The sequence below is a fragment of the Myotis nattereri genome, assembly GCF_964212035.1.
Source record: "Myotis nattereri genome assembly, chromosome: 4".
NCBI classification, from domain to species: domain Eukaryota; kingdom Metazoa; phylum Chordata; class Mammalia; order Chiroptera; family Vespertilionidae; genus Myotis; species Myotis nattereri.
The window spans coordinates 23,843,119-23,987,297 of record NC_138079.1 but is presented as its reverse complement, the minus strand read 5'-3'; the positions used below and the strand labels follow the sequence as shown (position 1 = coordinate 23,987,297).

Sequence of the window (144,179 nt, the reverse complement as noted above, 5' to 3'; positions counted from 1 at the left end):
GATACTTGTAACAATAAATAAGAGGTTCTTCATTCTTTGGGTTGAGAACCAGAACCTGTGGAGTTGGGTTGGTATTCGTGTCTTCCCTTTCACCAAGATAAGTGTAGACATATAATTCAGTCTAGCAAGAATGAAAGTTTTCTCATCCCATGAGCACAAAGATTGGTTCTGGAATGTGGACCAGGTAGAGCTTTTCTTGGGATTTGTGCTGGAGCTGTCAGGGTAGGCATGACAATAAAGTATGTAGGACTGGACTCTCAGCAGTTATCTTGCTGCTCCCCCAAGAGTGTCTGAGAGCAAAGTTAAACAGAGGCAGGTGGAGTTGGATGAGAGCAAGAAAAGAGACTGACAGAGCGGATGCCCAATGGCATCCGGAGGTTTGCAGATAGAAGGTCTTTTTCAGAGATATAGAAAATATGTGGTGGAGAGGATAACTTTACAGGAAACAGAGAAAAAAATTGGGGAGAACAACTGGGGCATGGCACATCTGGGACTTCAAGGAGTTTGTAATGACTGGGGATTCAGCTGTTTAGTGGCAAGGATGAGTTGAGAGGGAGATCAGGGACTAATCACCAGAAGAGCCTTGATTACCAAGTTAAGAAGTTTAAATTCAGTCTTGAAAACCATGGGTAGCCACTGAAAGCATGAGAGCAGGTGCCTGACCTGGTCAGATTTGCCTAAGGCTGACCAGTGTTGAGGAAGCGTGCAATGCTGGAATGATTTTTAAACATCGTCCTTGCTGTTTCCATTCAGAAGCATCTAACCAATAATAGGAAAATCTGAAGGTCTAAATCAAACTCTTAAAAAGCAATTTTTGTAAATCTGTAAGTTTGTCTTGTCATTTATGATATTATAAAACAGCATGGAGACATTGTTATGAATATATTGATTTGATCTTACACATTCCAGTTATATTAAAAAAGCTAAGTTAGCAAATAAAAAACACTACAACTGCCAAAAACCGAATCAGGAGAAATAAGTAAAGTCAGAAAATAGAAGAAGAGTTGACTTTACAGTGAAGAACTATAATCGGAACTGGATTGGTTCTGTTGGTTCAGAATAGAAGTCCATATTCAGAAATCAAGGAAACCATAAATGTTATTTAAACATTCTGTACATCGATAGTCAATTTTTTCTGACTCAAAATTCTCAAAATAGCTATTTTATAGACATAGTGTTTTTCTTATTTAAGAGAAAGCAATCTGTAATATCTTCATATCAGGGTGCTTGAATTTAAATACTTTTTTCATATTAATATGTAATGCTTTTCAGTTTGCAATGTTCTTTTCTCTCTGTGTGCTACTCCCAACATCCCTGTGATACAGACTTCACAGCTTATTTTACAGGTGATAAAACTGAAATTTAAAGACAGTAAAAAATAATTTGCTTCAGGACACACAGAGAAGCTGGCCAAAGTGCTTGAGATTTGCATATGAATCTGAAATTAAAGTCCAGGACTTTTAGTTTTTTTTTTGTTTTGTTTTGTTTTTTTTTTGTTTTTTTTTCTTTGAATACTCTATCACCTGCTTTTCAAGGCAACAGAACAGCTGACCCAGGGCAGCCTACAAGCTGAGTCAGGAATTTGGCATCTGGCCTGTACCATTGGTTCCTGGGGTGAATCTGGCACAGACAGTCCAGTGGAACCATTGCCTTGTGATAACCTTTTGTAGGTGAGCCTTGCCATTAGGCTTTCTTCCCCCTCCCCCACCCCGCCCCCCCTGCCCATAGCTTCCCTCCATCCAGTTCCCAGCCCACCCTAGGCCCTCGCCACCCTATTGTCTGTGTCCATAGGTAATGCATACATGCATATAAGAGCAAGAGCGTTATCTTTTGATATCATTCCTTCTGGTATTTCAGTTCCCCAAGGAGAATAATTTTGTCCTTGACCCTTTGCCCTTTTGCTCTTGCCTCTTTTATCTCTTTTACCGCTCCTTACCAGCCAAGGTAAAAGTTGACTCTCTCCCAGGATTAATGAGACTAAACACCCAGTTCAGAGGAGCCACTACACTCAGCAACATCTTGCATGCAGAACCTGTATTTTCATCTTTCTGCTCTAATGTCACCCCAGAGGGTATAGAGCCAATGCAAGCATGTCCAACTATGGATTGTCTGACTGAAAATAATGAACCCTTGAAAAAATGGAAATACAAATCCTAAAATGTATGTGTACATGCATAAGCCTTTTCTATGTATGACTTACATTTTTGGTCTGACTGTAAAGTTATTGAAAAGCTTTTCAGTCTAAGTATACTAGAAAACACTACCTATTCAGTAAAAGAAGGTAAAAAACACACTAATATTTATTAAGGATCATGGTCTAGAATTAATTAAAATTGGCTTATGTTTATATTATTCCATTTAATTTATTTACAGAAATTCCATATATGAATGTATTTGTGGATGAACAAGTAGTTGTCAAAGAAGTTGTGATACTTTCAGAAAACCTAACATTTGTAAGTAGCAAAAATAGAACAGAAACCCAGGAGAAAAAGGGCTCAAAAGTCCAATAGATTTCAATCTCAACATTCACTCCACCATTAATATGTCTAAAACACTAGGCAAGTGTTTACTCTCCCCAAGACTTTTCTTTGTGTTATGAAATCTCTGTGTAAGGACATACCTGTGTGTGTGAACCCTGGAGCTGTGAATGCCTGATCCCAGATTTGTTGGGAGGATAAATGAACTAATACACATAAAGTGTATTGTGTGGACGAAAGGGACCACATGCTGACCTGACAAGCTCAGGGGAGGCCTGCATGGCAGTCTTGCAAACTCAGAGACCTAAAGTAACCACAAAGGATGGTCTGAAATTAAACTTTAACTAAAAGCAGTTGTGGTGGGCAGTTACGTCCTAGGCCAGTATCTTCACTGACAAGGCCAACCTTTACCTTCACTGAGCCTATCTGTCTTTTGCATCTAAGATAGCATACCCTTGAAATGTCTGGGTGACTTTAACTTCCCTTTTTCTGGAGCCCTTGGGGCACAACCTAATGTGCTGGGCACAGATACCACAAATTCTTTCATTATCATGTTAATTGATCCTGCACCCACCTAAGTATGTGTCCATCATTTTACTTTTTATCCAATCCCAGGGGTTTCCCTGTTTTGCTTTATCTCTCCTCCTTAATCTATCACCAATGAATTTCATGTAACCCACCTAGGCCCCTCCTTTGATTGCAAATGTATAAGTAGAAATGTAACCCCGCCATTCTCGGGAGCATTATCTCAATTCCTTGAGGTTCTGCTTCCTGGCATATGTCGACGGTTTGGCTCAAATAAACTCACAAAAATTCTTTACAGGTTTCAATGATTTTTTATGTTAACAATATCAAGATTCCAGGTAGCCATAGCCTGGATGAGGGATAGTCTTGCTTTCATAACCCAATAATTACTGAGTCTAAAGTCTTTTCTTTTTTCACTCAACTATGCTTCCATTAGAATGAGCAAACCACGGCTATATTTTGAATATCAGTGAACAGTTTCATTCTTAGCTAGCTGCAAAGTCAGCAGAAGAGCATCCTCAAATCATTCTTGAGGTATTTACTGCTAAGATGGTCCTTGAGGAGTGACAGCAGTCCAAGGCAGATTGAGAAACAGGGTCCTGTCTGTAGTGTCCCAGAGTAGATTCTCATCCACTGTGGCATGACATGTGGGCTCTGACTGCACAGGGATCATGCGAGAATTGTTTTCATTGTGGTCCCTGCATGTTGGGAATCATATTAGGTACCTGGAGTTCTCTGAGCCATTCCATGCTCCAGTAGGTGGTCTCGCATCCTGTTTGTTTGGAGCAGACTTTGAAGGAGGTCTTGGGGACAGTGCCTTTATTTTTGGACGTTAAGGGCCAAGCCCTGAGCTTGGGTTTTTCTCTTCTATTTCTTTAGCTCCTCTCACCCACAAAGCATCAGCTGAGTAACTCAGTGAGGTATTCCACAAAAGAGAAAAGGGGAAAAGATGCCTACTTAATAAATATGACATGGAAATACTGCCTACATGTGGATAAAGTTAAAATATGTGACAAAGTAATCTTGTCTTTTTTGTGTAAATTGGAGAAGGTTCATTAGACAGAGTTAAGGGAGATGAAACTATTTCTCTGTCTATAGTGTCTGTCAGGGCACTGTGCTGTGAATGCTACGGTGACTGCCTAAAGCGCGCTCCTGTGCTTCTCCAGGCAGCAGACGCTTCCAGGGCCAAGGGGAGCTGCACTCCACAGCTCCTAGTAATGAAGCCAGTGTGAGCCCTCTGAATAAAAAAGCCTCAAAGGATGCGGAATGGGATGAGAATCAGACTCGCCCAAAATGATAAAAACCATACAGATTAAGTAAAAGGAATTCTACCTCAGAGCGTTGACAAGGATTGTCTCAGCTCCTTGGGGAGCTCAGCCCTGTGTCGGCAGCATTCATGGTAGAATTTCCTTTCTGAAACTTGGCTCTTTAAAAGCTACCATAACTTGAATCGCAGGGTCTTGTGAAAAGGAAAGTTGGTATTTAAAAAAAAATATCCCCAAACTTTCAGAGTTACTTGGGAAGCCCCTCAAATGAAATGATCTTTGGATCATGGAAAACAATGTTTTGCTTATGAAATAAAATTCATGCATTTCAGATGAGCCTAAAATATAATATTTTATTCATTGACTAGCGAGGTATGGTTTAGAAATTAGTTAGAAAGCACTAACACAATTCAAAGCTATTTCTTAAGTAACTTAATATCTTACTTCATTGTAGAACAATCTCTCACTGCTCTTATTGAAGATTTGGCTCTGTTAGGAGTGATCCCTTACCCTTACCTACAGATTCTATGATTCATTTCTATTATAACATTCTCTGTTTTATGAAAAGATTTTTTTTCTCTTTTAAATCCAATCTTACCTGTGATTAGTCCTGCCCTACTTTCCTATGTCACCTTCAAAAAATGATAAAGCCTGAGTTTTTTCCAAAAATAGACATTATTTGAGTCTCCTTATTCTGTAGCTGTGGTGTCATTAGGGACTTCTGTGGCAGTGCAAATACCAAGAAGAAATATGTCATTCAGTGCTGAGGTCAGCCTGGTCTAGGGAGGAGAGAGCAATGTGGTGGTGAAACACTCTACAAAATAATATCTCTGATTCAACTCACAGAAAGCTCACTGGAATTAAAAGACACCACTAACATTTTTCCCCCCTACTGACCAAAGCTGTATCTATCTGACCTAGATTATCAGACCATAAAAAGTGGACACGTGTGGGAAACTGTTTATTGCCATCACTATCTGATAAGCTTGGACAGAGAACCACCCCCCCCCCATCCCCCCGCCCAAGGCTGGGTGCCTTTGAAGCCCTAGCAAAGGCTGGAGCTAGGCGCCACCTCTGTTTGTCCAGACAGTGGTAGCTGAAACTACTTCCCCATTTATTATTATGTAAATCCTTGCTGATGGGCTAGTCTGCTTGTTACTAGGGGGTCACCTGCCTAAGGGCTATGCTATGGGTGCATCCCAGATCAATAAAAGCTTTGTGAGGCCTGAGCACTGGGGAAGTCCTTTGGGACTTGCCGCCTGGTCCCCCAATATTGCAAAATTATCTCGTGTCTTTTTCTCTCATTTGTTGTGCGGCTCCTCTTTCAGATACCGAACCCTACTCCACGCAGAACGTGGAGGGAGTCTTACTCGACAGACACGAGTCCTCTACAAAGTAAAATCATCAAGTCTTGGGACTAACGTGAAGCATAACAACTTTCTGTTGCAACTCTTCTGATTCTCCAATCTGTCTTCAGTAGCTTCTCTAGGTGGTTCTCTGGTGTGAGGTACATTCCCTAACACAAAGTCAGCACTCATGAGAATGTGAACTTTTTTAAAAATATATTTTATTGATTTTTTACAGAGAGGAAGGAAGAGGGATAGAGAGTCAGAAACATGGATGAGAGAGAAACATCAATCAGCTGCCTCCTGCACACTCCCCACTGGGGACGTGCCCGCAACTAAGGTACATGCCCTTGACCGGAATTGAACCTGGGACCCTTTAGTCCACAGGCAGAGGCTCTATCCACTGAGCCAAACCGGTTAGGTGAGAATGTGAACTTATTAAAACCTCACTAAACATTTGTTGAACAAATTAAAGAACCACTCTGAACTGCTTTTAACACAACTGCATAGTAATTGTGGCATAAAAAAACATGACTTACTTTTTTTCCCCCTTCTCTCTGCATCCCTCTCCTTCTTTCTCCTCCTTTCATACTGTGGCAAGAATAGAAATCACACTGGAAATGAGAATCTAACACTTAGCTCTTTCTACAAAAAAAGGAACTCCTTACCTGTCTTCATTAATGTGTTTAAAGGATGCCAAATTTAATATAATTAAAAGTTTAGTAGGTGACCATTTTGCTTAAATTTTATGTGCCTCAATTTTTTCATCTGTATAATGGAGATAATAATTACACCTACCTGAGATAATTATGTGACAACCCAATGCCACATTGTGTATAAAGTCCTTTACAACAGTATCTGGCACAAAATAGGCACTCAATTAACATTAAAAAAAAGATGCCCTATGAAACATCATTTTCTAGATGTATTCATCTTTGACTATCTGGTTTCTATTGCTGCAGAACATATCACCACATCATTGTCTTTCACTTTTCTGTCCCTTGACTAAGCTCAGATATGTAGCTCTCAGTAGGGTTCCTCAGGTGTCTCATTAGGGGACCCAGAGACATCTGAATACTTGCCTTAGTTGGATGTCTAGGAAGACACACACCGTGGCTGGCAGTTGAAGACACACACCGTGGCTAGCTGTTGAATGGGTTCTCAGCTGAGACTTGCAGCTAGAGTGTCTAATCTACATTTAGCTTCTCCATGTGTTTTGAGTTCCTCATACACAGTAGCTGGGTTACAAGAGGGAATATCGCAACAGTGAGCATTACAGAAGACACAGCTAGAAGCGGCAACTCTTATTATGTCCTTGCTTCAGAAGTTATTTGGCACCACTTCTGCCATATCCTATTGATCCAAGCGGTCACTGGGCTTGCCTCCATTCAGTGGGGGTGGATAAATAGATTCCATCCCTGGAGTGCAGAGTGGCAAGGTTACATTGCCCAAGAGCATGTGGGAGAGGAGAGATTGTTGGCTCCATCTTTGGATAGTTTCATCAGCCACATTGACTATCACATTTTTTCTTTATATTTGAGATTAAATTAATTTCTTTATTATTTTTCTTTTGAAATACTTAAGGTCATGTAGAAAGGTTTAAACCTTAAACGCTTGTTTCCTATGGTAGGCTTTCAAAACTATAAAGATTAGTAATCTTCCTTCCTTCCTCCCTCCCTCCCTCCCTCCCTCCCTCCCTCCCTTCCTTCCTTCCTTCCTTCCTTCCTTCCTTCCTTCCTTCTTCTTTTGTTCTTCCACCCGTCTTGAGCACTGAAAGGTATAAATGATGCTAAGGGAGAGATAGGCTGTTTGAGAGGAGTTTGCTGGGTATTGTTAAGATTTTATTGGTAGCATTTCATTTTCAGAAAAGGAAACCTATGAAAACAAAGTAATACAAAGTGATAAAGCACTGAACCTAGAAATACTCGAATTGATTAACAAGTTATAGAAATACTATTTACATGTTTCCCTCTTTTTTAAAGCAATATCAATACATTATTTGCTTAATTAATTAATTACTAAACAGGAATCAAAACTGTCCATATATTTGCTATACAATTGAGAAAGATATTTGGAAGTATTTTGTTGTTCTGAGAAAACACACTATGAACCACTGATTCATTATAATGTATTAGACAAACCATGCTATTTTACCAAAAGTATTAACAACCAAGTATGTATATGTATTCTGATAAAGATGGATAATGACTAATCAATCCATCTTGGTTAGTCATATCTCTTTTTATTACCATTTTCCTTTTCTACACTTTAGCTTGAGACATGTAGCATTTCTTGTTTGATAATTGCATGTGCTGTTTCTGATGCCTGGAATGTATTTCCTCTTTTTATTAGCTTCTATTCATCCTGCAAATATCATTTAAGGCTTTATTTCTTCTAGAAAGATTTTTCTGATTCAAAAGGTCAGCTGCGTTTTGCCATGTGCTTCCATAGGTCATGTCTTTCTTCTATCATAACTTTCAGTTGCTTGTTTACTTGTCAATCCCATGCTAAATTCCATGGGAATAAAGACAACATATTTCATCTTTGTATCCTCAGAGCCTTGCTTGGTACAAATTGGGCACTTAAAACTTATTGAATAATTGAAAGAAACAACTTAATTATCCTTTTATAATTCTACATTTATTTTAAACATAGTATTTAATTAATTGAAAGAAGCAAAGCTGCATCATTAAGTTCAGTTGTATGATTTTATTTTTGTCACCACGATGGAGGAAATAATCCTTTCTGTTGTAGTTTTCCTCTTTTTTTTATATACAATACAGACTTGTCTAATTCTCCAATTTCTTCCTTGACATTTTTATATGCCAGAGAGCTATCAGTCTTCTCCTTTGCAATCTTTGTTTGCCAAGTGTGAATGTTCAAAGCCAGGCTAATTTCCACATAAAATATACTACATTTTCCAAGTAAAAGATAAAAGAAAAACACTATGTTTGACATGATTTATTTTTGACATATATGCTTTAATATGTGAAAACATTTTTCATTAGGTTCCTGAGGGGGAAATTATGTCTTACTGAGTATGTATCTCCATTTTTATAAAACATTACTCTTTCCATTTTTTTTTTGTTTTTGTTTTGTCACCTACTATCTTAAAAGAATATATATCCTTAAGTATAAGTGTTCCAGAAATCAATTTCATAGTATATAATATTAGTTATTTTTAAAACCTCTAATATGTTGAAGCTGTTAACCTAATTTTAAGTTCATTTTTAGGTATTCTTTTGCAAGATTTTTGTAAGATTTGCATAACATTAACTCATAGTCAAATAGATATTCGAAAATTCAATTATCCTTTATTCAGTCTTCCATTATATGATTGATCTGTATTTTCCTGTGTTAACCTCATATTTTCCAATTTATTTATACAACTTTTTTTTTTTTTACTTTTGTGTTTTATTTTGTTATGGCACCTCTGACATTATTCTTTTATTTATGTATTTTTTTTACATCTTGAATACTTGTAATTCCTTTCAATTATTCAGTTCTTAGAAGAATTTGAAATTGGAACTCATTAGCCTGCTTGCTTTTGCTTCCTCTTCATACTTTTAGAGAACAATAATGAAATACAGCTTCTGCTCCTCTAGCACTCCTTTTCCGACAAAGAGCACCACACACCACTGGGTTGTTTAAGGAGTGATTGCACATCGATTTTTAACTCTTCCCTTTCATTCACTCTCCATATGAAATAAACCTCAAAATACTCTCCATTTTATTGCCTGGATATCTCTTATACTTAGTTCATCTCTCCTCCCCGCTGCTATTGTTGCAATGAGCTTTCATCAGTTCTCCTTTACCTTAGTGAGAAAACATCCTAACCATTCCTTCCTATCCATCCCACCTCGGTTCTCTGCATATTAGTTCTCTGCATGAAATCACACAATTATTTCCATCTCTCGTGAGAAGAGTTAAAGTTCATTAATGTGGTCAGGCTCCAGCCCTAGTGAAATTTTTCAAGTCTTCAAACAAATCTATTCTCTTGCCTTCTTGATCTCCTGACCTTTTGCATATAATGGTTCCTTTGGCTGGAATACCCTTTTTCCTAACCCCATTGCCCTACTCACTTCCTTTTTCTTCCCCTAATTCATGCTTAAGGTCTCAACTTCAGGAAGCCATTGAAGCGCAGCCTCCACCCTCTTCCCAAGTAAAAGACTTAATTCATAGCCCACGTGTTTCTATGAAATCCTCTACTTTCCTTCTCCTAATTCTTAGCCCACTGCACTCTAGTGGCCACTTGGCTTGCCTTCCACCTTATAAAAACTGTGAGTTTAGACTGTCTTTTTTCTATCCTGTTCCTGAATCAGAGGACATAATGATAAATTAATTCATAAAAGCTACTTCATGTATAGTTTTGATAGTTTTCTAGTTTCTACCTGAGATCATTTTTCAAAGAGAAATAATTCATGTAGGATGGTAAAAATGATTTTTTTTCTATCAATGTTGTGAGCTTTCAAAAATTATTAATTTGAAGTCTATTTTTTTCTATTTCTCACACTTCTTTTAGTATTTCAAACTCCACAATCTAATGATCATCATCTTTCAAATTGTCTTTCTTGAGAAAAATGAGTCAATACTTGATTTTTATGTGTGCTGACAGTGACCTCAAATTGTTACTTTATTATGCACAACTCACAGTACCTTAGATTTATTTAATTGGAAAAGTCTGATTCTGTGATTTCTAATTCTGTTAATGTAATGCTGTTGGGCCAAAGGGAGGTATACACAAGTTTCAAAATTCCTTGCCATTTCTATATAATTGGTTTAATTCTTCTAAAGATGCAATACTCCTTTAATTATACGAAAATCTATCAATTATGGACTGAAAATAAGCTGTGTGGCATTTTATTTTACAGATAAAACCTTGTACAAAAAGATTTAGAAAAATAGTGATTGGTGCTTCATCAGTACATAAAATGATTACTAAATCTCTAATCTAATAGAGGAGGTTGAGATTAAATAATTGTCACCTCGAGTTGAAGTTTTTCTTGACTTGAAGCTACCTATTTGAGAAAGCAGAGAAATAAGCTTAAATTACATAGGATTAAATAGAATTTATGGTAGCATTTTTTCCAGAGTTTCATTTTATTAGTGAATTTTCACAATCTACATGAATGTGAAATAAGGTATTTCCCTTTTGCAAACTCAGCATCCCAGTCTAAAGATGGAAATTCTCTTTAAAAAGCATCTTTCTAAATGCCTAAATCCTTTAGGAAGATGAAATTGAATTCATTGACCCCCAAATTCACTTAACAATGCAACTAATAAGAGAAACAAAAAAATTAAGATATTAGGTTTAAATATCTAGCCATCAGGTGTCTTCTAAGGAGAGTTTGGCAGAGAACTTCTTATCTAATCATCTTCTCAAATTACTTCCTTTGTCCAACTAATTCAACAGACACTAACTGCCCGCTCTAATCTTTTAGGAATTACCATTTACCAGCCTCTGCTTACCTCACTGATCATATGCACGTGGTGGACACCTATCTGAATATTAGGAGATCCTCCTTCTTCTGTTCCCCAAGAATAGACAGCCATATTTCTGCTGTCCATCTTTGCTCACCCATTATCATGATCATTACATGCCTGCTTTCTTGAACCTCTGTCTACTCAATACATAGTACTATCGTTGAACATAGTAGATGCTTAATTACTTTTGAATGAGGATATAAATGAATGATGGAGTGCCTGACTCAAGCTGTAACTTGAAAATTACAATTGAAAAACATTGTACTGGGACTGATGACTAAATCACATTAATCATAGAGGTCAAGAGGTAAAAACTGACAAGATGTTGATGCTCAGTTACCCACATCTGATCAGGTTCCTATTCCACTGAAGTGTGGTTGCATAGCTCTAGTTTAGCTTTGAGAGGTACTCCAGTATATTTCTGGTAATCTCTTGTACAAGTACTTTGCTTGCAATTGCTAACTCATGCTTCTCAGCCATCACTTTGATCTTCTGAATGTGTTTGTGTGAGTCTGCATGGGTAGGAATAGACTACATGGGTAGGAATGAAGTGCATCCACTGCAACATGTATTTTTTTGTATGCATTTCTTGGCATTGGATATATGTATGTCTGTATATGTAGATTTGGGAGGGCTTATGTGTAAAATTACTGTGGGTTGTTAATGTGCATATAGTTATATTTAGAACAAAATGTGATTTTTGTGTAATTTACTGCTTATTTTACGCTCTCATTATGAGTCACAGGCCATTGTGTTCATTTTTATTTATCTTTTTCTTATTATGGAGATATTTTACTTATTTCATATTTGTGTATTATTTCCATTAATTTAAAGATCAAGCTATTTTTAAAAGGTGGTTTGACTAAACAACAACAGAAAAGTAAGGAAAAAAAAGGTATATCTTAGCTACCTATTCAGTGCTTCTTCCTCTTTTTCCTCCTCCATTAACCACATTTGTTCTGGTTCATCGGTAAAACTAGATATGGAATGTGCAAAATCTTTCTACTTAGAAATTCTCCCACTTGGGAGGCGAAAGTATTAATCTCTGAGTTTGAGGTTCCCATTTCCTTTCTATTATATTCCTTCATATTAAAACAGTGTTGTCACTTTGACTAATGCCATTCTGATTAATCTTTCTTTATTATTATAGACCTTTTTAAAATAGAATGTTCCCAGTTTGCTGATTATCAGATGGTATTTGGATCTCTAATTTCTGTTTATTTTTCATAAACTTGAAATAATAGAGATAAAAAGATTACTCTAAATTTGCACTTCCTTCTAAAACAAACATGTCTAGTTATGAATATGTAATTGTGAATAAGGATGGAAACATGTTCCTGATATGAAGGGATGATTTTATATGTAAAAATGAGAAAATCAGGATTTGCTCTAGGTTTCTCTTTCACAAGATGAGTCACCTTCCAGGCCTGGTAATTATCTTTGCATGGAGAGAAACTCCAAGGGTCTGGATCCCACATGGCCTGAAATTGTAATCCCAATGTTGCATTTTGCATTTAACTTCATATGAGGAATGGAATGACTACCTGAGAATAGTTTGAAATTTGGTGCTAGAATTTTTCCATTTTTAGTTTCAGGAATAGTGCAAGATATTTGTTTTTCTGAAAACCTCACAATATTCTGTAGATGATTTTCAATAGGGCAGGAAGGAGTCATTCAAAGGGAACTGCCTATGATTTATTGTTGTACTGGGGAGTAGGGTGTTGAAGTTAGGTGGTAGGCAGTTTTAATATTGTCAGCTTCTTTATTTGAGCCTTTCTAATATTCCCATCTTTAATTGGGTTTATTAATTAATAAAGGGACTTTTAAGTATGATGAGATAATACAGAGTCAAATAGTTAAATTAAGCCCAGGGGCAATCATAAGACACAGGCAAATGCTCCTGAGTTCAGAAAAGTCTCCTTTCTCTAACAGCACCCAAAATATCATTTCCAACATTGTCAAAGCCATTCATTCCCCCCTAAATCCATAAATTCCAGATTTTCTTTAATAACTAACCTAGAAAAAACAATTGTATCCTGTTTCAATTACTTAATAAATGAGTACTTGCCATCCATTAGATTTCTGCTAGTATGTGTACCAAGAGGCTTAGTTAAGAGCTACGTTTACACTGGCATTTGACTGAAGTCATTTCTTGTTGTTGAATCATTTCAGGAAATTTTATGTTTCTTGATTTCAATTGGTTTATCATAGTTGTCTATCTTGTTTTCTTTTCTTTTAGGGAATTCCGAGATGGGCCAGGAATTCAGTGTCTTCAAAGTTAACCTGCCAATCTGCAAGGGGTGAGGAAATGTTTCAAATAAGTTAGGGATGACTTAGGTGCTAAATCGTGGTAGCCTGTGATGTAGTTATGATCTGTCATCCTGTATGATTTCCTGTGCCATCATAAAGCAAAGGCAAAGTTTGCTATATATTAAAAATGGCTGCACTTGGAATATGTAAAAAAATTACACTTTATACTAAAAATATCCTGCTTGAAGTTTATAAAAGTACTTCCAAGGAAATGATTTCCTTAAAGAAATGGACTTTCGCTGAGACACCAGAGAATAAAGGAAATAAATTGAGAAAAATGCCGCAAGCTTATTTTTATGGAACTTATTCCAAGAGGTTTAAATGTGATATTTAATTACAACAAATTACCAAAAATACACTTCTGTTTATTTAAAAATATTATGTAATATTTTGACTCTTTTAACTTATAGCTAGAGTAATACATTCTGTGAAGAGTTCAGAAACATTTAATCTATGACCTGATCTTGACATACTTAATCAGTTATTTCTTGAATAAGTAAAGTAATAATAAAAACTTAAAAGGCAGATTAATAGAACCAATACTCTCAAATCAAGTATATTAATATTAATTTACAAAATTGGCATATTGTACAAAATACATTTGAAAAATCCACTACCCCGTTGCTGTATTTAATGATGTTGATTTTAGTAAAAGACAACCACATAAATGTTAAGGTACATTGATTAGTATATTTAAAGTATATAATTGCTATATTTGTCCAAATAATTTAGTGATGCTATTATCCTTGCTTGATAAACTACAAAAAAAAAACATCGACTTCTACGTTAACATTTACTGAGTGGTGTCTAAAATTTTCTGAGGTGCAAATAGTTTTTCTTTAACCTCAACATTCTTTAGTTTCTACTTTTTATAATTTGATAATGAAGTTCTATATAAATCTGGGATTTCAAGATAATCTATTACATTTTAAATAGTTGAAGTTTGACAAGTTACATAAAAGCCATGTGTATTTGTATCTGTTCTGGTCCTGGCAGCATTTCCCATCAGTTCAGTTCCTCCTTTTTACCCCTAAATGAAGATCACCTGGGGATTGCCCAACAGGAGGTGTGGACCATGTCTGCTGCCTGCTGGCCAGCTTTAGCAGAGGAAAGGTACCAGCTGCCAATGGGAGAGCCATGGATGGGAGAAGCTAGATTTTATTTTTCCCCTTTGCTTTCTGCTTCAGGCAGCTTCTCCAGCTATTGCTCTATCTCCTCCATGGATCCAACTCCTGCTAGAAAAGTTCGCTTTGGCCCCAGTCTCCTGGGAATCCAGGGCCGGTCCTGGGCCCAAATAATATCACCCATTGTCGCTCTGGTCTATAGGTAGAAGTGGGTTCGTACCTTTGCGAAACTCAATGTTGCTTCCTCTCCCCTGTTTGGTCATCCAGCTCTTCCTTCACATGTCTAACCAATGTCTTGCATTACATTTTATTAGTTTCACATACTAGTGGTTTCAGTTTACTGGTTGAACCTTGGCCAATATGTTACTTACAGTACATTTTAAAGAATGGTAATGATTAATCCCAAATCATGATTATAAATTAGAAGGTTCTTCTTGGATCAGAACTTGGGAAGTCTGCATAAATTTAGTTTAGATTAGAAAACAATTAGGTAATTCATCAAGATTCTTTTCTTTTAAAAAAGATCATTAATTTCTCTGTTACTGTCAGCATTGAAACTATTTCTATCCTGAGAATGAGTGTGGGTGCTGGTGGTATGAGAGTTTGTGTGTTTATGTGTGTATGTGAAGGTCTGTGCCTCTTGTGTGTATAATCACGTTCAGGAAGCATTTGTTTAGTCGCCTTCAAGGCTATCCCAACTAGCATTTGTGAATGTTTGTTTTCTTTATCTCTGCTCTGGTAAATCCATGGAAAACAGATGAAAGGCAAATTTTTCATTATTCCTAAATCCCTGATTATGACACGTTTCTCCTACAATGTGTCTCAACAGAGTGAGAGAAGCATCTGTAACTGCGCACAGGTTATGCGATAGTCCCCTCAGTAGCATTTGGTCCATATGGAGCTTAATTCTCTAATCTACCTATAACTAGATGTAAAATTCAGACAGAAAATAGCAATTTATCACAAGCGTCCAGCTGGTTTCTTCCTCTAAGTGGTTATTTCCTAATCTGAAATCCAGCCCATTCACTGCCCACTTACATATTTGAGCTATATAATCAATAATAAATAACAAGAACATTCCCTTGAGAGATTAGCCAAGCATTCCAACTGGGAAGAACAAATGAAGGGCAATGCCACAGAAGTATGTGCTTGGATTTTAATGTACGGAACAAAATATGAAAAAATGGGAGAGCTCCTTGCATCCAGCTTATCAATAATGCTATGTAAGATCGAATTAACCCCCCCGCCCCCCCCGCACCATTACATCCAGAAACACGGGAGAAATATGTTTTTAATGAGTATAATCTTAGAAATGATTTTTGTATATTTTAACGACTTGTTGATCTTTAATATAATTGTAACCCATCAGTTCAAAATACACATTTTGAGCCTTCTTCAAACTGAAGTCTTGAAATCTGCCTTATAATTTGAAATTTTTACTTCTGAGAAAGTGTGCTATTATTTCCAAATGCATATCCAACAGTACTGTGCTCTCTAGAATATATGAACCCAAGATAATCAGTTTCTTATCTGGCTTAATTATGTGTGTGTGTGTAGATATATACACATTCAAGTTTGAGAATGTTTATTTGTGCGTACATCTCCCTCCCTATCTATATCTGCCGGGAGCTGGTCCATGCTTGCTGTTTCAAGGGACCTGGCATATATGGCATACTGTTCTTAATATGTTTGCTCACCTTCTAGGCACCATGTGTTTCAACCGAGGTCTCTGAGAAAGGTTGTTTCCCCAGGTAGGGATTTTCCCCTGAAGTTAGGGAGGGAATAAAACCTCTTAACTAAGTGCCAGGTGGGTAATTAATCACTTTAACTACGAACAATCATGCTTAAGCTACATAATCTTTACTCCCTGGAATGGAGATAAGAAACGCCCTAACCTTTGTAATAGAAATTGACAGGATTAAAATCAACTGGTATAAATACGGATGTAACAAGACAATAAACAGCAGAACTTCGCTGGAGATCCAGACCAGAACTTGGCTGGAGATCCTGGCTAGAGATCCTGGCTAGGCTGCTGATCAACTGAACGCTGTCTCTGTGTCATTCCTTCTTCGCCTACTCCATCCACACCTTTGGGGACCCCTGGACCTACTGGGGTTGGACCCCGGCATATATCTATATCTATATCTATATCTATCTATATCTATATCTATCTATATCTATCTATTCCTATAACATCTATCATCTATATCTATACAAGTATATATTTATATATGTGTTTTATTTAGGATGAGGCAAAATAGGTTTATAGTTGTTCATATGGAAAATACAATAATTAATAAATAATAGTATTCATGTTTTGCATACTCACAACTGTAAACCTACTTTTTCTAGACCCTATATATTATGTATAAAAACTCAAAACATATACAAAAATATACACATACATACATACATACATATGTACACACATATATAAAATTTAGCATAAATTATTTAATGATTGGGTATTATCTTTCTGTAATGTTCTTATATCCATAATTTATTTTTCTCAATAAATGTTTTACTAGGAAAATTAAATAAGCAACTTATTATTACATATATGTTTTCTATGATTTTAGTCCTTATAAGAACATATATAATTAAATATAGTAAAGCCCTTTAGCTCTCAAGAGCTTGCAAACTACGTAGTGACCATAAATATATCAAAAAGCAAGACTGTGACAAAATCATGGTAAGTACAAATGCTATTTCACTAAATTCTTGTGAATTAGTTATTACCAATTTCACTTTTGTTAAAGCAAACCCATGGCTAGTATCTATCTTATCAGAAATTTGAACTCAATATGACAAATTCTGTGTACTGTATAATGCTGGCTTCCATAATAAAAATTGATACAATAAAATTAAATACATTGGAAAGCAGCCTGCAATTAAAAGACAATTAAATACAATAGAAAATAAATGCATCATACCTGGATTGGTTTATTAAATTTTCATAAATGAGGAGAAATTTGATTATGTCTTAAAAATTAAGTTAGGCTATGAAGAAAAGTCTTAATGTGTGAAATTTGGAAGTGGGAAGGAACAAGATATACAAGAAGTGAAGATATATTTAACTAGAGTTTATGATCCAGGAGGGTCAGAGTTTGAAGATATTATTGAAATTGTTTATTATAACAAAATTTGGAGGTACTTGAATCCCAGACATGAGGTTTGAATGACACTTTGGTATATAGAATATACTCAAAATAGTATTGGTTGGATTAATTAATTTATCTTGTAGGCAATAGAGAGTGTTGATGGTTTTATTGCAGAAGCAAGGCATATGACAATACTGTTTCATAATGATTATATTGATGGCAATTTTTAGCATGGGCAAGACTGTAGGTTGAGGGATTTCTATGTATGAAATAGTAGAAGAAGTTAAATAACAGCTGGATAATGGGCACATTTAGGAGTCCTATCAGGCAGTCAAATGCTCTAAGTCTATAGAAATGGAATAATTTGTTAAATACAATTAAAAAGACATGTATTGGACATCTACTATGTGCCATGTAAAGAAAAAGGGACAGAGTTATAGAGCAATGTGAAATAGGTGCAGAGGCATAAGAGAGGGCATGATTAACTATGAGATTAAGAGTTAGGTAACTCATGAAGGACAACTGGATTTAAGAGACTTCACCTAGCATAAGTATTGAACTTGTTCAAAGGATGCAATTTGCCTTGTAGAAAACATCTACTTTCTAAAGAATACACACTTTTCTAGTAGTAAAATCATTACAATAGATGAAAATACTGTAAAGCAATGCTAATTGTATATTTAGATATATTATTTCCAGATACTGCAAAAAAGCATTTTGTTAGCCACTTCTAAATTTTATGAGGATAACTTGTTTTATTTTCAATTTCTGTAACAAAATCTTTAAAAACTATAAAATTCTAATCTGTTTAGGGATATATAGACATATTTGTATAATTAATATTTATACATTTTACCTAAACATATAATTTTGTAAAAATTATATTAGTTTTATTTTAATATTCATATAATATACCTTAAAATTATATGAATTAATGATTTTGAGCTGTGACACTTTGGAATGTGTACTTTATTTAAACACTCTATTTAAGCATAAAAATGTAAATGTATTATAGGGTATATAGTATATACAATAACATAACATATATCGCATATCATGTCTGTTAATATGTGGTAAAAAGAGATGTGTCATTGTAAGAGTACATATGTGAGCTTATTCTGGATTTAACTCAGTTGAGAATTTAACTTAATGAACATTTAATGAATTCAAGTGGCAAGTTAAACAAAATATGGCTTTCATCCTTTGAATTCATTTTTAATGTCTCTTTGGTTCGGAAGTCCATGACCCTTTATACTATTTGTTTCTAGATTGCTAACTTTCTAGAAAAATAAACTCCAATACAAAAAATGTCATCATAATAATAACACTGTAAAAAAACATAATTCAAATGTAGCAGCATGGCATATTTCAGTCAAACATAGTTGCTAAATGATTGAGAACATTTATCCTTTCAGGGAATGGAAGTAGCAAAACTTTTCCTGTTTTGTTCTTGAATACAAATAGAGTGCTTTGTGTGTATGCTCAAGTGACAATGTCCCTTATTTCTCACTCTCAATTTCTAGATGTAACTCTTTATGAATGTGGTATGGTGATTTTCAGATGCTTCTGGTTGGTTATAAAAATTTTTACTTATAAACTTTTCAGCTTGCTGTTGAGAACTTAAAATTCCCATTAAGGTTCTCCATTCTCACTCCATAATCAAGAGCTTTTAACCAAGTCAATGGAAATGTGTGGAAACAATAAAATGTGACCTGGGAATTTTATTATGCTTTTTGTTTAGAAGTGAAGTGTTCTCACTATTTCATTGTTTAAATTAATAATTAAATAAAACAAAGGTGCTGAAATATTTGAAGGGTTGACAAGGGAGCTACCACAGTGTGAATATGACAATGGCAATCCTGCTCTCTTAGATGCTGAACCATACTTGATCTTTTAGGGGTCTGGTATATTCCTTTAAATGGTTTTCAGTGAGAGTGCTTGAAGATTGGTCATTTTGACCTTATACAATCTGAAAAAAGCAATTTGCTATCAATGAATATAACATGAAGATATATATAAGGTGCACATGATTGTTCAATAAATAAATTAAGGCCATTAAAGTAATTCCTTTATTTTTACTTATCAGGATATTTCTGAAAATATAATATAAAGCTATTACAGGAAGTGTTCATATAAAAAAATAAGCCGCTTTACTTCAAATTTTAGAAAAATCTATTTTTTTAATAAGGAGTTCCATCAGAGATTGCATGGGCAGAATAAGGAGTAACACATAAAGAATAAAATTTGAGTAGAAATCAGTAAGGCCAACTGGAGCAAAATAATCTCCCTTCAAAGATGTAATTTCTCCTCTAGGAAAGCTTTTTATTTTTGCATCTTTTAAAAAATATATATTTTTATTGATTTCAGAGGAGAGAGAGAGAGAGAGAGAGAGAGAGAGAGAGAGAGAGAGAGAGAAACATTAATAAGGAGAGAGAATAATTTCTTGGCTGCATCCTGCATGCCCCGCACTGGCGGTTTAGCCCCAACCAGGACATGTGCCCTAACAGGGAATGGAACTCTGACCTCCTGGTTCATAGGTCCATGCTGGGTGGGGTATTTTTGCATCTTAATGATTGAGAACATTCATCCTTTCAGAAAATGGAAGTAGCAAAAACATTTCCTGTTTTGTTCTTGAATACAAATAGAGTGCTTTGTGTGTATGCTCAAGTGACAATGCCTCCTACTTCTCACTCTCAATTTCTGGATGTAACAATTTATGAATTAAACAATTAAAAAACTTCACTTCCTTATGATGAGAGTATCTAAGAAAGTTTAATTTCAATTGCTAAAATAGCATAATGCTAGTTTTGAGCTCCAAGATTGACTAAAACAAACGAGAAGTATGAGTAAGAACAGTAACTTTATTTTTTTCATGTATGCTAATGAATTTGATTCAGGGACTAGTTCATCATCAAAATTTTAAAAGATAAAATTTGAAAGTTGAATTGTTTTATTCTTCAAACATTTATTACATATAAGGTTTTCCTATTTATTAAATACTAGAGTCCCAGGGCACAGAATTCGTGCACAGCTAGGGCCCCTAGGCCTGGCTGGCGATCAGGGCCAATCTAGGCCTTCCTTCCCTGCAGCTGCTTACTGCTGGCTGGGGTCCTCCTTCATTCCGTGCTGCCCCCTGATAGTCAGCACACATCATAGTGAGTGGTCGAACTCCCGGTCAGTCGAACTCCTGAGGGGACAATTTGCATATTAGCCTTTTATTATATACTAGAGTCCCAGTGCACAAAATTCATACACTCGAGGGTCCCTCAGCCTGGCCTACACCCTCTTGCATCTGGGAGCCCTTGGGGGACATCCTTATTGCTGCAGTGGAGAGGGGAGAATCTCCCGCTACCGCTCCTGCACTCGTCAGCTGTGAGCCCGGCTTCTAGCTGAGTGGCGCTCCCCCTGTGGGAGCGCACTGACCACCAGGGGGCAGCTCCTGAATTGAGCATCTGCCCCCTGGTTGTTAGTGCGCATCATAGCGACAGGTCATTCTGCCATTTGGTTGATTTGCATATTAGCCTTTTATTATATAGGAGGATATGGAGTACTTAGTAAATGGCAGGCACTATGCTACTTGCCAGGAAATAAAAATGTTAGGAGATAATTCCAAAACATTGTTTTGAAGGATATAATAAAAGTTCAAAATCCTACTTGATTTATCCTTCTCTTTAATTAGATAAGATAGACTTTCAATCCTAGTTGGCTTTAAAGAATGAAGACAAAGAAAAACACTTATATTTTAGTACAAAGGGCTAAAAAATATTGTTGAGCTAAGCCATATGAACTTAGTACCTATCACAAATATGATGTTCCAAGCTCTGACCATTTGTTTTTTCTAAAATTTATTGTGTTATGCTAAATTTGGTATCCTGGTGACAGCATTAAAGGAATGTTCCTGTGCTTCTAAAGTAGGGTGCAGATGCTTCTCAAACTAACACGCTGACTTAGGTTCCACATTTTTCTATTTGAACTTGAGACATTATTGGAGTCCCAAATACTGGCTATTAATACCCTCCCCTAAAATATGTGGCAATTCCAAATTTCTGGATGGCTTGCTTATAAATTTTTCCACTCCATTTGATTAGTAAACGCTCCTTGTATGTAATTTAATTTTTCCCAATACTTCCATATTCTAGCACTACAGCTTCCCCATTTAGAAATGCTGGAGATTTAGTAGAAGGAAGAACCGTATTTTTAAAGTGATTGAGCCTATAAAGAATAAGACAGGTTGGAAGAGGATGCTGGGAAGTAGATTATTACTCTGAGATCTGAGGGAGCTCAGACATATTTTGTTGATAATTTGCTAAAAGCCTTCATCAATATTTTAAAGGGACACTGGAATTGATTATTGAAAATGTCATTTATATAATTGAAAGCCAGTTATGATATCAATTTAAAAAATCTTTGGTTTTGGAATAAACATTTTGCTACTATAAAATAAATATAAAATATTTCATGTATAAAAGAAAATGTGAATTTTCCAGGCAATTACAAAAGCCATTCCTCAGGGTAAATGAAAACAAGTGAAATTATCTCTGGAATGTAACTTTGTATGCCTTATTAGGTGGTGTCCAAAATTGTTGAAAATAGATTTTTTAAAGTCCTATTTATTCTATAATTAAACATTTCTCTCATATTTGAAAATCTTGTCAAAAATGCAAAGAAAATTACTTGTGATATTTATTCTGGTAATTCAACATGCAATATCATTTAAAAACCATTATAATTTACCAAGTCAAGAGAAATAAGGAGGAAAATATAATATGATTATTATAATAGATGCGGGAAAGGTATTTGATAAAATTCAACACTTTTTCATAAAAAATTCCTTTAGCAAGCTTGGTATAGAAGGATGCTTCCTCAATTTGATAAAGGGGAGCAGTAAAAACCAGTAGCATTGATCATATTTAATGGTTAAATATTGAAGGCTGCTCCTTGGGACAAATGAGATAAGAATGCCACTATTACTGCCTCTATTCATCATTTTTCTTGAGATCTTGGCCAGTCCAATGGAGCTGCATAAATACAGGGTGTCCTCAAAAATGTGTACACACTTAACAGCTGATAGCTCAATTGATGTTCCTTTCTTTTTAGATTTAACCCATTGGAATAAATAATTATTCAAAGTGGGTATACATTTTTTTTTAAATGTAATTTTCTTTTTTTTTTTAAATATATTTTATTGATTTTTCACAGAGAGGAAGGGAGAGAGATAGAAAGTTAGAAACATCGATGAGAGAGAAACATCGATCAGCTGCCTCCTGCACATCTCCCACTGGGGATATGCCTGCAACCCAGGTACATGCCCTTGACCGGAATCGAACCTGGGACCTTTCAGTCCACAGGCCGACGCTCTATCCACTGAGCCAAACCGGTTTTGGCATGGGTATACATTTTTTGAGACACCTTGTATATAGGAAAAGTATTAGAAGATAAGAAAAAAATTTGCCATCATTTTAGAAAAGCTAGTAAAATTTACTGGTAAATTCAGCAATATTTCAGTATATAACTAGCATAAACAGCAAATTTATGTACAATTACAAGCAAAATTTAGAAAATAAAAATTGTGTAATGATAAATTTTAGGATAGATTTAAAATATATCAAATATCCAGGGATAAATCTAACACAAGATATGCAAACTCTTTACAAACAAAACTATTAGCCATAAAATAAGTTAAAGAAGACTGAACAAATGGAGAGAAGTTTCATATCCATGGACTGGATGATCAAATAGTGTAATGATATCAAATATACCCTCACCAATCTATACATTTAATGACATTCCAATGAAAATTTCATCTTTTTTTGGTGGAAATTGACAAGCTAAATCTAAATTATACATGGAAATACTAAAGCTTAAGAATAGAAATTACAATCGTGGGAATAAAGTTGGGAATTAACATTGCCAATATCTAGACCTATATGGCTCCAATAATTCAGAAATTACTCAGCACATAATAGAGTAAGAGTAGATCAATAAAGCATCATACAGTGCCCAGTAATAGTCACTTGAATTATGATAAAGTTCCCCTTCAGTTCACAGGGAAAATATGTTATTTTCAATAAATGCTTCCAATTGGATATTTGTATTGAGAAAAGAAAAGTTATTCTTGATCCCTGCTCGAATTATTAAGAAAAGAACAAAACATGTCTCATTAGAGAGTAGACATAAATGTAAACATAAAACTATACATTTTCTAAAGTTAATAAAAGCTAATGTCTTCAGTATTTTGGAGTTGAAAGTATTTCTTAGGTTAGCTACCAAACCCACTTTTTATAAAAGTAAAAGACTTCTAAAGTGGACTTTGGTAAAATTGATTACATTCATTAAAAGTCACAGTAAATCTTTCTTTTGTTAGGTTGTATGAGTTCCCTGTAAATGTTGGAGATTAAACGCTGATTGGTGATAATATTGGCAAATATGTTCTCCCATGCAGTGGGCTTTCTTGTTGTTTTGTTGATGGTTTCTTTTGCTGTACAGAGCTTTTTATTTTTGATGTAGTCCCATTTGTTTATTTTCTCTTTAGTTTCCATTGCCTGTACCAGTATCAGTAAAGATATTGCTTTGGCATATGTCTGAGATTTAGCTGCCTGTGGATTCCTCTAATATTTTTATGGTTTCCCATCTTACGTTTAAGTCTTTTATCAATTTTGAGTTTATTTTTGTGTATGGTGTAAGTAGGTGGTCTAGTTTCATTTTTCTGCATGTATCTATCCCATTTCCCCAACACCATTTATAGAAGAGGCTGTCTTGACTCCATTGTATGTTCTTGCCTCCTTTGTTAAATATTAATTGAGCATATTGGTTGGAGTCGATTTCTGGGTTCTCTGTTCTATTCCATTGGTTTATGTGCCTGTTCTTGTGCCAATTCAAGGCAGTTTTGAGAATAGTGGCTTTGTAATACAGCTTGGTATCTGGTATTGATATCCCACCTACTTTGTTCTTTCTCAGGATTGCTGCAGCTATTCAGGGTCTTTTCTTTCTTTTTTTTTTTTTTATTCCAGATGAAAATTTGGAGAGTTCATTTTAGGACTGCAAAATATGCCATTGGTATTTTAATGGGGATTGCATTGAATCTATAGATTGCTTTGGGTAGTATGGACATTTTAATTATGTTGATTCCTCCAATCCATGAACACGGTATGTTCTTCCATCTGTTTATGTCTTCCTCAATCTCTTTTTTCAGTGTCCTATAGTTCTGAGTAGAGGTCTTTTACCTCTTTAGTTAAGTATATTCCTAGGTATCTTAATTTTTTTGGTGTGAAGGTAAATGGGATTGTTTTTTTTTTTTTTTTAAATCTCTCTTTCTGTAAATTCACTATTGGTGTATAGAAATGCCATAGATTTCTTGATGTTAATTTTGTATCCTGCTACATTGCCGAATTCATTTATTAAGTCTAATAACTTCTTTTTGGAGCAATCAAAAAATGGGCAGCGGACCTAAATAGATACTTTTTGAAAGAGGACATAAGGAAGGCCAAGAGGCATATGAAAACATGCTCAAAGTCACTAATCATCCGTGAGATGCAAATCAAACTGACAATGCGGTACTACCTCACACCTGTCAGAATGGCTATCATCAACAAATGAACAAATGACAACTACTGGTTGATGCGGAGAAAAAGGAACCATCATGCACTGCGGGTGGGAATTCAGACTGGTGCAGTGGAGAACAGTATAGAGTTTCCTCAAAAAACTAAAAATGGGACTCCCATTTGATCCAGTGATCCTACTTCTAGGAACATATCCCAAGAAACCAGAAACACCAATCAGAAAGGATATATGCATCCCTATGTTCATAGCAGTACAATTTATAATAGCTATGATTTGGAAACAGCCTAAGTGCCCATCAGCAGATAAGTGGATTAATAAAACTGTGGTACATCTGCACAATGGAATACTGCACTGCAGTAAAAAAAAGGAATCCTTACCATTTGCAACAACATGTATGAACTGGAGAGCATTATGCTAAGCTAAATCAGTCAGAGAAAGATAAATATCACATGATGTTACTCATTTATGGAATATAATGAGCAACATAAACTGATGAACAAAAACAGAGACAGAGAATCATTGATCAGACTGTGAAACCTCAGAGGGAAGTAGGGGAGGGTGGGGGTATGGGGGAGAGATCAACCAAAGTACTTGTATGCATGCATATAAGCCTAACCAATGGACACAGACAATAGGGGGGTGAGGGCATGAGTGGGGGTAGGGTATGGGGAGGCAATGGAGGGATAAGGACACATATGTAATACCTTAATGAATAAAGGAAAAAAAGCCCTAACCGGTTTGGCTCAGTGGATAGAGTGTTGGCCTGCAGACTGAAGGGTCCCAGGTTCGATTCCGGTCAAGGCATGTACCTTGGTTGTGGGCACATCCCCAGTAGGGGGCATGCAGGAGGCAGCTGATAGATGTTTCTCTCTCAGCAATGCTTCTAACTCTCTATCCCTCTCCCTCTCTGTAAAAAATCAATAAAATATATTTTAAAAAAATAAAGGGAAAAAAAGTCACAGTAAAGTAAGAAAAGAACAAGCTACAGAGTGGAAGATGTTGCAATATATATATCTGAAAAAGAACTCACATCGGGGCTATGAAAGGATCTTCCTTAAGTTATTAAGAAAATTACCGACATCTCAATTTAAAATAATGAGCAAAAGTATTGAAGAGGCACTTCACAAATTTTAAGTTTTTCAGATGTCCAATATGCATATACAAAGTTGCTCAGCATCATTAGTCATCAGAGAAATTCAAATTGAAATCCAAATGAGGTAATATTAAAAATGAAACAGAACGAATTAACTTAAAAATGAAAGTTAATAGTTAAAAGGGTGAGAATGAAAAAATTCTTGGTGAGGATATTGAGCCACTGGAAATCTTACATTCAGAGTGTGGTTAGGTAAAATGAGCCAACCACTTGGGAAGACTGTATGGAAATACCTACTAAAGCTGAACATGCACAAACTCTATGACCCGGCAATTCAGTCCCTCACAGGAATGAAAACTTGTGCGCACCAAATGATATGCTCAGGAACAGGCATAAAAGCAGCCTAAATCTGGGATGACCAAATAAATGGTGCATATTCCCATCCAGCAATGCCATCCAGCAATGTCCATGGAGGCGCTACTGCTACATAGAGCATCATGGACGAATTTTACACAAACACAATGTAGATCAAAAGTAGAGTCATAAATGACTAGGTGCATAATATATCTATTTCCATACAAATCAAAACCAGGGAGTGCACAGGCATGGCCTCAGAAGGCAGCCTGCTCGTTACCTTTTTGGTAGTAATGTAATAAGCAGGCAGGGAGCAGGTTTCTGTGATGCTGGAACTGTTCAATGTATTCATCCGAATGATGATTGCATGGGTGTGCTCACTTTCTGATAATTCATCTAGCTATATGTATACTATGCTTACCTATAATGTATACAGAAGACTACAATACAAAGTTTATTTTCCTAAACAAGAAACAATATATATGACATTTCTATGAAGAAGATGTCACTGAATGTTTTTATCTAAAATATATGAAAGAAAATATGGAATAAAATACGTATTTCAAATCAGAAAATTGGTATCCCTTGCTACACACTGGCTTTGTGGGGAGTGCTCTGTGAATTACTTGGTAGATAAATAGAATATGCGTAGCTTGTACAACTAAAAGTAATTTTTAGAAAAGAATTTTGCAGGAACTGGAGAAATTCACAGATGCTGAAATAAAACTATAAATGGGTTAAGCAACCTGCTAATCATCACAGTCAGAAGAATATGAAAAAGGAGACAGAATTATTAAAATCCTACAAGCCTTTTCTCCGCAGTCGGAAACTAAGTTGGCAGGTTCTTTTCTCATTTTAATTGGCATTGTGCTATTATTTTTAAGTTCTGATTTTAAAGAAGACAATAGCTTCTAGTAACTAGGTAATTCTCCCAAATATGAGAGCAATGTTCCATAGATCAACCTGTGGCATTTTGTAGTTAATAAGTGGATGATGTTTTTTGAACTGCTTCTGGTTTTAAACTTCAGAAAAATAGCTCTGTGATCTCACATTGCAGGGAGCACCGCGGAAAGGGTCCTCTCCTGAACACGCCATTGTGTTCTGTGTTCAGCCGCTGTTTTGTGCTGGGCACTTTATGTGGTTTTAATTATTATAGTTTACGATGATGATGTTTTAATTGTTGATGTAGCACCCTAAGCATTTCGGTGGAAGCTTCATAATAATTAAAAATATTATTATAGCAGTCCCTGGAAAATAAAGAAATAAGGCTTCTTGTGGGAACTAATTGTACCAAGAATCAACATATTTCTCGTGGGGCAGTAGGAGGTAAGATTAAAAGGCACCCTGCCCCCAAACCCAATCCCTGCTGCTCTCACTGCCTTTGAAAGCAACTAGGTTTACTTCTTTGTTTTTTGTTTTGTTTCTTTGTGTTTTAATTTGATCACTCACAGAGTCAGCCCTGTTCTCCCTGGTCTCAATGGCATCTCCTCACCCTCAGAAAAATACAGCACATACACAATGCATGCACATTGTCAGTGGTAACATTTATTTTTTGATGGGCATTTTAATTTTATGCAATGTCTGTTACTATTTGTTACTATGAAAAAATTAAATTTATTTTTTAACTTAGTAGAGGAAAGGTTTGCAAAAATTTTAGCATTTCTGTACATTGTGGTTTGTTTATTATCTTTTATGATTATGACATACTAGTTCTCATTGCTATAAAAGTTAACTTAATTAAAATTTTTTTCTTTTTTTAAAAATATACTTTATTGACTTCTTACAGAGAGGAAGGAAGAGAGATAGAGAGCTAGAAACATTGATCAGCTGCCTCCTGCACATCTCCTACTGGGGATGTGCCCACAACCCAGGTACATGCCCTTAACCGGAATCGAACCTGGGACCTTTCAGTCCACAGACCGACGCTCTATCCACTGAGCCAAACCGGTTTCGGTAAAATTTTCTTTTCTTGAAAGGTAACAGTTCATTTGTGCTTTTGTTCATCCTTTTTTCTTTTTTTCTTACAAGAAAAGAGTGGCTATCTTGGGGGAGAGCATATTAAGTGATTATATTCTTTTAAATGCCTGTCTGTATTTTCTACTAACAGGTAGGCATTATTTAATGATTTCAAAAACATGTAACCATAGAGGTCAAGTAATCCTTCTGTTCCTTCTGTTGTTAAATTAATAACCAAGTATTGAGTATCATCACTTGTAGATAAAAACTCTCATTAAGATTGGATTTTATAATGTCTGCAATAAAGACAAGCCTATCTAGTATTTATTTATTGACTTTCTTAAAAGAAGTAGAATATGAACTATTTCAACTGATCAATTTTCATAGAATTCTTTAAGATGCGAGTATGAAAGAGAATTTAATTCTCTTTAGAGATTATTTACGATGAATAATAACATCAATCTCAACTCAAGAATCCTGTGAATTAGCAAACAAATGTCCTGTTACTAGTCTTTTCACATCTGACAACTAAGAATGGCTTAATTTTATCGATGTTTACTCTGAAAACTAAAAAGGTACCACAAAATGAAATTTGCATCTGAGAACATAAAAATCATCAAAAACTTTATAGAAATCACTAGCAATTAATACTTGGCTGTAATTTTATCCCAACTTTGTTGAAGGATTAAAGGCGAGGGACTGTAGCACCAAGATGTGTTTCACAGAGAATATTTAATGTATGATATTAAAAATTTTCTAGTGATGGAATCATTTGGAAATGTGCTTTTAAAAAAAGAATCACTTGCAAGAAAATACAAAAATTAATCTCCTAAATATCATTCTAGCAGGTAAAAATCTACAAAATAGATACATTTCATTGATTTCCTTTTGAAATGAATATAGCCGTTAACTATTCACTGGAATGACTGACTAACCTTTATTCTGATAGGGAGGAAAAAACATAATGGTGAGAGGACTGTGGGAGTTTCTAGAAGAAATATTAGAAAACTAATATTTTTCTTTAGCTTCTCATTTGAGATAAAAGTTTTCCAAACTATGAATCCACTTTTCAGTTGTGGATATGGAGAAGGGAACATCCTGGAGAGCTCCCTGAATATCCTACCTTGCCCATTGCTCTATACATTCATGGTTTTAGTTTAATGACACACATTTTAGCTGCATCTGATATTCTTTTAATGTTACTCCAGGAATTCTTGAGCTGTAGAAATGACCATTCCCTCTCCCCAAGTAGAGCATGTCACTCCCTTTTGTTCTGCTGTGTCCCTTTTAGAGTATCACCTATCACATTGTGTACAGGTTGGTTTATGTTTTTATCTCTCCACCAGATTGTAATGTAAATAAGCCAGGTCTTCCTAGCTGCAGGTCTCTGACAGTGCCTTTCCACAAGTGTGATCAATAAGTGACTTGTACATGATTATGTGGGTGAATAAATGCTTTAGTAAACCATACCTCATTGACTTAGAGATGTGTGCAAAACACCTTAATGGTAATTTGGGAAGCTATATTAGAGGACTACCAAAGAACTAAGTATAATCAATAACTTCTGGGTATTTGGAATGCAACTCAGAAAGCAAGCCTGTAAAAGCAATAAGAAGTTACTGAGAGCATTTGCACAACACTAATCACAAATTAATGAACCATCATACATTTGGCTTTGAGAGCATAAAATTAGGAGTAACCAAGCCAAAAGAGGTTTATAATAAATACAGATTCTACAGGGGGTCTGCAAAACTGAACAATGGCTTTCAGATATAGTAAGACTTCTATATAATATTTAGCATCATAAATATAAGGGAGTTCCCAGCATGTGATGGATTGGTGTTGGCCACACATAATGACTATATAGTGGTGCAGAGGAACGAGGAACCTTAAGTGAGAAGAGCATCTTGGTAGAAGCAAGATAACGGCACCTCCTACATCTGAGAGTTTTAATAATTCTGAAGGACTACAACATAGTCTTAATGTAAGAACTTTATTATACACACGTTTTCTACTAGAACTCCAACTAATCATACTTTTGTTCTGGAACTTTGATATGTGACATGGGGAGGTTTTTTTTTCCCTCTCTATGATATTGAAGTTACAACTTTAATATTTCTCTTTTCTATACTAAGCCAAGTATTTCTTTAAAAATCTCACAGGACAGTTATAGGAGGAACTCATTAGCATAGTCATTAGTTAGAGAGGAGTCAGAAATAATCCAAGCGCTCTTTGGGAATAGAGTTGGAGCATCTCACAGTGGGCCCAGGATCAAGGCTGCTGTGCACCAACCCTTAATGGGTGTTTTGGGTACATGGTGGTAACATTGGCCCTGACTGTTTGGGCCATTTGGACATCTGCCTCTGCCTTACAGTATTGCTCTTTTGGCACAAGCTGCCAGAGCTGCCAAATATTTTCCAAGTTTGTATCTGTTCATGGACAGGACCTATCTCCTGCTCCTTTATGTTTTGTCTCTCCACACCCTAATCTCCTGCTCTGGATACCACTCTCTCTAGTTTCTGCAACTTCAACCCTTTACGGTCTAGTCCTGCAAATGAATGTCAGAATTGAATCTAGCCTCTAAATCTCTACTGCATCCTTTAAATTCTCTCACAGTTTTCTTATAGCAAATTATGCAGCGTACATATACAGAAGATGAAAGCTGTGGTAAAGGGGAGAAATTATACAGATCAGGCAGATGAAACCCAGAGCACTTACAATTCTTTGCACTCATGTATTTCTTTTCATTCCCATTTTGGATACCTTCCCTACATTTCATTTCACTTTTGTACTTTGGCAAGCGAACAAATTCAGCTGCAGACACTTTTCTCTTTGACCTTAACAAGAACGAATCCCAAATTCCTGTACAAATGAAAGCAGAATTTCCAAATATAGAGGTTGTAGTCAGTGTTGTACACACAAAGGTATAATGAAATGAGTACAGTGAGAATAAAAAAGTAGAGAAACAGGAAAGAAGGGTGGGAGAAAAGCTTACAGAATTCATGAAACAAAATTTGAACGCATATGATAAAGTCATAACTAAGTGATGTGAGCATGCTCTTGATAAGTTAGGTGTCATTTCTCCTGATCTCTGTTATGGCTGCAGAGGTCCGGCTTACTCTAGTCATCGTGGCAAGAAACCCCATCCATCATTAAACCGTCTCACTCTATTATTAAAGCCGCATAACGACTTCTCCTCTAGGCAAACAGACTAAAACAAACTGTAACAACTTCGTGCTGTGTCTATACAACACAGAATGAGATGGAGATTTCGCACTCTCCACTTACTTTGATCAATGTGCATAACTGAACGAGGGAGCTGGAACCACATTTTTACTGTGTGGCCTGCAGGAGGCTGCGTGGTTGTCATCTTGATCAAATCAGGACTCGAAATGTCAAAGTGTTTTGGTTGTTTTTATTTGGCCCAGTTATATATTTCAGAAAGATTTCAGCCTTTCTTCAGTTTTTTTTTTTTTTAATTTAAATCACTTTGCCACACAAAATAATATGACACAGGAAAACTGGGTATGTTTGGATGGAAGGAATATAAAGAAATTAACATGATTAAGATGGAGAAGAATTAGAATATTTTGGGAACCTATTTTCTACACATGCAGTGTTTGTTCATTCAGGAAAAAAATGAATGGTATTAGGTAACTTCTAGGCACTTTTGCAGATACATATAGGAACTATAGGTGTTTTTTTTTCTTTCAAGAAGCTTAAAATATAGAGAGAGGGGGGAAGAAGGAGATGGAATACGTGACTGCTTACAATCTAATGGGAAGAAAAAACATAGAAGTAATAAGGCCCTATCAGATGAAATGAGAATAGAGTTGGGATTCAGAATGTTTCCCATTGCAGTTAACAATGATAATGATCATGAATACTCACTATGTTCTAGGCCAGTGATGGCGAACCTATGACACGCGTGTCAGAGGTGACACGCGAACTCATTTTTTTGGTTGATTTTTCTTTGTTAAATGGCATTTAAATATATAAAATAAATATCAAAAATATAAGTCTTTGTTTTACTATGGTTGCAAATATCAAAAAATTTCTATTTGTGACACGGCACCAGAGTTAAGTTAGGGTTTTTCAAAATGCTGACACGCCGAACTCAAAAGGTTCGCCATCACTGTTCTAGGCCCTGGATAAAGCTCTTTGTAAGCATTAACTTATTTATTCTCTAACAGAATTTTGAGAGAGGAACTTTCAATATTCTGATTTCACATATGGGTAAACAGCTTTAGAGAGACCTTTTCCCTGAAATCCCTAAGAAAATAAATTTGAATCCAGGTCTGTCTCATGCTACAGTGAGAAGTCTGAACGTCTAGGCTCTAGTTTATGCTGAGTACAGAAAGTGACCTTTGATTAATCTTCCACTAGGAACTGCAATTCTATGTGCACACTCTGGGGGCTGCTCATTCATGTACATAAAGAGTTTGAGGCAAAGGAAGATTGTTGCAGCAATGTTTACTAAAAAATAAAAAAATAAAGCTTCTAATAAGATAATTATCCACTAATGAGGGAATACTTTTTAAAAATCATAGGCATTTTTAAAGGATGTTGAGAAATATTGTAGAGAAGAATCAGGCAATCTGGATTCAAAACCCAACTCGGCTGTTTCCTTACAGTGCAACCTTGGGGTAGTGGCTAAACTTTCCTGTGACTTGATTTTCACATCTGTAAAATGGAGATGATAATAAGTGTCTAATTTACTTTTGCAAATTAATGGTGACAATGCAAAGAAAATATCAAAAGCGCCTTGTAAGTGCTCAATAAATATCAGCTACCGTTATGTCACGGACGTAGTTAAGAGTTACATGTACTTGAAATGGAACAAGTTCCCAAAGACATATTTCTGAGTATAAGCAAGCAAGTTGCTGGCAGTTGACACAACATGATAATATTTGTAAACTGTACATTTTCATGGTTCAATATCATATATAAGCATATTTGTAGAAGGACATGTTGTAAAGGCTTTTCCCTCTGTCTCTCAAAAAAGTACTTCAAAGCATCAATACGGCTATCATAGCCATCTAGGTCTTTCCTAAGTGTGTTTATACCTATCTGTCAGGGGGGAAATGATGAGTTAGAAAAGAGGAAGGAATATATGTAAAAGTTACACTTTACGTTTTGCTTTGACACAAACACGTACATATATGAATATGGATACGCCTTTCTAAAATTGGAGAAAGGCCAAGTTCTGTTGTTCCATTGAGAACAAAAATACATTCTGGATAGAATTCAAATGTGCTTCTGCCAAATATGGGTTTTTCCTATTTCCACACAAATATTGATGTCTTTTGCTAACAGGATTTTTTTTTAAGTAATAAAAAAAAAAATCGTAAATGTATTCCTATTGCTAAAGTTACGTGCCTCTTTGGGAGATAGATTTTCTTCATTCCTTTAGGATTTCTTAGCATTAGTGACTATGATGGACATTTTTGAGGAATGATGCTGCTTCTTTCAATCCCTTCATCTCTGAGGGTATAATTGCTACCATCATTTGTGCTTTACCCCAGTGCTCATTCTGTACCTCTCTTCTCTGGCATTTGAGTCAGGTCATGTTCTGATTGCTCCTGCAGAGGGGCATGGCCAACCTAGCGTCAGTGAACCTCAAGCCATGCCAATCAGTTTGCTCATACCACCAGTGGCTTCTCAGCAGGTTTGTGAAAAGTTCAGAGTCTCAGTAAGTGTGAGAAATGAACAACTTCTGGGGATGTCATGAGAAGGTCAGAACACAGGGCTCTGGTATCACCTAAACTTTTGGGGTTTCAAGGGAACGGACACCCATATCTTTTGGTTGTCCCCATCACTTTTTTGGTAAGCAATAAAATATTCTCTTTCCAATTACCTTCAACCTATTTTCCAAACTCTTAAAAGTATTTATGTTGACAGAGAATGTGCACAAGCATGTATATATCTATAAGTATAAATGAATCTGTGTCATATCCACATATTATCTATCTATCTATCTATCTATCTATCTATCTATCTATCATCATCATCTATCTATCATCTATCTATCTATCTATCTATCTATCTATCTATCTATCTATCATCATCATCTATCTATCTATCATCTATCTATCTGGTCTATCAAGAATGCCAAGCATAGAATTTTTTTTAAGACTGGAAATACATTCATTTTAATTTTAAAAGTGGAAAATTTATTTTTAAAGGAGTGTCACTCACTCATTTTTCAAAGGGTACCTTCCATCCAGAAAGTATACAGCATGTCTGCAAAGTTTAGGACATTGCATTAATTGACAGTTATTAACTATTTGAGGTCCTAGGTAACAAAAGGAGAAAATATTATACCTAAATATTTTAATATTTATAATAACGTAAGTGTGCACCAATTTTTCAGTTTACAAAGCTCCTTCACATTTATTTCGTATTTTTATCTTTATACAGAAATTTACAAAATTGGTCAATTGCTTTTTATTTTATTAGAGAAAACTGATTATCTTTTTCAAAGATAATCAAATGTTTAAAATTATATGTTTTTTCCCAATGACTGTACTATTTCTGATAAATGAAGAACATTTTGAAATTAAATCACTGCTTATAGGGATAAGCTACTTTGAGCAGAAGCCTTTTAGGTTCACATAAATCTGTAAAGAGCACTGCCTTTAGAACAAGAAGGTTTACCTTAATATTTTTTTTTTTAACACTAGCTATGTAATTTGGGAGTTAGTATAACAACATTATCTTTTATTTAAATGTAACTTTTTAAATCATAGATGTTCTAACCACCTTGGACTATATTTCAAATAACACTTATTTTTTTTCTGTTTTTTTTTTTCTGATTTTTCTTAGAAAATTCAGAAGTTATAGAATAATATAATGTAAGAGCAAATTAGTCAGAATTCTAGAATACAGAATTTAAAAAATGGTATATTTGGCTTACATATTTCCAGGTTAATATTTTGCTACATTTTTAAAACACAGGTGCTATGCAGTACTCTTTTTATAAGCCTTTCCCCCCCAAAAAATTAAACTGTAAGTATTTTTTAGTTCTTTGGATGCATATTAAAGTATTACTTTAAAATTGCATGATGTTTTCTGGTATGCCTGTGTCAGAGTTATTTTATTAACTCCCTATTCTTTTTCATTTAAGTTACTACTAATTTTGCATATAAAGTAGGCTTTTAAACTATTTTTGTTCAATGTAAAAAAATGTACTTTATATGTGAATTAACTGCTCATGTTTTCTATGAACTGTCTTTTGGGATAGTTCATAGAAATATATTCATGAAATATTGATTTATAAGAACTAATTTTATATTGAGGTTATTAGCACTAGATCTGCACTGTATGTTACCAATATTTTTCTTGGTTTGTATTTTATCATTAAATGTAATTTTTCTCTTTTAAATTTATAAGTTTCAAAAAGTATTAAAATACAGTTTTATTTTTCTGATATTTTCTTTTTTTAGCGCTTAGAAATACCTTTCACATAATAATATGAGGTTTTTGATATCCTGAGAAAGAAAAAAGTTCTCCAGTTTTAGCCCATTTTCCACTCCTCCCATAAGTGTACTTCACATTGGAGGTTAAAGGAAGTTCATTACAGCGAATTTCTGTTAAGTATGGAAATAAAGAATGAGAGGGAAATGATGGCATATGCTAAAATAAGGGGATGAGAGTCCTTTCACAAGTGTGTTCTGAAGAATCCAGTTTTGTGACGTTTTAGATGAAGAAGTCATTTTTATGCCAAAGTAATGTAGGGTTGTGCAAACCTTCATATCAGCTGATAAAGAAAAATATTACTTTCATAGGTTCACACAAGAAGTTCAAGTATTTCATCTCGGCTTGATGTTTAAGCCATTTTCCTGCAAACCGGCAAATTTCTGCCTACAGCAAACTGATGAAAATTCATGGATGTTTTTTCATTCCTCCGGTTAAGGGAGGAATAGTAAAACTTTTGCCTTAGATCAAACTTTTGAATATTTGAGGGGAGGAAAAAGAACACACACATCGCTTCTCAAATGTGAATACCCAAAGTGAAATGTGGTCGTTTCTTACATTTTTAGATGCCTGGAAGTTTTCCACCAACTTCTATAACAGTCACTCTGCAGGCTTCTGCTATAAATGTTTCAAGAACTATCTAGGGAAATATTCTATTGAGAGGGAACGCAGGGTTATCTAGCAGATAGAGCATGGAATTTAGACTTAGACAACCATCTGAGACCTGCACCTGCCTCTTTCATTGCCTTATGGTGCAGCCCTGTATAAATGATTCAGAGTCTCCTTGCTTATATTTTTCCCTGTGGCAATAAAGGGAAATGGCTAAGCATTAGCCCCTTCTCAACAATCAGAGGATACTATAAAGGTAAATATGTCATTGTCTGTAAAGTGCTATGACCTATGATCCTCCAAAATAGCGCAGAGATGTCAGGCCACAGAGTATAAACATTATATAATCCAGGTGCGGAGATCTGTATCACCTGCCCCCTCACTTCTGTATTTGGTCAAGGCTCCCTGTAACACATGGTTAACAATAAGTATTGCCAGTTGCTAATACCTTCAACACTCATCTTTCCTTCAACATCTGGAACATATTAATCTCCCTCTCAAAAACTCAGTGAAGGGAGACAAATCATAACAGCCAATCAATTTGCATCTATTGATTGTCTTAATATGTAGAATGCATTCCACTGAGTATTAGACCTCTGATGAGAATCTGTTGGAACATAACGATTTATAAAGCATAATCACTGTTCTCAAAACACTCATCATCATGATCTAGTTAAAGGTGAATGTCTGAATTACTAAAAATCATATAAAATAGCCATGTAGCATACAATTGATAGACATAATGATTATAAGGCATTTAGAAGATGAAAGTATAAAGATTTGGGATGAATCCTTTTCACAGGATTTTAGTTTTTACAAATTCAGAAGGAATAATGCAAACACAGAAATATAAAAAAAAAATACAATGTTATCCTCGGCAGTTGTCATGATAAAGTGATTTGTTAATATCTCTAGCTGTGGTAATTTATTTTACTGTTCTCATTGAATGTAAGCAATTTTGCTCTGTCCTACTGATTATTTCTCTTATATGCCAAGTTTAAGCAATTCTGGTGAATGGATAAAATCCAGTTCAGTCAGTCAATATGGGTGTGTCTTACGAAATTAATTCAGACTGAAGGAAGGACCCTGTGCCATAAACGGAAAGAGAATTCGATGAGGATCACAGTGATCTCATTCTGAATGATAAACAGTAACTTCACATCTCACAGCATCTGTTGGTTCTTTGGTAAAAGAAGCGGTCTGGCTGATTTCATAGGCCAGTTCTAAAATTTTCTGAAAGAAAAAACATGCTGCTGAAAAGATCTGTATTTCCTTGTGCTGTTGAAAAGCTCATCTTGCTTTTGTATTCTGTCAGGATTCATGATCATTTTTTGTCATTAAAATTAATATCTCAATTTTATTGACCACAGATGCTGCAGGTATAGGAGAAGCAGATGGTAATATGGTGCTCTAAAAAAACATGCTCAATTGTAATTCTTAATTTAATTGTCTTTCAACTGGACATTCTAAAACTTTATTAAATTTTTATAGTTAACTCAAGAGAGCTTTGGCCTTGCCTATAAGTACTAACTTACATGCATAGTTAGGTTCTTGGTTCTAGAACTTGTGTGTCACTGAGCAAGACATCTGCGAAACAGAGTGGAGGCAGGGCAGCCTTGCTGGGGGTATATTGTCATATAATTTTATTTCAGAGCATATTGGTAAAAGAGTTTCTGTAATTATGATAGTAGATATCATAAAAAAGATTAACAATGTCAAAACAGTCATTTAAAAGGAAAGAGTAATATAGCATTAAATAAAATATGAAATATGTAATTCAGTTTATGAGAAAAATTGGAAATTTTAAAAGGTGTGTTTTCATGAGTCATATAGACAGCCCATGAAAAAACGGAAGTTTATTTGTGCTGCATTGTATAAATAATGTGAATTATAGTAAGATATTGGGGAGAGGGACATTAGCTTTGTTGAGTATAGAGGAGAAAATGACTTCCCTAAAAATTATCTGGAATTTTAAAAAATATGGTTTTAAAAGCTAATATTATAAACTGACAATAAGTAATTGTGTGAAACCCAGCTATTTTAACATATTTTGAACTATGTTCACTTACTTACATGAGGGAGCTTATTGAAATAAAGTACTAACCGTGATCTAGATCAGCATCTACACTAATAAAAGAGAAAAATGGTAATTGGCGTACGGCGATACCCTTTTCATTGGCTAATCAGGGCTATATGCAAATTAACTGCCAACTAAGGTTGGCAGTTAACTGCCAACAAGATGGCGGCTAATTTGCATATGTAGGCACAATGCAGGGAGGCAAAAGGGAAAGCAGGAAGAAGCCCCCTGCCACTGACAGTGATCAGAAACCCAGGGGGGAGCTAAGAGCTGGGGGGCAGGGCAAAGGCGGCCCTGGGGCCCCCCAGCCATGATCGGAGAATCAGGCGCCTTTGCCGCCCTGGCCAGTGATAGCAGGAAGTAGGGGTGGAGCCAGCGATGGGAGCTGGGCAAGGTCAAAGCTGGCAGTCCCAGGAGCTAGGGGTCCCTTGCCTGGGCCTAAAGCAGAGCCCACGATCGCGGCGCCCCCTGCTGCCACTGCAGGTCCCCGCTGCCTGGGCCGGACGCCTAGGCCAGAGGCGTTAGGCCTGGGCAGGGGCGGAGCCTGCAAACGCGGGGAGCTGGGGGTCCCCTGCCCAGGCCTGACACCTCTGCTGGAGGCCTCAGGCCTGGTCAAGGGGCCGATCCGGTGATTGGTGATCGGAGGGTGATGAGGGTCAACTCCTCTGGCTGAGGCATCAAGCCTGGGTGGGGGGCGGAGCCGGGGATTGGGGGGATATGATGGTCCCCTTGCCCAGGCCTAAAGCCTGGGTCAGAGGCGTCAGGCTTGGGCGGGGGGTGGAGCAAGCGATCAGAGGGAGATGGGGGTCCCCTGCCCAGGCATGATTCCTAGGCCAGAGGCCTCAGGCCTGGGCGGGGGCCAGAGCCAGTGATCGGGGGGAGATGGGGGTCCCCTGTCCAAGCCTGACACCTCTGGCGGAGGCGTCAGGCCTGGGCAAGGGGCCGATCAGGCGATCGGAGGGTGATGGGAGTCAACGCCTGAGGGCTCCCAGTATGTGAGAGGGGGCAGGCTGGGCTGAGGGACACTCTCCCCCCCACCCCCACACACACACCCAGTGCACGAATTTCATGCACCGGGCCCCTAGTTGTTCAATAAAAATACAATGCAAGTCACACGCACATTTTTATTCTATATTAGCTTTTATCACCACGATGAATTTTTTAATTTCTCTAATGTACAAATCGAATAAAACAATCCACTTTCTATGGTTTCTAAACACTTAACCACTGATGATTTCTGGGAGATCCTGTTGTCTTTCAAAGTTCATCACCTTCCTTCTGCCACAGAATTAATTCATCTTTTCAGAAGTCTTCTCTGATGTTTTCTTGGCCTCTCCATGTTGCTGCTTCATTTGAAAGACTTCATCTTCTAATTGCACAATAGTCCTTCCAAGCTCATGATTCTTACTGACCAAGGATAACCAATTTGACTCCATTTCTCTTCATTTCCATCCAACTGTGAATTGTATGTTATTTCACTGCCAGTTTAAATCTTGAATACATCTCCTTAACTTCTGGAGCTCTTTCTGTGCGTGTCCTATCATATGAATACGATTTTCATTACACACTTTGCAGGCATTGCATCCACGCTGTGACATTAGTTCCAGTTTCCCAATCCGAGCCGGTTGATGCTCTAACTGGGCCATAGAATTGTTCACACATTCTTGCCATGCACCAATGTCAATTTTGTGACTCGAGGAAGGGTCTGAAATTCGTATCATTTCATACTGAGCAATTCACTAGGATGTCAAGCAGCCAGTCTTTTAAATTCAATTCTAATATGTTGTTTTTCAAAGCAGAATAATCCTGGGCTCTTCGGTTGCTCAAGAAATTTTTAGTAGGTCGGTATCTGTGCATTTCCTCCTCTGCCTGCACAGCAGCTGCACACCAGGCACTTTATAACCTTAGTCAAAATAGGCAGCACACCCACATCCGCTGCAGTTACCAACCATGGCTCCATTCTGAAGTTCACCTGACTTTTCTGAATCTGCACTGGCTCATGCCCTGTCATTTATACCTGCCTGTGCAATTTAAATTTTATAGTTTTCACACTAACGTAGAAAAGACACAGGTAAATTTTACTTTTGTAATTTTATTTAACACAATATAGGTATGGTATTATTATTGCAACATGAAATTTGAGACTGTAATTTCTTTTTCATGAATCCTTCAAAATATAGTGTGTAGTTTACTTGCAATACCATTCAGTTTGGACAAGCTACGTTTCAAGTGTATGAGAGCCACCTGTGGCTAGTGACTATAGTATGGCAGCCTGGGTGTGGATGGTAGGATACAATAGTAAATAATACAGGCATGGCCACTAACTTCAGACACTTTATAGTCTATTATGGAAGACAGACTTGGACAGTAGATCAAATTGTAAAATTTTACACTTCTTGCACTTGTGACAAAGCATGTCATAAAATTAATATTGTTGAAGACATGTCTCCATTTAATGTATTTCCATTTTACTTATGTTCTCGCTATGGGTGAGATTGTTCTTGGCATTTTTTTTTTTAGAAAATGAATTATAAATTAGCATTATTTTGTAGTCTATTAATATTCTTTTATATTCATGCTTCCAATTTTTTTTCCTATATCAATATTACACTGTAAATTTGAAGATAAAGACTCATGAGGCAGAAGCATGATAATCCCTCACTGTCATTATATATTGTTAAAAAAAATAAAGTAGCTAGGTACAACAATTTTAAAAAGTCAGAGAAAACTTTATCTAAGATGAGAGAAAATTCAATATTTTTCCATGAACTTTCTATAGCTTTACAATTTCTTTAATTTCTGCTGACATGTGTTTTCAAAGGCTTTCTGCTAAGGGTTATAGACTTCTGGGTTTATTATAAAAGTAGTATATTTCTTATGAAATCTTGCATTTATACCTTAATTTAAACATAAAAGCTAGTGTGAAGAGAGTACTTAGTCATTCAAATGGTAAGAGTATAGAACAATTAAAAATGCAAAGAGGCCTGATCGATTTGGCTCAGTGAATAGAGCATAGGCCTGAGGACTGAAGGATCCCGGGTTTGATTACAGTCAAGGGCATGTACCTTGGTTACTGGCACATGCCCAGTAGGGGGTGTGCAGGAGGCAGCTAATCGACGTTTCTCTCTCATTGATGTTTCTGACTCTCTATCCCTCTCCCTTCCTCTCTATAAAAAATCAATAAAATATATTTAAAAAAATGCAAAGAGAATAGTTTATACATGACATGAACTCAGTGTTGTTTAAAGATTTACCTTAACTGATTCCATGTAGTCCAGGCTGAATTGTGAATGGAGCTGAAGATAGTTATCTATTTTCTGAGTTTTAAAGAATGCCAAAAAGCACAGATGAACCAGAAGTTTAATTTTCACCCATCTAGCTGAAAATATATATTTTCTTATGTTGCTTCCTAACTAGAATTGCTATGGACATTTAGACAGAGAAGATTATAGGGACTAGAAGAGCCAGCTCCATGAGAACTCCCCTTAGCTGCAATTTAATGACCGGATTTTTTCAGGAAGAAGTAGGCAGGTCTTTCTCACTTGGAAAGGGAACATAAATAAAGTAAGAGAGTTGAAATTGACAAGAGTTGTTGGGAGAATAAAGCAGATGGCTTCAGTTTGAGAAATCACAGTGGAAGTTAGGAAAAAAAAAAAAAAAAGGATGAGCAATCTAAGGCTAATTAATGGAGACTTAGAATCTTAAACTTGATCCAGTGAGTGATATGGCACCAATGTAGTTTTAAATCAGGAATGTGGAATAATGAAAATGGCATTTTGGAAGATTCATCTCTCAGAAGTGACAGGAATGATGTAAAGCGGCTGAAGGGAAATATCAGGGAGGTTGGGTTGAGTGACCAGATCCAATAATAGATTTTAAGCTTTAAAATAAGCCTTTTTAAAAACGGGAGACGCATGCTTTTTTGACCGCATAGGAGATGAACTGGTAAAAAGGGCAAGTAAGAGAAGACTGAGGAAAAAATAGAATAAATGTAGGATTAAATTTATTCAGAAAGTAGGCTCTAACAGGATTCAGGGCACTGGTTGTGGAGTGGGATGGACATAAAAAGAAGGAAAGACAATTCTTCCGCTGATAGTACAGTATAAGGCAGTCATATTTTAAATGATAGAGGGGAGTACTTTCAAGTTTCTCTGTCCAGCATAAAACATCGTAGGGTTATATCTTATATTATTCTTAGACCTCATTCTTCAGAGCTAAAGTAAATTGAAAGTTGGTTGAAAAATTACTAACTGAACTATGGTGATTCTTCCATCTCCTTTCTAAAAGCATACATATTTTAGTTTGAATTATTTAGGAAGTTATATAACAAAACTGGGTTTACTTTTGACTTATTTTGACATATGGCTTACATTTTGAAAACTCTGCCTTAGGATGGTATTAGATAAAATTATAATGATAAAATTGGGCATAGTAAAAGCAAACTCACAAAATTCAAAGCAATAATAGACTTTATAAATAATGTGATTCCTTGTATAGGGAGACAATAAATATTTATTGACTATCTCTCAGGTACTAAGCCTATCGAGGGTGTTGGGTATAAATATGTGAACCAAAAAAAGAAAGAAAGAAAGAAAAACTGTCCACTCTAGAGTCATTAAACAAATAAAAATATGTATATATTTATACATTTTGAAAAGTACTTGTTATGAATTGAATTGTATCTTCCCAAAATTCATATGTTCCAATCCTAACCCCAGTACCTCATAATGTGATCTTATTTGGAAATAGGTTTGTTGAAGATGCAATTAGCTAATTTAAGATGAGGGTAAAATGGAGTACGGGGAAGCCCTGAATATAACTGCTATCCTTATAAAAGGGGAAATTTGGATATATAAACATGAACACAGGGAGAACACCATGTGAAGATGAAGGCAGACATCAATGCGATGTTTCAATAAGTCAGAAATACCAACAATTGCTAGCAAACCACCAGAAGTTAGAAGAAAGGCATGGAACAGATTCTTCCTCTCGGATCTCAGATCTCCAAAGAATCCACCTCAGCTGACACCTTGATCTCAGACGTCTAGCCTTCAGTACTGTGGAACAATACATTTCTATTGTGTAAGTCACCCAGTTTGTGGTATTTTGTTATGGCTGCCGTAGCAAAATAATAGAGTTCTGTACAGGAGGCTCACTGGTGACACTGAGAGCACATAAGGGGATGGAGTGTAGTTTAGATTGGATGGGGTATGGAGACCTCTTTGAGGAATTTACATCTAGTCTGATACCTGAAGAATGAGAATGAGCCAGCCATGTGAAGTGTTGGAGGAAGAGTGATGTGGGGAGAAGAAAGAGTATGTGCAAAGGCCCTGAAGTGGGAAAGAACTTGGCAAAAGTGAGGAACTGAAAAAAGTCCTGTGTGTCAAGGGCACAGCCAATGATGGCCTAAGATGGAACTAGATAGATCTTGTCCAGGAATTTAAATTTTATTCTAAGAGCAATGAGGAGACATTAATGGGCTTAAATCAAGTAGTGATATGCTCCAATTTGCATTTTAAAATAAATTTCTAACTACTATGCAGAGAATAGTATAGAGAGGAAAGTGGAAAACATAGTTAGAAAATAACAGTATCAGTTCAGGTATTGAGGCTTGAAATAAACAAGCTTATGGTAGCAGAATATATATCACTAGAGGCCCGGTACATGAAAATTCATGTACTCGAGGGGAGGATCCCTCAGCCAGGCCTGCACACTCTCACAGACCTGGAGCCCTCGGGGGATGTCTGACTGACAGCTTAGGTCTGATCCCCACCCCACAGAGAGCGGGCCTAAGCTGCAGTCTGGCCTCCCTCTGTGGGAGGTGACCAGCAGGCAGATCCAAGGATGGCACAGGCTGGCAAGTGGCATGCCTCACCCCCCGAATGCCCCTCCCCCACAGTCGGTCATCGCCACTCCCCCCTCGGTCATTGTCCACTCTCTCTGCCCACTGGCACCCACCTTGGCTGGCCTGGTGCTGCCTGCATGCTGGCCCCGCCCTGCCAACTGGTTGTTCCACCATTTGGTCAATTTGCATAGTAGGCTTTTATTATATAGGATTTAAGAAAATGTTTCATATTGGGAGTTAGAGAAAATGCATCATTAAGAATTACTATCAGGTTTTTGTCTTGAGCTATTGGGTGTTTCTTATTGAGATACTAAAGGCCCGGTGCATGAAATTTGTGCATGGGGTGGGGGGATCCCTCAGCCCTGCCTGCACCCTCTCCAATCCGGGCCCCCTTGGGGGATGTCTGACCACAGGAATTGGGCCTAAAGCAGCAGTTGGACATCCCTCTCGCAATCCAGGACCTCTGGCTCCTAACCACTCTGCCCGCCTGACTGATCACCCCTAACTGCCTTTGCCTGCCTGCCTGATCACCCCTAACTGCTCTCCTCCCAGCCTGATAACCCCTAACTGTGCCTCCACTGGCCTGATCACCCCTAACCACCTCTGCCTGCTGGCCTGATCTCGCCCCTAACTACTTGCTCCCCTGGCGAGCCTGATTGCCCCTCACCACTTCTGCCTTGGCTCCCACCACTGTGGCTTTGTCCAGAAGGAAGTTGGACGTCTGGAAGATGTCCGGTCGATCTGGTCTAATTAGCATATTACCCTTTTATTAGTATAGATTATTTTTTGATGTGGAAAAGGATGGGGGAGGACAGATGGGGTAGAATAGAACAAGAGTTCAATTCTGGATTTGCTAAACCTGATATGCCTGTGAGATAGCAAACTAGAGATGTTGAATGGGAAGTTTTTTGGGCCAAAGAAAGTCTGAGGAGGTTGCAGAGAAATGAAAGTCGAGTAAGTTGTGCTGTGCCATATTGAGCACTAATAGCACAGCTGAAGTCTCCTGGTTCCCAGGCCTATGCCCTCGCAACCTCATGCGTCATTCAATTAGATATGAGGAGGGTACTTTAATGGGTCATATTGAGAATAAATGTATGAGCACCACTGTAGCAAAAAAAGACATAGATGGCTGATCATTAGTGACACAGTATCAAGAGCACAGAAATAAGATACATGAGGCTGGAAATTCACTTTTAGCCTTCCCACTTATTATTTTAATTGTACCTAAGAAAAATGAATTCATAGTGTCAGAAGACCTCTAAGATACCTATTAGTTTAAAAATTTGACAACTTCCCAGAAATTGCACTTCTGGGTACATAGCTTGATAATATCTTATACAGGTGTACAAGGAGATATGTACAAGGATCCTCACTAAAAACATTGTTTGAAACAGCAAATTTAAAGGAACTTAAGCATACAACAAAAATAAAGAAGTAAAATATACTATATTTATATGACAAGATGCTATTTAGCTTTTTTTTAAAAATGAACTAGATCTATTTACATATACAAAGATCACAAACATAGGATGCTGAAAGCCAAAAAAAGTAGGTCTTAACACTGGAAATAGTTTTGTGGAAGCACATGTATGTAAAGATACTAAAAGTAGGTAGGAAGGCTACAGTTCTGGTTAATTATTGGAATGGGGAAGGAACAAGGCTAGTGATGAGCTATATAGAAAGCTTCAAGCTGATGTTCTCTATTAAGTTATATTCAAACTATGTATAACAGGGTTAAAAGGAGTTTATTATTTTAATATTTTTATTAAATTAACTGTATGACTCCATAAGCAGGTTAAAATCAATTATTTTCATTTTTAACATAGAGAATAAAGTTTCGTTTCAATAAATTGTATATTTTAATATCACATTATTTTTTAATCTTAAAGAAATAATTGTACACCTTATACAATATTCTTTTCCTTTATCCTTTTTAAATTTACACTTAAATTTACTTAAACTATGAAGTGAGTGCCTTGGTTGTGTTAGGCACTTTCCCATCCATAGCTACTTCAGGCAAATAATTTCCTAAGGAAGGCACTCTAAGTCCTATTTTAAAAACAACTAGTTTGATATTCCCAGAAGTTAAAACACCCAAAGTAACATAGCTGGTAAATAGAAGAGATAAAGGTTGAAACCCCATTGTTTTATTCTGTCCTGTTCTTTCTATTACACAGTGACTGTATACTTTCAGGCTGGAAATACTCCGTATTTTACTGTCGTGATTCCTTACAGTTGGCGTTCCATTGAGTTCACATATAGTTTAAATATACTGAACAAAGCAGTCACATATTTTGCATTTAAATTATGTAAAAACTCTGGAAATACCCATCAGTAAATGAAGGAAAATAAGTAACATTAGGAATTCCATCTTGTTAATGGAATTATTCTTGTTAATCAGAGAAAAGCTATTTTCCATGTTATGCTCTGGTTCTTTTTTTTCCTGGGTATCTTTATAGCTATTACAATCCTGTTTGTCTTTTTGTAGACTTAATAGTATGTTGTTATTTTTTATGTTAAAATGGACAAAGATTTTGCTGTATTTAGAACAGCAACAGAAGTGTTTCACTATTATGGAGGGTGCCACTTCACGGGTTCAATTTCTAAAAGAGAAAAAAGTATATAAGATAACTTCAAGAAAAAAACCTACAACGGATATATTTGACAGGAGGTTCACACATGTGTCTTTACAGGCATCTAAGTGTTTGTTTCTTTCTTGTCTCCTCAGCCAATTGTCTCTGTTCCTCTTCTTACAGTTTTTGTTATACTTGAGTGATGAGCTCAAAGCATGAAAAGCTGTTGTTTTCTATCTTTATTAATGTTTTCCAACTCATTTCCCTGTTTGCCTGCTGACAACCTGCCAAAATCACCCTCTGGTGAATTGTAGAAAGATTGGGGTGGCAGTCAGGGGACCCACAATGTGTTGCAGATAATTAGTAGATCAGATCTTTGTCACAGCAGATATTTGGCTACCCACACATCTCTATTTTTAAGCCTCTTGTGTCACACAATGTGTATTCACTGTCTGTTTTAGTGTGAAGAGCACATCTCTGAGTTGTATATAATAGAGCTGAGTTGAATGAGAAATTCCATTACCCTTTTGTTGTTTTGTACTGTAACTGGTTAACACATGAGATATACATATTTGGAGAATAATTGAAGCCACCATGGGCTTTTCAGCAGCTTTAGAAAGGGGAGTTACCTATGTTGCTACTTACTGAAGTAATCCAACCACCAGAGTCTTTGTTTTCCAGTAAAGGCAGAAAACAAACATCTTCTTAGATGACCACATTTGTTGTCATGCTATTTAGTTCAGATAAATTTGATTGGCAAGAATACGGGATCAGCAGATTAGTTCTTGAATTGCACAAATAGAAAAGCTTTTCCAATGTAAGATAAGAAATGATAAATTGAGGTAAAAAGAACTGATGATGAAGATGCCACGGTTATCAGTGGACTTTCACTAGAATTGATCACATAATTATTATCTGGTAATGAATTATTATCTGGTGACATGTTCCCTTTAAAGTACTGATGATGCAGCCTCTATGTGTACATGTAGGGTGTGTGTGTGTGTTATATTCAACAGACACACTCAAAACTTGCCCCCTTTCATTCTTCCTTTACTTCATGTGCCAACCTGTGTTTCAGTATCAAAGCAAATTCATCAGTTTATATTGTCAATGATCCCAAGGTATGACAATTACATAATCTATCTCTATATATAAAAGGCTAATATACAAAGTGTCCCCTTAGGAGTTCAGCCAGGAGACCAGGAGTTTGATCACTTGCTATGATTGTGCTGGCTACCAGGACGAGGCACAGAACGAAGGAAGGCCCTGGCTGGCAGCCGGCAGCCTGGGTGGAAGGCCCCGTCTGGCAGCCAGCAGCCAGGGAAGGAAGGTCTCAGCTGGCAGCCAGAAGGCCCCAACTGGCCCTGATTGCCAGCCAGGCCTAGGGACCCTACCCATGCATGAATTTTGTGCACTGGGCCTCTAGTATCATAACAATAAAAGCCAAAAAGTGTCACAGCCAAAACTACCAAATGATTGGTCACCATGAGGTGGCATTCACCACCTCAACCTGGGTCTGGTGGGTGGCAGCAATGGCCAGAGCAAAGCAGCCCAGGTCCTGGGTGCCTGTCAGCAGTGGCTGGAGTGAAGCAGCCTGGGTCCCAGGTGCCTGATGGCGGCCAGAGCAAAGCAGCCTGGGTCATGGGTGCCTTGCAGCAACCGGAGTGAAGTAGCCCAGGTCCTGGGTGCCAGAGGGAAGCCAGTGCTGGCAGCTGGGGAAAGGAAGGCCTATTCTTGCATGAATCTTTGTGCATTAGGCATCTAATATATTTATGAAAGGCTAATATGTTAAGTATACCTCTGACCTTCTGACTGGTCACTATGACACACACTGACTACCAGGGGGCAGATGCTCAATGCAGGAGCTGCTGTGACCCACACTGGCCATTTATAAAGAAATGGCACTGCAGACCTGGTGTCAACAGAGCAACACTCAGCTTCCCCCAAGTGGAAAACAGGCCCCACCACCACCCCAGAGCGACATCCCACGAAATCGCAGCCAATGCTGCTGAGACCCCCATTGCACAAAATGCAGCCTACAGCTCAGCCCAGCCTGGAAACGGGTCTCTGTGGGCGCTGGGTAATGACGTCGTGTAGCAATCCCCGGCTTTCTCTCCCTAGCGATGAGACTCCTTGCAGTTTCTTCAGCTCAAGATCAGGACTTGCTTTATAGCCAGGTGCAAACATTTTACACTTTAACCAGATGTTTGTGAAGTGTTTTCACATGCCTCATCTCATTTGATCCTCACAGAAGTCCTGGAGTAGGTAGATAGGAGACTTGGTAAAATCCTATTTTCTTCTCATTAGCCAGAAAATGGAGGTTTAGAAAGTTTAGAAACTTGATCTGACTGTAAAGAAGTAAGAAATGGTGGACCTTGAAAATGACTTCAGGTTTTCTCACTGCACAGAATATAGTCAAACATTGCTGTAGTTAAATATTTCACCCTTTGTTCTCCCTGCATGATCTACAATAATAACCTATCTATATATATATATAAAAGGCTAATATACAAAGTGTCCCCTTGGGAGTTACTGCTGTGTTGCTGACAATTACCTGAAAGAGAAGTTGGGTTGCTTCACTGGAGTGGAAAAAGTTTAGCTAAATCAGAAAGCAGGTCTAATTAAGCAAGTTTATATATATATATATATATATATATATATATATATATATATATATATTTATATATTTATTTCTCGCTGGTACCAATTGCACACATGTGTTTTCAGCTGTGAATTTGGTTGACACTTCTATTATAGAGAAAGGATGAGTAGTGATATTAAAATATTTCTTCTAATTAATTTCCTTTCAATGTGCATGAATTCCTGCACTGGGCCTCTAGTCTGGTTACCATCCTATATATTAAAAGCATAATATGCAAATTGACCAAATGGTGGAACTACCAGTGGGTGGGAGTGAGCAGGCAGCACCAGGCTGACCAATTTGCATGCCAGTGGGCATAGGGAGGGGATGGTGATGGGGGGGAGGCAGCAATGACCAGCAGTGGCAGAGGGACAGTGGGGGAGAAGGCAGGGCTATGCCGACCACCTGGTTGCCTCGCGCAGAGGGAGGCCAGACTGGCGTAAGCCATCAGTAGGACATTCCCTGGGGGCTCCCAGACTGTGAGAGTGTGCAGGCCAGGCTAAGAGATTCCCCCCAAGTGCATGAATTTTCATGCACCGGGCCTCTAGTAGCATTATAACCAGAAATGACTTATTCTTAAATGAGTAATAATACCAAAGCCAGTCTTAAAGTCTGAATAATAGGAAAGATCATGGTTCCTCCTCTAATTAAAATGGTTAACTTGGAGAAGTTATAAAAACTCTAAAAGTTGTGGATTCTTTATAAGTTAAACAATGTACACAAAAATCTTGTTTTCTTGGTAAGATTCTTATCATGAGTAATTCAATTGATACAAGTAAAGCTCTTTTGAAATTCTTAGATGTTCTACAGGTATAAGGCATTATTGGTAATAATCTAACTAGTAATCCTGGCTTCTTTCCTGAGTGAGCATTCATTCATTTTTCAAAAGTCAATAGATGCCCACTCTATGTCAAGTATGTAGTCTTCTAAGTACAGTCAAACCTCATTTCTTGAATGTCTTCCATCTCTAACAATTCAGTTCTGGACCAAGTTGTTCACAGAAAAATTGTCTTGGTTGTTGACCAAAATTTCAGTTTCCAACCTCACAACCTTTCATGCTGATACCTCAGCATGACGAAAAGCATCTCTCAGGGAATAAAGGAGAGAATGCTTTTGTTGCTGATGAAATCCAAGATTAGCACATTTTAAAACATAAAGAGTGCTAATGTTGCTAAGGGTGTGAAAGTGCTCAAAACATAAGAATCACAGGTAATTAAATAGGTAGAAAAACTGTTGTTGATTGGATAAATGAAAAACACTTAGCTGGTGACAGCATTTTGGAGGCAGTGATATATGAAAAATTCATTTAAGGTTAGGAGGGGGTGATTTGATAAATTTAAGTAACTAAGTGTTCATTTATAGATTAAATGGTACATTAGACATGTACTGCATATAAGAAAGGTTAAAACAGGGAATCATTTGAGGGTCTGGAACGGATTAATTCAGTTTACATTATTTCTAATGGGAAAAATGATTTGGAAATAAAATCATATGTGTCCACCTTCATGGAATAACATTCAATTTTAAACTGTATCTATTTTTTTACATATACATAAGTAAACAGAAAGTGAGTATATCCACCCTAATGATAAGAGAAGTAATCTTAGGTGGTGAGCTGATAGATGACTCTTATTTCTTTCTTTAATTTTTACATATTCTCTAAAAATTCTCAAGTGAACATGCATCAGCTTTGCAATGAAAAGGAAGTTTTGTTTTAGAACAGATGCATTTATGCTTTCACCATTCTGTGCTGGCTGAAGCTAGTTAATCTGAAAACTATTCCACCTTGAAGTGTTAATGAGCTAATAAGTCATTTCAGGGTGAGTTACTTTTCAAAATTGCTGAAACCGTGCATCTACCTACACTTGCACTCTCTCTATGGATAGGGAAGACTTCAACATATTAGGTTACAGTGACTGTGACCTAATGTAAGGAAACTTACTCAAATATGCTTGCTGTCTACACAAATTCCTATAAACATCTAATTAATAGAAATAGTGTCTATTTAAGTAGTTGGTGGGGGAACCATACCAGAGTCGCCAGACAGCCAGGGCCACCCAGAGTGTGAAAGGCCTTCTTGTTAGTATGCCGGAATGTCCAAGGCCACTCTGCACCTAGACCAAGATACCATAAGCAGGTGCAAGGATATAAACACAGCAACCCCACGGTATACTGTGCATGTGTGCCCTTCTGTAGCCAGAATATGATTGATGTTACTGTTGGTACGAAGCCTTCTTTGTCTCTGGAATAATATACAAGTTACTGACCAGCCAGTGGGCTAGAAGAGAAAAAGAGAAGAGAGTTCAGACTGAGCTGAGAGCTGGTACTGCTACGACGTAAGGCTAAGAGCTCATAGAGAGCTCAGATATAGCTACTATGTTAACCAGCCAGTGTGCTGGGCAGGGGAGAGAGGAGATGCTGCTAAGCCAGAGAGCTCAGGTGCTACTACTATGGGAGGTAGTAAGTCTAGCGGTCAGGGTGCGGCTGCTCAGATCATAACTGGATACAGAGACTGCTACTACCATGTGGGAAAGATATGTATTTACCAGCTGGTGTACAGCTGCCTGATTGGGACACTGTTATGAAGAACTGTTTTTTTTTTCTAATGGTTATATGGCCACTGTCATATTCAATAAAGTCTAATTCTTATAAACCCACAACCACTCATGGCTTCTCCATCTAAGACCTGGCGACCAAGAAGTTCCAGTCTCTAGGCAGAGAGGCTTGGACCGAACAGTTAGTGTAGCAAGAAGGAACCTACTCTGGCATAGTCGGGGAGAATTTAGCAGAATATATGGACTCAGAGCAACTCAGAGCTGCAGTCCTGAGCAGAGCTCTTGCTGTCTCTGACAGTTGGTAACTACCCTTTGAGTCTACTTGTTTCTCTATATGAGGCCTCAATAGAACATGGCTTAGTCTTTCATAAGGTAGCAATAGAAATCAAATTTACTTTTATTTATTCTCAGAAACTTTGCCAGATATTAATGTAAATTTTTAAAATTTATTCAAATAATTGCAATTTTAAAAAGTGAAATATAAGATAGTCTGGAAGAACAATTGATGATAAGCTTGCAATTATCTGTGATTGCAACATCATATTAATGTTTCCAAGTTCTGAGTGTAAAGATTATACCTAACCATCATGTTAGAAAATCCATACAGAATACTGGCTGTGTAAAACACAAATTGATGTAAATTGTAGCAAAGATTGAATTAGGATTTTGGAATGATTGACTTACACAGAGGTGTCTGTAGGTGGGTGCACATGAGCACACAGAGACTCACACACACACACATATATACACATGCCCCACTAGTGACACCACCACCACCACCACCATCTCTATACACAGAGGAATGGAAAAAGGGAGCAGTAACTTGATCTTGAGTTTTCCCATTGTACCAACATTACATATTTTCCAAGTTTAATCAGAAAAATTTGGTTCGCTCTTCTTTCTGTTTCTCAACTATTTTTATAGAAAAAATTTAACTCTTATTAAGCTTCTCTAGTAATTAGTGAATGTTAAAGGAAGCAATTTTATGATTATCACATAAAAGTTGCAATAGGTTAGGTAAGATACAGTAAAAGATAGCTAATTAAAACCACTAAAGTTTAGCACATGTGGACCTTTTTAACATGTGCTACTTGAAATGGTTACATACATTTTAATTTTAAAAATCCAAAATGGACATATTTGGGCATAACAAAGCAGTGAATGATATGTGAAGAAACAAGTAAATTTATAATTGAGGTTAAGTGATGTTTTATGATAATATAAAAATTGACTGAGATATTATTTGTTCCACAGAGCTATGTAGTTTCTGATATATTTGAGATATTTAATTATGTGTATTAAATATTAAGCTTTAACAGTATCAGAAAAGAAAAAGGACATGTAACTTCCAAATAATAGGAACATATAAAAAAACAATGGGAAATAACTAGATCAATAAAATAAAGAGTGAAATAGAAAAGAAATATTTTCTTTTTTTAAGCAAAAAAGAATACATAAAGTAAAAATGACAGAAATACTTATAAGCTTTCATTAATTATACAAATATTAATGAGTTTAATTTTACTATTATTACATAGATCTTCTTAGAATGTGTTAATAATTCCCACACAAAATTCACTTGCTATACAAAAGCCATACTTGAAATTAAAGTACATAAAATAAGATTGAATGCAAAAGGGTAGAATAATGTATGACCAATAAATATTAATCAAAAGAAAGGAATTGAAGAAATTTTATTATTAGACAAAATAGAATTCAAAGTGAATGAATTATATGGGGCAAAGGAAAATATTTCATATAAGCAAAAATAACAGTACACCAAGGTGATATGACAGTCATAAACTTTTATATCTAAATAGTTACAAAATACATAAAACAAAAGTGCATAGAAAGCAAGGAGAACTGGGAAAAATCTATTAAATGATTTTAAATCTGTTAGAAACTAGAAAAACTAAACATAAAATACAAGCTTTTGTGTGTTTGTATTGTATGTGCATGTTAAATATACATATATATATATATGTATATATATATATATATATATATATGTATTTTCAAAAAGGATAAGAAACATTCCTTTCAAATATACATGGAATATTCAGGAACATTTATTATGTATTAGAGCACATGGAAGACAATTTTGGTTGATCATCAAACAAGTCTAAACTCTTCCCAACCCCTTTCTCTTCTTGGCTACATAAAACAATAAAAGCTTTTCATTTCAGTATCATCAGTCTTTTAAATTTTTAACATTGTAAAAATGTATAGAAATATCTCATTGCGGTTTTAATTGGCATTTCTCTAATGTTGAGCATCTTTTCATGTACTTATTTACCATGAATGTATTTTCCTCGATAAAGTGTTCATTAAAATATTTTTTTATTTGCAAAAAAAAAAAAAAAGCTTTTCATTTCAAAGAAGAGAAAGAAATTTAAAAAAGAATACTCCAATATAGACAACTCTTTTGTGTCATTTTAATATGCTGTGGAGAACAGAAACATAAACCATTAGTGTAATGATAGTGTGGGGTTAAGGAAGGTGTTTCTTTAAGTTAAACGATAGAATGGACTTTTATGCTAATAGAATAAACAGTAAGAGAAGAAACTGATGAGCCAACTGCTGAAGTGAAATCTTTAGAAGACAAAATAGAAAAGTATTTAGAGCATAAGAGGAAGTTGAGACTTTTGATAGAAATGGACACACCTCTTCTATTTTCAACAGTGCTTACTTCATAGCAATTTAGCTTGTAGAAGATATAATTCCTGACCCATGATTGTAATGGACACATTAGTTGAAGTAACTCTGCAGCATAATCATAATGTTGACAAGTCAGAAGTTTCTAAATTAGGTGAAAAATATTTAAAAAAATAGCATTTTCCTTGCCTCCAGGAATTTATGGCAAGACTATTTCCTCCTATAAATTCTGGTTTATTTATTTGATAATATTACCAAAGGATGACTATGATAAAAGAGAATCTTTCAGCAAGGATGGTGAGACATTTTATTGGAGCTGAATATAAACATCTAATTATATATTAAAATCAATCAAAGATATTCAAAAGTTGTGATGCTGAAGATTATTTCTGGAAAATAAAAGTGGACAGATTAGACATGGCTAAGGAGGCGACAGACATTGAATATAATTTAAACCTTGTAGATTATAAAAATATATTTCAAGTTCTTTTTTCAAATTTGTGGTACTTTATGCACCTGAACAATAACAATTCTCTTATCTCCATGGCTATTGTGTGTGTGCATGTGTGTGTGTGCATGTGCATGTGTGTGTGTGTTTCTTTTCAGATGAATGTGGGGAGGAGATGCCATGTGGAAATGAAAAAAATCTGTCCAGGAAGATGAATTTGATATGCTACACTTGGCAGTTTTGGGGGAAGATGTTACTCTTTTTTACTCTTTTTATGTTTCCTTGTTTTTCATCTCCCCCACCCCGTATTTTAGGGACTGGCTATAAAACCTAGAAATGTATAATATGCTAGCCCTGGATGTTCTTCGAAATGTTAACTGCTGAGTTCAGCAGCTTCAGGTGTTACTGAATTACTTCTTTGGGGGAAAAGAAAGCAACAAGCAAACTCTAGTGGATGACAGACTGCCCTGGAATACAAATTTGAAATTACCTGGAGAGAAACTAATCATTCATTGTAATTAAACAATAGCCCAGTTGCCGCTAGCATTTCTACCTTACCTACTTTTGATTTGTGAAAACTCACACAGAGGTGGCATGCTTTCCAGAATTTGCCGAATAACTGCATGTGTGGTTCAACACCAAGTGAAACATTACATTGCTGCGCTTCCTACTTTAAACCTTTTTTACATTGTCTTGTTTTTCTCTGATGTAGAAATTCCCATTTTTCATAAACATCTTAGAATCTTTCTTATTTGAAATAGGAAAAAGTTTAGGGAATTGATAAAATCCACCTCTTGCATTCAACCAGGCGATGTTAAAAACGATTTGTAATCTATGGTTGACTCTTTTGTTGAAGACTTTTATGGATGGGCAACAAAAATGAAAGTGAGGCAAAAAAAGGGATGTTTTGGTATGTCAATCAATGGTCCTTGGCGCCAATTCAAGAAAACAGGAATCTCTGATTTGGGGTGCGGTGAAGGAGGAAACTTTATTCAGCGCAAAACAGCTCAATTGCAATACAGCCTGGCTGTGGATACAGCACAACAGGAAGGCGGTCCTGGGCCAGGCCTCTTTCTGGCTAGAGCGCTCTGCTCTGCTCCTGGCTGGTCTGCTTTGCCCTGTGCTGGTCTGCTCCGCTCTTCTCTGGATTGCTCTATTCTATGTGTCCCGCAGTTGTCAGACGTGTCCAATTGAGTGTGCTTAAAAGTAATTTGTTAAGTGGAGTAGATGCAAAGCAAATTCTTTGAAAGCCCTCAGAAGTGCTTTGGGGTGTTGTGCAGGCAAAAGTGGCCTCATCCTCCCAGCCTGAAAGGTCCTGAGATTGTTAAAAATGCAAACTGGCTTCTGGCTCCCCATTCTTCTAAGAACAGAAAGTCAGCTTGGTATATCTTCCCCTGACCTCTTCAGGAAGGCGAGATGGGGAGATGGAATAAGAAGATGGTTCTGGAAAGTAGAGCTGTGAACAATGAACAAGGGAGCCTGTCCTAAGAGCAGAATGGATGCCAAATCTGGAAACATTCTCTTCTCCCAATGTCAGGGCACCTGGCCACATTTTCTCAGTTGCATTTCCAAATTTTTAAGGTCCAGGGGGTTCTGTATGCCTCCCATTCTTGCCTTTTAGAATGAGAGTGCTGTCCAATGCAAATTTTCTTTGTATGCTGGGTGGTAATTGTGAAGTACAAATAAACTTGTCTTTTTGCTTCATAAGTCTCTGAAACGAAATGTACAGCATCTGAAGAGCCTTCTCCAGACCTCATGTAGATCACAAGATGCTAGATTTGGAGGACAATATAATAGCTGGGAGAGATTTTGGGCACTGTGAGAGGGGGACAGTGCAATTTGTGTGTGAATGTGACTTTGAACCTCTCTCATCAAGAGATGGAGTTACTTTCAACATTGCTTGAAAGTGGCTAGACCTTGTAACTTTGTTTTGCAATTAGAATATGGCATAAATAACTGTGAGCCAGTTCTTAGCCCAGCCTTCAAAAGGCCTGGCACACATCTACTTCCCTCTCTCACCAGGGAGACATGCTGGGCCACTTGGCTGGATGGATATTACAAATACAAAACAATGATCTAGATCAGCCGATATCCATCTACAGCAAATATTAAAAAAAATGACGTACAGTGAGTCTGTAAGTGAACCTAGATGAGATCTCGGCTGTCCAGCTGCTCTACAGTAGATCTATGAGTATGGTATTTACTTATTGTTTTAAGGCTCTGAGTTGTGGAGTGATTTGATACACAATCTGCTAGTAATTGCCAGGGAATGCACTAAAAACAACCAGTACCAATTTCAAGTTACTGATAATTTATGAAGGAGTTGAAAATGAGAGCAATTCATTTTTTCTGCTTAGAAATAGAAAATTACTGGGATTCCCATATTTGTTGTATAGATGCAGGTGGCACTGGATCCTTTTTTCAGTTCTGAATTCTGTCAAGTCACTTGGAAGTGAGAATATGACAGAGATAGACACCTCTGGGGAATTACCTTGGTAGCCAAGCAAGGAAGACACTGAGGTAGGAGACAGCTGCCTCTGTGATGGAGGCTGCGGGGACTTGCAACCAGATCCTGGAAACCTGACTGAAAGACCGGAGAACGTTGACAGTTGAGAGTAGTATTTTTAATCTTTATGTCTCTTAATAGAAAAGGATTAAGAGTTATAATAGTTAAGTCCAGTTTCCCAAAGAGGCATGTTCATAGATCTTATATTTTCAAAAAGATTCTATGTTCAGAGAAAGTTTGGAAAACACTGGGTCAACAAAGTGAAACACATTTTTTAACGACATGACTTCCCAGACTCTTTACTATACCATTTGCACTGTGAATCCCCCAAAGCAACATACAGTGTACAATATTCTCCAAATTTATTTGACCATAGGACTCTTTTTTTTTCACAGAGTATTTTACAGGATTATATTTTCACCAAGTACACTTTGGGGGATACTGAGTTCATGGTTTTTAAAGTTTGTAAAGTTTGTAATTTTTTACTTTCTTTTTTAAGTTTTTAAATTATAAAGATAATTTTCTCACCAAAGTATATTTTAATGTTTATACTTATTTCATTAAAACAAAACAAAACCTAATAAAAAATCATGGCATTATATTTTTTATTTTGGTGGGGTATAAGATTCTATATTATGACGCTATGTCTTCTGATACGTTAATTATAGGTCAAATATAAGAATAATTTTATTAACATTCACATGTAGAAAAAACATGTTCCAGACATTGTGTGAATTGCTTTATATATGTCATCACCAATCACTAGCCTGAAAAACTCTATGAGTTCAGTATTATACTAGGTTTGAAAATGATGAAATTGCAGCTTATCATTTAACAGATATAAAACTAAGATTCATACAGTTCTATTTGATATCAATACCTACTCACTTAAAGACTGGGCACCACTAACCAGCAGGCACACTGTTGGATTTTAGAGAAATACTATTCTGCCTAGAAAGCCACACTTGGTGGTTATGCAACTGTCAAGGAGCAAATGCATTTAATTCTCTTTTTTATTGTTTAAAGTATTACCAATAGTAGTACATATGTCTCCTTTCCCCCCATTGACCTCCCCCCAGCCTTCCCACCGCCCCCCACCCCAGCACATGCCCTCGCCCCCTAGTGTCTGTGTCCATTGGTTATGTTTATATGCTTGCATACAAGTCCATTGGTTGATCTCTTACCCTAACTCCCGCCCTCCACTGCATTCCCACTGAAGTTTGACAGTTTGATGTTTCTTTGTCTCTGTATATTTTTTTGTTCATCACTTTATGATGTTCTTTATATTTCACAAATGAGTGAGATCCTGTGATATTTATCTTTCTCTGACTTATTTTGCTTAGCATAATGCTCTCCAGTTCTATCCATGCTGTTGCAAATGGTAAGAATTCCTTCTTTTTTACTGCAGTGTAATAGTCCACTGTGTAGATGTACCACAGTTTTCTAATTCACTCATCTTTTGATGGGCACTTAAGCTGTTTCCAAATCTTAGCTATGGTAAATTGTGCTGCTATGAACATAGGGGTGTATATATCCTTTCTGATTGGTGTTTTTGTTTTCTTGAGATATATTACTAGAAGTGGTATGACTGGGTTAAGTGGCAGTTCTATTTTTAAGTTTTTGAGGAAATGCCATGTTGTTTTCCACAGTGACTGCACCAGTCTGCATTCCCACCAGCAGTACAAGAGGGTTCCTTTTTCTCTGCACTTGTCGTTTGTTGATTTGTTGATGATAGCCATTCTGACAGGAGTGAGATGGTACCACATTGTTGTTTTGTTTTGCATCTCTCAGATATATATATTTCATCTTTAGACACATAACACAAATGTCTTCTACTATCCCTAAGTCTATATCATCTTTTCCATGGTTCATACCATTTACTTTCATGTTAAAAATAGAAAAGTAGCTTATATGGCCACCTTCTCTGCTCTACTAAGCCACTGCTTCTGTGTTTGCTATGTGCCTGTATGTGTATGTTTATGTGGTGGGATATTAATAAAAATTCTCAGGTTATTTTCGCTTCCCACTCGGTGTTCAGCACTGCCTGCTGGTTATGGAACGGGAGTTAGTATTTATATAAGCTGTACTATGCTATAACTTTCTATTTCTTTTCTTGGCTAACGGTTTCTAAAGTTTATGGCAGGAGGTTGAATGGTTGTATGGCTGTTAATATTGAATTATGGGTTCTTTTCCCTCTATTGCTTCTGTTGTTCTTATTCATTGTATAACAGTTAGAGAAGGGGAATTATTTACTTCAGTTTCACTTTTCCACCTTTACCTAAAAATATGGGTTTGCTTATGAAATAGCCATTATATTTTTAAATGATTTAAATCTTGACTTGAATGTAACAAAGCATAAGTTTTTAAAAACAGACTTATTCTTTTAAATTCTCTACCTAAGCAGTCCTCTAAAGGAGCACGTGTTCCAAGGGAGGGCAAAAGAGAAAAGAATTCAATTTCTTTTTACCATATTGTGACATTAAAGTGTAAAGACCATATATTTAGTCAATCAATCAACCAATCAAGCATAATCAGGCTGCCAACTTTAAATCACATTTATAATAATCTATAAATAAGGTATGGTACTTATTCAAATGTATTTCCTATAATTTAATTTTTTATACAGGTAATGCATAATCTAAATGAAAGTTGTCAGAGGGAAGAATCTGTACCCACGTCAATGAAATAGATGAGAATGAAGTCCAGGGCCTATTCTTTTGTGTTTCTTCTTAGACCCGCATCATTCAAGGATTTTCTCTGCTTTGAAAGCTGAAATACCTTGGATTAGAATTCTCTGTCGTTGTTTTGGATGCCAATTCACTCAGCCACTGTCAGGAATACATTAAATTAGTCAGAGAGCTTCTAAAAAAGAAATGATAATAACAGGGAAGAAAGTGGAAATTAATGTTTGCAGGCTTTATATTTCAAATACCCACAAAATACACATATTTTTAAGTATTCTGAAGATACCTTTTGGCCTAGGCCTCATGTTTGAATGAATGAGTTTCTGGTTACATGCGATATTTAAAATAATTTTTGAGTATTGTGCCATTAAAAAAAGTTTTTGTGGTTGGAATGAGGATTTTTCAGTAATGCTTTCTGATTTTCTTTTTTTGTCACACATTATTATAAGTGACCCTATAGAATTCGATGCTTTAAAAAGGAAATAGATTCCTTCTCTCCATTAGCACTTTTATAATTAGATATACACACTTAACTTCTTTTTTTCCCCCCTAGGAAAACATTTCACCTTCCTGGGGATAGAATTGGATTTGTCCTTTCAATTATGTAAGTATTGAGCAAATATTTATTATTAGTTGCACAGCATTGCTTTGGACATTTTGGAAAGAATTTATAATCTTGCTGAACAAGCAAAATTGTATTTATAAAGATATTTTGCTATATTGTAAGATTAAAATTTCAGAGGAAGAGGAGATCATTATGGAGCAGTGTGGGAAGTGATAAGGCTTGACTACAGGAACTTAAGGAATGACACATACTTTGTAATGGCCAAATGGCAGTGGCCATTCTAAATTGGCAGAAGGGAACAGTGTGATGTTGGGAAAGCAGTCAAAGGTATGACATAAAAAAGTGAGACATGTTGAGGGGCTTGATAAGACTTGTTTTCACTGGAAAAGATGAGTCTTTCAGGTGAATGTGAGAAATGCTGTTATTTTAAGTGTGCTCAATTGAGTTTGCAGTTAATTTCAAGCTGTAGAGTTTCACCTTAAGATAATGGGAGGTGTCAATAAATAACTTGTAAAAGGAAATTTAAAAGGTTGGAATTCTTTTCAAATAATTCAGATGGAGTTTAAAAAAGGTAAGTGTGGATTTAAGAAGCCCAGTTGGGATCATGGTTTAAAATGGTTTTCCTGATAAAAGAGAGGCTTTCATTAGGGATGGTAAGGTGGGGTAATTGTAAAGTTTAGGATCTGATGGATCTCAGATGCATTGTTTTCTGATTGGGATCTTCTAATCATGGAGATAGAAACAATAGTGAATAATGGGAAGAAAGCTGACTTTTCCTTATCATTTGGAAAAGAAATATTCTTGATAGCAAAGATCAACTTAGGAATTATTAGTATTTAGGAGTTGCCTAAATATTATTATGGGATAGGTACTCACCTAAGTTCATTATCTAAATTAAAAACTTGGAGTGGTGTTATGGTGCTCTGATTTCAATCAAACATGGATACTTTCTCTCAGTTTTAAAAAGAGATAATCTACTGTTCATTTTTTGTTTAATTGAGTATTAAATTGTCTCCACACCATTTATTATATAATTCACCCATTGTCTTTGATTTCAAATATTGTTCCTAATATATACTAATCAATGTTCTATACCAAGGTTAGTTTGTGAACTTTTCATCTCATTCCTATAATTTATCTTTTCTTTCCTGTTTGTGTATTCATTTACTATTTTAAATTGTAATTTCTAAGTCATAAATAGAACATCTTTTGCCTTTTTGAGATATACTGTCTCTAGTCAGCTTACAAAACTCTCTTAGTAATTATGACAATTTCTAGTTGATTTTCTTGAGTTTTCAAGATAGCTAATCATATCTTTAAATAACAGTAAAGTAATCTCCTTTGCAAAATGTGAAGTTTATTTATTTTTGTCACACTAATTTGGCTAGAACTTTTAAAACTAGATTGAATACTAGTAAAAGTATGAGTATACATTCTTTTTATGAGAATGTTTTATTTCAAAATTAAGTATGTTTTCTGTTAGCTTTTGATTTGAGATATGCTTAGTAGTGTGTATACTTTTAATAAACTCAGATGTTAAAATGTTGTTTTTTTTTTAATTTAAAAAGGATATTTACTTTCATTATATGACTTTTGCCAATTAACAAAATGATTATGTTTTTCTTTTCTTGCCAACTGAGATGGTTAATAATAGTAAGTACATTATATTACAGACAACCTTGAAGTAAAGTATACTTAGCCATGATGTTTTATTATTTTAATGTATTAGTTGGATAGAGTGGCCAGGAGTTTCCTGTCATTGAGTTTTTGTCAGACAAGGTTATCAATATTCACACCAGGAAAATGAATTGCAAAGTTTACTCTCTTGTATGTTTTGAAATCTTGAAATATTGTTCTTTTCAGATTTTGAAAGAAGTCATTGATAAATTTTTTGTGTCTAGAAACATTTTTGGGGCAAATTCATTGGTCAAAAATTTCTTAGCAAGTTTTAGATTTTCATCTTGTTAAGGTACTAATGGTTATTTATATTTTTTCATAAAATAGCCATTTCATGTTAATTTTTAAATATATTAGTGTGGCATGTTCTCATTTCTGTCTGCAGACAGAAACTTTAGTTTACTGTAGTTTCTTTTTGTGCTTATATTGCCTTTTTATTAGATTTTCCAAGGAGTATTTTATTTCATTGGTCTCTTCTATAATTATATTTTTAATTGTTTTTAATTCATTAATTTTGCTTTAATTCAGCTATTATTGGAATTAGTTTGTTGTTCTCATTCTAATTTCTTTAAGTTAAAAGTTTAGTTTAATTATTATTTCCTTACTAGTCTAATAACTACAAGGTTAATAGGTATAATTATTAACTTAAGTATGGCTTTGTCTGTATTCCATAGTTTTAATATATAGTTTTTCATTTTTAAAGAGCCTATAATTACATCTTTGATTTCCTCTTTAAAATTTACTTAGTACTTTTGAAGTGTCAAATAATTTCATCTTTAAATTCTATAATTTATTTACTTTTGATACTATCAAATTGTGAGCAGAGGATTTATTTTATATAATTAGAAGTTTCCATTTTGGAAAAAAAACAAAACACATTCATTGATGTGGATCTTCTCTAACAAACAAGTAAATGAGAAAAGTCACCAGTGGTTCCAAAACTTTATTGAACTTTGGAATCACCTGGAATTGAGTCTTAATTTTTAACAAGTCTCCTGGTATTGCAGATGACCCCAGTGTGGGAACAGCCCTCTGAGAATCAAAAGTATAATGAACTTTAATTTAACCAGAGGATATTGTACTTAATAAAGCTGAAAATTCTCATTATTAGAACTCTTACAGAATGTTATTTGCTTAAACAAATTTTAGTAAAATTTATTTGATAAGAAGATAAAGAACAGTCTGGATGTAATGAATAGACACTAAACTTGGAATAACAAGCTGCAGAAACTACCTACAGGTGGGAACCTTTCAAGGTATAGATTAAGGGGGCCATGGGAGAGTAGGAAGACTATGAAAGAAATAGAAAAAGAACACATCAGAATATTGTGTCACTGGACAGTGTTGAGGTCACTGGTAAAGGGAATATTGATACTGAGTTGAGGGAAAGCGCCAAATTTAAGGAAGCACATTAACATGTGCTCACCTCTCTCTACTGGCCTTGGGTTAACAATGTAAAGGCAGTGACTGCTTTCGAGGTTATTGCAGGGTATGAAAGACCAATTTCTCTTGCTGTTGATACTATAAAAGTATTCTGCAAATTTCAATTCTGGTAACATTGAAATCCAAAGACTAACTTTCTAAAATGTAATCTTCAAACTCTTCAAGTCATGAGCAATTACCTTTATCAAAGAGAATACAGACTGGGAGGATGTGGGGTTGTGATTGTATCTACCCATCAATAAAGAATAACAGAGCTGGTCAGAATACAGATGGTGAGTGGCTTATTAGGGTGACCATGGCCTGTTAATCAAAGGCCCATCACTAGTTAATCTCAGGGGAACCAAACAGAAGGCAATTAGGGCACATGGGTATAGTCAGGGGCAGGAAGGAGGGAGTTAGCTTCACAAAAATTAGGAAATCTTTGGGAGAGCCTCATCCATGAACATGTCTCACTGACAAAATGCTAGTACAGCATCTGGCAGGGAGAGAGCAGTGCCTGCTGTTTCAGGATAGGATAAAATTACTAGTCTTTGTAACCAGAACGAAGAGAAAAGCCTTAATACCCAAATGCACCTAAAGGTTTGCTTTAGGATATCGGAAGAAACAAAACAGTCTAAGATAGCTTACATGTGTTAACTGCCTTGAACACGCACTTAACCCTTTCCACAGATGACCAAAGGGAGGGGCAGTAGTTAAGAGAGAAAAGCTGTTTTCTAAATCCTGCTTAGTAAACCATTCCTTCAAACATACCAAAAAGGAAAGCGATGTAGATGGTGAAAAAAACACCAAGATTGTTATCAAAGAACTTGCCTGCCATGTGTTTTCTGTATGTGGATTAGATTCCTTCCAGCATACTACCATTTGTGCTGACATTATCCTTAGACATTTTTCACTTCTGAAAGTTTACATGTGCTAAGAAAAACTGAGTCAATGTCTTATGCATATATAAATCACTTCCTTCTATCTCTCAGAGGCAATTTTGGCCTGAAGGACTCAATTGGGAAAAATAAATGAAATTAAAGTAAAAAGGGAAAGTAGAAAAGTTAGAAAACATAGCCCAAATGACAGTAAATTTTAATGGTCTGATCGCACACACAAAAATTGTCCTTCAAACTGAAGTGTGTATTAAATAGTAACGGATAGATATACTTCCCTGTGAGATCTGATTTGTCTAGCAAATCCTTACTGACATATACTCTCATTTACCACTATATAGCCTTTTGAAAATGCCACTCCAGCAGAGCATAAAAAGGGTTATTTAGATTAAGTATAGTTACAAGATAAGCAGTATACTGAGTTCATTGGACTTCATGCACACTCATTTAATTTCCGTCGCTCCATTACTCTGAACCAAACTGTCCCTGAAAGAACAAGAGCAAGGAAAAGGGCATTAAAAACCACAAATCACAAAGTAGAGAACATTCTTCTTAAAATCAAAATGGTCTCCATATGTTACCATTTAATACCATGGAAATACTTCCTTGACTTTTATAGCATGCAAAGAAATTGCACCACTCTATTAAAGAATGCAATAAAAAAAAAAAAAAGACTTTGAGGTGGGTTAACAATTTCCAGGTCTTTATCATTCTAGATGGGCTTGGAACTTCAAAACACTGTAAAATATTATAAATGGTATCCATTTGCATCTGTGTGCAGCTTATGGCATAATGAATGCATGACAGTTTATTGAATACAGGAAGAAATACGATGAGACCTTCGGTGATATGTTTTAAAACAAGGCCCAAAGCCAGGCATTAAAGAAAGACAGTGCCAAAGCTGTTTATCTTCTCCTTTTTTTCTCTTAACCTTAGTATCATTAAGTGCTAGTATGAGGCTTTTTGGACTTCACTTGGAGTTCAAGTAATTAATATAACTGGAGAAAATAATTTTAAAGGGTTAAGGTATAGTGATAAAATATAAACAAGAAAGCCTGAAGTTTAGAGGACAAAAAAAAAAAAATGACAGTGCCAACACAAAAGTTATACTGGGTGATTTAAGTAATTGTTCAGACCTTTCATAGGTTCAGTTTGCATTTGACAGTGGCTGAACTTTATTAGCCTTTAATGGCCTTCATTAAATTATATTTGGTATCTCAGAAGCTCTGCATTGAATGGGGTTAGGAGGACATTCTTTACCAACATATATATTCTTCAGCTAAGGAGGTCTGACCTCAGTATCTTGTTTCAGGGAATAGTGTGTTTTCTGTCTCATTTAGGCAGTGGAAAAAATGCCAATTTTTATAGATTTTTCTCTCCATGGGCTCCTCCATTTAAACAGTCTCCAGTGTAAAACAACAACAAAACAACAAAACAAAACACACACAAGAATCTCTCCATTGACTCCTCATTTTCTTGCAGTTACTGCCCTAGTGGCTGTTATTCCTTATATCATCCTCCTCACATGTAGGAAGCCCTTAATTATCTGCACCTTGTTACCTCTAATCCTCTTTCCAACCAACTACAATCTGCCTTGTACACTGACTCTCCCTGCTCAGCTCACACCCAAGTCACTAAGCACCTTCCATGTAGAAAAGTCACGTGTAAATGTTCAGTCATTTTCTAATGTGACTTCCTTTTACCAGGTGCTATTAGATCATAACATTTTATAAAGAAAAAAAATCTTCCTTTTTTCATTATTTTTACACATTTCTCAGAAATGTGTAGGCTCCTCTGGGTTCTTTCTGAGTCTGAGACTTCTCTCTATAAATGATTCCCTCTCTGTTTCAGTAATGACCCCAAACTATGTCCCTATAGCCAGACTATAAACTCCTGGGATCAAGGTCCTTGGCTGAATTTACACAATAGCACACAGTTACTGGCACATAGTAGGCTGTCAATGAAAAACCTATTTCCTGTTCAGTTGACACATCTTCCTTCTTTTCCCTAAGCCCATAGACCAAATTGCCTACAGGTCATTTTTAATTGGAGGTTTCTCTGTTACCTGGAACTCAGAATTTCCTAAACTCAATGTATTATCTCAAACTACTCCCACCCCCTTCCTCCTTCAGGGCTTGGGAAGCAGAGCGTGCCTTTTCAGTGTGCTTTCTCATTGACATCATGGTGGCCCCAGCCACCTGGCTGTCCCTGTGAGGACTCTGGTAGTCCTTCTTAACTCCTTTCTCTCCCTCATTTATTTCCCAATGAGCTACAATGTCCCATCTTTCTGATCATTTTTTGCTTCCCATCCTCACCACCACCATGCATCAAGGATCAATTTTTTTCCTTTTTTTTTTGGCTTGGACTCCTTCAATATTTAGTTTGAAACATAAACACACCATTTCCATCTGTTGGGTTATTACTTATTATTTTAGTTATAGTTCACTGGGATCGGGAAGCCAACCCTGATCCATGCTCCCCCATTCCCACCTCCTCTGTGCTATATTCTCCTGATCTTCAGTTCTATAGCGTGACGTGCCATTCTCTTAAGGCAGAATTGCTATTAAGGCAATATAATAAACAAAGGTATTGCAATTTCTTCTTCCTCTCTTTTTGTTTGTTTGTTTTTGGTTAATCTTCACTCGAGGGTATTTTTCCATTGATATTTAGGGAAGAGAGAGGGAAAGACGGAAACATCTACGTGAAAGAAACACATTGATTGGTTGCCTCTGGCACTAGCCCTGACCAGGGCCCAGGCCAGAGAGGAGCCTGCAACTGAGGTGCATGCCCTTGACCATAATCGAACCCGGGTCCCTTTGGTCCGTAGGCTGATGCTCCCAGCCGTGGGCAAACTACGGCCTGCGGGCAGGATCCGGCCCGTTTGAAATGAATAAAACTAAAAAAAAAAAAAAAAGACCGTACCCTTTTATGTAATGATGTTTACTTCAAATTTATATTAGTTCACACAAACACTCCATCCATGCTTTTGTTTCAGCCCTCTGGTCCAGTTTAAGAACCCATTGTGGCCCTCGAGTCAAAAAGTTTGCCCACTCCTGCTATCCACTGAGCCAAAACAGCTAGAGCTGCAGTCTCTTCTTGATTGTTTTTCCCATACACCATACACTCAATGAATAAAAAAATCAAGTGTGTGTCTTGCTTACTGTGTCTGATACAAAAGTATTAAACTGTGTATGCCCAGTAAAGATTTAGAGTACTATAAAATATTGAATGGTTTAGCAGTATTGGTAATCCCTGGGACCATATAGTATAGCCTATGGGAAATTTCAGCAAGATTTTGATTCCCTTTTATAAATAGGCTAAGTTTTTCATAAAAGGAGGGATCTTAGGTTGTTGACTAAAGAGGCATGGGGCTTGATATATGCATTAACAGTAACCCTCTCCATAGTTTTCTTGTCAAAATAATTTCTAAATTACCCCTGAGCAGTGGCCTTTCTAGGGGAAACTATTGTTGTCTTAGGGGTCTGTATATTTATTGGGATTTATCATTCAAACTTTCATCAGTTTGCCCAATTGTTTTATTTTCATTTATATTTCTGACTACAACACTTCTTTCTTTTGGTAATAAATAATTTTGTTTGTTATTTCTCCCTTATTCTAATTCTATGGAATTCTTCCTTCTAATTGTGTTTTGGTGTTTGATGAAGGAAAACACAATTCCCTTAAGAAGTAACACAAAATTTATATAGTGTTTAATATAGTCCCTCTTCACTTTTCAGTTAGAAGATGAATTTATAGAGGATACATAACAGTGGCAGAGTCTGGCTTGTACCAAGTTCTAATTACCATAATCTTAACTCAAAAAAAATATTGTAGGCCCGACATTATCTCCATTTTTAACTATCAGGACATATCTCAGTTTTAATCATGAATTCTTCTTGTAAAATTTTGTAAGGAAGAGAGGAATCTATTTTCTATCCATCACTTTAACTAATTAAAATAGTTGATTCTCATATATTTGTATAGATGGAAATGTATGTGCATGTGTAATGGTGAATACATATCCTTAGTACACATGTTTAACATTTAAAAATGCATATCAAAAAGTTCATCTACTGTATAAGGAATAAAAAGTGTGACACTGGCCATTATAAGGTATTAAAAAATTCATGGCAACTTTTTAAAAAAGGAGGAATGTTATTAACCTTGGTGTCTTGACCAAATTACAAATCGGGTAATTACATTTGTCTTCCCTAATCTCCTTTTCAACTTTCAATTGGGTAGTGTATTCTTAATGGATTTCATTACCAAGCTTCCCTTAGGATTTAAAATAGGACTTATCTTCCAAGACTGAGTTCACTCCAAATTTATGTTCTCTAACTTCAATTGAGCTGTCACTGAAACTCTTCAGTTGTGTGTGTATGTCTTTAATTCATTTTTCTTTTTTGTGTGTGTGTATTGCTTTTATCATTTTGGCTTTTTCAGACCATTTCCACTCTCCCCAAGACAGACACACATTTCAGCTTAGCAATTACTTTTGAATGCCAGGTATGCAACCACTCTCCTATGCTTTGAAATACCAAGATTAATTAGGTATTGTTTGCTATTCTCCATGAGCTTCCATGGCCATTGTTCTTTTACTCTTAGAAAGAGGAACTTACCTCCTACTTTACTGAAAATAGTCATCACCCAGAATGCACTTCTGCAGTCTGTCTCTTCCTTGAGAAAACTTCTACCTCTGATCACACCCTTGACTTAAAACTCTACCATATCATTCTGCGATTTCTTGCCTCTACTTATGCTCTTGATTTCTCTCTTCCTTATTGCCTTACTTCTCTCACTCTTAAATCAATCACTTTCAGTAACTACATTCCACAAACATGTAAAACATGTTTTTTTATTAAGCAGAAAAAAATTCTTTTTTTTTCTTTTTTTTAAAATCAACATGTCCTTACTTCCCATTTTTTCATCAATTCAACAGAATATCTTTTACTCTTCTTCCATTTTGTTAAAGCTATTCTTCAGATAAATCAGCAAATTTCCAATTGCAAAGTCAATACTCTTTTATTAACACTTAAAATTTGTATTTCTCTCTTGGCTTTAACATTGGTGAATGCCCCTTGTTTATAAACTGTGTACCTTCACCTTCCCATAAATTTTGTCTATCCAATAATTTCATTTGTTCAGAAAAACAAAACCAGGTATATTGTCAACATTTTACAGATTAAAAAAAAACAAACTAAGGCTAAATATGAAATATATTTTTAACAGCACCTCTTATATATTTGCTTTTGTGTTTCCTTACTTAATTCAATTTATTCAGCAATGTCAGACTTAGATATTAGTATTAGTGGTTAGTTGCAGTATTTCAGACAAAAGATCATGAGTAAGCTATCCAATGTTTCATAGCCAGATTTTATATATAGTTGGTCCAGGATACAAATTCAGGTGGTTCCAAATCCAAAATTTATGTTCAGTCCTTTACAGCACCTTGCTTCAAAATGGATTGCTCTGTATATATATCTTCACTTATGAAATCCCTCTGGAATAACCTTTTCTCTGAACATGCATTAATCATACTTATATGAGGATCCTGCTATTATTATATACTAGAGGCCCAGTACATGAAATTCATGCACGGGTAGAGTCCCTAGGCCTGGCAGGCAATCAGGGCCGATCAGGGCCTTCTGGCTGCCAGCCAGGGCCTCCTTTTCCTGGCTGCTGGCTGCTGGCTGGGGCCTCCCTTCCCCAGCTGCCAGCCCCTGCCTTCCTCATTCTGCGCTGCCCCCTGGTGGTCAGCGCACATCATAGTGAGCGATTGGTCTCCTGATCGAACTCCTATGGGGACAATTTGCAATATATATGCAAATTGTAAATAGTGGAATTTAAAAACTCATTTTTCTATGATATCATTGACTTTCTATTTCTCTCAAGAAGGGCTTGCATTTTTAATTTTTAAGTTCTTTCCCCTATAACTACTTCATTTAGGAACTCATGTGATCACTTATCACTGATATACAGGTCTGGAAAAGGAATTGGGGAATAGGAAACTAAGAATTTTGTAATAATTAACTTAGTGATTTAAAGGCAAACATCTATAATAGTATATTGTGTCAAATAGATGGGCATGTCAAATTGGTAAAATCCAATGATGCTTACCAATATCTTACACATCAATAGATTCTGAGGCAATATATTATAGTGTGAGTGGTTTAAATTAATATTTCTTATATACTTTGCACAAAGCAGCAGGGTGCTTTGGACTGAATTGCTTTCACGCTAATTACATGTTTAAAGCCCTAACCCCCAATGTGACTGTACCTGGAGATAGTCTTTAGGAGGTAATTAAGAGTAATTAAAGGTAAATTACATCATAAAGTAGGGCCCTAATTTGATAAGACTGTGACCTTATAAGAAGAGGAAGATCTCTCTCTTTCTGCCACCACCACTGTCATGCTAGGACACACAGGAAACTGACCAGGCTGGCATCCTGATGTTGGATGTCCAGCCCTCAGAACTGTGAGAAAATATATTTCTATTGTTTAAGCCACCCTTTATGAAATTTTGTTATGGTAGCCTGAGCTGACTAACACAAGTACAAATGGGTACATTTCAAAAGCATTTTTCAAAGTCAGAGATAGCGAAGTGTTAAAGGGCAAAAGTTAGGAATGCAGAGAAAAACATCAATAACATTTAATCTTGTGCATCAGTAACTTGGTGTCTTTCTGCCTGAGACGGTGCCTTAAAGAAGGTTTAAAAAACATGTAATTTCAGTTCTAGAAGCACAGAAGAAAGAGAGTATGACAGGAAAGTTATTGGAAGATACAGTGTAAAAACTCTGGGAATGATGAAATCACGAAACTAATTCAAGAAACCCAGCAAAACTTAAGCAAAATAAACAATACAAAACATACCCACCGGTATGTACAAATAATGAAACAACAGAAGGCCCAACAAAAAAAGAGCTTAAGAGCAGCCAGAGTGAAGCAGATTGGCTCCAATGGTGCAATGGTTAGACGACAGCTGTCTCCACATATGTGATAGTGGAAGCCAGAAGATGCTGACATATCTTCAATGTGCTAAAAGGAAATATTTCTCAAGCCAGTAATCTATGAGCAGTGAAAATTTCTTTCAAGAGCAAGAGTTTGCCATCAGCACACTGACTACAAAATAAATTTAAAGTATATCTTTCAGACAGAAGGAACGTGGTCTCAGAAGAAATAGTTGATATTCAGGAAATAACAAGCACATACAATGATAAGTATATGAGTATATTTTAAAACAACAACTGACTTGGGAAACAATAATAATGTCTGGTGGTCTACTATTATCCACATTTTACAACTTGGAAAGGGAGTGACAAAGAGCTTGAGTGCTTTTTTCAATATCAAATATCTATTAAGTGGCAGACCTAAATTTTGAACCTGACAATACTGATTGTCAAAATTCTGTGATTAAATCCTTATTCAACTACTTTTCTGAATGAAAGCATAAAGGATGAATGAAAGTATAGAATTACTCCCACAGAAGTATTACGTTAAAAGATAGACCTGAAAACAAGAAAACAAGAGAGAAAGAGGTAAAAAGTCAGGATTCAATATTTGTAGACCCACCACCAAACTGCCTAATGGTGTAAACGTGTGTAAGTCCCTTGATGTACCTCACCATAGCTTCGTTATTTGGAACAAGGGAATAATAGCTATCCCCTCTGTTGATGTTGTATAAGGACAAACTGCAGAATGGCTTGAAGAATAGAATGAGAGTCAGGACTAGCCTGATTCTTCTTATATTTCACTCATTATTGTATTGAAGTGCGCGCTTCAAAAAAGGAAAGAGCCCTGTAGGGAGACGGTGGTGCAGTGGATACAGCAATAACAATAGGCAAAGCAACAGGTAAGTAGTTCCCTTTCCCAATCTTGACTTTCAAGAATCTTCTGGGATGGATGTGGATGATTTTGAATAGAGTTACTCACCTTTTGTGGGTCATGATTTACTCCATCCCCCAATATTGTAACACTCTGATTATTCTAAGGGGCTATCATAATTATAGAATCATTGTCATTGAAGTGGGTGTCATGGCTGTCACCAACTGTGACAAACCTCAGCCTTTAATTTTCCTCTCCTCCGCCTTCTCACATTTTCCTTACCTTCAGAAGCAGTTGTTCTTATTTTTCCATCTCTCCAAGCATGTTTGTTTGTTGGGACTTATTTCTCCTGAAATCTTCACAGAGGAGACTAAGGTGATCGTGTGTTCGATTATTCAGCGCATGGTGAACTCTGACCATGAGCTGTTACAGGTGACACATGAGGGAACAGGAGATCTGAGATCTCCACCCTCACAGACCTTGTATTCTAGCAGAGCCAGCAGACAGTCAACAAAATAAATAATGATTAGCAATGTTAACAGAAACCTATTAGTAATAGCAGATGATAAATGGAGCAAAAAAATGTAAACAGTAAGGAGGGTCAGGAATGCTGGGGTTGGGTTAGGCCTCCAGGGCAAAGTTAAAATGATTTATTTTATTTTAATTATTAAATCAATTTTGAAAAAAATAGATAGTGCTTAGGAATTATATATTACCCGTAAATCAAAGATTAATTTCTTTCTGACTCATCTAAAATTTTTAAACTGTAGCAAACTCAAAATGAACTCAAATATCCTTAATACGATTCCATTCCTATTTTCTGAGGAGAGATAAGCGTTAACAGTTTTCTGTGGGAAATTTCCCACTCATAGAGACTTGCTTCTCTATTTTACCCATTGCTACAAGGCTAGATAATCACAAATAGAACTTGAAGAAAATTTGAGTATGGCATCAAAGGAAATGATGTGGGTGCAAATGTGCTTCAAGAAAAAGCTTTAAATAATTTTAAAATAGAAATGCTTACTTTAATATATAAAAGGATCACCATATACATATATCTTATATATATATATATATATATATATATATATATATATATATATACACATATATATATATATCACCATATATATATAATCTTAAATATTCATTCAGATGGTTATACATATTATTATATGGATATACATATTATTATCTTATGATTGCCTTAAACCAGGTGGCTTAAAACAAAAAGGTAGCTGGTTTGCCTCAGTGGATAGAGCATCATACTGTGAACTGAAGGGTCTCAGATTTGATTCCAGTCAAGGGCACATGCCCAGCTTGTGGGCTCTATCCTCAGTAAGGGGCATGCAGGAGGCAGACAATCAGGCAGAGCACTCCCCACAAAGCCAGTGTGTAGCAAGGACTACTATGTTGTAGTCCTTCAGAATTATTAAAACTCTCAGATGTAGGAAGTGCCGCTATCTTGCTTCTACCAAGATGCTCTTCTCACTTAAGGTTCCTCATTCCTCTGCACCACTATATAGTCATTATGGGTGACCAACACCAATCCATCACATGCTGGGAATTCCCTCTCATCATTGATGTTTATAACTCTCCCTTCTTCTCTTAAATCAATAAAAAATATATTAAACAACAACAACAAGGTGTCTTCTCTCACAATTCTGGAGGCCATAACCCCAAATCAAGGTGTCAGTGGTGCCACACTTCCTCCAGAGGTTCCATGGGGGAATTCTTTCTTGCCTCTTCAGCTTCTCATGCATCAGCTTCAGCTTCAGCTTCTCAAGACATATGTAGACATGTCTTGGCTTCCTTGGCTTGTGACCGCATCACTCTACTGTCTCTGCCTCTGTCTTCATACCACCCTTCCTCTGTGTGCCTGTTTCTTCCCCTCTTGTGTCTGTGTGTTTCCTAAAGGACACGCGCCACGGTATCTAAGGCTTACCTGGATAATATAGAAAGATCCTCTCAAGATTCAAATTACATCTGAAAAACCCCTTTTTCCAAAATACCTAACATCAATCAATTTTGGGATTAGCACCTGAGCATATCTTTGGGGCTGGGGGGAGAGGCTGCCATTCAACCCCCTATAGGGGATTTGATTTTTATATCAAAAGACTTATAGCTTAAAAGCTTTGCCATTGATCATAGTTATGCCCCAGGAATATCCTGTCTAATAAAGAGGGAATATGCAAATTGACTGTCACACCATCACAAAGATGGTGGCATTCACAGCCACAAGATGGCGGTGCCCAGCCCCCTCAACCCTGCCAGAGTCCCCCAGTCCTTTCAGCTCAGCCAGGGGTGGGGGTGGTAGGTGTGCAGTGCACTGGACCCTCCCTCAGCCCTCCAGCTGCTCAGGGTCAGCCTGAGGCACAGGCAAGCCTCAGATGGTGGCTGTCCAGCCACCCAGGGCTGCCCAAGGCTCAGGAAGTGAGGGCCGGCTGAGGCTTGCACTGCTGGGAGTGGCAGCAGCAGAGGTGTGATGGGGGCGTCACCTTCCCCTGACTGCTGGGTTGCCTCCTGCCCCTGAGGGCTCCAGGACTGTGAGAGGGGGCAGGCTGGGCTGAGGACGCCCCCCTCCAGTGCATGAGTTTTCATGCACCGGGCCTCTGGTATGCAATAAAAATATTTTAGAAAGTAAAACACAGAATAACAATGCATTTTTATAAACTGCAACATGTATCATCTGAAGATAATTACTAAATTTTAAGAATATATTTTTGGGGAATAAGTGGTTAATTTTGGTAAAAACAGAACTATCTTATGTAATCGACTTGATGTTTTTCACTTCTGCCATGAATCCCATTAGTTACTTAGACAACCCTGTGTTTCTGCATAAAATTAAATGTTAAAAATATATCAGCAGGAAGTAAAAGGTCAGAGTGATACCTCTTTTCTTTTTGTCACAAAGGACAAAAGCAAAAGTACTGGAAAAATTAAAGCATTAATATAAGAACATATGAATAAAAGAGAAATAATTTTAATAAAATTTAAAAAGAAAGACTTAAGCAAAGCAGTAGAAATAAAATAGAAAAATGCCCTTGAAAAGACACAAGGCACAAATGAAATAGGTATTTGAAAACTTGATGAGCATATACTAGTAGTCTGTTTCTCAGATTTTCTGGAACATTCTACTTTTCTCTTGACATTCATATTTCTGGCCTAGCTGCCTCAGAGAATGCTGGGTGTTGGAAAACTCTTTTGCCACTCTGGACATTACTGACTTCACACCTCAAGGACAGTGATCTATTATGTGCCAATAGTTAGTGAAAATGGCCTTTAGAGAGAATCCAGAAGACCCTCTGACAACATTTACTTACCGGCTGCTGGCTGCTCTGAGCAGATCATTTCCCTCACTCTTAAGCTTGCCTTTCAGTGCTGCACTGAGGCCCATTTTCCTCTCCCAGGAAGTGTAATGCCTTTGATTCAGCCTCCCTTTCTCTGAGAGTGACCAGTGCAGATTTATGTTTCCCCTCTTCTGTCCCCTGTGTGAGGTTGCAGAACTTTTCTGTTTCAACTACCAAACTGTGCTCAGTCTTTTGTTCTCTCTGTTCTTGAGCAATAAATAAATGATGTACTCCCTTGATTCAATAACAAATTAAAAACAGAAAGGCAAAAGCAAATTTGCTCCTTTAAAAGTCATCATTTATCCATATTCGAAAGAGAAGGAAGGCTTTCTGGCAGGAAATAGGTGATCCCGAGGGGATATTGGGCATGTCTAATGCAATCAGTGTTATTTGATCAATTGGCTTCTGTTTAATTGAGAGGAGAAGCTTTCCTGTCAGTCTCATTCTGTTTTTATGATGGCTCAAAAATACTTTCATAAAAATCAACCTTTTAAAATTATATTGCCAAAGCAATAGCCTCCGAAACCATTGTCTGTATTCAATAAAGGTTTAAAAGACAAATGAAAAGATCATTATCCAGTGTTCATCCTCACCTGAAATCATTGCTGGTGGTAAAATTGGTCAATGTGACAGGAATGAGTTCTAATGGAGACTGACATTAACTCCTCTGAGGCCACTGCATGGGAAGTAAGCAAGCCAACTGCATATTCATTTTAAGTTTGATTTTTCCAACTTCTGTGTTACATATGAATGTCACTCTTTCATTTGTCAGTGAATGCTGGGTTGGAATTTGGTAATAGGGGAACATAAAATATTAAGTAATCTCTCAGTGGCCAGAGAAAGCTAGTGTAACTTGAAATTGTATTTCTAGGAGAAATGTTTTCTGGTGGTTTGGGATAAAATGTGTAAGAAGATTCTATGGCCTTTGGAAGAAAAGCCCAATCCAGATTCAAGAGGGTGTTGTATTGGACTTCAAGTTCTTTGCAAATCTACCTTAAATATTTAGGTATTTTGTTAGGTAATCAGAGTATTACAGCTTTAATCTCTACTGTGATTTAGAAAGGAAGAGAGAAGTAGTGATCTGTTTACAGTGCTTATTAACGAAATGCATTCATTTGCATAATACCTCTTTAGGGATGGACTACATTATTCCGAGATTTCTATATGTGGAACTTCAGGGATATTTTAGGCTTCAGCGACACTAAGGTCTTAACTTAAATTCTATTAGATTAGCACAACAACATTTCCTGATTAAAAATCCCCATTAGTGGTGCGATAACTTCTGAGAAGCACTTTTCACCTTATGGTGCCAGCAACAGGGAAGAATAAATATTCTTGTTTGAAAGTGAATTCCTTATAGGAAGGCATGAGGTTGCTTTTAAATATATGAAAAGAACACTATTTGATGCTGGAAGAATTTAAATATTCTGGAGGAAAGAAAAAAACAACAACACAAAACCCCATGCTTTTGAAAATACTTTAATTCTAAATTTTTAATATAAGGGCAGTAATTAAAAAATGTGATTCCCTGGCAGATTTCAATTTTGACATGTTCTTTAAGAAATGAAAAATGTTGACTTGCTCTTGTTGCAAAGTGCTAGTTTTACCTTTAATTGCATAAGTATTTCCATATTAAAAAAAAAACACAAACCACCCCTTCCACAATTAGGCATGATCATGTGATTTTTATTGCTCTTCCTTATAGGAGAGTTTTCTTCTCCAACCATCGATTGCAGCCGTATGGTGTGACTTGGTTTACCCAATGAGGTGTGAGTAGCAATGATATATTCCCTTTGCAAGAAAATAATTTAAGGGCCACTGGTAGTTGTGCATCTCTCTTTCCTTCAGTTTTGGAAATGGCAATGTTCTAGCCTGCATATTCCTTCAGTCTGGATCTGGAGCAGATCCCTACAGTGTGAAAGATAATAATCTTTGTTTATTTACATAAGAGACTTTGGAAGGTTGGAAACCATTAACATTTTGTGGTGTTTGTATGTGGTATTATTGTTATCATTGATATCACTGTAACCATATACCTAGTGGGAGCAAAACTAAAAATTCACCTCATAAATGATAATGTTCCCTGTGTCTGTTACTTTGAACGCAACCACTGTACGTCTGGTACTATCTCTCAATCTAGTTTGTTATTATACATTAGCCAAAGAGCATAACATATTTTAAATACCTGCCTTAGGGATTGTTTATACTTATTGAAGGATGGAGTGGCCTCCCGTGTCTTTTTTTTTTTTTTAAATATATTTTTATTGATTTTTTACAGAGAGGAAGGGAGAGAGATAGAGAGTTAGAAACATCGATGAGAGAGAAACATTGATCAGCTGCCTTCTGCACACCCCCCATTGGGGATCAAGCCTGCAACCCAGGTATGTGCCCTTGGCTGAAATCAAACCTGGGACCCTTCAGTCCACAGGCTGACGCTCTATCCACTGAGCCAAACCAGTTATGGCAAGGCCTCCCATGTCTTACTGACTGCTTTGAACTTTCAATTATTTGTAATATATGTAAATGTATTTGGTGTATTTGGTTAAGGTTTTGGGTCTTATTTATAAGATACTCTATATTAAAGACATGTTCATAGCATCTAAATTATGTCACTCCACAGTGAAATAAAAATAAAGTCTTCTCTGAGGAAGAATTATGATCAGTTATATTAGAAAGAATAAGAAATGAGAATTGAAAGGGAATGTAAAATCAAAGTAAACAAGATAGAAATGGGGAGGCCATATAAAAAAGAAAGATAAGGAGATTACTTTAGCCATAAATGTCAGGAACTTAGAGTTTTCTAGTGACATAATTTTAAAACAAAGGCCAAATGCTAAAAAAAATGCATAATTTCTGAGAACATATTGAGAAGAAATTCAAATTAAAGGAATCTGTGTGAATATGGAATCAAATCAGAAAATGAAAGGAAAGTAAGAAATCACATCTCCTTCTCTCCCATTTAGGTCTATTCTTTTCAAGGCATGATCCTTGAAAGAGTTTGAAGGTGGTGTGAAATCCTTAATTAAGTAATACATTCTGAAATATTCAAGTTATGCTTTCCAATGTTACACAATTCAACGTGGGTCCTAGAGAGGAATTGGTAGTCATTCTGTACCTTGGATAAGAGAAAATTTCAGGAGACAACAATCAGAGATATTCCTGAATAAGTTAAATTGAGCACACTCATATTGTGCCTTCATCTTCTACTTTTTATTGTGTGTTTTTTTGTTGTTGGGGGGGGGGAGGCGGCTTGAAAACAAAGTCCATTGTCTTGTCAATGTGAGGGAGTAAAAAACATATTACAGTTCTCTCACCCATGATTCTGGCTGCGACAATCTGCTGCCCCACCTACAAGTTGGGGTTGTGGAAAGTAAGAAGTGAGGAGTATGTTGGAAAACACTAGTTTTAACTGGCATGGAATAGGCACTGACCAGGCATAATGGGCGGTGCCCAAATTCATTGGAAACCTATGTCAGTCTGATTGGTGGTAAATCAGCTTTGAACTTGTAAACAAGACTGAGTTTGAAACTGGCTTTTTGAGAAAGGGGAAGAGTCAGTATGGCCAAAATATTCTCATGTAAGTTGCTTTAACTTTTCTTCTTATGATCCCAGAGTAAAAAATATCTCTTTGTTATTTCTCATCATCTTGCTTTACTCGATCAATTAAAATAATAATTGGTACAAAGTAGCATACAATCATTAATTTATGTTAGTGGGATTACACACCTGAATTAAGTCCAGTTCCTCTAGAGATCGTTCTCAGGAGTCTTAGAGGCCAGAAAACCTTAATAAGAGGAGGGGGCAGCAACTTCCTTTGTAAAGGCCAAAGCTAAAACTGTCCTGGTGAGGTTGAAGGGTTGCCCTGCTCCTGGGAAGGGATATCCTGTCATGGTTGGGAGCGTGGTCTCTGAAACTAGAATACCTGGATTTGAGTCTGCCAATCTGTGTGACCTTATCAAACTACTTAAATATTTAGTTGACGCCTCAGTTTACCTACCTGTAAAATGGGAAATCGTGTATTTCTACTTCTTATGGGTTTGGGGAGGATTGGCAAAATAAGTAAGTAAGCACTTTATATAGGTGCCTGGTACATAAAAAGCACTATATACATGTGAGTTACTAGAGTATTAGGACAGGAATCTGGAGCCTATTTTCTCTGTTCTCCCCATAATCTCTCTGTTCGAGCTTTGTTCTCCACTTTTAGTTCTGATGAAAATATTCTGTGCTGTGTATTGGCCAACTACAGCTCCTCTCACCACGTATTTTTAGTCTCAGCTCTTCTAGCAATTAGGCAAAGGGTAAAAAGCAGTCATAAGCTCTATTTAAATATCCTTCAGAAAAGGGAATTAGATAGAAGACTCATGCGAGACATCTCAGTCTTGAGACTTTCTGGGGTCAAGAGAGTGAAAATGCAGGTGAAGATGGATATTGTTAGAGTGTGTATGCGTGAATGAACAGATCAGTTAAAATAAGAATTAAAGTACACATGGAATGAGGAAAGTTATTAACAGTGGTGTTTAGTTTAGAAACTGAAAAACTAAAAATAAATGATGCTGTGGAAATACACATTGTATTTTTTTTAAAATCCTCACCAAAGGATATTTTTCCATTGATTTTAGAGAGAGTGGTAGTGGGGTGGGGGTGGGGGAGACAGAGAGAAACATCGATGTGAGAGAAACGCATTGATTAATTGCCTCCTGCATGCGCCTGGACCCAGGCCAGGGAGTAGTCTGCAACCCAGGTACTTGCCCTCGACAGGAATCGAACCCGGCTCCCTTCGGTCCACAAACCACTGCTCTGTCCACTGAGCCAAACCTGCTAGCGCCACATCATATTTATAAAAAATATGTTTTTATTGATTTTAGATTTTAAAGAGAAAAGGAGAGAGAGAGAGAGAGAGAGAGAGAGAGAGAGAGAGAGAGAGAGAGAATATGAGATAAACATTGATGCGCTACCTCCTGCACATCCCCAACTTGGGACTGAGCCAGCAATGTGGGCACGTGCCCTGACTGGGAATTAAACCAAGGACCTCTTGGTGCATGGGACAATGCTCAACCATCTGAGCCACACCAGCTAGGGGACACCTAGTATTTATGAAAAGTAATTTTTCTAAACTGTTTATATGTATTTTGATTGTATGATGACTGAAAAGATGTTGTTATACAGTCTTTAATGTGAATTGGTTAATAAGACAGAGGCCTTCATGGATGTTTGATTTCCTATTTATAACACACCTTTGAAGAAATGAGACCATTTACTGTGTTGGTCTTTATGTTGGGAGGGTGTTGTTAATTTTCACCCAAAAGCATATAGCACCCAGAATGACTCACCCTGTTACTTCTTTTAGAAACTAGTTTCCCACTTTGGCAGGAAATATAGTTAAATTCATATGACACTGAAATATATTTTAAGGAAGTTATTTTTGAAAAGGGGAGGCATATGACTTAGTAAAATTTTCTCTCTTCCTAAGATGCCACTCCTTGTCCTCCTTACCAGTCTGCATTGCTGCTTATTTTTTATTCTTCTTCAGTTTCTTTTCTTCTGCTTTATTTTTAATATTGATGTTACTTTTTTAAAAAATATATCTTATTGATTTTTTACAGAGAGGAAGGGAGAGGGACAGAGAGTTAGAAACATCAATGAGAGAGAAACATTGATCAGCTGCCTCCTGCAAATCCCCTACTGGGGATGTGCCTGCAACCAAGGTACATGCCCTTGACCAGAACTGAACTCAGGACCCTTCAGTCCGCAGGCCGACGCTCTATCCACTGAGCCAAACCGGTTAGGGCTTGATGTTACTTTTTAGGTGGCCAGTCCTCTCCTAGCCTCATATATATATATATATATATATATATATATATATATATATATATATATATTGATTTTTTACAGAGAGGAAGGGAGAGGGATAGAGAGTTAGAAACATCGATGAGAGAGAGACATCGATCAGCTGCCTCCTACACACGCCCCACTGGAGACGTGCCCTCTACCAAGGTACATGCCCTTGACTGGAATCGATCCTGGGACCCTTGAGTCCGCAGGCTGACGCTCTATCCACTGAGCAAAACCAGTTAGGGCCTCCTAGCTTCTTAAATACCCTTCCTGCTTATTACCTCATTCAACAATATTCCCCCTTTAATAAGCAGATGCTTTCTGAAGAACCATTCCAAAAATCTGAAATGTGCCAAAATGACTCTGAGTTATTTCGTTAAAAAATGTTTTTATTGATTTCAGAGAGAGGAAGGAGAGGAAGAGAGAGAATGAAACATTAATGATGAGAAGGAATCATTGATCCACTGCCTCCTACATGCCTCTACTGGGGATTGAGCCAGCAACTCGAGCATGTGCCCTGACTGGGAATTGAACCTTAACCTCCTGGTTCATAGGTTGACACTCAAAAACTGCGCCATACCAGCCAGCCTCTGAGTCATTTCTCTGAGAAACAGAATGTTGAGTCTCAAAATCTGTATCAATAGAGACCCAAATATTTGAGTAAAACCCTTACCCCCATAAGCATTGTGAGGGAACTCAATTGAGCCTAGTTATAGAGCATCTTGGATATATTTTTTCTTTGATTGTTAAAAACAGTTTTTAAAACACTGATTATGAGTTCTCTAATTGTGTCAGTTTGCTTTCACAACTTCAGTCTGTTAGTACAAGTGTTAGTGTATTAAATTGAAAGGTATACCTTACCTGTATTAATGACTAGCAATATTTTAGGTAGGAAAGAAAATGAGAATTGTCTTACAAAGTAAAAGAAAAATGTAAAGGACAGAGAGCAGTAAGGGAAAACTCTGAAACTGCAAAGGAAAGCCCGAAGATGCTCTGAGACAGTGCCTGTTGTTAAGCAAACTATTTCTCTGAAGCAGCGTCATCTAAAAGGGAGGATGTATGAAGCATAATTTGGAGAGGGAGATGATGCAGAGCTTCTGATTGATCCAGTCTGTGAATACATATATGTGCTGTCCCTTAACCATGCAGGTTGAAGAGACAGAATCAATCATCAGAGATAATGCTAGAAGATAAAAATAAGTCTAGAGAGCCTACTTCCTCTGCCAACCTTTCTGAAGCCCAGACATGACTAGCCCATGGGAAGAGGTGACTACAGAGCAGGACCCCATGTGGCTTAGAAAGACTTCTGCCTGAGGTTTGGGCCTGCACCACACTCCACAGCAGTTGAGCACATTTCTAAATATATCCAATCATATCCAGGCCTGTAATTATCTAGCATAGCAAAAGCATATAAATGCTTATATCACCACTGGACATTTTTTCACTTGAATAGGTTGTTTTTGTTTGTTTTTTTTAAAGCAGCCCAAGACTCCTAGGTTCCCTAAGTGTGGCTGGGTCCACTCAGACTAACGTATTCACAAAGTGCCCTGATTGTACATGTGTGCTCCAGTAAGAAAGCATGCATTGACAACAACAATGGGATAGAATGGAAAGTAGAAATGGAATGCATGAAGATAAAAAAAAACACACAGTTTTTCAGTACTATTTTAACACTTCCCTCATCCAATACTTATATTTCCTACCCTTCTAACTGGCAAAGGGTAAAACATGTATAGTCTGAGGCATACAAATAAAAAAAGAAACTTCCAAATGTAAACCAGCTGCAAAATATGCATATTTTTTAGAATCACTGAAGAGTCCTGGCCACGAAGCTCAATTGGTTAGATTATAGTCTCCATATACCAAGGTTTCAGATTTGATTTCTAGTCAGGGCACATATAAGAAGTAACTGATGAACCATAAATAAATGGAACAATAAATCCCTTCCCCTTCCTTCCTTCCTTCCTTCCTTCCTTCCTTCCTTCCTTCCTTCCTTCCTCTCTCTCTCTCTCTCTCTCTCTCTCAAAATCAATAAAAAAAATTAATTTAGGATCACTGAATAAAAGGGTTTAATACCCCATAATTAATCACCTAAGCAACTCAGCAAATAGCTATTTCCTTTATAAGTATGAATCAGGAAGAGATTGAACACATTTATTTCAGTATGAGTGCAGTCTCTCTCTCTCTCTCTCTTTCTCTCTCTCTCTCTCTCTCTCTCTCTCTATATATATATATATATATATATATATAGTATATATATATGACTGCATACTCATCAGTATGAGTGCAGTCTCTCTCTCTCTCTCTATATATATATATATATATAGTATATAGTATATACAAATTCAACCATTCCATATATTTATATATATATATATATATAACCTTAAAGCTTTTAGGTTAGGCATTATATTCTAAATCTCTATATATAAAAGGCTAAGTGACCAACCATACATCTGTCCGACCATCCAACTGTCCAGCCAGCTGGCCGGCTGGTACATATGATGCACACTGGCAATTTAAAAATAAACGTTGACTTGCGCATGTGTGATACATAGAAAGCTCCCATTGAATTTCTTAATGGTATACTCCTTTAGGAATGCCATGTCATAAATTAAAATTGAAAGTATGTTGATTGCACCTACTGAGAAATCTTAATAGTAAATGGGGTCTTTGTAATGGTACTAGATTTATTATAGAAAGATTGCAACTTAACATAATTGTAGCTGAAGTATTAACAGGATCTGCGGAAGGAGAGGTTCTGATTCCAAGAATTGATTTGTCCCTGTTTGACACTGACCTCCCATTTAAATTAATTCAAAGACAGTTTCCCGTGATGCCAGCATTTGTGATGACTATTAATAAATCACAAGGACAAACTGTAGACACAGTAGGAATATTCCTACCCGAACCCGTTTTGGGACATGGTCAGTTATATGTTGCTGTCTCTTGAGTTCGAAGAGCCTGTGATGTTAAAGTTGTAAATACTTCATCACAAAGGAAATTAGTCAAGCATCCTGAAAGTGTTTTTACTCTCAATGTGGTATACAGGGAGATTTTGGAATAAGTTTAATCAATTTATCAGTCATTGTTTTTATCTATGTTGTTTTTATATCATGTGTTTGTTGTTTTTGTATCATGTCTTTGTTATTGTTATATCATGCTATTTATTAATCAATTTATATATTATTTTCATATACATTTTATTAATTTTCTTTCATCTCTGACACTTATAGAGAAAGGGTGAATAGCAATATTAAAATATTTCTTCTAATTAATTTCCTTTCAATGTGCATGAATCCATGCATTGGGTCACTAGTAATAATAATAAAATATGAAAATAACTAGAGGCCCAGTGCATGAAATTCATGCATGGGTGGGGTCCCTAGGCCTGACTGGTGATCAGGGCGATCAGGGCCAGGCTGATTTGGGCCGGGATGATTGGGGCCTGCAGGCTGCGGGGAGGTACGGGGGGAGGAACCATAGGAGATTGGCCACCGGCCCCAGGAGGGAGCCAGCCCTTGGCCCCACTGGGAAAGGGGCTGCATCCACTGCCATCCACCCCTGGTTCCCTGTTCCACCAGCAGTCGCTGGGCCAGGCGCAGAAGGAACAGATCCCGGACACTGCCTTCGCAGTTCCCTGCCTCCCCCCTCTTCCTTCCCTCACTGCTGTGCCACCACCATGGCAGGCGGGCACTGATTGCGGCCACCTGGCCAGGGGGAGGGACAGGGTGAGAGAGGTTGGCTGCCAGTCCTGAGGAGGGAGCCGGCTCTTGGCCCCCCTGGGAAAGGAGCCACATCAGCTGCCACACACTCCTGGTTCCTCATCTCAGCCTGGGGCCGAAGGCCATGGCAGGGTTGGAGGATGAGGCAAAGGTCGCCAGGCTGGGCACGGAAGGAATAGACCCTGGATGCCAATGCTTGCCATCAGTGCCTCGCCGCTGTGTGGTTCCCTGCCTCTCCCCCTCCTCCTTCCCTTGCTGCCATGCCACCACCAGGGCCTGCTGGCTGCAGGGAGGGATGGGGGAACGACTGTGGGAGGTTTGCTGGTCAGGGGGAGGGACTGCAGGAGGTTGGCCGCTGGCCCCAAGGAGGGAGCCAGCCTTCAGCCCCCCCAGCTCAGGGGATCAATGCTTGCCAGCAAGGGGTAGGTCTGCAGGTTGTTGGCAGGCTGGGGGGGATTGGCTGTGGGAGCACACTGACCCCAAGGGGGAAGCTCCTGCGTTGAGCGTCTGCCCCCTAGTAGTCAGTGGGCATCATAGCGACTGGTCGTTTGGTTGTTCGGTCATAATGGTCGTTTAATATATAGATAATGAGATCTAATACCTAAAAGAGGAGATTTGACACAAATACAAATACCTACGCTACACTGTAAAATGCAAATAATATAAGAAGCTTTTTAATTAATTGAGTGAGGTAGAGTTAGCACAGGTTTTTTAATAAAAACTTAACAGTGCATACCATTTAGCCAATTACAAATACTGGCTAAAGAATTCTAGGCAAAGTTGAATGGGCAAAGTCATAGTGGAAATGATTGATGGATGGAGGGATGGATTGATAGATAGATGTATGAATATCTGGAGGAATTTTAACTTCATTTGACAGAAGGGCAACACCATTGAAAATATTTAAGTAAGGAGAAAGTAAGAATTGGTATGGAGTGCTGGAGGCAATGGCATGTTGAGAAAGGCTCTTCAGAAAGATAAATATACCCGTAGCCTAAAATCAATACAATGGGAGAGAAGACAGTGAAATAGTGTTTCAAAAATTTTGACCAGATTAGTTGGAAAAAGGGAAAGACCCTTAAGATAAAGTCAGGAATTACTGAAGATATAGATATGAAATTATCTTCAGAGTAGTAATATCAGAAGCAATGGGAGTTAATCAGATCATCATTTATGATAAAATCAACTGTCATTTATAGAGGTCAAGAGATACAGATGAAGAGAAAACTTCATGGCTATGATGGCATGAGGGACTTGAGGGAGAGGGTGACAAATCTCAAGGTAAATGATTGCCATGAAAGCAGTCATTCCCAAATGGCCTGTGTTGTCATAGGGCCATTGGAAACCTATTGAGTTTTATCACTTTCAAAGAAGGTTCTTAGTAATGCACATGCCAAGTTTAACCTTTCCTAATAGAAGAGAAAGAAAAAGATGGACCACAACAAAGTATGCACAGTATGATATTCAACTCTTGACATTTAAAAGCAAAAAGCAATAACTATTTTTCAACTTGAGTAGGTTGTTTAATTTTTTAAAAAATATACTTTTATTGATTTCAGAGAGGAAAGGAGAGGGAGAGAGAGGTAGAAACATCAATGATGAGAGAAAATTTTTGATCAACTTTCTCCTGCACACCCACTCCTGGGGACTGGGCCTGCCACCTGGGCATGTGCCCTTGACCAGAATCTAACCCAGGACCCTTCAGTCTACAGGCCAATGCTCTATTCACTGAGCAAAACCAGCTAGGGTTGTATAATTGTTTTCTGACAAGAAACCTAAGATTCTAAATAACTTCCAAAAATGGTGAGCTATCCAGTAAAAACAGATGGACAGAAAGACAACATTTAAATCTAAGAGGAGCCTACAAGCTTCAGCGGCATTCGAAATATTGATGGTGTTATCAGAAGCTTAGCCTGCACTGGAATCATGGCTGGTTTGTATAATCAGTCCAACTCTTGCCTAATCTCCAAACTGACTGTGGATCCCATACAGGCTTAGAGAGAGAAGAGCTGGGCTGACTATGCTTTTTTTTTTTTTTTTTTTTTTTTTTTTTTAGCAGCTGTTGACTGTAGGTATCAAATTCAATTCTCCATTGCTCAGTTCCTTCATCTATAAAATGGGAATGATAGTGCCTATATTGAAATGGAGTTGTGTGGGAATGTGGGAATGTTTATATATATTTTTAAAACACAAGCTTTTGTTACTGTTTCTGATACCAGTTTCTTTCTACCTTTTTTTGGTCATTATCTATACAATTAAATCATGGTCTTAGAGTGAATATTTGAAAAACAGGACCAACTCTGAGAAAGTCCATTTCTGTTCTTTAATTTTATGATACTTATGTAGTAGCTATGATCTCCACCAAAGGAAAAACAGGTCAGTTGGAGGATACAGATTTTTATTAAAGCAATAACACATGATAAAAATAACACACGAAAAAAATCTTTAGGGTTATGGGGTCATTTTTTATTCTCAATCGAGTTTTAATTTAAGGGTTTGTATGTCATTGTTTGGATTATTTTTTTAATCAGCTACTCTAACAATAAGACTAACCCTGACACATTACCCAAAGTTATAAAGATTATAATTTAGATTACTTTTCTTCTAACCTATGCATGAATTGTATCATATCTTACAAAAAAGTAAGTGCAATCATTGTTTTCTTATGGAAGGGGAAGAAAGAAGCCCTTGCAGCTAGCATTGTACAATTTCCTCCTGGCTCCCTGACACATGTGTGGCTGTTGATGTTGCCATTGAATATTTCTCCCCTGCAAACAGCAGTATTATGAAGGGAAATTTCATTGTTTGACTTTCTGTGACTTCCTACAGAAGAGAGTACACTTAATCATTATATTTTGCAGATTAGGTAAGGATTCATCCTTGCTTTTTCTTTTCCTCTAGCAATTTAATATTGAGGTTGGACTATAATATTATAATTAAAAAGTGACTTATGAAAGTGCACCATAAACAAGGCCCCTGTACCCCTTAGCAACCAGTGTTGGTGACTAGGTGGAATACTAATACAATGTCAAAATAGTATGATTTTTTTTCATTGATTATTCCTGTTTTTCTTTTAAAATATAGTTAAACATGCAGTTATGTTTGATAATGTGGGAAGAGTGGTACCTGGGGCAGAAGAAGGATGAGACAATGTTAACATGCTCTGCAACTGTATCATAACGGGTCACAAAGTATATCTTTCTATACCTATGTTTTTATTTATCTCTAAGTGCACTGCCATTTTGTTTTCATGGCGTTTTAAGGTAACATATTTATCGTAATAAATGTGATCTCTTATATGCTATGGAATTGCACTGAACTTCAAAACAGTGATTCCTCCTAAAGGAATTATACAGGAAACAGCAGAGTTCTTCTGAGTCAGTATTGATATTCAATAAAGCTTGTTTTCAAAGTCCTCAGGATGCCATATGAGATTTCTATCTTCCTGTACTTCTTCCTCAGGCACTAAAACTTCTTGCCATCTATCTTCTTGTCTCTTCCTTTTCCCTTTCATTTTATGCAGTCAAATATACAAAAAATTTATTCCAGCATGCAAACCATTCTTGCACACCTGTACTGCTGCTGGACATGGATAGGATACTGAGGATAATTAGTGACAACAGTGGGGAAAAATATGTTCACAGCCACAAGACAATCAGAAGAGGAGATATCCTGATAGTTGAGAAATATACAGCTCTATTAGGGTTCAAAAAGATTAGGATGAACTTCTTTTTGAAATAAATTCACATCAGTATCTTAAGGACGGTTTTCAAATTAAACTCTAGTATTATATAATCAAGGTCCTTGCTCACCAATTACAAAGATTGTAGATAGATATAATAAACTTTAAGTGGCATTCATTCTCTACTGTGAAATGTGGTGTCGATCAGATTTTCCTCCTATCTAGGTCTCAGCCTATCTTCCAATACCAGCGACTGCTTGCTCTCTACCTGATAACAGTACTCTTTAATAATAGCTAGAATCTTCAGAGTCCAAGTCCCAGGGAAAGTCAGGAGCTTCTCCCTCTCCTCTCTGCTTTGGGCCACTTTCCAATCACTCAGATTTCTTGATTTATGTTTTCTGTATCTCATACTTTCCCAGATAATTGGCACTGAAACTGTGCATTTTTTTAAGGGATTCCCCCACATTCAGGCCACATAAATGTGGTCTGCCTGTTGTCTCCAAGATGGCAATAGTTCAGCTTAGAATAGTTTAACTTCCTTATAGGAGATACACATGGATAGAAGATTTTTTTTCTTATACTTAGTCCTTAGAAATTGGGCCATAAAAGAGAAGCTCCTTCATTGATTATGACTCTGGGTTATTTCATCATAATTGTCACACATGGTGACCTCCGTGGCACAGACCCGGTTTTGCTATGGCGAGACGGGATAGTTGCTTTTCTAACAGTGCTGCAATGTGAGAGAAATACCATTCTTTGTATTTAGTAGCCTTGTTGTGCTCAACTCCTTATTTCCTTAGTGTAAGAACGTAAATAGGAAAATGTGCACACATTTTCCAAGAATGCACAATACCATGAAAATGAAGAAAAATGTGACTCTGTGTAGAAAATAATCTATATTTTTAAATATAGCATGCCATTTCCATCAGTGTTTGAAAGATCTCATGGCCAACATCTGCCAAAGTTTTGGCTCTACAGGTGTCATTGCTCTCTGATGCCCCAAAGTCTGCAGGAAGTTTTCTTCAAACATGTCACCTGGGAATGAGAGTTTAGCTCTAAGCTAATCCTTGAAAGTAGTTACTTTCTTTTTCTTCCTATGACTTGAGGAATAACTGCCTTTTCCCTGTGCAGTGAAAAACTTGAGCTTTCAGCCACACCAATCTGCAGTCTTTTCTCATGTATCATTGTTAAGTCTTGTTGTATAAGCTGATTTATGCTATATAATAATGACAAAGAAATTATCCCTAATGTAATCTTTATTTCTAATCAGTGAGTAATTACTGAAGGAAAGGACAAACACTAGGAGATATAAATTTTGATTTACTTTGTCATTGAGTGTTTTATCATTTAGACTGATTCATTATATCTTAAAAAATAATGAATATTAATATTAATGAGCTTGAGCAATCTGATCCAGTGAAATCATATTTGGTGTATACCCCATAAAAACATTTGGGTGGAATATACAGGGCACACATTATTTTTCTTTAAAGAAATAAAAAATGAACATGCATAGATTTATGTTTTTCACTGTTTTTTTTTTATATTAGCTATATGTGAATTGTCCACACCCAAATCTCACATTCAGCAGATAAGTAAATATGATATTCATAGTATATATATAGAGAGAGAGTATATATAGATATAGTATTACATAGGTCTATAACTATCATCTATCTATCAATCTACCTATCATCTATCTATTATGCTTGGCTCTGCTCTAGAAGTCATGTTTTGGCTCTCATGTCAAAAAGACAGGGAACGTTGGGTTCTGGTTCTTTACAAAAAATCCCCAAGGAGTTTTTTAGAAAATGTGATGAATACAAAATTTTAGGCCTGTACTTTTTTAGGAGAAAGAGTAGCTTGGGGAAACTTTTATACTGGCATTTAATAAGAAGGCCTGATAAACCAACTCAAACATCCAGATGTTGCTAGTTAATTATTTTCCTTGGAATAGTCTATCTCAGCATGGTGTGTAGACAATCTCCATCAAAACATTCTTGGGAACTTTGCTGAAATCCAGATTCCTCCTGATTATCTGAGTCCGAATCCCTGAGTAGAGTTACTAGTATCTATATTTTCTTGGAAGCAATCCCAATAATTTTATAGAATGGTGGATATAAACGATTTTGCTAAACTTGTAACCTGGTCAAACAGTGCCATGAAGAGGTTAGGAGTTTACTTAGCATGAGGCATCTTGGTTAAGGTTAAGGTTTCCCAGTTACTAAAAAGGTATATGATTTGGTGAGATGAGATTTAAGGGCATAAGGACCAGAGAAAATCATTAGCTGGTCAATAGGCATAATTACATTTTTCTCTGAAGGAATTGAGGAGGCTGGGTAAGGGCAGCCTTTTTCTTTCCTCGGATGCGGGTGGATCACATGCTGTTCCAGAAGGGAAGAAATGTCTCTAAACAGCAGGCAGGGATACCAAAGTTATGAGCAATTTGCCCCTTATTGTTGTATCAGGTCTATTCAGTGATTTGTGCATTTAGCACCCCAGCTATTCTGAGAATGCTCTCCAGAGGACTGGCTTCTCTCTTGCCAGTCTTGGAGCTCTGATGGGAAAGGTACAGTCTAGCCACCTAGAGGAGAAAGGAAATGGCAGTATGGGCTGGCAGATGCCATAGAAACTTCCCCCTGCACAGAAGAGTGAATGGTTGAAAACATCCAGCTCTCAACATTCTTGGAGGAAAAAAAACTGATCCATGCATCCAACACCTTCATGTAGGCGCAGCTATAGGGTTAAGCCTCAGACTGACCTGTTGGCAAAACCACAAACAAGTCCCAGCTTAGAGGGCACAGTCCTCTTATCATAATTAGGCTTGACCTTATGATGCTCCCTAGATCTTATCTGGGAAGCTAATGGACTGAGGTAGATGTAGCAAGTGCTGCCAAAACAAGTGAAACTCACAAGAACATTGTAACTATGGTGACCACTACCTTGTTTACCTCTGGCTATAAAATAAAGTCTCAGCTTGCCTCTGGATCTCTCTCTGTGGCCTCCGCCAGGCACATGAAGATCCACCCTAGACCCAGCTTATTCTCTTTGTCTGTCTTCATCTATTCGCCGCCCTCACTCAGCTTGTGAACCCTTGGATGAGCTGGCTTGGCACACCTTCCTATCTCTGTGGATACCCAAATAGTGAGCACTTTTCTTGTCAGCATTAGAGCTCTGCTGAGTCTGATGAACAGCCACCTCCAGAGTTCAAAGTAATCATCATCTCTGCTGATCATTATGTAGTCCTCTGGTAGTGTTATCAGTGATTTTTGTGTAACTTAAACATTTTTTTTTTTATGTTTTCTAGGTGTACCATGTTTGAACAGGGATTACTTTATAATTATTCTAGAGGCCTGGTGCATGAATTGATGCACGGGTGGGGTCCCCATGGGGGTGGGGAGTGGCCGGATGTGATCGGCCTTCTGGATGGGCAGTGGAGGGTGGGCAATGGAATGCTCTTGCCAGCCCCGGATCTGGATCCATCATGCTGACATTCGTGCTGGTTGTTGCGAGCCACCTGGCGGCCACTTTTATATTGTTTCTTCCTTGCAGAGCATCTAGGGAGGGGAAAAAGCCACAGTGCCTGAGGCCAACTTTCAGGAGGCCAGCAGCGCTGTCAGGATCATGCCAGTGGCACTGGTCCATCGGTGCCTGGCCCGTTTTCCAGAGATTGGACCTGCAGGACTACTGAGGGAGTGAGTGGCTGCTGTCAGGCTGGTGGGCCACTGGAACGCATTGGTCAGCTGAGCAGTGCTACTGCTGTGGGAGTACACTGACCACCAGGGGGCAGCTCCTGCATTGAGCATCTGTCCCCTGGTGGTCAGTGAGCGTTATAGCGACTGGTCATTCCAATCGTTCCGATCATTCCGGTCGGGTTGCTCGGTCGCTTAGGCTTTTATATACATAGATAAAAACAACAACAAAACACGATATATGTTGTCAGAAAAAAGCAACACATCATGTCCAGGCAGAGGCATAGTTTTTTATTATCATTTGTATGCATTTATTGTTTCTCTTTTCTAATTTTATGAGGATTGTTTGCAACAAAATAATTTAAACGCAATATGTCACCCTCTCAGTATCCTGTTAATATACCTTCGCTATCATTTGCTCAAGGCAGATTGTAGAGATTAGGATCTTTGTATCTACTTAAAATCTATGATATGCTTTTAAGGTCATTTAAATGACCCCTGGTACTATATGATTATTGGGTTAAGTATTTTTTAAATTTTATTTTATTGTTTAAGGTATTACAAACAGTAGTACATATGCCTCCTTTTTTCCTCCATTGACCTCACTCCTACCCCCAGCATTACCCTCCCCCTCGCCCCCACAGCATCTTGCGTCTGTTGGTTGTGCTTATATGCATGCTTACAAGTCCTTTGGTTGATCTCTAACCCGCCTCCACAACCATCCCCTACTTTTCCGCTGTAGTTTGACAGTCTGTTCGATGCAGTGATTTTGAGTTCTGGTCTTGCTACACAGAAGATATTCCTCATTATCCAAAATAAATTGATCATGAAATAGCCCATTTGATGTGAACCTAATTAAAAGTCTCCATATTTTTATCTAAATAATGATTAGGCTCTACCTCGAAAAATAAAACAAGAATCTGAAAATAATGTCATATTTAATAAAATTTATTTTATAATAGTAATTATGAATAAGTACAGTGAATTAATGGTAAATCTTATATATAACACGAGTTTCCATTTGTAAGCCCCCAAATGTTCTCTGTTAGTGATAAAGACCATCCTTAACTCTATGTTGAACTTTTGCACAATTAGAGCTTGTCACCATGCTGATGGAACTTAACCACCAAAATAAAATTTGGTGGAGAGAAATCCCCTCTGCACCAATGAGATTTCTTATGAACTTGACTGGGAGACATTGGAGACTTGAAATTCATTGGCATATTGAGGTCTCTGTCTTTGCACCTGCATATTGAGTTTTATTACCAACATTGACTGAGTTTAAGGCACTCAATTTGCATTCCGTGAGCTCTAGTATATGAGAACTATATTCTACACTACTTCTGAGATGCTGTTTGATGATCAATACAGAGATGGACAGGTGCCCAAAGAAGGTTTCTGCGTTATCATTAAAATTGATACTGATTTTGTCATTTTAGAATAACAGTGTTTGTTTTTATTTCCATTACTGGCAAAGCAAATACTACCCAACACCAATATCCCAAAACGTGCTGTTATTATAGGGCAGAAGTCGGTCAAATTTAGATATCCCTAAATTTTTAGCACCTCCAACAGACTTTAGCACATAGTGGGGTAATAGCTTAATAATGAAGAAAAAAAAATTCACATAAATATTGACACTTTAGGAACACCTTGAATGCAACTTGTTACAATAATTTTATATTGATAGAGTCATAAAATTTCTTCAGAATGCAGGCATTTATTGTAAATGGATTAATTTGAGAAACAATTAAGTTTCTTGCCACATGGCAAATAGTCAATCAGAGCTAGAGAATGATTTCTGACCTTCTCTCTTTAGTCACCGATGAGAGTGACTTTCAAACTGTGAGCCTCACAAATTCACATTTTATTAGCATTATATCTGGGAAAAACAAAATCACAGAAATTATATATTCCAGTGTTTCTGTATTTTACTTTTTATGATTCTTTTATTTTTTAAAATTATAGTTGACATTCAATATTATTTTATATTAGTTTCAGGTGTGCGGCAGAGTGGTTAGACATATAATTTATGAAGTGATCCCCTTGACAATTCTAGTACCCACCTGGCACCATATATAGTAATTACAATATTCCTGACTATATTCCCTATGCTGTGCTTTACATCCCCGTCACTGTTTTGTGACTACCAATTTGTCCTTCATCCCTTTATCTTTTCACCTATTCCCCAACCTCTCTACCATCTGTCAACCCTCAGTTTGTTCCCTCTATCTTTGAGTCTGTATCTCTTGTATTTTAAATTAATGCATATGATAAAATATTCTATAATAATATTTGCATGGTGAAATCCTATCTTTAAAAACATATAGTTCAATAGTAAAAATCAACATATTTCATTATGCATCAATTCTATAAAAGTAAAATTTTTAAAGACTATATAATTTTAGTGACATGAAGAATACTTATTCTGCCATATCGTCTAGGAGTTTGTCTTGGTCCCCATAATCTCAGAGTTTACATGCTCCTCACATTACTTGCAGTCATCTTAATGCTTTTGTTGTTGTTGCAGAGATTCTCCATTCTGAAGAATCAAATATTAACATGTCATTGACTATCTGCACTCAAATAAAGACTTCCTCACCTCATTATCATGACTCACACTTATCACACTTACAAATTATGGACATCACTTTTTTAAAGTCTTAAGTAAATCAGGAAAATTTCAAATTTATGGATGAAACTGAATTTTAATGTACATAATTTCTTTTGCTTGTCGATGCAGAGTGAAATTCATAAGGTAATTATGATATCATCAATCATAAATTTATATACTGATTCCCAAGGAATATTGATTTTGTCATAAAATGCTGATTCTAGAATATATAGTAATACTTCTTAACAAAAATAAATATATACTTATCTACTTTTTAATTTCCTGTTTTGAACTTTAAAACTTTATTCATAACTAAAAAGTACACATTAAAATAATGGTGTAATTGTGGACTAGATGCAAAAAGGTAAAATCTTAAAAAGGTCTTAGGCTTTTGAGATCTAACTAGTAAGGCTACATGAAAGCCTAATGAAACTCCGAAGCATGATTTTACATGGCAGGCAAACTTCTCTTTCTCTTTCTCTGTGACAAAGGCCTTTCATTACCAGTTCCTGGTGTCGGATTATGGAGCAGACTATAGGTATTTCTTGGGAAAAGGCAACTATTTCAAAATTACGTAATTTGGATTTAGAATAAAATGTCCTATTCTGTTCACTGAGTACCTATTTTATTTTTTTCTGACTTTTTAAAAATTTCTTTATTGATAAAGGTATTACATATAATCTGAGTACCTATTTTAAATATTTATTTCAAAAACAAGTCATCTATAAAAATAACACTGAACATGCAATGGACATTATTGCATGTCAGGACAATTGAGTAACATTGTTTATACCATAATACAGTTTTCTACCTTACTTTAGTTTTTAAAAATATTTTTATTGATTTCAGAGAGGAAGGGAGAGAGAGAAACATCGATGATGAGAGAGGAATCACTGATCGGCTGCCTCCTGCACACCCCACACTGGGGAATTGAGCCTGCAACTGGGGCATGTGCCCTGACTGGAAATCGAACCGTGACCTCCTAGTTCAAGGTGGCTGCTCAACCACTAAACCACACCAGTCGGACTCCCCTATTTTTAAACAATGGCAAAAAGTTCAATAGTGCTTTTACTGCTACCATCGGTTCTGATGAGTGCTAATAACTGTTCAGTTTCTTTTTAAGTTTCCTGTATTAAGTTTGAAGAATGCTAAACTGAAAGGGTTTAGTATTCATAATTTTAAGATAGACACTATGGCCCTGGCCAGACAGCTCAGTAGGTTAGAGTATTATCCCAATGCACCATGGTTGCAGTTTCAATCCCAGGTCAGGGCGCACACAGGAACAACCAATGGATGCATAAATAAGGAGAACAACAAATCGATGTCTCTCCCTCTTTCTCTGTTTCTCTCTCTCTCTCGCAATTAAAAAACCACCACCTCTACCACGACAAAAAGACCCAGACACTATGATTATGTATCCTCTTAAGAAATTCACTAATGTTTACTTTTTTGAACTAGACAGAGAAGAGAAAGTATCACAGGAGAAACATGAAGATTTGAGGAATAAAAGCCAAGAGAATGTGTCCTAGCTCCATGACAGTGTGGGGGTGGCCTGCATGGCCTAATCACCAAACATTAGGAAAGAAACAGTACACTTCAGAAGATGCCACCTTTGGTTGACAAAGGCAATCCAGACAGGATGCCTCTTGTATGCCAAGGTTATTGAATGAATTAAATTGTATTTCTATCAGCAGCTGGGGTGGAGACTCAAATTAGAAATTATACTTATTAAAAGTAGGGAAAATTGCATTCCTTGCATATCTGAGCCTGTGGCTTGAAATTTATTTTTACTGTAGGGACATTTCTTTGGACTAGGATTCCTAGGGATATACTGAGTACTTTAGAAAACAGTAATCAGGCTAATTAATTCCTGGAAGTATACATATTTCATACTTACTGAGCTGAGCAAGTTCATCTTCCAATAACAAATTACTTAATAGGTCTAATCTACTTAAGCTTCATTTTAAATGCATGAGGTATAGAATATTGATAATTACCTTAATCAATAGGAAGAAGAGACAGCATGTCTAAATGATCTGTGACATTTTCATAATATTGTTTCAGCTTGTGGATCATTGGTGTGGCTATAATTTAAAATAATTCTCTTTTTCTTCTAAAAATTGTTGCAATCAATCAAAACAATATTGTAACATATCTTAAGATTTTGTTTGAAGTTATTTTATAAGCTATAATTAAAACTTTTTTACTTTAAATTCCTTTATACTTTTATATTAAACATAGTATTACCTAAACTCATCAGAGAGAAAGATAAATACCATATAATTTCACTTATATGTAGAATCTAAAGAAAAAAAATAAATGAACAAACAAAGTAGAAACAGATGTAAATAACGGCAGAGAGAATATAGTCAACAAGAGGCCCGGTGCATGAAATTTGTGCAGAGGGAGGGGGTGTGTCCCTCAGCCCAGCCTGCACCCTCTCCAATCTGGGACCCCTTGAAGGATGTTCAACTGCCCATTTAAATGGACAGTCAGACATCCCTCTCACAATCCAGGACTACTGGCTCCCAATCGCTTGCCTACCTGCCTGCCTGATTGCCTCTTTCTGCTTCTGCCTGCCAGCCTGATCACCCCCTAACCACTCGCCTGCCAGCCTGATTGATGCCTAACTGCTCCCCTGCCGACCTGGTCACCCCAACTGCCCTCCCTTGCCAGCCTGATCGCCCCTAACTGCCCTCCTCTGTTGGCCTGGTCACCCCAACTGCCCTCCCCTGTAGGCCTGGTTGCCCCCAGTTGTCCTCTCCTGCTGGCCTGGTCACCCCTAACTTCCCTCCCTTGCCAGCCTGGTCACCCCTAACTGCCCTCCCCTGTTGGCATGGTCACCCCAACTGCCCTCCCCTACCGACCTGGTCACCCCTAACTGTCCTCCCCTGCTGGCCCAGTCTCCCCAAACTGTCCTCCCCTAGAGGCCTGGTTGCCCCCAACTGCCCTCCCCTGAAGGCTTGGTTGCCCCCAATTGCCCCTGCAGGTCTGTGTCCCCCACAACTGTCCTCCTCTGCCGGCCCGGTCACCCCCAACTGCTCCCCCCTGCAGGCCTGATAGCCCCCAACTGCCCTCCCTTTCAGGCCTGGTCCCTCCCAAGTGCCCTCTGCTGTAGGCCTGATCGCCCACAACTGCCCTCCCCTGCTGGCCATCTTGTGGCGGCCATCTTTGACCATATGGGTGTGGCCATCTTATGTGTTGGAGTGATGGTCAATTTGCATATTACTATTTTTATTAGATAGGATAATATTGTAATAACCAAGTATGGGGCTAGGTTACTACTAGAAATATTGGGGGAACACTTTAGAAAATTTGTGATTATCTAATCACTGTATACCTGAAACTAATACAGAAAAATAGTGACCATAAAGTGTAATTGAAAAAGGTTAAAGATTTGCTATTACATATATCTCTGGCCCATAGTAGGCATGAATTATGTAAGTGTTGAATCAATGAAAAAGGTATTCTGAAGAATATACTATAGATTCTTCATTCTTTTTTAAAGCCTAGTTTATCCACTTTAATTAGTACCTTCTAATAAAGTATGACCTCTCCTCAGTTCTCTTCCATTATTTTATGCTAAACACCACCTGTAAATTAAAAATAATACACTACTTTTCATTTTAGTCTAATTACCTGCAAGGACAGAAATAAGATATTAGTGTGACATTTAATCCTACACAGTATCTAGTGCATAATAACTGTTGATATATCTGGTTAAACTTTATAGTATTCCCATTGTATTTTTAAAATATATTTTTATTGATTTCAGAGAGGAAGGGAGAGGGAGACAGAGATAGAAACAGCAATGATGAGAGAGAATCATTAATCCGGCTGCCTCCTGCATGCCCCCTACTGGGGATAAAGCTCGCAACAAGTGCATTTACCCTTGACCAAAATCAAACTTGGGACCCTTCAGTTCGCAGGCCAACGCTCTATCCACTGGGCCAAACCAGCTAGGGCTTCCCATTGTATTTGAATTGTATTTATTAGTTTTCTTATTTAATCAAGAGGGATATTTTCAGTAACACAAACAAGTATGGCCTAAACATAAGTGCACTGAAAGATACTATATGAAATAATGTCAACTATATATGGGTTGAAAGTACAAATATATATTTCTAAGATGTTTGGGAATTAAGTAACAACAAACTAATTCTCAAAGCATTAAAATATATTATACTTATGACAATATTACATTTCTCTACATATTGCTTCTTTAGGTATTTATGGATCTATTTGCTGTATGAAAAAATTGTAAAGAATTTATATTTTTATTTGTTTTTTCATTCATTAGAATAGCCACGGGTTATAAAGTGGGCATTCCATGGTTATATTTCAAGGTTCAGTGAATGATGCCAAAGTATATGCTCAATTAGGTTGTAAATGAGCTTGTGCAGTTTTTTAAAGGTAGAAAACTATGAGCTTTTATCACATGTTCATTGGACTATTAAAAAAAAAGGTCAAGATAATCAATCAGTTTCTATATTCTTTTAAGTTCCATAATTACAATTCAGGTTTCATTTCATATGATTAATATTTCAACCTAATAACAACTCTCCTAATTTTTATTATTACATTCAAGTCAATCAACAATGATCTTGGATGATTATAAGGGGTCCATCATTAGGTAGGTGCTGAATAAGATCAAAGATGTGTGCTTTTAAGAAATCAGTTTAAATAGGGAGATAACAAAATGCACATTGAACCAATAAATAATAAAACAGAATGAAAGCACTATAATCAAGTGCAAAATTGTGGAGCAAAAGTTACAGATATGAAGCCCTATCAGGTTTTGCTCAGTGGATAGAGCGTTGGCCTATAGACGGAATGATCCTGGATGTAATTCCAGTCAAGGGCAAGTAAGTAGGTTGCAGGGTCCATCCCTGGCCCTGGTCAGGGCACGTGCGGGAGGCAATCAATTGATGTGTCTCTCTCACATTGATGTTTCTTTCTCTCTGTCTCCTCCACTCTCTCTAGAAAAATATCCTCGGGTGAGGATTAGCACACACACACAAAGTTACAGGTATGAGAGTTCGGAAGAATGAAAGCTTTGTCAATATGGGTAAGCTGAGGAAGGCTTACAGAAGATGAGAGCAAGACAGACCTCAATTGGAAATCAGAATCTGTGTAGGGACTCTGATGAAATAAGGAGATAAATCTTTGAGTTAATTCTCTTTAGTAACTCTCTTTCCTAGCCTTTATTCAAAAGATTGTTATTTGGGGTTTTGAATAACACAGGATTAAACTTCAAAGCTAAATAGACAATGTTTTCAGGAGTCACAGTTATATATATTGCAAATTGAAAACACCACCCCAAATCAGTATACTATTATTATTTGAACTATTTCTGCAATGTTTCTGAAATATTTTGTTTGCTTTATGTTTCTATAAGCATCAGAGCAATTTAGGCATCTCTTATATTTTCTTATTGTAAGAACAGATTTGTGTAATGGATGTTTAGCAGGGCCTAAACTTTACCTATATTTGTAAGTAGGTGTCTTAATGGTTTACAAATGTCAACAAAAAATAGATTCCATTCATGATATCTTTCCTTTTTAGTATTTCTGTCAATCAATTCTTTTTGCAGCTGCTTTTACAGACATTTCTAAAAAATTGATCAAATATACTATAAAGATTTTCACTTTCTATTACAAGATTTTTGGCACATAGGCATTTAATTCCTATGATTTCACAGAATTACTAATATATAAAATTAGTAATGACCACTAATTCTCTGAGATACGTTCCTCATTAATTATAGATTTCCATGGTGAGTAACACTTAGAAATCAGAATGGTGAAAACCCGTAAACAGGAGAGCTTCCTTTTGTGAGAGCAGCAGAGGGTGGGCAATAAGAACCACTAGCCTTTAAGCCCATAGGTTTTTAGATTGTGTGCATGTATTACTTTACTAAGAATAACAAATCAAACTTAAAATAACATTCAGCAAGTAGATTAAAATATGGATCATTTCTCAAAGGACTCTGGAGAAATGTAAACAGTATTAATATCTTTATCTTTCAAAGATTGAAATGATTTAATTTTATTTTTCTAGTATTTAAATTTACTAAGGCTCATTATATTATGAGTTTTGAAAGTAGATACACTCCCTAATTATCTTTGCATACCAAACCGCTAGTAGGTACTTTCTATGGAGCAGGCCCTCAAATGTTGGCACTTTCCATATAGCAGGCACTCAAATATTGATAATGCACAGAGAAGGCATGATTGATTGAAATCACATTAGGATTCTTTTTTAAAATCTATTTATCAAATACTATATAATAAAGAGGTAATATGCAAAATGACCATCATGCCCTCACACAAGATGGCCACCCCCATGTGGGCACAAGATGGTTGCCCCCATGTGGTCAAAAGATGGCCACCAGAAGATGGCCAGCAGGGGAGGGCAGTTAGACCGACCAGGCTTGCAGGTGAGGGCAATTAGGGGTGACCAGGCCTGCAGGGGAGGGCAGTTGGGGGTGACCGAGTTGGCAAGGGAGGGCAGTTGGGGTGACCAGGTCGGCAGGGGAGCAGTTAGGCATCAATCAGGCTGGCAGGCAAGTGGTTAGGGGGTAATCAGGCTGGCAGGCAGAAGCAGTTAGGGGCAATCAGCCAGGCAGTCAGGCAAGCGGTTGGGAGCCAGCAGTCCCAGCTTGTGATAGGGATGTCCGGTTTAGGCCCACAGGGATCAGGCCTAAGCCGGCAGTTGGACATCCCCCGAGGGGTTCCAGATTGTAGTGGGTGCAGGCTGGGTTTAGGGACACCCCCCCCTCCCCAGTGCATGAATTTTGTGCACCGGGCCTCTAGTTAATAATAAAATAAATAGAGAATATATGACCAAGGTGTCTACAATCTGCACTTTTGGGAAGTTCTTTCCTTACAAATGGGTAATACATGCATTTATTCACACTTAAATATATGTTATGGGTAGATGAGTTTAAATCTTATGTTATTCTTCTCTATATTAAAGTCATTGCTATTTTTTTACATTCAAAAGAAGGTAATTGAACTTTCTGTAGAAAATGTTTAGAATTTTATCAGCTATCATTCATACAAAGTAAATATATTGTCTGAAGTTTACCTACATTAATTATGAGCATTGATCTCTTATTCAAGGTAGAGACAGATGAATGTATCACAATGATTCCAAACAAAAATTCCTAAATATAGCCTGGATTCTCAAAAAATTAATTCTTATATTTATTTTTGCATGCTTAATGATATATGCTAACCTAATGTATTCTATGCTAAAATAAGCATAAGTTGTATGTTTATTTTTTTTTCATTCTATCCTATTATTTTTGGAAAGGCTTATATTATTCACAATTAATCCTGATCACTCATCTTCTTACTTGTGAATCCCAAAGAGTAATGGTCATAGTTTTCCCGGACTATTGTCTCTCTTATGTCTAGTGTAGAAGTCAGGATTTGCCAGATTTTGTCATCCTTTATTATGATTTTAAGCATATTTGCATATGTATGATGAATCTTAGATACTTCTGTCATCTTATGTAAATGCTTTTTTGCTCAGGGTCTCACTGACAGGTGAGCTTAGGAAAGATAGTAGCAAGGACTTAAAGGAAAACTCATATTCCCACTAAGCCATCAAACCTGGAAGAGTATTGTTTGATAGGATGTACATGCAAATAAGGTCACTTGCTATTAACTTTTAGTTTTCCTAAGGTATACCTGTTTGACTTGTAGTTCTGTATCCCTGCAAGGCTATGGTTTTCTGAAGAGGGATTTTCTTGTTTCATGGAAAGATTGAAGTAGAAGAATAGTTTGTAATAAGAAAGAAGTCAACCTTTGCCCTCAACACAAAATAGACCTTCGCGTACTTTCCTACCTCAGCAAAACTTGGAGAAATTGTTTAAAAGTGTGTGTACAGGTGAAATTCCATAACTTTTAATTATGCCTGCGCCTGGAGACCATCAACATGAAAAATGAGTATAAAACCTGTTGTAGAAGGAAAAATTAGCCTCTCTAAAGGAATGAATACATCTGAACTCATGTTTAGATTAAATAAGATTCTTTTAACTTATCCTATCTATACTCATAAAAGGGTAATATGCTAATTAGACTGGGAGACCTTTCAGGAGACCTTCCAGACATCCTTCCAGACAAAGCCATGGTGGTGGGGCCAAGGCAGAGATGGTTAGGGGTGATCAGGCCAGGAGGGGAGGGCAGTTGGGGGAGAGCAGGCTGGCAGGAGAGGGCCAGTTGGGGGCGAGCAGGCCGGCGGGGGTGGGGGCTGTTGGGGGTGAGCAGACCAGAAGTGGGGGGCAGTTGGGGGTGATCAGGCCGGCAAGGGGGGCAGTTGGGGGTGATCAGGCTGGCAAGGTGGTGCAGTTGGGGGCGAGAAGGCCAGCAGGCAGAGTGGTTAGGGGCAATCAGACAGGCAGGCAGGTGAGCAGTTAGGAGCCAGTGGTCCCAGATTGTGAGAGGGATGTCCGACAGGGATCGGGCCTAAACTGGCAGCTGGACATCTCCCGAGGGGTCCCAGATTGGAGAGGGGTCAGGCCAGGCTGAGGGACACCCCCCATGCACAAATTTTGTGCACCAGGCCACTAGTTTTTAATAAGAGATCTAAATAGCTCAGAACTAATGGCAACTTTTCCTTGCAACCCCAAGTCCTGTTGAAGAGTTGTGAAAAATGATTACATACTTTTAAATTTCTGTTCAGGCATTTGAGCACATATATAGTGTCTTCCATATTATTACTGTGGATGAACGGTCTATGCTATTCATAATCATCAATATAGGAGTCATCTACTTCCACCTACTCAAGGACTTTGTTCCATAATTCTTTCATTTTTTCTTGATTCAATGATTCATTTTTTTTCTCAAATATCCTGTAATAACTTCTATACTTTAAAAAAAGAGTAACACAGTCATCTCATCAGCCCACAACCCTCTGACATTTCTCTGCTTCTTTATGGAGATAAATTCCTCAAAGGATAATCTATATTCTCCTTCTTTATTTCTTCTCCTCTCATTTTCCTTTGGATTCAGTTCAGTCAGACTTTTGTATTTATCATCCCATTAAAACCACTTTTGCCAAGTCATCAATAACCTGAAAACTGCCACATTGAATGTAATCCAGGCTAGTCGAGTCTAATTCCTGCCCCAAGGTACTCATCCAATTGTTAGAATTTGGAGCAATTGATCAGCCTTATACTTCCTTCACTTGGTCCCTAAGGCATTATTTTATAGGTTCTTCTGCCCACCTCACCACCTGTTTTTACTGGGTGTCCTTTGCTGGTCTTGTCTCTCCTCTCCACCTTTTTATCCTGAGAATGCTCTATAGCTTAGTTTTTTAACTTCTTTATCTATAATCACTCCCTAAATTGTATCATCCTTCATTATGGTTATAAATTCTATCTCCATGCCAATGGATCCCAAATTTGTATCACTTAGCCAGACTACTCTCTATGTCCCAGGCTTATATAAAGCCTATTATCCAATAAATTCATTTGGATGTTTAATAAACATCTCCTAATTAACATGTTTAAAACCTAAGCCTTGATGTTGCTCCCAAACCCCCTTCTCTCCTCTGATCATCTCACAAATGGTTATCCAATACTTCCAGCTCCTGAGATCAAAAGCCTAGAAAGCATCCTTGCCTCTCCTCTTTTCCTCACAATCCACCCAAACCATTAGCAAATTCTGATGGTTTTAGCTTTTAAATCTATCTCCTTTCTTCTGCTTCTGCTGCTCCTACACTAGACCAACCTACCATAATTTATCTGACTCTATTGCAATACTAGTGGCCTGGTGCATGAATACGTGCACATTGAAAGGAAATTAATTAGAAGAAATATTTTAATATCGCTATTTCCCTTTCCCTATAATAGAAGTGTCAACCAAATTCGCGATCGACGATGACAGATCGAAACCCATGTGTGTGATTGGCACCAGTGAGAGCTTTATATGTATCACACATGCGTGATTCAATTTAGCCTTTTATATATATATATGGAATAAACTTGCTTAATTAGACCTGCTTTCTGATTTAGCTAAACTTTTCCAGCCCAGTGAAGCACCCAACTTCTCTTTCAGGTAATTGTCAGCAGCACAGCAGTAAATATCAACATGAAGCCGATTATTATTGTAGATCATGCAGGGAGAACAAAGGGTGAAATATTTAACTGCAGCAGTGTTTGATATATTGTGCGCATGAGAAAACCTGAAGTCATTTTCAAGGTCCACCATTTCTTACTTCTTTTCAGTCGGGTCAAGTTGCTAAGCTTTCTAAATCTCTGTTTTTAGGCTAATGAAAAGAAAATAGGATTCCACTGAGTCTCCTATCTACCTACTCCAGGACTTCTGTGATGATCAAATGAGATGAGTCACATGAAAACGCTTTATGGACATTTGGTTACAATGTGAAATGTTCCACCTGGCTTTAAAGCAAGTCATGTCCTGTGCTGAAGAAATTGCAAGGAGGCTAGTTGCTAGGGAAAGGAAGCCGGGCGTTGCTATGTGACATCATTACCCGGCACCCACAGCAACCATTCCTGGGCTGGCCATGGGTCTCGACAGCATTGGCTGTGATTTGGTGAGCTGTCACTCCGGGTTGGTGGTGGGGCCAGTGTCCCACTTGGAGGAACCCGAGTGTTTCTTTGTGGGCACCAGGTACATACTGCTGTTTTTCTGTAAATGACCAGTGCACGTCACGGCAGCTCCTGCATTGATCATCTGCACCCTGGTGGTCAGTGAGCATCATAGTGAGTGGTTGGATGGGCAGAGGGACACTTAGCATATTAGCCTTTTATATATAGAGACTAGAGGCCTGGTGCACGGATTCATGCACCGGTGGTGTCCCTCGGCCTGGCCTGCATCCTCTCACAATCTGAGACCCCTTGGGGGATGTCAGACTGCTGCTTTCAGCCCAGTCCCCACAGGCCACACTGAGGGATCCCACCAATGTATGTCTTCACTGGGCCCCTAGTATGCATGTAAGATCTTTGGTTAATCTCTTCCCATCCTCCCCCATTACCCCTTCCCTCTGAGATTCATCAGTCTGTTCCATGTTTCCATGCCTGTGCATTGAGTGTCTTCCCCCTGGTCATCAGTGCGTGTCATAGCTACAGGTTGAATGGTCACTTAGGCTTTTCTGTATATAGATAGCCTTACTAGTCTCCATGCCCCTTGTGCCTTATCCCTCCTTTATCACTATTTTCTACTCTATAACCAGATATATACCTTAACATGTTAAGCGCCAAGCCTGTTTTCTCTTCCTTTCTGTTTAGCCCGCGATATCTGATTTCACCCATATGCTGGCAGCACCAGTGACTGACCGGTCCGGATGGAAAGTGTAGTGTCAGTCATCGGTGACTGACATGGCACTTAACGTGTTAAAAATGAAGTCATCATTGTGTTATTTAGCTCCACTGTCTTTCCTCCTTCTTCACAGTAAAAGCCCAGTTTGGTGTATTTGCTATCTCTTGTTCTCCTCTCCTATTTCTTCCTTTGACTTCTCTATCTGATTCATGCTCTTGCTATTTATCAAACAGATTCTCAATTCAGAGTACCTGATATTCTCTCTGTTGGCCTTATTATGTATACACTAACTATTGACTGACTGAAGAAAGAAACTGAGGTAGATGGATTATGTAACCTGGCTAACAAAATATACTAACTTTAGGGAAGAATAAGGACTAAAATCTAATCTCTTTTTCCACAGTGCTTTTTCTCTAGGTATCTAAAATTTAAAATTCAGACAATGAATGTCTTCATTGTAGTATATAAAGTAGGAGCACTTTATATACTCAGATAGACATGGACCTTCTTTTTTGATTTTCTGGTTAAGTCTATCTTGCAACATATTTATTTTCAAACACTGTCTGAATACTTTTAGTATTTAGAAAAAAAAATCCCTTGCATAATCACGAATGTTATTGAAGAGCTTTCCTGATTGTAGGAAGAAATTTTAATTGTGCTAGTTTCTTATTAAAACAATTAGCAACAACAAAACGATCTAACTATCTAAAGTTTTTCTTCGAAAAAGGAAATTTATGTAGATCATTTACCATGTGGAATTAAAATATAAAGAAACTCACTGAACATCATATTGATGTGTGAACTATGAGATGTTTTATGCTTTAACTTCTGTAAAAAGTTAGCACTGAAACTGTCCATTTGGATGGTACCACAATTATTTCATGGAGCAATTCTCTTTAATTCCATATCACCAGCTGAAAAGAACAAATTGTGTTTCAGTAAGAAAGAAATAGTTACATTCTTCTTCATTTCTGCCATAATTCAATTTCCTCTGCTGGCTGCTCCAGTCCACTCCTGACGGATGGCAGGCAGCAACATATGGCAACATTGAGAGAATTTGCAAAAGAAGTCTGCTGATGGTAACAAACAAATAAACAACAGGAAGATCCAACAGTCAGGAAGAATTAATAAAGCTGGCAAATGCTTGGTAAGTAGAGCTTCTCACAGCAAACAAAACCAAGTGTCTGCACATATCTTGGTTGAGCTTTTTTCTCATCAAGCAGAGCATATTAATCTCCAGGGCTGTACTGAATTTAATATAAATTGCAAACATAAGCACTTATTACTAAAGCCTCCATATTTCTTGTGCTCGTGATTCCCCAAAATTGAACTACCAAAAACTAAATAGGTAAATTGTGGTAATTTTAGCAGCTTGCAAAATCTAATAATTTCTGCCTGGCAAGGAAAAAACAAACAAAAGGAAACATACAAAAATCACCAAAACATTTCAATGTAGAATGGCTAGAATATGCCTTCAATGTCTTATTAATATGGGATTTTAAGCTTCTAGGATTGTTTGATGTGCAGTAAAAATAAGGTTATGTTTTGAAAATTAATTTGCTTATATAAATTATCTGCTAAGTCCCTTACTTTGTCTTTTAGCACCAAGTACTCCATTAGCTGTTTTTTTCCATTTCTATCACAACACAACCCTCCCCAATACTGTGGATTTGTGTATTAATAGGATTTACCCCTAATTCCAAATTTACACACACACACACACACACACACACACACACACAAATCTGGTTCATTCTCAGATCAGTAAAGCTATTTTGGGTTGGAATAGCATGCTCTACTTCATGATGTATTCCATTCAGAAAGGTTGGCCAAAGGTCGGCTCAGGGCAGATCTCCTCTCTAGGGAATAATTCTGCAATGAGTAGAAAAGCTGACTGCACACTGAATCAGAAAACTTACGATTTGATTTGGTATTTTCATTACCTACCTACGATGACTCAAATCAGTTAACTCTCAGGGCCAAATATTTTTCATCTATAAGCATTCATGTAATGGGTAGGTACCCTGTGCTCTAAATTCCTTTAGACAATAACATGTAGGTAAAGACTTTATGGTTTGACTGGAAGGAGAAGATCTAAAGAACAAAATAAAGTGGTATATTCGCATTCTACTTATTTGGCTATGGACTAGGTCTTATGAAAACACCACAAAGAGAACAAAATCGTCGCTAGCCACTGTAGTCAGTGATGAAACCACACGCTACTACTAAAGGTTGTTGGGGGAATTAATTTGAATAGAAAGGGTTGTTGTGCATTTTAAAGTGTAGATATTCAAAGTAAAGTATAAAATATAAGTTGTAGACATGTGATTAAACACTGTTATATCTATAATAATAAAAGAGTAATATGCTAATAAGACTGGATATCTTCCGGACGTCATTCTGGATGTCCTTCCTGATGAAGCCGGGACCAGAGGGAAGCCAGCCGGGTCTCAGGTGCCTGTGGGCGGCCCAGGGGAAGCCATCCCAGGTCCTTGGTGCTGGAGAGAAGCCAGTGCTGGCAGCTGGAGGAAGGAAGGCCTACTCTTGCACGAATTTTTGTGCATTGGGCCTTTAGTTATTTTATGAAAGCAGAAATCTATTGCTAAGATTTTTATATTAGATCCCCAGTTATTTCCTTTGAATTGAAAACATATAAGAGTAAATTCACCAATGAGCTAGTCTGCCTTTTGTTATCTGGTATAATAACTGCAAAGCAGGTGGCCTTTATGGGGCTCTATGTCCTCTTCCAGTATTATGTGCTCTGCTTTCAACATTCACTTTCTGTTACTACCAATCAAGATTCTGTTTCTTTGGTATAACTTTTTTATCTTTTCCATTAAACAGGAAAGGTCACTTCACAACCAAATTTTGGACAATGGCCAAATGCCATTTCAGGCAAACCACCAGCACTCTGGAGAAGCACTGAGGGTCTTCATAAATAGTCAAAGTCAGACCTGTGATAGGATTGATTATGGTTTGCATTTACATAGGATCTTTAGGGCTATAAATTCACAGACTTTGCAAATTTTACCTGTTGTGAAGGTAAAGAACAAACCAGAATGTAGCAATCCGCTGGCACATTGGGATTTGCTAGACTGATGTGTGATATTTAATTGAAAGTATAAGGGATTGTTAAATTAGAAGAGTGCAGTTATGTGAACTGGAATAGCGCCAGGCTTCTTATTCTGCCCTGGGGACATTACAGACTCCTAAGAAGAGACCAGATTGCTGGTACCAAGGCTTACATGTGAAGGACAGCACTGGAGCAAACTGGTCACTGGGGACAGTTACAGAGCGAGAGCTGGGATTTTATTTCTTACAATGAAATTGTCCTTGTCTAGATATCAACACAACCATAGGGTGAAGTGACCTAGAGAAAAGTTCCTTGTGTAAGCACTTTTTCTATTTTATTCTTTGGTTAAAAATCTCAGAACCGAAGATGAATTTTGGCTTAAATTTTATAAAGTAAATTGTTGCCCAAGTAAAGATAATATTAGTAGGGTTAAGGATAGAATTACAAATAACTAACCACTTCAAATGAACAACACATATTTCCAACTAGCCGCATGCATTTTGATGACTAATTACTCAGGTGAGAGAACAGATGAGTTCATTGTATATTTTGGTGCTGAAGAAAATATGAAAGAGTAAAGGAGAAGGGTAAGGCAACAAAAATACAATCTTATAGACCATGATCGCAAAAGGCAGTTTTGTTCTTAATATTTTCATAGCATTTTCCACTTCAGCATTTATTTTTATATTTGTGTATCCTTTTTCAGATCCTTACTATGACATCTTGACATGACTTCACTTCTACTGAGTGAAAAATTATGGTATTGGCATAGTTTTGTATTTTATTTCCATTTCATTCAAGAAGCTGTGGAAGAGAGAGGTTAACTGATTGACAGGTGATAGTGTATCACCTTTAACAGGTGATAGTGTATCAGGAACCTTAGGCGAGGCTCTAGCACCTTTTCACTGTGCTTGTTATTTTCAAATACTGCCATTGTATTGAGAGTCATTACTTCTGGGCTGAACTTATATGGCCCAACAAACTTCTCAACATTTTTCTGTGTGTTGGCTCATAGAATTTCAGGGGTAGGAAAGAAATAGAGGGTGGATGTGTTCTAGACATTGACATAAATCTAGAATGAATATAGCCTGTATTATGACAGAAACCATGTGTGTGAAGACTGCATTTTCCATCCTCACCTACAGCCGGGACTTGCTGTAGGAGGTGTGTATCCCACTTACCCATTTCACCTCAAGCTCCCTCATTGACTTTTGGCCAGTGAAACATGAGCACAGTAAGTAGCAGAATTCGCATGACCTCTGAAGCTAGGTGTGGCCACATGAAAATGTATCTCTCTTGCTATGGGGAGCATAACTGAAAGGCAAAACCAGCTTCTGTACTCAGGATCCACTGCCGTGTTCACGCTGAAAGGACACTTCCCATGGGCTGCTCTCAGCCAGTGGCTGAATGCAGTAGGAAAGTAAGGCAGGCCAGTTCCTACCAGATGTGGGACTCTTTTGACAGGCAGCTTTGGCTAAAAGACTCCCCATCAACTTGTCTGAAACCTTCTTGGATTGTCTTGTAGTCAGAGATTCTGCCTACCCATCTTTTCTTCCTTCTCTCCCTCCTTTGTAGACCTGAATTGCCATCTGTAAATCTCACTGCCTCCTCTGGCTTACTCCGCCCTTTCCTTCACAGGTGTGTCACCCAATAAATATCTTGCACATTTAAACTCCACCTTACGTCTGCTCCTCCAAAGACCCAAACAAACCACTAGGTCATAAAGGCTGTGTAGCTTTCTCCTTGTGTACAGGGCCCCTCTTTTTTGGAGTCGGATGCAGCAGGTAAGACAGCTGACTACCCTTACACTCTTAGGCTGGGAGGAAGTCCAGGAAACATGAAATGAGGAGAGGCCATGTGAAGGTCCTTCAGTGACTGTCCACAGAAACCCCTTGCAGTCACAATGTGAGGATGTGTCCTTTCTAGGAAATTGTGCAATTGTCTCTTCCAGATATTCTAGGGGCAAATATATGGCTCTTTGTGATATTAGTTTTCAGCATACAGTTTTTAGAAAGTGTATATGTGTGAGAAAGTTCATGATTATGTATATATTTTCAACAACAGACCTCTATACCACAGACATTTATAACTAAAGAACTTAGCTAAAGAAGTTCCAATGTTAGCTGATGTGCACACCACAGGAATATCTATCTATCATCTATCTGTCTGTCTATCTATCTATCTATCTATCTATCTATCTATCTATTTACCTATCCATCTATCTATCATCTGTCTATCTATTTTTATCTGTCTATCATCTATCTATTATCTATATATCTATCATCTATCTATCTACCATCTATCAATAAGGTATGTTTTTAGTTTATTTATTGCTGGAAATGGAAGTAGTCATTAAGCTTAATAATTGATTGATCAAAGAAGTTAGTATTCGCTGAAACTGGTTTGGCTCAGTGGATAGAACCTCGGCCTGCGGACTGAAAGGTCCCAGGTTCGATTCCGGTCAAGGGCATGTACCTGGGTTGCGGGCATATCCCCAGTAGGAGATGTGCAGGAGGCAGTTGATCGATGTTTCTCTCTCATCGATGTTTCTAACTCTCTATCTCTCTCCCTTCCTCTCTGTAAAAAATCAATAAAATATATTAAAAAAAAGAAGTTAGTATTCAAAATCATTTTCTCTCAGAAACATTATCCTATTGTCCTTTAGCAACCAAGTATTGCTGTTGAGAAGTCCGATTATGCTGAAGTTGGTCCTTTTTATGAACTCTTGCCCTAGTTTGGCTTCTTCCCCTTTACTGTCCTTCTCCCTTACGTTAATTTATCCTGGGAGCCTGCCCTTAATAGATCACTTCAATACACCCCAGGTTCTCAGGGTTTGCTTCCTGGAATCACACCTAAGCTAGAGTCAGATGTTTTATTCTACAGGAAGCAGGCATTTCAGAGAGGGATGAAAAGGCCATTGTGGTGCTGAGAGGTCACTCTGCGCCAGCTTTGATCCCTGGAGACATTGAGTTGGGGAGGATGAGAGCAGAAGAGGTTTCCTTTTAGCCAAAAAAGTGCATTTTACATAGAAAACATTGTTGTCTCTACCCTCCTTTCAGACATCTGCTTTTTCTGTGAATTTTTAGCTACTACCACCTCATAAACACCAGTTGGACACCTTTGGTTCCTGTCACAAATTCTGGATAGCTTTTGAATTCCAACAGGTTATTGTTAATAAGAAAAGCATATTGCAAAGTCTAATCAAATTATTCAGTGTCTTGCTTTTCTATTTATCAAATAAAAGAACATGAGCTCCAGATACAAGAAATTTATTGAAAAGCTTTCATGTGCACCTAAACACCTACTACTTCATTTTCCTCAGGACATTAATCTTTCCATTCATCATCTCCTTTTCATATGCTCAGACACTGGCACCTTATCGTGAATTCATAAGAACACAATAAAAACAATGCTTGCTTGTACGTATGCTGTAACAAATTGTTACCACCTCCCCCAAGAGAAAGACAATCAAAGGTTCCACTTTAAACTGTGTTTTCAATAGCATCCTTCATTTGCTCTATTATCTTCCCTCAATTCCAGTGTGCGTCGTTGCATATGGAGACATCATTCCCACTGTTCATTACGGTTCCCGCTGAGCCCGAAAGCTGGGTCCAGACAGCTCACGGTTAACTTCTGTGAGAAGACGCTTGCTCAAGAAGAAATATGTGTTCCTTTTTACCAGCATCCAACATTCCCACTGCTGATAAAATATAAGAAGAGGGCAAACAAAGGATGAGGCTGCTGGTAACCTTTCGGTGTCGGTGCAGACCTCCCACTGGGATATATTTTCCACCTGACAGGTGGTCTATTCTGCTCAAATAAGCAAGAGCACATGACCCACCTCTCAGACCTGGGGCTCAGAGCAGCAGGGCTCATGCTGAAACTCTCTTCTGTAACGTCTTTATTAACCTGTGCATCTGATCTGCCCACTTAGAAGTTCCTGTGCATGAGGCCCTGCTCCATGTGTTTACTAGGGAAATCTCTCACCTGTGTCTGAAAGACTTCTAACAGAATGTAATTGTAAATGTAAGAAAGCCATGCTCACACCAAGAAAGAGCATTTGTGCCCTGGCCGGTGTGGCTACATGGTTAGAATGTCAGCCCTGGGACCAAAGATTCCTGGTCAAGGGCACATACTTCACTTGTAGGTTCAGTCTCTGGCCCTGGTTGGGGCACGTGCAGGAGGCAACCAATCAATGTGTGTCTCTCACATCGATGTTTTTCTCTTTCTCTCTTCTCTGCCTCCTCCCTCCCTTCCACTCTGTCTGAAAATCAATAGAAAAAAATATCCTTGGGTGAGGATTAAAAAAAAAAAAAGCATTTGTAATCTTTCCTTACATTAGAACCATTTTCAGATTTACTTTTCTTTGAGATTTGATAAAAAATACATACCAAAGCTTCTCATTACAGGATAAACATATTGTTATTGGCAAATTTCCAAAGTATTAGGAAAAGTGAGAATGTCTTCTTTGTAATAATTATATATAACAGTAATTAATGGTCTGGGACTTGTGTGATTAAGTAGATTTCATACATAGATTCTTTTCTAAGTCAATACATCCGAGTATTTCCAGTTTCTAAATATATCTACTTTCTTAATTCATATTGACCCCATTTCTTTTAAATTATACTTCCAAGTATTTGAAGTTCTCCAAAGCTTATCTATTTTATCCTTTTTCCCATTCACAACAGAAGCCATGTCAAGGTAATTAACTTTGATAACCTACATAGCATAAAGTTATTATAAGTGAACAGAGAGCACAAAATCTTTGCAGAAAATCCCCTAAATTATTTAGTTTCTAAATTAGAGCATCTTCTAATTTTTAATAGTATCTATTGTGACTAAACAAATCAGGGTATAGGTAAGTCTTGAAAATGTTTCCTTTTTAATTTTTGAATGAAGAAACATTTGTAATAAATTATAATTAAAAAATATCAGAGAAGGACTTAATCATCAGGTTTTAATAGATTACAAGTAAATGCTTTTCAGCCAAAGATCATCCATAATTTTAACTGAGCTGGTTCTTTCAGGTTTTGATTAATTTGGGTCTAGCAGAAGAAACGTACTCATTTTTGAGAAAGTCCCCAGCTTTTGGTTCCATGACAATTTGTTTCAGGTTTCAACTTCATAAATTTGCTTCCTGCTGCTTTGAGTTTTCTTTGGTGAGGACCTCTGGGGATATATTAATTTGGTTTGGAAATCCTAGTTGACTGAATTCCTGATAGTAGAAGGAAAAAAAGTGCATTTTTCTCTTCAAGCACATTTTAAACATAGGGCAGTATTGAGAAATGCCCACAAAATACTGGAAAGAAGGTTACTGGGGAGGACTGCTAGCCAATGACGAGCCACGCTGTGATTTAAGTCCTCCACACAGGGATCCACAATGACTCTGAATATCAGCACATCCTTCTTGGAGTGGGAAAGCTAAACTTTCCCTGTAACCACTAGAAAACTAACCAGTCCTCTGTGACAACATAAGCCAACTCAGAATGAAACTTTCTTTTCTTTTTCTTTTTTCTGTGTTTAGAACACTGCTAGGGTTTTTGGTGGTGGTGGTGGTGGTGGGGGCGTGTTCCAAGTGGGAGCATGAGAGACTGATTAGGAAATTAAGTCCAAATTCTCTTATCCCAGATTTTAAAACAGGAGGGTGAAATTGATGGTTTATAATGACACCTTCTGTTTTTGTCTACCCCTGCCTCAAACCTCACTGTCTCAAATACTAGATCTATTTTTCTAGAGGAGCAAAGAAATATCTGATGGTATCTCTATAAGTTTACCAAAACTAAAAATATGTGTAACTTTTAAAACTTTGGATGTATATTGTTGTTGGCTTTTCTGTTAGATTTACTATCTGTCCTTTTGATGTATTAAAACTTAATGTGATAGAAATGTCCTTCTAAAAGAAGTTGTAATTTACAAAAAAAAAACAAAAAAAACAAACCTTTAGAAATAATCCAAATATGAGGTATTTGTGCTACCTGAGCCAAATTAAAATAATAATTAAAATGACTAAATGTCTGCTTTAAAATCTAAGGCTGCATATTCATAGGCATGTAGCTGATTCTACCAATTTAAATATATTGAAGTTACAGCAAGTCAATTGTTGAGATAGAGTGTTTGAAGACCTAACTCTAAGTGGAAATTTGATGCCTTATTTTAGCATGAAATGCTGCCATTTGGTGGAGGGAAGGAAATACACAGAATTTGTTGCTAGCATGTACCAAAATTGGAATCTAATTTCCTTGCATTTTTGTTTAATGCCGTTCCAATTGGAGGCATGAAATGAGCTGGATGAATCATCTAAGGATGGCAGCTCCGCAGGCATCCACCAACCTGCTAAAAGGCTTTGCAAGTGTTTGTTTGTTTGTTTTTGTGATTGTGTTTCTCAGTTTGCAGATGCTTATCCAGACCCAGCTTTCTACACTGGCAAGCAAAACTGAATGCACTTCAAATGTGCGTGTGTTCTAGTCGTCATATTGACATTCTTTATTGGAAAATTAAAAACTACTTGTTGATGAAAGTGAAGTGGGGCAATCTTGTGATTTTAAAAGAACAAAGATTAATCAGATATGTCATATACAAGCAATTTGTTATGGGAAAAGATAGTGTTCACATGTTAAAAATGTTAATAAACAAATGAAGGAAAAAATAGTTTCTTAATCCTGATCTCTGGCGTGCATACATATGATACCATTGTAATTAACCTAGTAATGAATGGCAGGAAGATCGCTGGGAGAAGGGACTAGGAGGGGGTGTGGATAGACGCATGCCCAGTAAAGTCTGGGTGAAATGGGGTGAAAAAGTCTGCAAGCATGGAAAGATTTGAGATATTTAATCTTCTAAAGAAAGAACTTCACTCTCCTGTGGTTTGGGGACTCTTGGGAATCTTGTTGCAGGGGGCAAGCTCTCTTGGCTCCCCTTGCATTTGCCCACATGGCCTACAGCCATGTACACCCCACACAATGGACTGATGGACTGCAGCTAGCCTAATGCTGTACCAGACCCAGCTCCACCATGAGACAGAAGCTTTAGACACTGGCTTTGCTTTTAGCTCTACGAATCCCCAGTTGTAGTTCTTCCAGGGCCGGATTAAGGGAAATGGGACTTTGGAAACCCAGGGTTGTAATTTCATGCAAATAAAAATCTCTCATCTTCCCCTCCAAGTCTCAGAAGATTACCTTTCTTGAGATATCATAAGGCCATCACTCCCAGCACTGTGTGGAGAAAGGGATACCTCACTTTCACCTGTAACACATAGACATAGTTTCTCATTTGAAGTCCTCTCTCCTTTTGGTTCTTTTATGTTCTTGTGTGGACATGATCATAAATAAGACTAAGCAACTACAATACAGAAACAGGCATACATCTGCAGGAAGTCTGGGTATGGAGAAGTTAAGAGGCTTGTTGTCTGGGGTACATATTTCAACAAATTGGGAGGAAACTGCAGAGACAACAGGACAAATTGGATAGACTAGTCATATGGGCAGAAAAGGCTTGGTAAAAACTTTGGCACTGCTTTATTTTATAGAAATACTAGAGGCCCGGTGCATGACATTTGTACACTGGGGCGAGGTGGGGGAGGGGGCGTCCCTCAGCCTGGCCTGAGCCCTCTCACAGTCTGGGACCCCTTGGGGGATGTCCACCTGCCAACTTAGGCCCGCTCCACAGGGTTCCTTAGAGAACCACTGCTGCTGCACTTGCCAGCCTTGAGCCCAGCTTCTGGCTGAGCAGCGCTCCCCCTGTGGGAGTGCACTGACCACCAGGGGGCAGCTCCTGCATTGAGCATCTGCTCCCTGGTGGTCAGTGCACATCATAGCAACCAGTCATTCTGCCATTTGGTCAATTTGCATATTAGGGTTTTATTATATAGGATACTCATAGGTCTCACATTTCTCATTTATGATTTATTTTGTGATTTGAAAATGTCACCATTGTTAGCTAGTTATTAAAAGGAAGAGAGCAAATGAAATTATAAATTGTTAAGAATATTCAGCTGGGAAGTAGAGGCCTGTTTGTTTCACCAGGAAGCTACAGCTTCACACTCAAGAAATCACAACATTGTCCCTCCAAGGGTGTTAACACCCCTTCTTTCACCTCTGGTACTGGATTGCGTGTGTGGAAGGGAGGGAGCAGGGGGAGACAAGGACATGGGTAATAAAGACAAAATGTCACAGGGGAGATGCTTGAGCCTAGATGCCTGACAGTATAACCTAGGAAAGGGATCACTGCATCCATCAGAAGTTCTCAAAAGTTTAGGAAGCTGATTATTTGGAAAAGCTTCTGGTTCCTCCAAAACCCAATAGGTTTGTCCTTAATTCCAGGTGAACAAATAATCTCTCTCTTTTTTGCTTGGTGACCCGCACTCACCCTAGGTGTTCACAAATTCTCTCTATATAGCCATGTGGCCTTCGCAGCCACATGGACACTGGCCACATGTGGACTCCACAAGCTGACTCCAGGTGGGAGCCTGGGTACAGCAGCAAAGCAATGGACTGCCTGTAACACAAGCTAAGCTCGCCATGCTAGAATGGGACTGAGCTTTAAATGGCACAGAATCTCTGGACATTGATTCTATTTCTGGCTCTAATTTTCCAAGGCAGGATGGATGGACATGGGCCATAGGAGGGACATTCTTTCGATTTTGCATCACAAATGAATGTTACCACCAGATCCCATCTTCCCTTGAGGGTCCCTATAATTGCTTTTTATTACGAAACCGTAAGAATCCCACATCCACTAATGTATTAACTCATGATTCTGTAGATCAGAAGTTCAGGCACATGAACTTATTCCCAAATCATTGAGTTGTATACATTCAATATGTTCAGCTTCTTACCTGTCAATCACACCTCAATAAAGTGGTTTTAAAAACAGAGGAAGAAAAAGTTCAAGCACGGAGTAGCTCAGCAGGGTCTCTATTTAGAGTCGCCTAAGGCCAATGTTAAGGTATTAGCAAAGCTGCATTCCTTTTTGGAGGCTCTGGAGTTACATTTGCTTCCAAGGTCATAGAAATTGCTCACAGAATTCAGATCAATGTGGTGGTCATGGATTAAGATTTCCGTTTCCTTGCTGGTTGTTGGCCCAAGGTTCTTCTCAGTTTCTAGAGGCCCCCAAATTTCTTCTCAGGTAGCCTCATTCCTCCTACTTCAAAGCCACACCAGCAGGCTACATCCTTTCCTGTTTGAATCTCTCTGACTTCTCCCCCTGCTGTAGTGTCTCTGCTTTCTCCAGCCAGAGAATTCTCTGCTTTTCAGGGATCATGTTACTAAGATTGCTTTCACCTGAATAATCCAGGATAATCTCTCTATTTTAAGGACCATAACCTTAATCACGCCTGCAGAATCCCATCCCAGTAGTCCCTAGGCTAGCATTTGGTGAGATAACATCTTTAGAATTCTGCCTACCACAGCCACTATCACACCGTTGGCCTCTATACTGTATTACCTTACTTTGGACTCATTAGTATATTTTTGAATTGGCTTTTCACACTCCCTTGGAGTTGGTGTTCTTGATGTTTATTACATTGTGCAACAGAAATCATTCAGATTTGTAAATATGTTTTTCTGACCCGGGCTCCACTATTCATTTCTAGCTTCCTAAGTGTCAAGAACAATGGGAGTTGCATTGGCTTCTGGATTTGACTCCATATTTCCTGAATATGGGTTCAGTTGTCTAGTCTTTAGCCTCATCTTGTCCAGGATGCTATGGCAGTGGTGGAAGCTGTAGACCTTCATGAAACAACCCTGGTGGTGGTCTCAGAGGAGGTGGCTTTCCTAGTGAGCCAGTTGTCTATCCTTGAAGATTTTTTTAAGGAGGCTCAATCTTGAACATGCTTCTTCATTTCTTATAGGATTTGATTTTATTTTTTCTAAATATATTTTATTGATTTTTTTACAGATAGGAAGGAAGAGGGATAGAGAGTTAGAAACATCGATAAGAGAGAAACATTGATCAGCTGCCTCCTGCTCACCCCCTACTGGGGATGCCCACAACCAAGGTACATGCCCTTGACCAGAATTGAACCTGGGACCCTTCAGTCCGCAGGCCAATGCTCTATCCACTAAGCCCAAACTGGTTAGTGTCCTTATAGGATTTTATAAGAGCCTAGCCCTCCTCCCCCTTTTTAAATTATTTATGCTTAAAAGCATTGCAAGAGTTTATGGTTCCTCTACTGAACTCTGCTGGACACAGTGTTTGATCCCAGATGTAAGTACAACATAATAGGTCCTTAAAATATGTAGCTTTGGATTAGTGGTCAGGTAACAAGTATGGAGAGTCTGATGCTATGAGTTAGGACCTTTGAGGCTTTGGCCAAACACCTATTAAAATTGTCATCTACAGTAATCTGGAAGGAAAATGCTCCCCAGTGCCCATAGCTTTGAAGGAAGTGGTTATATAGAGCAATAATGTTTGTATATCATACCTGCTTCTGGCTGTTTTTAACACAGTAATAAATAAGATGAGTGATCTGTCATGGGCAAGGATTTTCAGGTGTGTGGGCAGAGATTGGAAGATCTGGAAAGATCTAGAAATTTGGGGCTTCACAGGGTTAAAAATTCTATGACTGCCTCTGTGCCCTAGAATCAGGTGTTAAGGCCCAGCAAGGAAGCTAGTAAATAAAATAGAGTTAATTGTTAAGTCCAGAAAAGACGTTTGGGTTTGGTTATTGGGGCATGGAATAGACTGCAAGTGAATACACCAGATGCCTATTACTAGTATATTTGGAGATACTTGTGTTACTGAAGAAATCACAATTCTTGGCAGAAAATCCTGTGTTGTTTCAATCCCCCAAGCAGCCTTCAAGTTTCTAATCATGAGCAAGCAGGAAATGGACAATTCAATCCCAGGGAGAATCTAACTCTCTAACATCCTTTTTCTATGTGGCCACAAGGAATGTAGAAGAAGAAATAACCTCCAAGAGGGCAACAGAAGATACTGGAGTGTGTTGCTCCCAGGATGCTGAGGCAGGGTCTATGTGAGGAACTATTTCATTTCTTGGAAAAAAAAATTGTAATTCCAGTGAACACTAGAATTTTTTTCACTGGTGATTAATTATCATTGAGCATCTTTAATGCCCCTCCCCTTTTTATGAATGACAGTTTTAACTTTATTTATCTTGTTTCTCATCCATGAGTTTACCTTAAACTGAGGTAGCTCTCAGTTTAAGACCGTCTTCTGAAATCACATGGGAGAAGTGAATTATTTTAAATCTTAGTCTAAGCGTATATTTTTTAATTGGTAGGGAATGGTTAAAGTGACCAGTTTTATGTCTCAGTTATGTTTCTATTTTAGAAACGTTGCATTTTTATACTCAGTTTCATATTTTATAATAGAGTTAAATTATCCATTTCTTAATGTAACCAACATGGTGTTATGAATAAGTTTTAATAAATGCCTTGAATTATTCTATGACTTTCATAGCCTGCCAAAGTTCTGTAGTCCTGTGTAAATCATGCCAAATGTTTCCTCCTATTCTCTAAATAATTAAGAAATATCTATAAAGATTTACCTTTAGGTAAATCCGAATATCATTGTAATAAAACATTTTTTCTGCTTGCATATTAAATGCTACTATCTTGATTATTTGGTGGCTTCCACAGTTCATTTTTGTCACAAACTATGGGAATAAGGATACAGTCTTTGATTGAGAAAGGGTAAATTAATATGAGCTTTTATAGCATGGCATCCATTGCTTTGGGTAACTTGAGAAACCTTGTTTTTTTTTAATCATATCTTCCCTAAAAATCTTTAAAAAAATGCTTACTAAAATTATTAATAAAAATAATACTTAACATATTTATCAATTACAAAGTTGTAGGAATTCTGTTAGACATATTAAAAGTGTTCCCTATCATCTACTAGTATTCTAATACTATTTCAAATAAGATAAGTGAACACAAACTTTCAAACTTATTTTTAATTGTTAACTCTGTTACAGATGTCCCCCATTCCTCCACATCTCCCCCCTCCCGTTGCCTCCCTCCACACTGCTCCTCCTAGCCCTTCATCACATTATTGTCTATGTCCATGGGCCATGCATATACTAAGCAAGGGAGTTACATGATCAAATCTAGTGAATTCAACCACAGCTCATGTGCCATATTGCGCCTGACAACTGTGCTGAAAGATGTGTATCATTTGCTGAGCTAGCTGACGATGTTAAGTTCAGGGTGAAAACGATGTAGATTTTGCTATAATTCAGCTTGATATTCTCATGTCTTTGCAACTGAAGTCCATGGCCACAGCTAAAACCTGAAAAGAGCGGGGGCCTTTTCGTCTTTCCCTCCTTGAAGCGCAGTTCAATTCAGGTTTATTCTTTAGTGAGAGGAAGGAATTACTGATCAGCTTCCTGCAGCCTTCGGCACAGCTGGCGTCTGCAATACTTTGGTGTGTGTCCAAACACCACTCAAAAATGTGACATGCGGGGGTCGTAGAAGTAATTTCTCCACCTGAAGTCTCTACTCTGCACAATGGTAGTGGGGCTCAGATGGGAACTGAAGAAAAGTCATTTCTGTGCACAAATAACCCAGAACCAAGGTTTCCATCTGAAGATTTAGGCTAGTGTAGCATCTGATTTCTTGAGTCCTATCAGGTCAATATTTTTTCTATAATTACCATTGCAACCACAATATTTGCTGCAAGGATTACATTCACATCACTCCCCTTAGGCCAGTCTATGGATTTGTTTATTGATAGTTGTTTAGAGAGGAAAAAATTCCCTATGCATTCAGGATTGTGGATTGTAAATGCTGCACTAGGGTAACTCCTTGTTCTGGAGTTTCCCTGACGAGTAAGAAATGTCATTGGGCTGTAACGTTGTCAGAGCTCTGGGAAGTGCTTCCTTTGGACACATGAGGCATCACAACTCTGGAAAAGAGCTGATTATCAAGTCATATTTGCTATGGTTTTCCAGGTGGCTGGGTATTTCTGAAGCGTCCTGCTTCTCACCCAGCTGCACTCACACTGTTTTCTAGGAGGCTGAGTCTACATACACAGCAACACGCAGAGAAGTGCTGCCAGTTATAAGATAAATTATGCTTCACAATTAGGAGAATCAGAGAGACAGTAGAGTGCAGCGGTTCTGCTCAGTGACTATATCTGACTATCCTTGGACCAGTTGTTTTCAATTGTTGTGGGCAATTTACTAAACATTTTAATCTAATTTCCTTCATCTATAAAACGGGGTTAGCAAGAGCTCCCTCATAGGCATCATTTTATACAGTTTAAAGTTTTGTTTTTCAAAATATGTAAAGCATATATCAGTCACATAATTACCTCTCAATAAGCAGTAACTGTTATTGCTACATTAAATACATCTAAAAAGGTTCAGACCTGGCATAAAATCTGGGTATGTGTGCGAAAGAAGTCAGAATTGTATGAGGTGCTGGGACCCCTTCTCGCTTCCTTTGTAAAGCCAGTTTTCACTTATTTTCAGTCTTCACTTTTCAGAAAAGGGGCATATCATATCTGTAGTCTCTATGAAGAACTGATGAATTCACTGTTCATTTTCAACTAAAAACCTTTTGGACAAGAGAAAAAAATTTGTTTACTTTTTTTTTATTTTTTTTGCTCAAACTGCAGTCTTCAATTAGTTTTAAATTAATTCTTTTGAGAAATGGAAGAGTAGATTACTAAAATTTTAGCAGAGAAATTCACCAATTGGGATACATTAAAAGAAGTTGTAGCTTTATTAAAACAATCCCTTAACAGCCACAGTAGACATTTAAGTTGCTGTCATTAGTATTAATTTTGATATCATTTTGACATATAGCACAGGGTGTCTGGAACTTGACTTTATTGATGGACTAGTGGTAATTTACTTTTCGCAGTGCCTGGCTTGATCAATGAAGTTAGAACCAGAGAGCTGACATTTAATTCTGTAAGCCTTAAATCTGTGTGTGTTTAAGCGTTGAGCATTTAAATACAATTAACTGGTTGGCAAGAACTTGGCAGGCTTTGGTTTCAACAACCATTTATTTGTTTGTGTATTTCCAGTTGGAATTGTACTGTATCATACTGAACGATATTGATCAAGTCAGTTGGGTGATTGGCATGAACCATCTGGAAATAACTCATCTCATACTGGGCACTGCTTAATGCTGAGTCATTCATCACTGTGCAGAGAGCACGGGTATCTGGGATTATTTTGCTTCTCTTTTTGAGTGATAAACACACTCCACTTAAATGAATAGAACAGTTAGAAGACATCATAAGAGTTTCCTCAGACAATTCAAGGAATGATTACCAAAATTATGAATCAGTCCTTTTGAATAAGGAGTAAGTAAATGTTCTAGAAATCATGATTACGATGATATAACCAACTGCTATTTAAGATTTGAAATCTAATGTAAATGTGACATCAAAAGAGCAAAAGGAATAATGTAAAAACTAACCAAATGATCTATCTCCAAATAAATGATGATTTTTATTAGTATCAATTAATTAATATCCAAATATTGTATTTCACCAAACCATTAAGTAGCTTATTGCTATTTTGGGAAAATTTAGAGAACATAATTTCTGAACTTTTTTTGTGTAAAAGAAAATCTTGACCTTCAGTCCTCATCTTCAACATGGAGATTATAATTCAGACCCTGTAGGATTGTTGAGTGTTAAGTGAGAAAACACATACCAGTGCCTGAGAGACAGGCACAGAGAATGTTATTTCTTTTTCCATTTCCGCTGTTACACTCTATTCTTGAAACATCGAGGTTCATGTTTTTAAATACTTAACTCATTGCTCCAAACACACACTACACAAAAAACAAAACTGAAAACAAAAATTATATGATGTGTTATTAAACCCAGAGAAAGTAACTTCTTGCCAATAGGCAGGTGGAGAAACGCAAATGAGGCATAACTGGACTTCCTCCTGAAACTATGGCCTTCCCAGCTTGAAACAAACACTTTCATGAATGTACTTTAGTTTTACATGAAAAAAAAAGTGGGGAAGGGAAAGTTAAATTCAATTTAAGGCATTACTAGAAGAGCATCAATCAGTCTGAACCTGATATAAATGCTAAAATGTATCTGAACTCTAGAAGAATTTTCAGATTTTAAGAATCCCCCCCCCCCTTCCTTCAACTGGTGATTGCTTTCCATTAGGATTCAGGGACATTTAAGACAGCACCATTAGTTTTTCAACAGAGGAAGGCTGAGTAAGAAAATAGACTAAGGATCATTTTGAAGGCTGGAGGACATCAATGACAATGTTTTAATAAGTAAATGATTTTTATACTTTCTTTAAGAAAGCACCATAGAGCTGAGAGGTCATAGACTATGCAAGTCTTTGAAAAAGTCACTTAACCCACAACCACCTAAGATGTTTAAGATTGACTAAGACAGGGGTGGGCAGGCAGGATGAAGTCAGATAAGCTTAAAAAGCTGACAAAGGTCATTTCATTATTGGTTTATTTCACGTAGGGACTTTTTTCCTTTAATTTATCTTTATTGTTGAAAGGATTACAGACACTTTTCAGAGCCTTCATAGACATATGGATATTGTGAATTTTTAAGAAGGAAATCTAGGACGCGGTACTACCTAAATTTTAAACTTGACCATAAAATGATTTTATTTTCTGAATGCCTTTTACTGTCTTATAGTATTAGTTATTCCTCTATGGGGCATAAATATTAACCTGCAAACCTATAAAGTTCACTGCCCCTTGAAAGAAATTCTTTCTACATCTTTTCTCCCTCCTCATATACTTAAAACTGGGGGAGATTTTGCACTTCCTTGGGTGTCTTGTGAGTCATGAGTCATATTTAAATAATAGCAACATAAAAATATGTGTAAATTTAAAATAAAATACCTAGTGCTAATATCAAAGTAGTTTTCCATTTATCTTTTAGCATTCCTGTGAACAAATTCAAGTGGAATAGAACTGTGAATCAATCAACTCAGTTTTACAAAAGTCAACTAGATACTAAGAATAGATTTGATTGCTGGTTGAATTATGTTCTAATGAAACTGAAAAATAAGTTGAAATATATCTTTGTTGCCCAAGTGCCTATTTTCAAAGTTATATATTCTTCATGGAACATATTAATAAAAATAAGAAATATCAAAATGTTTAGGACTAAGTATATATTTTTCTATGAAATCTAAGTATCTGTACATTTCTATAAAGTTTCTATCTTTACAATTTTCAGGAAAAATTAAGCAGGTGAAACTAGCTTTATTAAAAGACTTTTAGCCTGGCTGGTGTGGCTCACTAGTTGAGCATCGACCTATGAACCAGGAGATCAAGGTTCTATTCCCGGTCAGAGCACATGCCCGGGTTTCGGCTTGATCAGATAATGATTCTCTCTCATCATTGATGTTTCTATCTCTTTATCCCTCTCCCTTCCTCTCTGAAATCAATATAAATATATTTAAAAAATAAATGGAAGTTTTTAAAATTAAAATATGTAGAGCTATTTGAATGATCAGAGCAGAAAAATATTCAGAATTTCATTTCAAAATGTAGGCAATTGTTTTGGCTGTAAAAGGATTCTCTGGAAGGCTGTGGCCCTGCCAGAACTGTACACATTTGTGAACTCTCAGGGGAAGCTTCATCCTCTAGAGATTTTTCCGCTGTTTTTCACTTCAAAGCAGCCAGGCTCAGCATCGTGATAATAAGCCAATGTGAACAGTCAAACAGCTGTAGTTTCTCCTTCACACTCCCGGTCCTTTTGTTGTTGTGTGAGAATATGGGAATATAAATCATAAAGAAAATATTGCACTTTTACTTATCGTTAACTTCAGCACTTCTCTCATGGAGACATACAATATTATTTGTGTCAGTTGTTTGTGGAATAAAAGAAAAAAAAACTGTTGAAAGCTGGATGGGATCAGATATTCTGATTTTGCTGGTTGATAGACAATAAATGGGGGATCAGAAATATTCAGTGACTTGACTAATGGCACACAGCAGGGTAGCAGGTCAGCTCAGGTTCTCACTCCCATGCACCCCTCTGCCTCAAAGCCGCCTCTCCTTCAGTTCAAGAGCTGCATTTTGACCCATTTCCTCACGGCAGCCCTACGCCAGGCTCTGTGGGGATGCTTCCATGTGACAACCCTGTTTTGCTCTAGAGTAAGCTAATTGTCTATTTTTTTAACCAAATGTTTTAAAGGACATTGTAAGATCATTTATTTCTAATGATTAAAATCCAAAGAGTTTCAGATATATTTGCTTATCCAAGAACACAAATGCTGTAAAATTAAAGTAATCTCGAGAGTATATAATGTCTAATGAATAAAGTGATTTAAGGGTGATTTTTTCCAATTGATTTTTTAAAATTGGGGTCTAATTTGCACACAATAAAATGTTCAATAGGATGGGTTTGTATTTATATTTATACATATCACCTATATCTAAATCTATAACTATCTATTCCCATTATCATTTGTCTCTCAACCACTTGAAAGCAAGCTGTAGATATACTTCCTTACTGCTAAATTCTCAAGTGTAAATTTCCCCAAAACAAAGATACATTTTTCATTACTTCCATACAACCCTCTGAACTAACTTTTTAGAAGGCCAACATTTTAATTTTTATGATCAATAAGTGTGCACATGCATGTTTTTATTTTAACATAATTATATGAAATTAAGTGTTTTTTGAAATGATATACTTATTTTTTCTTGGATAAATCCTAATATTTATTCTATTTACTTTTCTGTTACATAAATGTTAGTATTTAAAGGACTAGTTAACAGTGGCAATAAGAAAAAATTAATATTACTAATTAAGCAAATATTATGGGTGAGAAAAATATAACAATACAATGTTTCTGTCTCCTGATACAGGGACTTATTTAAACATTTTTTAATATTTATATTTTTGTAAGCTCTAAATAATAAGGCTAATTAAATAGATATCATCTATATTTTTAAAAGGTAACAATGTCACCTTTTTCCCCTTTATATAATACAGTAAGATATTTTTACTCTTTCTATTTCCTTTTCTAAATTTAGACCTTTGAACACCCCACAGCCTTTAGGACATATTTCCTTTCTCCTGTCTCATGGTAAAAGTGAATACCATCAAACATAACGTTCAGTTTCACTTAAAGCCCTGCTTTTGTCAAGCCCTTACTATACTTACTCCTGATGTTGGTCCACTATGATGAAATCAAGCTAAATATACTCTTCCTAAAAGCATTAGATCATGGAATACTTAGAATTGTTTAAAGGATATTAAGTTCTTTGAAAACAATTTTATTGAGGTAAAATTCCCATAAAATTAACCAGTTTAAAGTTTACATTCATGATGTGTAACTTTCTGTCTATCTGGTTCTAAAGCATTTTCAACACCCAAAAAGTAAACCCTGTACTCATTATGTAGTCCTTAACACTCCTTCTCCCCCAGGCCCCACCAACACTAATTTGCTTTGTGTACTTACAGATTTAGTTATTCTGGATACATTAGATAAATGGAATTATAGAATGTGTGACCTTTCCATCTGATTTCTTTCATTTAATGTATCTATTTATGTTATGAACACATTTCAGGGTTCATATATGTTGTAGTAGATATTAATACATCATTCATTTTTGTAATTTAACTCTATTCCTTTGTAGAGGTGTGCCATGTTTTGTTTATTCATTCATTATGGACATATGGTTTGTTTCCATTTTTTATCTATTGTCAATAGTGCTGCTAATACAGATTTCTGCATATGTTTTTGTTTGAATATCTATTTTTAATATTTTGCGTGTGTACCTGGGAATAGAATTGCTAGGTTCAATGGTAATTCTGTTAAACTCTTTGAGGAACTACTAAGCTATTTTGACAGTAAGGGAATCATCTTACATTTCCAGCAGCAATGTACAATGGTTCCAATGTCTTCACTTCCTTGCCACCACTTGCTATTTTCAATTATTATCATAATTTTTTATTACCATTCTAGTGAAGTGGTATCTCATTGTGATTTTGATTTGCATTTTCCTAATGACTAAGGATATTGCACAACCTTTTATATTCATCGAGAGGCCAGACGCATGAAATTCGTGCAAGGATAAGCCCTCGCAGCCCCAGCTGCCTTGGCCCTTGCAACTCTGGCTTCATCCGGAAGGTTGCATGGACAGTCGTTCCGCTGTTTGGCCATTTGGTTGATTTGCATATTACGCTTTTATTATTATAGATTGACCACTTTGTAGTCATCTTTGGAATAGTGTTTGTTTAAATTCTTGGCTTATTTCTAAATTGGATTTCTTGTCCTTTTGTTGTTAAGTTACGTCTTATTTATGTATTCTGTATAGTAGACCTTATATACAATTTGCAAATATTTTTTCTCATTCTTGTGAGTTGTCTTTTTACTCTCTTGATAATGTTCTTTAATGGACAAAAGTTTAAATTTTATGAAGTCAAATTTACCTATTTTTTCATTTTTTCTTATGTGCTTGGTGTCATATCTGTGTCCATTGCTAAATCCAAGATCATGAAAATATACTAATACGTTGTCTTCTAAGAGTTTTACAGTTTTAGCTCTTATATTTAGGTCTTTGATAGATCTATTACTTTTTGTATATGGTGTGAGATAGGGGTATTAGAATTTTACTTACTAGTGACCGCAGGTTTTTACATTTGTAGGCATTCGTTTTCAGCTTCTCAGAAATGTTTAACTTCTGTGCATCTACAAGCATGTTCTGCTGACTAGAGACGTTTCAATCAGATCTTTCACAATCATACATTTATAATATAGACTACCCATTTCTATACCCTGAAGAAATTAAGGTAAATCTCTCTTTCTCAGGGAAAATGGTTTTAAGGCACAAAGGTAATTTGAACTTGTGAAAATTGAGGTAGATTGCAAATAAGTTATTTCTTAGGTAAAAAGTTGAGAAAGTCCTTTTCTTAATTAGCTGTACTTTCTTCAGTGACTTTTTTCAGTTCTGAAGCAATCTTATTTCCAAAGATTGAATATATTTTTGCTATATAGTTTTGTCATAACCTATACACCATATTGAATAATTAATAATGCAGTTACTTCATCATTTGCTAGGCTCATTATGGACTCTTTAAATAACACCAAAGAATTTTGGAGGAACAAAAAATATATTTTTTTGCTTTACTGTGATATTTTTAATTATTCTCATGCACAATGTTTTCCGAAATTGGAGAAGGGCATTCTTCTTGTTCCACATTTTGAAAATATAATAGCACAACAGGCCAACATTTTAACTTTACAAAACATTTCTGGCAACAATGATATCCACCTTGCAGGCACATGTCTACGGAGACTTTCTTCTTCAAAGTCAAAGTCTCACAGAATGCTTCTGTATGTCTTACAGAAACTAAACATTACAAAAAATTTACAAACGCTTTAGTTTCACAGGCTGGTAAATCATAATATTTTAGCAGTGTTTTTTATAAGGTATGAAAGGAAATATAGAAGGAAATATAATCTTTTTGGTAAGAAGGTCATAGACTGAATAGAATTTGCCAAAATGTACATTTGCACTATATGCCAAATACCCAAGTAGGTGAATAAAGTCTAATTTTTATTTGGGCATGATATTAATAGTTCTTTGTCTTGTGTTTTCTGAAGTTTCCTTGAACATTTCATAACTTTTAAGATTAAGATTTTAAACTTATTTTTTTAAAACAAAGTACTTAATAACAGAGGAGGGCATTTTTGTTGTTGCTGTGATTCAATGCAGCACCTGACAGATTAGAAAGCATGATTCCTGGTATGATCTGACAGAATTAGCTTTTCATTGTAAAGGGCTAATGCATTTGCTGCCAAAATCTTGCCTTTTGTCCACTCACAGGACGATTTAAGTGTAATCTCCGATACAGGAAGTGTATATTACGCAGTTTTCACACATCAATTAAGAGAACGCTATAATCATGTGTCCATGTGGTATTTCCAGGTTAAAAGTGCTGCTATTCCCAATTAAACACACTCTTTGATTATTGTCTTTTCTCTCTTCCTTTACCCTCTTTGCTAGGATCACCTCTCAAATTTCTGGAAATTGAGTCTGAATTTCTGGTTATCTGTTGGGGTAAAAAAATACTAAAACAAATCCATTTATTCAGTAAAAAATATTTGTGGATAGTCTGCTATGTGAATAAAACAGACAAAAACCCCTTCCTCATTGTGTTTAGTTTTTGCCAGGGAGAGGATTTTATCAGACATTGGTAAGTACTACAGAACGTATCCAGGCAGGGAAAGAAGAAAGGACATGCAATTGAGGTGCATTGCAACTTGCAACAAGGAGGCGGGGAAGCCTGTGCCAAGATGATCTTTTGAACAAAACCCAGAAGGAGAGGAGCTGCGTGTCATGGGCAGGAACTTGATCCCAGTTCCATCAGACTTAAAGTTACATCTTTATATGTTTAGTACTTTACAAGTATTATTTTATTTTAAAATATTATGGGAATGTAATATTTTATTAAGTAGAAAGTAAAAATCCCATCTGACAAGGGATTTATTGTACTTTGACAGAGATATTTCAATGCCTGACTGATTCAAATGGCTCCATCCATATGACTCCCACATTAAATACAGCTGTGTCAAAATGTCCTTCTTTCCTCAAAAGACTAGGTTTTAGACATGTAAACAAACTAATATAAAAACGCATGATGTTTAAGAAAAAGGAAGAATTCAGAGTTGAGAAATTAATCTGTGAGAGTGCAGATCAAAGAAACTTTTAGAGAGATGCTGGCACGTGAATCGCATCCGGAGGATCAATCAGACAGGCAGGCTTGGGCACTCTGGATTCAGGAACAATAGGTGCGGTTCTGTGTTTCCTGTGCCGAACGCCTGATCTTCGTTAAGAATTGCAAGAGCACACATCTCAAAAATTATGAGACAGAAGGTGAGGCTGAAGAAAGAGGCAGGGGTCAGATTGTGAAAGGATTTGGGTGCCTGGTTGAGGGGCTCATGAATAATTTTGAACAGAACAAATGACATCATTAAGCTTACTTTCTGAAAAGATTCTTCTGGCTGCAGAGGAATATCAATTGGAGGGATTGGTGAAAAGACTGAAAGCAGCCTCAGAAGTTTGGACAGTCAGTCGTTGTAGATGCAACACAGAACATTAAAAGTGTTAAAAGTATATGTATGGAAAAACTAACAGGATTTGATCATTAACCGGATTTGAAGATTTGAGAGAGGGTTACTGGGGTGACAATGCAGGTGTGTAGATGGTATTCCTGGTGAGATTGAGGCACCAATCTTGCAATGGGATATGACTTCACAAACACTCTGCATTGCCCCACAGTATCAGTAGTCTGCCTGTACTCATATTTAATGTTACTATAGTATTTTATTTGTGGGTTGAAGAAAATGTAAAGATTGAAGTAAGTTGTATAATAAAATAATTGTTGGTACCTTTTGATTAGTCTTCACAATGAAATATTTTCATCATCTTACATTTTAGTCTATGAATGACAAGGTACATTTGGCTGGCCAACTGTTAATGATTGCTACAAATAAAAAATCCCTCCTTATGAAGAACAAAACTGATTTCGATTGCCTAGTAAGTGCACTTTGTTAATATCGCCTCTATGTGAGAACTCTGTACAAGACACTATTATTTTGAAGGTGAGAATCTAAGAATCATTTGCCAATTATTCCATGGTTCATAAGTTGTGAGAGTGGGAGAATTAATCTCTTTTGTTCTTCATGCCAAAGTCCCAGATCTGTCCACAGCAGGAAGAAAAAATTCAAAAGTAAATGAATAGTTTATCACTTGTATACATGATTCTAGTTAGATAAGAAAACTGTATTTTGTTGAATAATCCTATATAATAAAAGCCCAGTGACTGAAACGGCAAAATTACCAGAAAACCAGAGACCAGAACAATCAAGGCCCCTCTCCCTGTCTGGCCCCGCCCCCCAGTGAGCAGATAGGGACAATCAGGCAGGCAGGTGAGTGGTTAGGGGCGAGCAGGCAGGGAGGCAGGCAAGTGGTTAGAGGCAATCAGGTAGTGCGGTTAGGGGCAATCAGGCAGGCAGGCGAGCTGTTAGGGGCCAGCAATCCCAGATTGTGAGACAGATATCCTAAACTGGCAGACATCCCCCAAAAGGTCCTAGATTATGAGAGGGTGCAAGCCAGGCTGAGGGACATGCCCCCCCCCCCCCCCCGCCACCATTCACAAATTTCATGCACTGGGCCTCTATCATATATATATATGATATATATATATATAATATATATATATATATATATATATATCACATATATATATATATATATATATATATATATATATATATATATCTACACTAATAAAAGAGAAACATGGTAATTGGCATACGACCGCTACCCTTTTCATTGGCTAATCAGCGAGATATGCAAATTAACTGTCAGTCAAGATGGCGGCCGGCAGCCAGGCAGCTTGAAACTAACATGAGGCTTGGTTGCCTCAGTGACAGAGGAAACCAACGTTCCCCGCCTGTGGCTGCAGGCCTCTCAGCGGGCAGTTTAAGAAACATTGTAACGAATACTGCCGGACTTCAGCCAGCAGGATTGCAACATTGTAAGCAAAGGCCAGAAACCTACTTTCAGCCGCGGGGAGGCCTAAGAGCTGGAGCCAAGCCTCAAGCTAAAGCTGGCCCAGAATAAAATAAAAAAAAAAAAAAAAGGAAAAAAGGAGCGGTTGGGAGCTTCAGTCACCCCCAGCCTGAAAACAGCCCTTAGCCCCTCACCCAGACTGGCCAGGCACCCCAGTGGGGACCCCCACCCTGAAGGGTGTGTGACCAGCTGCAAACAGCCATCATCCCCTCACCAAGGCTGGCCAGGCACCCCAGTGGGGACCCCCACCCTGATCCAGGACACCCTTCAGGGCAAACCAGCCGCCCCCCACCCATTCACCAGGCCTCTACCCTATATAGTAAAAGGGTAATATGCCTCTCAGCACCAGGATCAGTGGAGCCACGAGGCCTCCCGGCACTGGGATCAGCATGACAGGGGGCAGCACCCAAACCCCCTGATCGGCCCTGCTCCGTGTGTGACAGGGTAGAGCCATAACCTCCCCATCAGCCCTGCCTGAGTGTGACAGTGGTGGCGCCCCAACCCCTGATTGGCCCTGCTCTGTGCGTGACAGGGGACGGTGCCCCAACTCCCCTATCGGCCCTACTCTGTGAGTGACAAGGGGGAGCTCCCCAACCCCCTGATGGGCCCTGCTCTGTGTGTGACAGGGGGGAGCTCCCCCACCCCCTGATCGACCCTGCTCTGTGCAGGACAGGGTACGGAGCCCCAACCCCCCTGATGGACCCTGCTGTGTGCGTGACAGGGGGCAGCGCCCCAACCCCCTGATTGGCCCTGCTCTGTGTGTGACAGGGGGTGGCGCCGCAACCTCCCCATCGACCCTCCCTTGAGTGTGACAGGGGGTGGTTCCCCAAACCCCCAATCGGCCCTACCCTGAGCGTGACTGAGGTTGGCATCGCAACCTCCCAATCCGCCCTGCTCTGTGCATGACAGGGGGCAGCGCCCCAACTCCCCAATCGGCCCTGCTCTAAGCCCGACCAGGGGCTGCACCTAGGGATTGGGCCTGCCCTCTGCCACCCGGGAGCAGGCCTAAGCCAGCAGGTCGTTATCTCCCGAGGGGTCCCAGACTGCGAGAGGGCACAGACCGGGCTGAGGGACCCCCTTCCCCCGAGTGCACAAATTTTTGTGCACTGGGCCTCTAGTATATATATATCTACAGTAATAAAAGAGAAAAATGATAATTGGCGTACGGCGATACCTTTTTCATTGGCTAATCAGGGCTATATGCAAATTAACTGCCAACTAAGATTGGCAGTTAAGTGCTAACAAGATGGCGGCTAATTTGCATATGTAGGCACAATGCAGGGAGGCGAAAGGGAAAGCAGGAAGAAGCCCCCTGCCACTGACAGTGATCGGAAACCCAGGGGGGAGCTAAGAGCTGGGGGGCAGGGCAAAGGCGGCCCTGGGGCTGCCTTTGCCCTGCCCCCCAGCCATGATCAGAGAATCAGGCGCCTTTGCCACCCTGGCCAGTGATAGCAGGAAGTAGGGGTGGAGCCAGCGATGGGAGCTGGGCACGGTCGAAGCTGGCAGTCCTAGGAGCTAGGGGTCCCTTGCCTGGGCCTAAAGCGAAGCCCACGATCGCGGCGCCTCCCCTGCTGCCACTGCAGGTCCCCGCTGCCTGGGCCGGATGCCTAGGCCAGAGGCGTTAGGCCTGGGCAGGGGCGGAGCCTGCAACCGCGGGGAGCTGGGGGTCCCCTGTCCAGGCCTGACACCTCTGCCGGAGGCCTCAGGCCTGGTCAAGGGTCCGATCTGGTGATTGGTGATCGGAGGGTGATGAGTGTCAACTCCTCTGGCTGAGGCATCAGGCCTGGGTCGGGGGCGGAGCCAGGGGTTGGGGGGATATGATGGTCCCCTTTCCCAGGCCTGAAGCCTGGGTCAGAGGCGTCAGGCTTGGGCGGGGGGTGGAGCAAGCGATCAGAGGGAGATGGGGGTCCCCTGCCCAGGCATGATTCCTGGGCCAGAGGCCTCAGGCCTGGGCGGGGGCCAGAGCCAGTGATCGGGGGGAGATGGGGGTACCCTGTCCAAGCCTGACACCTCTGGCGGAGCTGTCAGGCCTGGGCAAGGGGCCGATCAGGCGATCAGAGGGTGATGGGGGTCAACGCCTGAGGGCTCCCAGTATGTGAGAGGGGAGGGGGCAGGCTGGGCTGAGGGACACTCCCCCCCCCCCCACACACACACCCAGTGCACGGGTGTTACAATGGGTTGACTGAAATACCGATTGACTGGTCGCTATGATGCTCACTGACCACCAGGGGGCAGATGCTCAATGCAGGAGCTTCCCCCTGATGGTCAGTGTGCTCGCTCCCATAACCAACCTCCATGGTCCCTCCTCGCAGCCAACCCACCTCTCCTATTCCCTCCCCCCAGCCGGCTGACCCCCAATCAGCCCTGATTGGGAGTGGGCGAGACAGCCCCAGTCAGCTCCTATCACCGGACATGCCAAGGGACCCTACCTGTGCACGAATTTTTGCACCGGGCCTCTAGTCAATTATAATGAGCCCTTGAAAGTTTCATTTTAGACAAATTGTAATTATTTTGATCAGAAATATTTGCAATTAAGAGTAACCTCAGAAACTTTGATCATGCCATAGTTCAAGGGTCAATTATGATTATATTTCAAGTTGAGTAAACTCTACGTGATGTTTGTGGTAGTATTTATTTTTGTAATAGGCTGCATTTGGTTTTAGATTCTGAATTTTAAAAATTAGAAGATTTTGCCTAAATGGAAGATGTGGGCACATGACTGTCTTGAAAGAGGTTTGGTAAAGTTACTTTTATATAGAAACACAATATAGAAATAGGAAAGACAAATATTTCATATGAGGTATGTGAAAATTACTATATACATATATGTATCTATGTATGCATATAAAATTATTATAACTTTGTATGTGAAAGTTTGCTATTTAAATTCTTATTAATAAGATGAAAATTGTAAAGGAATTCACATTGAATATTGCGGAGTGGTTACTTATTTGCTCTCAAATTTGTATTGCCAAAAGCCTAATCAGATGCCAAATATATACAAATAGAATTCCATACTCTCAAAACCAAAGTCCTCTTTGATGTGCACAAAAGGATAATTTAAGAAAAGAAAGACATTTTTAAGCAGTGATGTCAGATGTCTTTTTAGTATTGAATGACCAATTTCAACCCTATTAAAAGAGGTCAGTGTTGAATTTACAACTTCCTATAAGGTTATTCATTCTTATCTAGGAAAAAAGACTTAACCTTTTAGAAACAGAACATTTTTGCTGAGGGCACAAAGGCTTCTTAAAACATAGACTATTTTCAAGAGCACTTACATAATCAATAAGAGCTGCACATGGGAGTTTGGTTGCAGTATACTGATCACTTACGTGAATACAGGGCTAAGGCACAAGTAGAACTTAGAAGGGAGAAATCGGTTCGTTCGTATTCTTCCTCCATAGTTCTTAGACTCTAGTGCTTAAAAGCACAATTGTATGAGTCATCTTTTGAAGAAAAAAAATGTGGCCATGTCTCTTCTCTCCTTATAAAACTACTTTTAATAATTTCTAATTGTTTTGTAAACTCAAATACCAACATGCCTTCAAAATTTCCAGCATGCTCTCTGGTTCATCATGCCCTGCTCTTTAACCCACTCACTTTTCTTTGAACCACTGGTTTTTCGGAGGTCCTCAAGTCCCGCCAACTCACGTTCACCTTGGGGCTGCCACGCATGTGGTTCTCTCTGCCTGGAATGCTCCTCTCTTTATTCCGGGACCACGTTGAACTGACTTGTTCTTCCATGTCTCAACTTGAACATTGTTTTCTCTCAAGAAATCTAAACCCACTGTTTAGTCTTCTGTTGTACATGCTCGTAGACCTCCTCATAAAGAGCACTTTGCACACTTAAAGTGAATAAGATATTCATTTAAAAGGCATTGTTTAATGACCATCCTCCCTTGAGGCATTGAGGCTTTTTCCCTAGAGGCATTGGGCCTTGTATGCCCAGTGCCTGGCATTTAGTAGGAACAGAGAAGGCGGTTGTAGATTGACTACCTTGATATAGTGCTTTCCAATAAAGAGTGTTTAAAACCTTTAAGCTGTCATTATGTGGCCTGGGAGACTTTTCTTTTCTAGACAAGTTCATTAAGAACATATCAACAAAGGAACATTCCTCTTCTGATCTGAGTTTGGGGTCTCCTGCGGTTTTGACCCTTTCCTCATGTGTTAATAGAATGATATGACAGTGGGCTGATGTGCTTAAAATCATAGACCAGTGGTTCTCAAAAAAGGGTTAGTTAGCTCATCAGGGAACATTTGGCACTGCCTGTAGAGAGTTTTGGTTATCATAATGGGAGGAAGTTGTCACACTGGCATCTATAAGACAGGGATGCAACTGAAATTCTACAATGCACAATGAAGGCACTCAAAGAATTACCCAGCCCAAACCTTAATAGTGCTTAGTTGCAGAGTTCCTGATATAGTGAATAGGACTCAAAATTATTTTGTCTTGGGTAAGTAGTTTCTATGATATAGCTTGGTAGTATGTTATTTAAGGTAATTATATTTTTGGTACTCATATAGACATGAATAGTATCCTTATTTCATAATGTGTAGATGGTTTAATTAGAGTCAACACAAACAGCTTTCCATACAAAACATAATAGCATTCAATAAATCTTAGTTGAATTAAATTTTATTTGGCATGTCACTTCAGCCTATCAAGATCATTTTGTGTCCAAGACCTGATATCTAAATTATTCCTAATGTCCGACTTTCATGTCAAGCACAAAGTGGATCAGTGTGGCACCTATGCCATTGATAGCAATTATGAATAAGATAATACCATGCACTAAGATGAAATTCTGGAGATTTGGTTATAAAATATGAGTATTTTTAAAATGACCATTTTGTCATAGTTATACTTGACCCTATGACATCTGCTTTTTATGTTTGGCATTCATTGATGAAAAATAATTACACTTTCAAAAAGATTCTATGCATTGAAAAAATATGAAAAGATGGATGACATTTTAATTACTAAAAATGGGTTAATATTTTAAATGTATTGAAATATTATACAGATTGTTAAAAGAGCATCATATTCTCTATAGACAAATGGGCAAAGATCAAGAAGAAAATGACACAAGAGAAAATTACTTTAAAAATTAGTATTTTAAAAAGTAATAGTAATCATCCATTGAAAACTATTTTTTCAGGTACTGGGCTAAGTGCTATAAACACACTTTTGACTTACTCTGAAGTATGTATTATTTTTATCTTTATCTGATGGGCTTATCAATGTTAAATAATTTACCACAGTCTCTTAGCTATAAAGGGATATAAGGTAATAGATTCAAATTCACTACTAGTAAAACACTTGCAAATTAAACAACCTCATAATAGATTTTGTATTACAGATTAGGGAAAACAAAAAAATATAATAATATTCAATGATGTAAATCTTAGACTAAAATATATACCACACATTGGTGGAGGTGAAGTCTTTATCTCTAGAGAAATCAAATTGACAATGTTTCTTAAATATCCTAAAATGTTTTTATGCTTTAAGTTACAATGCCATATGAAACATTTTATGTATAACATTATTATGTAGAATGACAAGAAAGATAATTAGGTGTTCAGAATCAATTTAAATATATTGGACAATGGCCAATTAATAAAATATTATGAATATTATTAGGAACTATTTTAATTTTGAAATTATATAACATTCAGAAAACTTTTCTTTATATAATTCTAATCAAAGAAAGACAGATACAATATAAAAATTGTCAATTTATCAAAATAGAAAATCTAGAAAAGAATATGGAAGAAATAAATATAGTGGCAGTATAATTAAATCAATGGAAATGGAGTTTATACAGTAAATACATGTTATTCAAGTCTGTGAGTACCTAATTAAATTAATTAAAGTAATGAATTATTCAGCTGCATCATAAAATCTGTGTCTATCCAGAACAGAATAACTTAGAGTTGTGATCCCTATATTGGTGTTTCTCAATCTCTGCACTATTGCTATTTTGGGCTGGATAAATCTTTGTTGTGGGGACCATCCTATGAATTGTAAGGTGTTTAGAAGCAACCCTGTCCCACCCCCCACCATCCATTTGATAACATTACATCCCAAACCCTATCTTCCATTTTGACAACCAAAAGAAGGTAAACTATTGTTTTATAGAATATTTTTTGGAAAACTGGCCACAAACATTCCTTTATCTATACCAATGCATCTGTAATGTAACTTTGCAGCTCCTTTAATGTAGACTTTATTTATTTATTTTTATCTCTTTAATCTGGCCTACTGTTGTGACTTTCTTTGGCCAATACAATGAGCTGGTAGTTATGAGTACCAGTTCCAAACCCAGGCTTTGAGAATCCATGCACATTTCCTCTTGTTTTTTTGTGTTTTTTTTTTTGTTTGTTTGTTTGTTTGGTGTGTGTGTGTGTGTGTGTGTGTGTGTTTTCACTCCTGTCTCTTATCTGAATAAGCCCAAGCTAGATCATGAAAAGAAGAAAGATAACCTGGACCGCAGTTGAGTTAGCCAGATGTGCCAAGTGAGGTTCCATATATTCCTGAGAGATACCAGTCAAGGTAGCAAGAGACCACTCATAGGCAACCCACAGCTAACCACAAATGCATAAGCAACCCCTCCCTTGAGCATAAGAACATCCCTGCTGAGCGTGGCTTAAATTCTCAAACCACAGAATGTGAGCCAAATGCCTAGTTGTTTTAAGTGATTCAATATTTGAGTGCTTTGTTACGTAGCAATAGGTAACCAATACACTCTGTGACAACACTTAACTTTCCTGCTTCTGGAAAAGTTGTGTTAATGCCAATCCTCTGCAAAATGAAGTTTTATATCTTTTAATTTGCCTTGCTCCCCAGGATCACTCACCAACACTTCCAGTTGGAATAAACTCGAGTTTTCTACAGGTTGTTTAATCTCCAAATAAGTAGCAGAGACCATTACATCTTGTGGATTTTGACTATCTAAATAGCTAGATGTATTTTAAGATATAATTGGTTTTTACTTGATTAGGGCTAATTAGGCTTTATTATATTTATTTTACATTTTTCAATTAATGTATGCTTTATGGAAGTAATGAAGTTGCAAGGAAAAACGACTTATCTATTACTTTAGGATATAAATATTTGCAGGATGTGGGCTGAAACTGCTGGGATATTTTGTGAAAATAATTAGCTTTGGAGATTAATGAAGTAAAAATTATTATAATTGTATTCTAACAGTAGGACACTGCTGATGCTGAGATTGTTTGTACTGAAATTTTGTGTTGTATAAATTTCCCACTCTTTCTGGGCAACCTTGATCAAGTTTTTAAATTTTTTAAATATGTCATTTCACAATGTAGTGCTAATAATAATTTAATATAGAATCTTATTTTATTCTATTTTATCAATTGGTACTGGGTTTTATTTAAAGTTTTTTTCTTCTTAAATGTATTGGGATGACATTGGCTAATATTATTATACTAGAGGCCCAGTGCACAAAAATTTGTGCACTTAGGGGGGTCCCTCAGCCTGGCCTGTGCCCTCTCACAGTCTGGGAACCCTCAGGGGATGTCCATCTGCTGGGTTAGGAGCACTCCCCAGGGGATCAGGCCTAAGCTGGCAGTCAGACATCCTCAGTGCTGCTGAGGAGGCAGGAGAGGATCCTGCCACCACCGCTGTGCTGACAGCCATCAGCCTGACTTGTGGCTGAGCAGAGCTCCCCTGTAGGAGCGCACTGACCACCAGGGGACAGCTCCTGCATTGAGTGTCTGCCCCCCGGTGGTCAGTGTGTGTCATAGTGACCAGTCATTCCCAGCCATTCTGCTGTTAGGGTCAAGTTACATATTACTCTTTTATTATATAGGATAGGCTTGAAACATACATTTCCATGATACATAATCTGTATATTGCATTATGTGCTGACCACCAAAAGTCACCCTCCATCACCATATACTTCACCCCCTTTATCCTTTACTACCCTCATCCCCTTCCCTTTGATAGCCATCATACTATTGTCTGTGTCTATGAGTTCTGTATGTTGGTTTTTCTTATTAGTTCATTTGTTGCTTTTAGTTTTATATCCCACATATGAGTGATCATATAGTTCTTAACTTTTTCTGTCTGACTTATTTCACTTAGTGTGAAATTCTCAAGGTCCATCCATGTTGTTGCAAATGGCAGTGTTTCATATTTTCTTATGGCTGAGTAGTATTCCGCTGTATATATGTACCATATTTTCCTTATACATTCATCTATTGAAGGACACTTCAGTTATTTCTGTGTCTTGACCGCTGAGAATAATGCTGCAATGAACATAGGGATGCTTATAAAACCTAGCTGAGGTCAGCCTCACCCAGAGCAGATGAGCGGAACCACACAGCTGACCTGTATGGGCAATAATGAGTCTTCTTATTTAAGCTATTACTAGTATGTTTTGGAATGGTTTGTTAGGCAGTAATGATGAGTTGTGTTGTATAAACATCACATTTTTTATACCTCCTGTACTGTTTTAGGCATAAGTAACATTATTTATATGAAAAACAAGCACCTATATTTGGCCAATATTATTTTATAAAATAACTAGAGGCCCGGTGCACGAAATTCGTGTACTGGGGGGTGGGGTTCTCTCAGCCCAGCCTGCCCCTCTCACAGTCCAGGAGCCCTCAGTGGATGTCCTACTGATGGCCACAGTCTGGCAGCAGAGGCTCAGAGCAGGCGCCCCATGTGTGTGTGTGTGTGTGTGTGTGTGTGTGTCTGCTGGGGCCTGCCCCCAGCCGCACCATGTAGGGTCGAAGCAGTTGCCGTGTGTGTGTGTGTGTGTGTGTGTGTGTGTGTGTCCCCACTGGGGGTCTGCCCCCAGCCACATTGGAAGCTCAGAGCAGGCACTGTGTGTGTGTGTGTGTGTGTGTGTATGTCTGCTGGGGGCCACAACATGGAGGCTTGGAGCCGGAGCCCCTCTGTGTTGATCTCTCAGGCCCCTGGCCTCCACTGCATGTTGTACTCTCCCTTGAGCTATGGCCAGGATGGGGGTGCTGCTTGCAAGCTGGGCTTTTCTGTTCCAGGATCACCATGGCAATGGGGGAGCAGGCCCAGCAGGGGGCTGCCCATAGGCCGGGCTTTCCTGCTCTCATATCAGGTCCAGCTTGGAGCTGCCCACAGGCCGGGCTTTCTCTCCTGCTCCCGAATCCCCATGGTGACCGTGGAGCAGGCCCAGCTGGGGGCTGCCCGCAGGCTGAGCTTTCCTGCGGATCAGGAACAGCTTGGGGCTGCCCCCAGGCCGGGCTTTCCTGCTCCCTGATCAGGCGCAGCTGGGGGCTGCTTATAGGCCACACTTTTCTACATACTGATGGCCGGATCACCACAGTGACCCAGGGCCCAATGGCACTTTCCTGCTCTCCAATAGTCATAGGGTCCCGGCTGGGGGTGGGGCTTAGCAGTGAGGGGCTTAGGTGGCACGGGGGTCCAGGCTGGGGGCTCAGGTGGCACATAGGGATCCCGGCTGGGGGCGGGGCTTAGCCCCACTGCCCAGACCTGCACATGGGGCCCGGATGGCAGCTTGCGCTGTCCTGCCCTGCCTGTAGTATAGGATAGAGGCCTGGTGCACGGATGGGGGCCAGCTGGTTTGCCCTGAAGGGTGTCCCAGATCAGGGTGGGGGTCCCGCTTGGGTGCCTGGCCAGCCTGGATGATGGGATGATGGCTGTTTTTAGGCTGCTCACACCCCCTTCAGGGTGGGGGTTCCCACTGGGGTGCCTGGACAGTCTGGATGAGGGGCTGAGGGTCGTTTTCAGGCTGGCGGGTGACTGAAGCTCCCAGCCTCTCCTTTTTTTCTTTTTCTTTATTTTTTATTCTGGGATTTATTTACTTTCTATGGCTGTCACTGGAGCTGAGAGCCGGCTTTAGCTCTGAGGCTGGCTTCAGCTTGAGGCCTTGGCTGCTGAAAGCAGATATCTGGGCTTTGTTTAGCTTCTATAATTGAAACTCTGTTGCCATCACTGCCGCTCTAAACTCTGAGCCCGCTGCCACCTGAAAGCAGCTATCTGGAGCTTGGTTAACTTCTATAATTGCAACATTCTTGCATCCGGAGCTCAGAGCTGGGCTGCTGCAGGCCGGGAACCTTGACTTCCTCTGTTACTGGAGCAAGCAAGCCTCCTGTTTGCTTCAGCTGCCTGGCTGCTGGCCGCCATCTTGGTTGGCAGTTAATTTGCATATCCTGCTGATTAGCCAATGGGAAGCATTCAGGGGTATGGTCAATTTGCATGTTTCTCTTTTATTAGATAGGATGCCATAACTTATAATAAGTTGTATTACATTTTGTAAATAAAGTTTATATCTACAATGAACATTTTAGTTTATCTAAATCCTAATTTTACTGATTTTTTAATACT

The 144,179-nt window shown here is 37.7% G+C and overlaps 1 pseudogene across 1 annotated transcript; it reads right to left on the bottom strand.

The window, feature by feature from the left end:
- Positions 1-40,046: 40,046 nt before the first annotated feature.
- Positions 40,047-137,563, bottom strand: LOC308518117 (pre-mRNA-splicing factor SPF27-like; annotated as a pseudogene). The gene is made up of 3 exons: positions 137,420-137,563; positions 137,152-137,233; positions 40,047-40,637 (listed from the first exon to the last, which is right to left on the bottom strand). The product of its transcript is annotated as a pre-mRNA-splicing factor SPF27-like (transcript).
- Between the last annotated feature and the right edge of the window lie 6,616 nt (positions 137,564-144,179).